Consider the following 107166-nt stretch of genomic DNA (forward strand, 5'->3'; position numbering starts at 1 on the left):
GTGTCTTCCCTGTCTTGTCTCTTTCCTTGGAATAATTTCTTTTGATTTCTGCTCGAATTTGATGAACTATTTATTCTTGAATGAATAGCTATGTCGAAAGCTCATCGAGGGGGGATTCCAATCCTTCTTTGATGGGGGTTGGGTGCCGCTGTAACACTCAATCCTATTTATCTTTTTCATATATTTTGTCAGAAAAAAAACATAATCCCATATAAATAAGGAGTATTCCCTTCACAATGATGCACTATATATAATAACAATATTCATCATGCATTTATTTTACAAATTCGAAAGTGATAGGACAAGAATGTTTTTTTACTATCCATTTGTTTCGTAATGTAAACTTGATTGATTTATCATATATTTATATTCGTTTTACCATTCCTATTCACATATGTTCAGGCTTGGAAATGACACCTATTCCAGCGGCACGTCATAACACATTATATATAGGAAGTAAAAGAAATGAGAAGTCCTTAATAAAAAGGAACACGTCGGACACCAAATTGACAAGATATAAGTAGAAATAATCGTACAACACAAAAGGACTAACACAGTACAAGAAAAAGTAAATTGTCACGAAGTCAACTAAAATCCGTAGTAAACTCAGTCGTTTTAAAAAGGTAGGCAGTCTTGGTTCTAGCAAGGTACCCGTCGTACTACTCCTTTTAGGTGGAGTCGAAAAAAGAGAAAAAAGTAATTATGTCGCACGTAAGTCGTTGGTTATATTGAAAAATTGGAAAATTGGAAAATAACCAATCGGAACAAAGTAACAAATATCGATATACAAATTCTGAAGAGTAAATAAAAGAACACTTCAGTTACATCAAAATCCAAATATATCGTCATATCGTGAAAACTGGAAAAAAGACCGTCAATATACACAATGTAGCATATAGAATAAAATTCAATTACATATAAAACTGAAAATTAGTAATGAGTAATCAAGCGGAAAAAATGTATTTTGAGTCAAAATTCTTTAAAAAATATCATAATCTTGCAAAATGTATGAGTGTGCACACTTTTAATTTGCTTGAGAGTCTAAAAATAATGACTGAAATGCTTAATTTATCAATATAATTATCATGTGGGTGGCAGTGACACATTTGTTTGAGTCAAAATTCTTTAAAAACAAAATCTTGTTCTTACAAAATGTATGAGTGCGAGCACTTTTGATATCCATGAGAGCCTAAAATCATTGACTAAATGCTATTTTTTGTAATATAACTACCATGTGGGTGATTGCGACTAATATATTTCGGTCAAAATTCTTCAAAATGTCCTATTCTTTCAAATTGTATGAGTGTGAACACTTTAAAGTTCCATAAAGATCTAAAATTTCTGTATAAACTGTTTAAAAATGTCAATATATATAGGTATTCTGTATCATACCGGTGTCTAGATCTGCAACCAAAACGAATTCAGTCCAAATTCTTTACAGTCAGGGGCGTAGAAAATTCGGCAGGCAATAATTTTTGTTGTTTCTGCATACCATACATAAAAGTCGGGGAAAAATTTTTAAAAATCAAGTTTAAACATAGCAAGGCTTCCTACCCGTCGTTCGAATCGGGATTTGGGTGCCACGCCTTTTTTCGTAAACACGTACATGTATTGTATGTAATTCAGTCAGAGAAGTGTTCTCGAGCTAATGACTGTCAGAATCTTATCAGGAACTCTTCTAATACACGTATCTGTTCTACTTAGAACAGATCCTGACAGGACAGTGTCAGGACTCATGACAAATCATGACAGAGCTTGTCCGAAGTCCCGATAGGCCATGACAAGGTGTGTCGCGGGTCAGAACAGTTTCTGACAGTTTAGAACTGTTCTATGACAGCGAATCCTGACAGGATCGAAGAGAGGTTAGAAGTGATCGGAACTGTAAATGTAAACGATAAAAAATCACCGTTAACCATGGGACAATGCACTAAAATGCTGGTACAGTTATCCTTATCAAACGTTGATTTTTTTTTAAAATTAAATATGACTTGGAATCAAAGTTGTTGTCATAGAATTTTGTTTGATTTTTCTGCATTATATTTTCTTTCGAAGGTAATGATACAAAAACAATAATAGAAGGATCATCGAAGGTACCAAAAGGAAATGTTTGCATGTGTGTGTGTGTGTGTGTGTGTGTGTGTGTGCGTGCGTGCGTGCGTGCGTGCGTGCGTGTGTGTGTGTGCGTGCGTGTGTTTCATTCGTTTTTTGTCTTTTAAAGTGTTTGAATGGGCATATTTCGTCACAATTTTTTATTTGGTCATTCCTAATGATTGTTACTGAGACAAATGCCCAAATATGATTAACTATTCCATATTCAAATATTCGATCTTTTAGAGCCGGGATACGTACTTGGATACTTTTCAATAACTTATTTCATACCATTTGATAACCGCTATAACCTTGGTTCCCTTGATTACTCTATTACAACTCAACTGCCTCTATCACAGACCACAAAGTCACATAACTCATAGGAGAACGCAATAGATCCGGGTCCAACCTGAAGACTCTATATAGATTCGACAAGATGCTGAGACGGACACTCACCTAAACCCTATGGAAGGGATGGCTTCTTCCTCTTCAGCAGCCCCATATGGTTAAAAAAACGCCACGTTTTCAGAGATTTCAACCCCTCTTTCTCAAACAAGCCAGATAACACCAAATGTGTCTGTTAGTGTTTCGCATTTTTGCAGAGTACTCCTGGTATGTACCAACAGAATCAGCCTACCATTTATTCTCACCCTATTCTGTTGGTCTCAAATCTTAAAGTAGTTAGCCGAACACAATTGTACATCCGGATTCAATCATTAGTTTTCATTATCTGGTTTCTTCACATAGTCCATTACAATTAAAGAAGAGGCTTGAAAGGGAGAATTTGTAGTCTTGTTACTCTTACTTAGAGATTCTGAAAGTTATGATATCGTTCAAGGCGGCATAACTCTAAGAAAAAATATTCTAACCGTGGTCGATAATATTCAAAGTTCGATCAGAGAAATACTTATATGATCATCAGGATTCATTATATGCTAGCCTAATGTAATCTAGTCTATTTTCGAAATATGCCCAACAAGGGCTCGGAGTTCTTTATTAAATGTATGCATATACTTAGTTTTGCTGCTGCAAAGGATTACACTTTAGGCTAGGTTAACTTTGATGAGCGATTTAGATTCTTGTATTAAGTGTAGTAGAAATTCCCTTTGGAAAACTGTAGATTAAACATGTAGCCTGTATGCAAGTATAATCTATTATTCATATAATTCATTTTTCACTATTATATACGTCGGTAAAATCTCCAGTTTTGGTCAATAGAGTCAAAACAGCCTTTTTAATAATACTCTAGGCTGCTTTTTTTATAAAATTGATTGGAATATGGTTTCAAATCAAATTATTCTGGACCACGTATTCCCTTCGTAATTCACACACGAAAGATCTTGAAAGAAATAAGTTTAGGTAGAATGACTGGCCCCTACAATTCTCCTCCTTTCCCTACTTAAAGCATATCTTCGATTTCCGTGGTTCCTGGAAAAAATAAAATTCCGAATTGTACAAAACTTATCATTTCCACATATCAATTTAGTAATTGATTTTATCAACAAGGGCTATTTTTTTCAATAAACTATTTTAGTAATCCAGTATTTCGACCACGTCGTAAAAATGATACATCATTTAGGCCGCGGCGTGCTTCTTGCAAAATCTGACATAATATCAACATTTCGACTCTTGATATTTTCTCCTAGTGAATTTGAATGTCTGCGATGGTGGTGTCAGTTAGATGCGCTTTGCTTGAACCTTTCTCAACAGCTCAACAGCTTTGCATTGGTTTTGTACGAACTAATCCAGCATGAACACATTTTACACTATCCAGACAAGGAAAAGACACACACCACACACAACAAGGAACATGAAATTACCAAAAGTAATTAATACGAAGTATCAAATTAAAGTAAATGAGCATCACGTACCCGGATCATCGCTTCAGTGCCGAGGGAAGCAACGTAGTATTTGGTATATATTTTGATAAAATTTAGTTGACCCACGGATCATGGCCGCCTTCCTGTCAGACAAATGATATTCTGCAAGATATCAGTTTTCTTGAATTTTTCAAGTATTGGTAGCAGTGGAAATACTGGGAAATCTCCAAAAAGTTGGAAACACATTTTCACATCGACAACTCGGCGGTCGTTTCGGTTATAAACAAAATATCGTTAACCTGACGATAACGGTACTTGAAACATGATATGTTAATTACTTAACAATCTTGAGTTGATAAAAAGCACAAACTAAACCTGTAAATTATGTAAACTTTCTTAAATATTTTATGATTGACTGTAAATTCTGTGTAGCTAGTGGACTTAAATATTCTTCGATATGTTACCCAATATCACACGAAACGGCCCCGGATTTTTTGCATCCTACAAAATAAAGCGCATGTTTAATTTCCATTCTCATGATATTAATTATTATTTTATAAAAATTGTATGGAATATATATGTATTCATGATAATATTTTTTGTCATAAATGTTTGTAGATTTGCAATTCAAATATTTTGATTTTACACTTCGAGGATTTGTTTTTGATTTGTATAAACATTATGTTATAAATACGTGCCTTCGTATTAAATACACGTCCATTGCTTCAATGAACACGATATTTTTAAAATAAATCAAATAAGTTTAAATGTATATATGGACTCCACCTTTTTTTATTTTGTGTAATGTTTCGCGATAGGTTGATGCTGAGAAATGATTCATTATAAAGAATAATCACCAGCAACAATGCATAGACAATACATTCTACCCATTATTCTAGATTGGTATCGCTGGTTTTTGAATTGCGTTTGTTGTCGTAACAGTAATGCACTGATTTATCTTTAGTGTTAGTAAAATACAGGCATTGGGTGACAACTAGCTTTAGACGATCTTCTTATTATCTATGTGTATCGTCTGCGAAAATAAATTCACAAAAAATTTGAATTGTAAAATTTAATACATATTAATGAAATGCATGGCAAATTAACAGTTAACGAAAATTCATAGCGGTCGCAAAGTATAATCTATCTTAAAAGAAAACTATTAGATTTGTTATCGTAGCCGTGAAATAGTGGTAATTTACTCAGGGATAGACACTTATATGAACAAATATTGTCCAATCGACTTCATATCCTATTCGAAACGATAGTTCGTTTTTCTTGAATGTTGTATACAAACACTTCAGTCTTTCACTTTTCAAAATATTCACACACCTGCTTAGTAAATAATGATCTTACGTTTGATTGAGTATGTTGAAAATAGGTTGCTACTTATGTTCTGTTCCTTGTTGCTTATTTCAACCTGACTGTCCCAAAATAGAATATGAGCAATAATTGACAGGCAGCCAACTTCCTTACATACATTTCATTTACTAGTACTTAATCTTAGTTTTAAATATTTTAATCTTCCCGATTATTTTAACCGCGCATTTCATTGGTTCTTCCATGAAATATAAGCGATTGACTCACAATTTTTTTATTCTTGTAGTATTAATTCCAAACGTCTCACCGCAGGCAACGACAATGAAGTTGAGTTGGTTATCTCTTGTACTTATTGTCTTGTTTTGTTATACAGCTGAAACTAGTCATTTTAGAGGTGGCACAATAAGCTGGCGATATGTTGGTCCTGGAAACCGGGTAATTATTTTTGCTTATCATTTCAACCCAATAATAGTAAATCTAATTCAATTACTATAACTTTATGTCCGGTTCAAAATCATCGTGGAAATAATTTAAATATTAGTTTATTATATGACAATCATAAGAATGAAAATAAAATAACCAGTTTAATGTATATAAATAAATGCGCCATTTACCAAAGTTGTTATTGTTCATGTTCTGTTAAATCTGGCACTACAGACACTGAACAATCTGCCTCAAATCTCAATCTATTATCAGAGGTCTACAAAGGAGGAAGTATCAAAACTAAATTTAATTTATACGACAAACACTATGACCTATCTTTTGAAATTTCTAATTTTTCATATGTCAAGGAGTCCTAGGAAAAAAGGACACTTATCATTCCATTCCACCTAGCCAAAATAATTTTTTTTTTTCAGAAAATCAGATTTTTTATTTATTTTTTAGTTTTGGTGTGCATTTGTTAATATATACTATGTATAATGTTTTTTTTTGTACTTGTCATTGGCCAAGATTCTGAGGCTGTTGTTTCTCGTTGCAATCATTATCTCCCCGATTTTGTTTACGTTTGTAATGTTTTGTATACGTTTTACTGAAAGAATTCCTAACTTTAAAGAGACAATGGTTTTTTTTTACGTTTGTAATGTTTTGTATACGTTTCACTGAAAGAATTCCTAACTTTCAATGGTATAAATTGAACAAAACAAACATTTTTGTTTTTGTTTTTTGTTTTTTTTTGAAATAATGGTTTTTCGTAATTGACTTTCCTACAGACTGCATTTTATTTAATCAGGTTGAATTTAAGTTCAAACTAGCTTGGCGACTTGGGATGGCTAGCACGTCAATATGGTCAGCAATGCATATCAGTGGAGGATCTAGCACTACAATGTTCAGTGGCTCGTATGTTCAGACGGCATCGAATTCCGTTGAAAATTGGGAAGAAGGAGAAAGAACTTTTCAATATAATCTGCCTTCAAAGGGACCGTTTAGAGTATTGTGAGTGGTTTTAAATACACTGGCGTCGTTTCGGTAACATCGAAATGATATATTTAGTAATTTGTGATACAGAAATAATGCATTGCATCCTGACTGTATTTATGAAGTGTACCATTTGCATATTCGTTTCAAAAAAATGATATTTGATATGAAAAGAAATACCTGCTTATACATATTTATGCTTATACATGTACTTTAAATTTTTTTTTTTCAAAACTAATGACTTAATAATGTATTTTTAACAGCTTTACAGGAGCTGCGTGGATATCACTAAGTTACGGAGGGGGCGGTGGAAGCTGGAAGATAGAAACAACGGTTGACCTTCACCACAGGAGTGACACTTATACTCCTAATCGCAGTCCACAAACTACCAGTCGTGCAATTTATAGGTAAACATTTTATGGTAATCTATCTATTATTACCCCGATAACTGATAAATATATTTTTTGTCGTTTCCCTTATTATGACGTCAAAATTTAAATATATAAATTTATATATATCATCGATGCATTTTAAAAGCGTTTATTTGATGATGATTTGTCAAACTATTTAATATTGAAGTTCTTCCAAGGTCAAAATCTGGAACACACATTACCATTTATTACCAAATATATGAGAAAGTGGTTATATTTTCGTACTTCATAATGCATTTCATCACTTTCTCCAAAAAATGAGAATAATTTAGATTTTTAATGAAAAATTTACAAACAAATGGAATAGATATTTCATCCTAAAATATTAGTTTATTGTCTCTTTGACATCTGACGGATATCCTCCTAATATGTGTTTGCTTTGCTTGTGCATGTTTTGATAATGTCAAAAGTACCTTGAATTATTTCGAATGTGCCCCTAAATTTTGTATTCATATTATTCGGTTATTCGGATGAAAAAAATGTAGTATACTGAAAAGTATATATTGTTTCCAAGCGTTTCAGATGGTTTTATTACATAATTCATTAAAATAATAAAAATATTGACAGTTTTATATGTATAAGTGCGCGTCCAATATTTTGACTTTTGCAGAACTTAATATATCTCTTTGTCTAATTAAACATGTTATACAGAACATTTTATATCACATTAAAGCATAGAGATAAAATTTGTTTCTACTCCCTTAATGTTTAGGGTCCAATATGGATGTCATGTGACACTACAGATACCTGTAGTTGATGCAGATGGCGATAATGTACGGTGTAGATGGGCAACTTCAGCTGAAGCATCATCTATAGCTTTGATTTTCCCTAATGCTAATTTGGACAGGGTAAATTGCACAGAAACTGTATTGGTGCTATAAACTTTAAACTTTTAGCTATACCTGTAACCGATCATATGTGTAACAATAAATTAAGTTAAAAACGCGAGTTTAACAACATATCAATTAATTGATTTGCAGTCAGAAACTTTTAATTGCGTTATAAATTTAAGAAGATCTTTATATTAAAGGGTTTTTTTTATCGTAAAGTATATAAGAAAATGAATAAAAAGGGTGTTTTGCAATATGATTCGTATAAACATTTGTTAAAAAAATCAGTGGCTGTCAAAGGTCTCGTTACCCCAGGTTTGAATTCCTTGATAACCGTATACTTAATTGTTTTACTTTTGTAGTAAATTGTATACAAATCAAGCGTTCCAAAAAAGTAATAATTGTGAACTTATATTTCAGGAACGATGTAGAATCAGCTTTACAGCTAATTCAGCCAACAGTTATGTAAACAACGGATGGTTTGCTGTAGCTGTTACTATAGAAGATTTCCCAAGGAAAACAACGACTATTAATGGAAAAACGTATAATCCTTCGACACCTATATCACAGGTTCCTCTTCAGGTAGATTGATTTAAGTCTTTTTCTTTTCGAAATATTATTTTAAAAAATCCATGTTTACTTATTTTCAAAACTGTATTCCAGAATTTTTTTTTTAAATTTCAAGTACAAAAGTACAACTTAACTGACATAAAACCATTTTGTCAGATAAAGTAGAACAGGAGAAATTTTCTCGCGCTTCATGTTTTTTTTTATTGACACATTAAGACATATAGCCTTTATGCTACTTCAAATGAACGATTGTAAATGATATAAATGAAAAGAAGTGCAAAAACGATACGCGAAAGACTTTTGAGCATGCACGTTTCATTATTTTGTTAGAGCATACGGTTAATTGGGATATATTGGTTCCTTTACGATTTATACTTATCAAACAACTTTTCGTCATTAGTTTTTAGTGCGTCCAGAAACAATGAGTGGTTCCTGTAGTGACAAACCAGTGTTTGATGCCCCTACATTAGCAGAAGGAACTGTTACCCTGCTGAAAGCTGGTCACACATTTACAACTGGCTTTTATGTTCGTTCCAACACAAGGTAGAATTATTGGAGCAAATAAAACATTTATTCCTAATCTTCAATTTCAACTGAATGAGTATTACACTACAAATCAATAGGTCTTTCATCGGTACACTATTACACGAATCTATAAATTTGTACCTTTTATTTTATCTATTGTTTATCTACATAATCAGAGAAACTAAACGTGATTCCTTAGTCTTCTTATTACCATCAATGTGTTTTACTCAGAAAAGCATGGATCCTTTTCTTCAGTCAAACTGTTTTCCATTATTTATTTCTTTTTTACTTCTTCCTTAGTCTAAGGGTAATTGATATAACCGGACATACAGGAATAAGTAAATCTCCGATATCACCTGATGACCAAGGTCGATCTAAAGTATGGAGAGTGGTCATTACGTGGACTCCGACACAGGCTGATAAAGGAACTCATATCATATGTGCTTCGGCAGAAGATACAAACAGGTTAATGTTTTACAAACTTTGATTTCTAAAAATATATTGAATTTAATTTTAATTTGGATGTTTTTATTTTTGTCAAAGTGTTAGTTTACTATATCGTTAACATCAACATATAGTGCACTTCTTAGAAGTTTAAATAAAGGTTGACAACAGTTGGACGTGGATTCTAACTAAAATGATATACCAAACACCAAACTTGTTCCTCTTAGCTTGATATGAACTTTTACAACACTTTACAACACTTCGAAGAGTGTTAAATTGATCTTTATGACAAGCATGAATCTTTAGTGATTCAATTTAAATTTGTATCATGAACATTAAACGCGAGTATCGTATCATTTTATAATGAATGATTTGTTCAGTTCGAAATTTTTATTACTCTTGGTGTTGAAAATAAAATGAAAATAATTATATCAATTGGTCTAAACAGGTTTCCTTATAATTAGAAGTATTTAATGTAACCAGACTTCTTTTTAACAAAATACAAACATGATTAAAATGATATTTTGGCGAATTATAGCAGGATTTGAGAAAGACGCTACATTACAAACCTGGATTTTGTAAATTAATTAAAAGTTGACGTCCGAGTTCTTGTTCGGTTGTGTAGGTGTAAGTCACTGCCTGAAAATGTTCGAGTTGCACTATAAATACCTAATTCTACAATATTTGCCAGCATCACTGTCGTATTATAAAAAAAAATCTTGTTTTTTTATTGTATTAAACAGAAAACTTAGTGACAGCAGATGTATAGCAGTGGTAGCATGGGGTATGTATGATAGTGTCATATGTTGAATATTAAAAATATTCGTAGTATTGAAATTAATCTGATGATCATAGAGGCTAAAAGGGCATGCTCGTGAAATAAAAGCACATCTACAAGGTCGTCTGTGCTAAAAATTGAGGAAATGCTATTATGCCACTCTTTGTATAGATGAAAAAACCTCACATCTGAAAGGTCAAATCGTATAATTGAGATAATGTGAACATAATGTGCAGTGTGTGCGTTTTTTATTTTGTTTTGATATTGATTTTTGTTTTTGTTTGGCTTTCTATTAATTTTTATTAAGTTAATTTTTATTTCAGACGTTGATCCCTGTGAGAGCAATCCATGTGTCAATCTTGGAACTTGTGATCGAGTAGGATTGTCAGAAGATTACGTTTGTGCATGTCTTCCTGGTTACACTGGAAAGAATTGTCAGACAGGTAATGTTTTGGCATTCTGTTTATTCGAAATGTGGATGAAATCTTGATGATACTAGCCCTGAATAAAATATTCTCGTATAGTTGCAAAGTAATGTTGAGTCATATTGCTTTAAAGCAACTTTGATATAAAATTTAATGTGCTGACTGATTTTGACGATGTTTTTGATAAGGACTAATTACATCATTTCAATTAGATAAACCACTTGAACTTTACAAGAAGACGGGATAGTGTATATTTGTTCTATGGTTTACTATCTAGTGGGTTTATGTATAAGACTAATAACAAAATTAACAAAACTGATAAAATATAGGCAGTACTCAAAAGGAAATGTCAAATGGGAAGTCCGTTTATCAAATTACAATATCAGGGTAAAAATCGGAAATTCGGAAACGACCACAATAGCCTTGACTTGGTCCAGGCATTTTTAAATGACACAGGGGTTAAACCAGGTTTTATAGCACGCTAAAACTCCCACTTTCATCACGGTTCATTACTTCCAGTATATTTCAACACAATAGGGCAGCATTTTTAAAAATATGTAAATCCAAGCCACGGATTAAAAAAAAAACAGTCTTGAATTTTGTGGTTAAGTTGCGTCAACTTCAAGATGAAATAATAATATACAAGTAAAAACCATCGAAAATATTTAACATTCAGATTATTTCTAGTGATATAACATTTCAACTCAAACATGTATTGACAATTTATTGTAAACGTATTTAGTGCATATCATATACATGTTATACATGTAACTTCAGACATAAATGAATGTACATCTAACCCATGTCAACACGGTGGGGACTGTCTGGACCTGATCAATGAATATAGATGTCACTGTAAAGATGGCTATACTGGTCTTAACTGCCAAACAGGTATTTTAAACTGTTCTTTCTTTGTTATGCACAGTTTAAAACAGAAATAAACAAAAAAGATACAAGTGATGATATCTATCATATTCATTGTCACGGAATTAGTGTAAAATTTACAATACCTAACCGATACGTTGTATGAAGTATCCAAACGGTAATAACGGGTGTGTCATATTTACAAATAACGTTCCTTTAAAATCATGTATTTTATTTTTACATTATATGTATTTAATTATATACATGTAATGTTTGTTTTCATATTATGTATTAATTATGGTTTTAGATATCAACGAGTGCGCTAGCAATCCATGTAGAAATGATGCCACATGTCAAGATCTTGTCAACGGATATGTATGTCACTGTGCAGCTGGATATACCAGCACCCATTGTGAAATAGGTATGTTTTCCCCTATAACAGGAATATGTTAAAAGAAATTTTATAAGTTTAAAAGGTAAAACACATGCTAACGGATACAGTCCTGAAAGATATCTAGATTATGAAATTAAATACTATAAGTGAAACATTTACCATGTCAAAGATATAAATAGACTTAGTTTTAAATGTTACAATGATTGTTTTGTGTTTTAGATATAGATGAATGTGCTAGTGATCCATGTATGAACAACGGCACATGTGTCGATAAAGTTGCATCCTGGTCATGTGCATGTCAGCCAGGATATACAGGACTACAATGTCAAATAGGTAAGACTGCAAAATACCCGTGATGAAAGAAGTTCAGTTCACGCATGTCCTTGATTCAATACAAATATATGTGTAAGGAAAGACCAGGAAATCGATGATTGTCTACTGAAGTAAATGTTGATACAGCCTGAATACATAAGTATAATCGATCAGCATAAAATAAAGTATACATTTGATTGATTTTATTGACTATAAAAGTGACTTGAGTAAATGATTTTATTTTAATTTTGAATTTTGAAAGTGCAGTTTATTTCTTTTTCTTTTGCGTTGATTAGATTGTAGTTGCTTTAAAAAAGATATTGTTTTGTAAATGAGCCGATCATTTTATTTCAGCAAATTATTATTGTCATTACAGATATCGACGAATGTGCTAGTAACCCTTGCAGGAATAATGGTACATGCATCGATCTTGTAGATGAATTTTCTTGTCAATGTACTAACGATTCTGCGGGTGTATACTGTGAAACATGTAAGTGATTTGTTCAATACCTTTAAATGTGAATTCAACATTGTGTGTAAGTCTTGCAGAATTTTGCGATTAATAATATTTCAAGACGGTTAAAATGTCAATATAGGATTGTAACATTGGTCAATGACATACATGGCTTTAATGTAAACGGTATCAACCTGTTGTAACCAGTCAAAAAAGCAGTTTTTTTCTCCGATGAAAAATTGTCTGCACCTTGTATGTATACTAGTTAATTAAAAATGGTGCTTTTAAACCATCAATGAAGATTTTTTTTAAATTAAGACAGTCAAAACCTACATCTATGTCAGTACATACTTTGTCAAAACGAAGTTTAAAGTTTCTGATTGATAAAAAAAAATAATTAATAAATCACATTTATAAAAATTTTGAAAAAACGTTTGTACATGTAGGGATGAATCATTGTGCGTCGTTCCCATGTTTACACGGCGGTCAATGTGAAAACCATTTAGGAGGTTTCACCTGTTCTTGTCCGGATACATGGAATGGTGATGTATGTGAATTTAGAGATATCAACAGGACTGAGGTAAATTCATGCTTCAAGATTTCATTAACATTCTCCTTCTAAATGTTACTAAATTAGATCTAAAAGGGGCTTTAACCAGAGGAATTATCGAATGAATAATTTGGGGTTTTTGTGTGCTTAATTCTCAAAGGAACTCATGAAAAAAAATAAAGATTGTAATTTTATTTGTTACATGTGTTTCTTGACAATATAACGAACCTCTTGTATAATATAACTACATTCATCGTTCGTGGTTGATTTCAACATGATTCAGAAGAAAAGCAGTTCTAAGGTTTTGTTTTATACGGTTGGTCTAACTACTGATGAATATTTAAAAAAAATATATCATATAGTTGCATTTAAACACAAAAATAATTTCTATTCAATTTGTTATTTCATTTATTTCCAGACTTGCAGAGATCTAGAGTACACTGAATGTTCCTGTCGTATAACATTACCAAAACACCCTGTGAAGAAATCCTACATGATTGAAAGTGGTGCGGTTGGAATGATGACTGGGCTTCTTGCTACAGTTGCATTCTATATCGTATGGTCACTCTGTGGTCAAAACAGTCCAAATATTCCAACTTCAAACAAAGTACAATGCAAGGAAGATCTATTTATCGAAGATTTTTCAGGAACACAAAATGAAGATGCGAAAAGTAAAACATCAGAACATAGTAACGATAGTAAATTTGATGACAGTTCAACAAGTGATCAAATGGAAAGTCAACAAGGTTGTGATTGTTTTATTGATCACACTGGTTATAATCACTTTCAAAGACGTGATGAAAACGATAAACATAATTACAGGTACCATAAATGTCGCGGTAGACAATCAAAATTAAATACATCACTTAATAGCTCAAAGTGCTGAAACATAAATGAATTTTACAAAATTAAATTCCATAAAGCGCTTTTTGTACTTATTGTTGTCGTCGGTCATTTATATAAAGATTATAAATAGCAATATTTTTCTGTCCTACAAAAATAGATAAAACATATCATTTCTCATCATATTTTTCATTAACCTTAGTCTGTACATATGCCCAAAATATGCTAGGTTTGATGGCAATTTATGACCGATGGTTGATAAAAGAGGCAATTTGAAACATTCAATGTAACATATGCCACAAACAAATGTTATTGAAGTTACACTGTTACTTGTTTTATTCTTGTGTGCCAAATGATATTTCCTGAACTTTTTGTACTAGTCATAGATAGATGTTGTAGCTCTTGGAATATAGACATTTAAAGTTAATTTGTTTATATTTTAGTGTTGACAGTTTCTTTAATTGTTTGACATATGCTATAACAATTATATCAAAAATTGGTAATTTGAGTAATTTGACGAGTTTTCTTAGCTGTCAATCTATTTTTAAGGGAAATAACTGTTTATACAAGTGTGTGGTTAAGTAATTTACTGAACATTTTAGCTAATTCAAGACACATTGGTATATTTAAGTTCAAAGATGGGTAATCCTAGAAAAAAAGATTGATCATCATCTGTTACAGTATTTGCGTATCAAAAGAACGTCACAAAGTATCGTTTCTATGCAACCTATCCTGGTTCCCGGGACTACGTTCCAGGTATTAGCTACTAGCCATACACTGTCAAGGGATATATTTTGATAATATATATATTATGTGTAACGTACTGAATATTGCGATCGGTAACCAGTCTATGAAAATTAGGAGGTCAATTGGTAGTTTAATTTATCCGGACATATTGTCCATATAATTCGACAAACTCAAATGAATAGTTTGAATATTAAATTTCTCGAAGCAGGTGGCCAATATTTCCTGTAACAAAAAAATGAAATGAAATAAGTGTTTCGCTGATTTTTACAGACATAACATATTTTGGCTTCATTTTTAACTAAGGTCTCACTAACCACTTCCGGGTCAAATGGCCACCCCCCTATGTAGTACCAAAAACACACTGAACCTAGACATATGCATTGTAAGTGCATTATTTGTGTGTATTATGATTAAAAGTAGTCAAAATAAAGCTGAGAATGTGTACTTTAAAATCATATATGTAATTAACGACAAAAGTGTATGAATATTGTTTACATGTGTGAGTAATTTGCCTCCATGCTGTCAGTTAGCAGAACAGGTAAAAATGTGGATTTTCAGTATTATTTATTCAAGTAAATTTTGTGAAGAATTTCTACTATGATCGTACCATTAGCATAATGATTTTGGAAGCCTTATTTTCCAAGCTTCGCAACGGTATGCAGCTTTAAGATGTCATTTGTCCTGGGAATTCACAGTGAGACTTTGAAAATTACTTTTTTAACATGTAAAGTAATGGAAATGTTAGAAGTGGTTAGTGAGACCTAAGTTTTCATTTCAAACGTGGATGTACCGCAAAAAACAAGCATCATATAGATGAATTCCTCTATTTCAAAATGTGGAATTAACAATTGCAAAACAAGCAACATTCTAATAATCGACTCAATCTTCACTAGTACCCTTACGAACAAAATCTTTCACACAAGAAGCCATGATGATTTAAGTTGCAAATCAACGAACTTAATCTACGGATTAGAATGCAACTTAAGCGGTCTTGTACATGTCGGTGAAACACAAGAACAATTAAACAAGCGAATGTATCATTGTTCGGGAATTAATACCAACAAATTCCCGACAGTTTATCAACATTTCAATCAACAGGATCTTTCAATCCTCTCTATAAAAGTTCGTATTTTTAAAAACAATATATACCATCCAACGAACAGTCCTGTCCTAAGTAAAAGCTTTCGTAGAGAAAGACAGGAGTACTGGATACGCAGACTAGGTACTTCAATACCTTACGGGTGCAATGACAACATCAAAGTATAGGAAACCTTTCAGGCCAGTATAACAATAACATAAATTTGATGAATTTATTCGACAAAAATCCAAGACGGATAAGGAGTCATGGTCATCGCCACTATACATCACCTAAGATGCATGATGTCTCCATAGTTGGTTTTCTTCCTTTCATACAAAAACTTCTTGGACTTCATCACATTCGAATTTAACTCGATTTTATACCTCTCACTCTATTACACTCCACACTACCTTTACAAAACAAGTCTTGACACTCCTGTTTCTGAACCTACCTCATTAGTATATACTTTTGGCCATCATTTTTGGATATTCGTTTCCACAAACTCTTTAAACCAGTTTGTGTTAAAGGTCAGGATGAAGAAAAACGATCATTACTTGCACAACCTTTTTGGCGACAAAGGTACAGATGCAATGAATTTGGATGACATCCTCCATCACAAAATTGTAACGAACAAAAGTCCCCGGTACTTCAAAGACAAATCAATACTTATCATTTCATGTACTTCACCTATTACATCCAAAATTTTCAATTTCAAAAGGCTATTGGAGACTATTTAGGACTTCCAGGCTAAACCACCTGACTTTTCTTGCAAAAAATCTTCATTAAAATATGGTCTTTTCGGTCACGGAGATTCATACATAATCGAAAACGAATCTCTCCATAAGGTCCTTTCTAAAGGTTCCAAGTACCGTGTAATTATAATTTCAAAGTTATGGATGCCGTGAAAGAAAATGGACAAAACGAGAACAAGATGACATTGATTTGCTGTCAGAGTTGATAAAGGCTGTGAGGTCTTTATTTTTACAACCTATGACAGTTTTGAGAAGTCGATGAGCGTCAATGCTACATCAGTTTTCATATACCCCGATGTAGCATAAACATTGTCTACTATACATGCCTAGTATGTTGTCGTACCAGCAGAAAAAGCCCAAAACAACATCGTTTTTGTCTGCAAAATGTATTACATCCAATGTTTATCATCAGAGGTTGACGTAAAAAAATAATAACAGTAATAAGACCTATACTGTTACCACTGTCCAAAGAAGAGATAGTGGAAAACCATAAATCTGTGCTATCCTCCTTTGGTCTCTCTACCAAAGACGATGATTGTGATCTACCGTCTATGTGCTAGATTCTTAAACTCCACAAGAATCCATACAACCAACGCTACATTGCTGGATCTGCAAATTGTACTAACAAACCTCTTTCAAAACCTTTAACTTCTATACTCACAGCTGTCAAAGAGGGTCTCAAGTCCTACAACACTTGTTACTCCCGTAGTGGTATGTATTAAATGTGGATCCTGAATAATTCGAAAGATCTTCTGGAAACCTTTAATTCAAAATTATTATCAGAAAACAATAGCGTTGATACATATACATACTCAGTTTAAATACCGACTCAAAAACATTATATATCGTTGTTACTAAAATAAGTCGGCACACCTATGTACAAATATGTAGTTCTTGGTAGAGATTCATCATACTTAAAAAAAAACGATTCCAAATCTTCCTCCAAATATACCGAAGGAGATATTTTCAAAATGCTTGAATTTTTTATCGACAACATGTTTGTCAGATGTGGTGGACGTGTTTATCAACAAACTGTCGGCGTTCCAATGGGGACAAATTGTGCTCCTCTACTAACTGACCTATTCGTTCACTCTAATGAGGCTGACTTATTCGCCGATCTGATCCAAAAGAAGGAACATCGTTCAGTAGATCTTTTCATCTCCGTTTCTGCTATATAGATGACATATTATCATTAAACATCCTAGTTTCGGGGATGCTGTTGCTACAAGATTGATGTCATCACTATATAATTTTTATGGTCGTCATCATGAACTCGTGGATCGTTACGGTGTATCCATCTGCACCATGAGAACCGATTTGTTCAATGTGTCACAGTTCCCCTTTCCTCTTTCCTCTACCCTGACTTTTTTTGAATTTTTATGAGCAACTCGGCAGGTGTTTCTAAAAAACAAGGATGCTTACCCTATCGGGACACTGGTCCATGCTTCTAGTTTTAGTGGAGTCCGAGTTCTCCATTTACTTTTGTTACTTTGTATGTATTATTTTTGTTATTTTATGTTACTTATTGTGTGTGTCTGTTTTCCATGTCTGACCTTTGTCCCTGGATTGTATTCGTTTGATTTCCGCAAGAATCTTGGCCCCTTTACTCTTTAATTAGTTTTTATCAGTTATTTCCATTATTACTAAATAATCGTAATAAAATTCTTTACAAAATATATTACTTTAGTTTTTCTGTCTTTCAAGAATAAAACAGCTGCCTGTCATCGTGGTTCGGACTGTTTCTTCCTCTGTGAACGATATTAAATTTACATGAAAAATTGTTGCCAAAAAGATTTGGCACGAAAAAATGAATACCACTGTGTTGCGAAATAGTTCAGTATATGGTCGTTTCTGGTGTCTTCTTTTTATGAAAGCAAATCTGACTAATGGCCTTAGCGGTAATCAAAAGAATGCAATCCAGGGACAAAGACCAGACCTGGAAAACAGACATACACAACAAAGAACACAAAGTAACTACAATCATACACACAATGCAACAAAAGAAAATGGACTCCACTAAAACCTGGAATAGTAATTGACTGATAACTGAGGGCCGTTTAGGTGGATAATATACTGTTTTTTTATTAAATCAGGTTAAAGATAAAGTTTAGAAGCCGTCATTCTTTGGCACAAACATGAGAGGAGCGAGTAGTTTCATTACCAATGATGTACTGTAGGACAAAGTGCAGTTGCATTTCATGACATTATGTTTTTGTACTTCCCCGTTCATTGTTTTACATTCGATAAAGTATTTCTACCTGATACTCGTTGACCTAATAAAATCTTTTGAAATATTGATTGACACTTAACACATACAAGACCACTAAAAGTCGCTTTACAACAGTAAAATCACTTGCTTGTGATATAACAGGTGTTTCGTATTTGAACACTCTGCGAAAATGTCAAATTTCCGCTAGAATCTTCGTTCCGTTGATAACCCTTTAAGAGGTACACTTGTATATTAATTTAATTACACTTAGATGGTTTGTTAGACAGAAATTAAAAATTTGAATTAAAAATACCTCATTGTCCTATCAATAGTACGTTCCTGTTCAGTAAAATGCTTTTAACAGTTAAAACAATTTAAACTGCAGAAGAAATTACCAAAGTGTAAATCTCAATAAAACGAATGACGATGATACTTTGAGTCAGCCATGTAAAACGAAAACTTTAGGAAATGAAATACCAATAAAAAAATATGGTTTTTATGTTTTGTTTTTAGTTTTTATGTTTTTTTTTTCCAAAGGCTTGATCACCGTAATTTTGTTGCTATTTATTGGTTTCTTTTGTTAAAACAATCATCTTGTTAACACGTACAGGCCTTTTTTCAATTTGAAAACATTAAGCACTGAGATAATATTTTTGTTTCTTATTTTATTTGTTTACAGAAATATGTTACTAAATTGACACGAACAAGAAATCGACATTATTGAAATCCACTATTAGAAGCATTGGTTCAGCATTGACCATTGAACAGCTACTTTAGTAATACCATATTCAAGGTATTTTTAACATGATTAAAATACTATTGTTGTAATACGTATTTCAAAATAATTTCTTCCGTATCTTCAATTCTTTGTCAAGTTTGTAAAGTGACGGTTTGCTTTAATACACCAAAAGCATACGAATAATCCTGAATGTCTAAACGCGATCGCGGTAACTAGAAAAGCGAACCAGTTTTGCATAATTGTACGTTAATATCTTTTGTATATGTTAGTTTGCACTTTACGGGTGCGATTGATTTTCACTGTTTCGTACCGGTCTAATTTAGTAAAACTTAGAAATAAACGGTAAAACTTGGTGGAAATATTAGTTGTGGGTTATACGTACTTTATTAGATGCAATACTTATGAAGATAAAGAGGTGTAAAATGTATGTTTTAAGCTATACAGAAATATTCAGGACCTTTCCGCAATGGGTTCTCTCCTCTGTACCTACCTACCAACTGCCTGTTTTCAAATATGCCATATTTCGCACGAACTTTAAAAATTAAAAACACTAAGAAATTACATACACTAAGAAAGTACATACATACGTTTTTTAAATCTTTAGATATTTGGTGATTCTTAGCTATTCTTGATGATGTACTGTTCAAAGTAATATGGTGTGTAAGTCTCCTCACCTGATTCTGTGGTTTCTCGAGAATGGGGTCCTCGTCTACAATTCATATGTATGGAAAGTCTTAATAAATATTGCATGAAGTTCAATATTTAAAGTAAAATATATTTTCGTTTAAAATATAACAATCAAAATGAAAAATTTCTAGTCTTACACGATAGATATGTTAAAAATCATAAAATAGAAGATCTTGCATTGTAATGCAGCGTTTTGAGAGCACTGAAGTGAACAAAAAATGCAGATTGGTATGAATTAGCTGCTATGTCGATATGGAATCGAATATGAGCAAGCACGAAAAGATGATTATATTGGGTTGAGTATATTTAAATATAAAACTGTGGTTAACTAATATGTCATTTGTTTGTAAAACCGTTGAAATGTATTTCCATTGAAAGCTTTCTCCTTGTAATGTACACATTAAGACCTTTCGTGTGATATATATATGGAACACTTACCTACTAGAACAATGCAATTGTGGAGGTTTTCATATGAATTTTGTTATGTACACTTGATAGCCTTTCATTTTATATGAAAACCCCTACTTTCTATTAACTGTAGCATTTTGCAGTTATATATCAAAAGCAGAGTATTTTTTGGTAAATCGAAATTGATATGTTTAATGTGCACATTACAACCTTCCGTTTAATATGCTACAATCTAACCATATAAAGCATTTTAAAATACACATCAATTGACCCCTACTAACCCATTTTGGGGCACAAAACATTGATATTTAGGATGTATGCGTTAAAGCCTTTCATTTGACATGCAACAATCCCAATTTCTACGAACTTTTAATATTCGCACCTAATGACCCGACCCTTCACACATGTATGATACATTGGGTTTGAAAAATGCTCATATAGACTTTTAAAATGATATATTGCATGACCTCCTTCGATGAAGTTTTAAACGTAATGCAATATCAATTATGTAAATAGGAACTTATGAATTATTTATAAGGCATTGGAAACTACGACATATTCAAGTTTTATAGTATCGTTGATATCTAACATTGGTCACTGGTTTAAAATCAAATGAGCGTACATGAGTAGATCGTTTGTTCTGTGTAAATTTTATTACTGTAACTGCTGTGGATTGCGGTCCTGAAATTAAAGTTTAAATAGATGGAAAACAAAACAAGATATCCCAAATCTATACCTTCTTGATAATCTGCAGAACATGTACAGAAGAATAGCCAAACAAGGGGCAATTTCAGAGCTCAATTTGGGCACAATGAATAATCAAAATATAGTGCAATACTAAAATCCAGAACCAGAAATCAAAGAGACATCGGACTACTATCATTCAACTCAGAATTACTTTTTGAAAATGTTACAAGGTCAAGGTGGCATACAATCATGACAAAATCACGAAGGTAACTATGGGATATAATTTTAAATTGCCATAACGATCGGAAACCTGAGCTCAAAATGTAGCACTATTTGAGGGTGTAAGCTTTTCTGTACTCTTTGACCTTTGACCTTGGGTGCAAATGAAAGGTCACATGGCCAAAAAATCATTAGTGAAGGTATTATATCTCTACGACTTTCAGTTCTCCAAATACAAAATGCCCAAAATAAAGCATGAATTTTCAAGGTTCCAAATAACATTTTTGCGTTTATTCATACGGTCATCTGTTTGTGTACATGTAACAGATTTCAAATTAATTCTACCTATAATGGTCTTGAAGATATGAGCAATTGAAAGAAATTGTTTCAATGATACACAACTATTAGAGGAGATGAAGAAATCCTTACCAGCCTCATCTGTTATAGTACTTAAAGGCTTTTACGTATTGACAACGTAAGATCAGAATATTTAGAAAAACGAAGAGGAGGACCATCAGGAAAAAGTCAATAAAAGGAATATTACTTCTATAAGGAATGATTAAATCCAACGTGCCCTCATCCTCTAAAATTCCTAAATAAGGTCAGTCGATTGTCCAAATTCGGTAGTAATATCTTAGAAAACGACTATCGTATAATTTGTTTCAGTTGACGATTTATGATTATTTTGCTTGAAAGTGTAAAACTGTTTTAACATATACATTTTTAACTGCAATCATGCAGGTAGCATTGCATTATTATATTACAGAATGCATATCCGTTACGAAAAGTGATAAATGGTGAATTTCAGACGACATGTTAATCTAGCCTATACAATACATATGCACTTGAAAATCTTATTGTTTACTTTTACGAAATTCACTTTTATGTTACAAAACAATCTTTGATTTGTTTAAGATTGGATCATTCTATACGTAATCAGTAAGAAATGGATACTTCAGAAAGATTTTCTTTTTCGTGTTGTTTTGAACTTTAAGTCACGAAACTGAGTTAAAAAAATATTTTTTCCGACATCCTGGCATGTTTCAGATTTATCTCCTTTAAATTAAGATATCCCACTCTTCCTGTTGTGAATCAAGTTTTAATTGGTTCCTTCTATAATATAAAAGCAAAGAGTCCATCGGTTATTTTCATTATAAGGTGTGTTTTACAGCAAAAGCCATGAAGTGTAACTTGTTGATACTACTTCTTATTATCCTGTTTTGTTCTTCAGCGGAAACTAGTCATTTCCGAGGTGGCACAATTAGTTGACGATATGTTGGACCTGGAAACATGGTAATTTTGCCATTACATATTTACATTAATTTAATCAGTCTAAATGACGAGATTTCACTTTTCTGTTATCAAAGGTCATATATTTCAGTATCATATCTAAAGCTGATTATTGTCGTATTGCTTTCAAATGAATTTTAAAAAAAAAACTTGTTTTACAACGGCTAAAACTTAAAAACTGCTTAAAAAACTTAATCTGTGTAATCAATAAAAGTTTTAGTGATTCTTTAAGTCCGGTTATATCTGTAATATTTTAAAGACCAGATTTGCAAAGAAATTGCAATTTGATTCTTTGTACCATGTTGTCCATCTCCATTATGTAATTAATTTTAATGTGTGGCTGTCTTTTGTCCCTCATTTTAATTTCTTTGTGTGTTTATTTCGACAAAAAACATTTTTGCATCGATAGTTAAAAACAATGTTATATAAGAGTAATCAAGGGAACCAAGGTTATAGCGGTAATCAAAAGAATGTAATACAGGGACAAAGACCAGACATGGAAAACAGACATACACAACAAAGAACATAAAGTAACTAAAATCATACATACAAAGTAACAAAAGCAAATGGGCAACTCGGACTCCACTAAAAACTGGGAGCATGGACCAGGTGCACCGGTAGGGTAAGCGTCCTCTACTTTTTTTTAAACATCCGCCGAGTTGCACGTAAAAAGTCAAGTCCGGGGTAGACAAATGAGGAAAGGAAAACTATTATTTTGGTTGAAAGTGTAAAGCTGTTTTAACATACACAATCATGCAGGTAGCATTGCATTATTTTATAACAGAATGCATATCCGTTACGAAATAAAATAATATACAATAGAAACACCATGATTATGGAGAACTTGTTCCCTTGGATTTCATAGTCCTATTAACCTCTATGATTTAAAATAGCAAGCTATGTGATGATGAAATCCATGAACATGGAAAACCTCGGAAATTATAACTAAAACATAAAAGCACCATCAAAATATCTGTAGTTTTGCCACTGCAATTTAAAGATACTGAATAATTTTATTGTAATTACAATAAGGGAAAACTAACTTTTGAAGTCAGTAATTTATTGGTTCTTAAATTTTCCATTATCCAGGTTGAATTCAAATTCAAACTTTCAAAAATTCAACTCAGTATGGACAGCAGTGCATATAAGCGGGGGATCTAGTGCTAATATTTATACTGGCTTATATACAAGAACTGCTTGGAATTCCGGGGAAGATTGGGAGGAGGGAGAAAGAACTTTTCCATACAATTTGCCTTCATCAGAACCATACGATGTTTTGTAAGTGAAGTCAAATATGATCAAACTTAATGCTTTCTACCAAAATCAAAGTGAAACTTTTGGATTTATAAAATGGTTCAAGTCTCAAATCATAGAAGTAATAAAGCATGTAATTAGTATACAATATTTGCTTTTAAATATATGTGTGAACATGTACCTGAATGAAGTAGAAAACAATAGCAAGTATTACTACAATATTCCTTTCCTTTGTATTCCAGTTTTAAGGGCGGTTTATGGATATCACTAAATTACGAAGTAGGAGGTGGTGACTAGAGAATAGAAACAACAGTTGACCTTCACCATAGGAATGACACTTACACACCTAATCGTAGTCTCCACAAACTACAAGTCGTGCAATTTATAGGTAATTGGTATCTAATTATAGGTATACGCATAATTTGTAACTATTTCATTTTGTGATATAAAAAAACCCAGTGCTAAGGCTTTAATGAGGCTCTGTCATATACATGAGTCTGAGTCAGAGAAGCATTTGATATCAAAGAGTAATAAGGGAACCTAGGTTCTAATGGTAATCAAAAGAATACAATTCAGGGACATAGACAAGACATGGAAAACAGACATACAAAACCACGAACATTAAGTAACTAAAATCATACATACAACGTACCAAAAGCAAATGTGCAACTCGGACGCCACTAAAACCTGGGAGCATGGACAAAGTGCACCAGTAGGGTTAGCGTCCTCTGTTTTTCAAGAAACACCCGTCGAGTTGTATGGCGCAGATGGATACACCGTAACGATTCATGCGTTCATGATGACGACAATAAAACTTCTGTAGTGATGATTTCAATCTTGTAGCAACATACCCTGTTCCAGAAGCCTAAATTATACTTTGATAGTTTTATTTTTAGTTTGTGATTTTGTGTTGTCTGATAATGAAAAGATCGCGCCTTTTTTTTATTATTGATGCATAATGGCGCTGAAAACTTTTTTTTTCCAAGAAACGTTGAGGTTTTAGTATTTTACGTTGTTTGTGCTCAACGCTTTTGTCTGTGTTGATCCTTTTAAATACTTAAACGATGTTTTCAGCTACAATATTATATGAGTATATTCCTCAGTACCATCTGTCACATTTTGAATAGGATAAAGCGGTCAAAGTTTCGTGGCAATGCAACCATTAGCTTTTCTTAATTTTTTTTTAAATTTCAGGGTCCAATATGGGTGTCATGTCACAATACAGATACCAATTATAGATGCAGATGAACTACTTCGGCAGAGGCAGACTCGATAGCTGGGATCCTTCCTAGAGCTCATTTGGACCGGGTACAAATTTGTTTTGGCACTACATAATGTATAGTCTGTTTCGGGAAAAGTGCCAAGTGGTATTTAAGAGATTATATCAATTGTAATGCCATTGTTGTCCGAAGATTAAGTATTCTTAAAGTATTATTAAAAATTCTTTAGATTCACCTTAAATATCTGATAACATTTTAATTGCATTTTAAAACTGACATTAAACCAAGACTTTACTTCTGAAAAGTTATGTTGAACTTACATTCCAGGAACGATGCAGGATCAGTTTTACAGCCAATTATACCAATTATTATGTTAATCGTGGTTGGTTTGCAGTAGCTGTTACAATAGAAGACTTCCCACAGAAAACGATCATACTAAATGGGAAAACTTACAATCCTTCGACGCCGATCTCAAAGGTTCCATTGCAGGTAACGTAACAAATATCCAATAATTTGATCAATATGTCAAACCCAATATATTTTTTTATTTTAATGATATACCCAAAATCTTGTCATTATCTTTTTAAATTTTGTAGTTTGTTCTACACAGATAGTGTTAAACTGTTTTATACATTTTGAATGATAGACTAGTTTCCAGACCCTATGTTTTATATTTTGCATGATTTGTTTGTTTTTGTATTTATTTCGATTTGTTTTATTTTTCTTCCTATTGTGACATTGCCGTTTCTCTTTTCTATTTTATGTCTTAATAAATACTTGAAATGTATTGCTGCTTTCCATAAAATAATGAAAAAAAAAACACAAACATAGGAAGTCACGATATACCAATAAAGCATTATCGTAAATATTTTATGGTGTATATTTGGTAGTTTTGCATAGGTGTTGTTTTCATTGTAAGAGTATTGTTTAGTTTTTAGTACGCCCTGAAATTATGAGTGGTGCCTGTAGTACCAAACCGATGTTTGTATTCCCTACATTGGCAGAAGGAAATGTTACGCTACTAAAAGCAGGTCTTACATTTACCACTGGATTGTATGTTCGATCAAACAATGGGTAATTTCATTTTTTTTAGAATTTAGAGATTTTTACAGTACAACTTTCGTCAACAAAACTATAGATCATTTCCTTTTTTGCAAACTTATGTCGAATTTTGTTTTTAAGTTTTATAGTACAAATTACAACCCTAACTATATTGTTTTTAACATTCCCTGATAAGTTATTGATTGACCTTTAGGTTTAGCATGTGTTGCCCGATATGCAGTCTCTCTGTCTGTTAACGTTTATTTAAATATACATATATACTTATAACAAAAAAGTTCAATGTTAAAGGAAGACCATTTTGAAACATACACTTGCATAAAATCACATATGGTACTTAACTGTCATAAACAGATTAAGGCTGGTTGATATCACTGGACACAATGGACTAAGAAAGTCTTCAATACGAAATGATGATCAGGGTCGATCCAGAATGGTCGCCAACCCACTCTGACAAAGGATCTCATATCATATGTGCCTCTGCTGAAGATACAAACAGGTAAACTTACTTTGACAGTAGTCCTTTGAAGTATAGACAATATTTAGTAGACTTTCTATATGCTTGCCTATTGTTTGCATGCTTATATTTTTTAATTTTTATTTGTTTTTAAAGAACTGCATTTTCAGTATAACTGAACAAAGTTGTTTTAAAATATCTGTAATGTCTTTAAAATTTGATGTGTAATACGTATTTCATGATAACTGTTTTATACTTTTAAACTCGCTTTACAAAAAAAATACCAATAGTAGTTTAGATAATGCCAATCTTATGAGAGAAATATTTACATTTCAATTGGTAAATATGTTTATTGTGTGGAAATACAAATGTCTTTAAGAAATGCATTACCTCACCTTGATTGATAAGTTATTGGACTGTAAATTGCATGCCGTTCTGAAAAATAGATTTTGTTGGTCATTACTTCAAAAATCCTTAACACGTTTTGGTGTGTTTATTTTAATAGAAAACTTAGTTATGGTAGATGTATAGCAGTGGTTGCATGGGGTAAGCAAAGGAAAATGTATCTTAAATATGTTCTATGAATTTATGCTCACCAAATATTATGCATTTAAAATGTATTGAAATTAAATTACCTGAGAACATTTCATACAAAAACTGACTGAAAGAAAAGGACCCTCTCCATAATAAAAAATTGTATAATAATAACGGTCTCTGGCGGCTTCTTCATGTAATCGAAAGAAAGTAAGCTCTTTGAAAAGTTTCATTTATAATTCAGTATAATTGAGACAAAAATCCCTTATTTATACTGTTTCGCTTCAGACGTTGATCCTTGTGAGAAGAGTCAATGTGTAAATATGGGTACTTGCAATAGAGTAGGACTTTCAGAGGATTACGTTTGTTCATGTATTCCTGGATACACTGGAAAAAACTGTCAAACAGGTATTGATACGACATAAATGTGTAATTACAATCGTTATATCATATTTTGATAATATTTCAATTGTAGTAAAAGTAGAAAGGTTTTCACCATTATCACTTACTATGAGCTTCTGCCTTCTTTTAAGACATAGCTGCACTTAAATCGTATGTTCCATCGAGTCGACTCAATTATTCATAAAATGTGAAAGTATATTTATAAATAAAATTATTATGCCAAAACATGTGATTTCAGATATTAACGAATGTGCTTCAAACCCATTCCAACATGGTGGAAAATGTCTGGACCTGGTTAATGAATATATATGTCATTGTAAAGACAGTTACGATGGTTTTAACTGTCAAACAGGTGCACTGGACTAGCATATGGATTGTCCAAAAATAAACAGACATGCTCTTATGTCAGACATGTTTTTTTATATATACAACGAGCAAAAAAACACACACAAACAAAATTCCGTAGATCGTTGGAATTATACAAAAGCTAACGGGTTGTAAATGGTGTGACGTTAAAATGTTAAAAAGATAAAATTATTCAATTAATTACATAGATACAAATAATATACGATTTGAATGTTTGCCTTTTTAAATGTGATGAATGTTGTATATGCTAAGTAATGAGTATTGTTTTAGATATTGACGAATGTTCCAGAAATCCATGTAAAATTAATGCAACTTGCAAGGATTTGGTAAATGAATTTGTTTGTCGTTGTAAAGCTGGATATACTAATACGCGTTTTGAAATAGGTATGTATTCCATTAAACCAAATGTTGTAAGATAACAATGTTACTAGTTTGAGACATGTTTTTATATAGACGTATACTTATTCGCAAAAACATTTTAAAAGCGATATGATCAGTATGAAAAAAGAAATAAATTCAATGGTAACCGTGTTATTTATTGTTCGAAAATGTCATAAAAACATTACATATTCTGTTTATTTGAAGATATCGACGAATGTGCCAGTAATCCATGTCTTAACAACGGCACATGTGTTGATAGAGTTGCTTCCTGGACATGCGCTTGCCAATCAGGATTTACAGGAATACAGTGTGAATTAGGTGATTTTTTTGATATCCTAAATACAGAAGTTCAAGTTTTATACGGATTAAAATCAATGTAAATAAATACAAAAGAACGTTAAAAAGGTTTAATGCGCGGACATTTTAAATTCTTACTATATAGCTGATCTGATCGGAAGAAAGAATGTCGTTTAGATAGTTCCTTTGATTTCAGTTTCCTCTATATAGATGACGTATTATCTTTAAACAATCCTAATTTCGGGGATTTGATACATCGCAACTACCCCAAAGAACTTGAGATAAAAGATACTACAGCCACTGTGAAGTCAGTCTCATATCTTGACCTACACTTAGAAATCGATGGTAAAGGAAAACTATTGACCAAACTTTACAACAAACATGATGACTTTTCATTCAGAATTGTCAACTTTCCTTTCATCTGGGGCAACATCCCTTCAGCACCTGCGTATGGAGTGTTCATGTCACAATATACATTATTCCAAAGCTTGCCGAAACTACAGACTTTTTGTATCGCGCCAGACTTCTAACAAGTCGGCTTCTTGAACTGGATTATGTTGCTATGAGATTGAAGTCATCACTACAGAAGTTTTATTTTCGTCATCATGAACCCGTGGATCGTTACGATGTATCCATCTGCGCCATGAAAACTGATTTGTTCAAAGTGTCATAGTTTTCTTTTCATCTTTCGGCTACCCCAGACTTGACTTTTCATTAGCAACTCGACGGGTGTTTTTAGAAAAGCAGAAGAGTTCACCCTACCGATGCACCTGGCCCATGCTCCCAGTTTTTAGTGAAGTCCGAGTTGCTCATTTGATTTTTTACGTTGTATGTATGATTTTAGTTACTTTATGTTCGTTGTTGTGTATGTCTGTTTTCCAAGTCTTGTCTTTGTCCCTGGATTACATTCTTTTGATTACCCCTAGTGCCTTTGTTTCCTTGATTACTCTTATCTAGCAATCATTGGTTTGTTAAATCGAAATGAGACTGCTACTATAAAAACACTCCAATAGCGAAACAAAATAATGACTGGAACCATACATTCATTCGACACATTTTTAAATACGGTATAGATAATTGATAGTCTTTGATAAAAGTTTGATAGATAAATTACTAAAAGTCATTTAAACCCCCAATGAGTGTCCGTGGTTGTTTCAGTAAGGATTTATACATAATATTTCAACTGCACGTTTTTAGCATATGCTTTTATCTAATTTATGTGAAATAAAAGGAAACTATAACATATCATTACAGAGATAGACGAATGCACAAGTAATCCCTGTAGAAATAATGCTACATGTATTGACCGAGTAGATGGATTTATTTGTCAGTGTACTAACGATTCTGCTGATGTGTACTGTGAAAAATGTAAGGATTTTTTAAATTTGTTAAAATAAACACGTGTCTATATTCTTCTCCAAGCAAATTTCAGTACCAATGCCTTTCGAAATGAGTTTCAGCTGTTTCGTTGAATAAGTGTCTGTTTTATTCCTACACTTAAACATTGAACGGCAAATTACATAAGATTATTTTGCTTCAGTATTAGTTGATTGTCTGCGCATATTTATTAATTTTCTTCCCTGCTAAAGCGGTATTGTACTAATGTTTTCCCTCTGTAATGTTCAATTTATTCAAAAAAGGTAACAGTTGTATCCGTTTCACAGACACGTATCTTTCTTACGAATCTCGAAATTTGCAAGATTCATAAAACTAACACGAATGCCTACGAATTAAGCCACTTTTACGAGTGACTTGTGAGGGATTAACGATATGTTACGAGTATGAACGATCACTTTACGATTTACAAAGTATGAATGCGATGCGTTTACGATACCAGTTCACACTCCATTGCAATTAAGTACGAGCAATTCTTTCGACTTTTTGGCACAATTCTCTTCGTCCAAGATAAAGTATTCGTATGTATCCGCAAAGTGCTCGCTCGAATTCTTGTTTATCCGCTACCAACCTGTTCACATACATGACTCTATCTTTCGACTCCTTAATAATAATTAATTGTTAATAATTTGCATCTTACTCAACGGTATTCGCAAATAACTCTTAACAACTTGTAGACATTTGCTGGCATTCTTATTGATTCGCAAAAGGATATTGAATTGTTTTGACTTGTCAATTTTTTTTACACGGATATTCACGAATCTTTGTTGATTATTTTATTCGTTATATCTCGAGAACCATTCTTAGTTATTTGTAAGGCATCAGAAGCACTGATAAATGAATTGTAAAGCATTCGTAAAAAATAGCAAACAAACATTTCGAATAGTTAACAAATTCTTGTGATTGGTCAACGATGCCTTACGAATGACTAAGAGTAGTTTGCGAACTCTTTTCGAGTAAAATAATAAAAAAAAAGTTCGTGGACATTCTCGTAAAAATTCGACGAGTTATTAAAAGTTATTTACGAATGCCGATGATTAAAATGCGAATGCTTGCGAATAACTAAAAAATATTATTTGTAAGGATTCGTAAGAAAGATTTGTGTATGTGAAGGGGGTATAAACTCTCTTTTAATATTAAATCTGTAGGAATTCATTTTAGTTGTACTTTTATCTGTTCACCCTGTGTTTCGGTCAAGACGACAAAGACCTCGTCAGGCGCTCTAGTCTTTCAAGCATATTTTATTTGGACAGATAGTATTTTGTAAGAATAACCCTGTCTATATTCTGTTGTTGAATTTAAGACTGTGTGTAGGCCATTTGTTTTGGGATCCGAAGTAGCTAAAACAAGTAGCTCTTTTGTAACTCGCGTAATTTTTTATGCTCAAATGATCTAAGAAAGTTAAAACAGTGTATATGATACAACATCAATTATGTAGTGAAACGTTTTACTTAATATTGTAGGGATGAATCATTGTGCGTCGTTCCCTTGTTTACACAGTGGTGTATGCAAAAACCATGTCGGAGGTTTTACCTGGTCCTGTCCGGAACCTTGGAGCGGTGATATGTTTGAATACAAGAATGTCGACAGGACAGCAGTAATATAATTAATACGAGCTTCCGATTGCAATCTATTCAATTTAGTTTTATGTTTTAAAAATTTTCAAAAAACGTCATTTCTATGAACTTGTGTGTCTTTTGGAAGGTAAAGACGAATAAACAGCACATAACTGTTTCGTCCTCTAACAGGGTTGCCTTTTCTCTGATCTATCGGTTTTAAAAGAACTACGTTAATATTTCCTAAACCGCATTTCTGTGAAAGTACTTTTATTAGTGGATACTAATTTGCGTGCATTAGGAAAGAAATACCAGTTCGTGAATTCCATGTTTTGAGGTTTCCAGTATACACAACAACGAAAATCTCCTTTTGTTGGAAACCAAATTTCGTGGTTTGATCTACCCAAGAAAATCAAACAAATTGGTACCCCACGAACAGTAGTACTTCCATAATATTTGAAATTGAAATTATCCTAAATTACAACAATTTTGTCTGAAGTTCACAATAACCATTTGTGGTGAGATGTAATAAACTTGTGTTACCATATATATAGAATAAAAGGTTTAGATGAAGTTTTATCGATCCTAATAAATGAATAATGATAATCGGAAACGTTGTCTTGTAACATGTAAATTAATGTAAAAATAAACATTGTTTATCATTATTTCTATTTACAAGGAGTGTACAGATTTAGAATATACTGAGTGTTCCTGTCGTATAGCATTACCAAAACAGCCTTTGAAGAAATCCTACATGATCGAAAGTGGTGCGTTTAGAATGATGACTGGGCTTCTTGCTATAGTTGCATTCTACATCGTATGGTCACTCTGTGGTCAAAACAGTCCAAATATTTCAATTTCAAACAAAATAAAAACCGAAGAAGATTTATTTATCGAAGACTATTCACGAACACAAAATGAAGATGCGAAAAGTAAAACATCAGAACATAGTAACGATAGTAAATTTGATGACAGTTCAACAAGTGATCAAATGGAATGTCAACAAGGTTGTGATTGTTTTATTGATCACACTGGTTATAATCACTTTCAAAGACGTGATGAAAACGATAAACATAATTACAGGTACCATAAATATCGCGGTAGACAATCAAAATTTGATCACTTGTTAGTTCGAACTGCTGAAATATAAATGCATTTTACAAAATTAAATTTTCTTAAAACACTTTGTGTTCTTATTGTTGTCTCCGATCAATCATTTGTCTTGATAGACTTATAAAACGTTGGAAAATTGATTTTGTCGAAGCAGGTGGCAAATGCCTCCTTAAACGATAAATGAAATGAAATACGTGTTTCCCTGAATTTTGCGGAACTAACTAATTTTTTGCTTTATTTTGAACACAATTTCCATTTTAAACGAGAATGCACTGCAAAAATTATAAAAAAAATGTTGGCAAAGCAAGCACACATTTCAAAACAAAACACATGATGTGACTAGACATGATAAGCATCTTATGTTAATTTGTTATTTATATCCATTATTCCTAAATAATCGTGATAAATTTCCATATCCTACTTAAGTTTTCCTGTCTTCCAAGATTTAGGATAGCTGCCTGTCATCCAAGTTCGGCGTGTTTCTTCCTCTTTGAACGATACTCAATATACATGAAGAACTATTGCCTTTGAGAGATTTGGCGTCAAATATAAATATTTCTGTGTTGCAAAATAGTGCAGTATATGTAGGTTTATGGTGTTTTGTTTTTATGACAGAAAATATGACGAATGGCCTGCCTAGACTTTACTCGACATTAATGCATGTTCTGGACATTAAACGTGCTAATTTTCAATATATTGGAAATGACATTTACTATAGGATTGAAATAATAATAGACTGATAACTGAGGGTCGTCTGGATGGATAATATACAATATTTGTATTCAGTCAGGTTAAAGATCAAGTATAGCAGCCGTCATCCGTTGGCGCAACCAAGAAAGGAGCGAGTGATTTCATCAAAAATCATTAGTTTACGGTCAAATTACAGTTGCATGACATGACATAATGTTTCTGTACTTCCCTGTTCATTGAATGATTAAAATTCGATAAAGTATTTCTACTTGATACTCGTTGACCTATGAAAATCTCTTGAAATTTGATTGACTCTGAATACAAACAAGACTACTCAAAGTCGCTATACAACAGTAAAGGTCACTTGACTGTGATATACAAGAAGTTATATTTTCCCTTTTGAACAATCTGTAAAAATGTCAAATTCCAAGAGGTAAACTGGTCTATTATTTTGATTACACTAAGATGGTATGTTACGAAAAGAGAAAGGAAATTAAAAAAACAATATATAATAATTTGAATTAAGTTACCCTCTTGTCCTGTCGTTAGTTAGTGTATCTGTAAATAAAAACTTTCTGTCCTGTAAAATGCCTTTTACCGTAAAACAAATCAAATTGTTTTAATTCTGACAATTATCAATAACGCGATTCTGAAGATATTCAGGGTCAGCCATGTAAAACGAAAACTTTTAAAATGCATCTTGTAAATGACCTAATGGAATATATCATTGATAAAACATAAAACGCTTATAATGTGATATTTAAAATTGGTAAACAGCCACTAAAGAAATTCCAATACAAGTTATGAATTTTTATTTGTTTTGGTTTTGTTTTGTTTTGTTTTGTTTTTTGTTTTTGTTTTTTTTTGGTGTGTGTGTGTGTGTGTGTGTGTGTGTGTGTGTGTGTGTGTGTGTTTCTTTTATTTCACAAGACTTGATCACCGTTAGTTTTTTTGTGTTATTTAATAGATTCTTTCGTTGAAATAATTATCTTTCCAACCCGTACTAGGCACAGGAAACACTAAGCAGTGCAGTTTAATTTTGTTCTTATTTTATTTATTTACAGAATAACGTTAATAAACTAATAATAATTTCTCAGGTTGGTTTGCCTTAATAAGTCAAAAGCGTAAAGCTAATCTTGAATGTCAGAACGCGATCGCGGTAACTAAATGAGCGAACGTGTTTTGTATAATTGTAGGCTTATATCTTTGTATATGATATATCATCCATTCTTGTGTAAAATGGTGATTCATGAATTTCTTAACATGCATACAGGTTATCAATGGAAAATATACTTTATCCGTTTAGCCTGCCCTTTTGTACTAATTGTATGTGTGGCATATCAATTCGCAATCACTGTTCTCTTCAATAGTATGTATGTATTTTATTAATCTATTCAATTTATATCCAGAGGAACAATAAGTGAACAATAAAGTATGTTTTAAGAAAAAGGGCTCTCGGTTCTCGTTTTAACGTCATTGCACGAGTTAAAACTATTGACATGATTTTCAAAAAGAACAAGCCAAATGAACCGGGAAGACTATAATGTATCAGACCATATTCAAAGTCCTTTTAGAACAACATACGAGTGTTTTTAAACAGAACGAATTTACAATGTTATAAATTAACCCATAAAAAACTGTAAAAGAATTATTACCGGTTCACAGTATCATTATTTGTTTTTGCTTGAAAACACAAAATAGTATACATTTTAGCAAACTCCGTTTGCTACCACGAACTTATTGCAACTGAAACTTGTTAAGATAACATTTGAAATTAAACTTTTAAGCCACGATACTTGTCAAAATTCAGCAAATGTTCGAAATTAAACGAATGTTGAGACCGTTTTTTTTTTCGAAGGAATCTAAAACCTGTGGAGAGCAAGAGTAAGATTACTCTTATTCTTGTTCTAAGTGAACGTATTTTCATTTAACTTCTACAAACTGACTATCGTTTTTATTGTATACGTTGAATCAATGTTTTGTTATTCATTTTCTTATGATTTGAAATTTGAAAAAAAAAGATATACCAGATAATCGTTGTGTGCGAGTATAAGATAATGTGTCGTTCGTCTTTTTTATATAAAGAACAGCTTTTAAGCTGTCAAGAATTGTTCATATAAAAGTCACACGGTAAGAAACAAAAATAATGTTATTTAAAAATGTAACAGCCAGAAGAAAGTTTTGTAAGAATATCTTTCCAAACTTTCGTCACTAGGAATACAAAATTGATAAAATCATTTTTCAAAGTGAACTCTGTTTCATAATCATGAAAACATTTTTAAAATCAAAACATTTAATTAACCCAAGCAGTGTATTTTTCGTTGTATACACCAGAATACAACGCTCGAAATTGATTTTTGTAAAATGCAAGGGCATTCGAATTACTTTGCTCTAAAGTTCAGCTGGCTCCAAAAAAAACCAAAACAAAACAAAACAAAAAAACACGATAATAAACTATACTTCTTTTTACTAAGTATTTGTTAGAAGTCTGTAAATAATTATTCTTTATTAAATGATATTTACATTCTATGACACATGAATTTATATAATATAAAAACGTCTCAGAATGTGACGACTCTATTCGCTACACTGCTCCATCGGATCAAATTGATACAGGCAAGATATGTAAATGTATAAAAAGGTCTGAAAAATTCCCAACGATGTTAGAACTGTCAAATTTGATTAATCCTACGAGGAGGAATGACCCGGCCAGCGAAAGCTATATTTTATATAGCCTAGCTGGTCGAGTGGTCTAGGCCGCTGTACTTTGTGCAGGCGGTGTTGCCATAGATGTCACAGCGGTACGAGTTCGAATCCCGCGGAGGGAACGACAAAAAATTTGCATCGCAAATTTGACAGTTCTAACATCGCTGGGAATTTTTCAAACCTATAAGAATATAACAAGTTAAAATGGTTCTTTTGTAGATATGGAAACAATAAGAACACTTAAAGGTGATTTTATTGGGTTTAAGTGTACTCCATTTAAAACTATTTGTAAGATATATCAACTCTTCATACATTGTCTGTTAACACTTGACAAATGATTTACTTTATATACTTATGAAATTGATATTTACTGGCATTCGTTGATTACGACATATGACAACGTGAAAAATATGAACATCATAGTGAGGTGTATGTACATCTAAAAGTCAGGCAGTATGCGTGCAAAATATATATATACAAAAAATTGATCTGTTTTTACGCCTTTTAAAGAGGAACTTTTCATCAGCAGCATTAGGAATTAGATATAAAGTAAGGTCTAAATCCTAAAACTTGTTGTAAACAAAAAGTACTGTTAAAGTACCATTGTTCGTTTGGTACCAATTTTCATGGGTTTCATGGGCAAGTGAAATCACGAAATTTGACTCCCAACGAAAAGTGTTATTTATTTTAAATTGCATGACAGGAGAATCGAAACCACAAATTAATGAAACCACGATCTGGTGTTTTTCCCCTTAACCACGAAAACTGAAAACCACGAATATAAGAACGTTCAAAGTACTTAAAACCAAAACTATCGAAATAGGAAGCCCAATTCATCACCGGGAGGTTCCACCATGTGCAATACAATGCTTGAACCTCAGTGTTTTAGGTATTTAGAAATATAAGGAAAAGAGTTTATTTTATAACACTGCGACCAAGACAATGAACGATACAATCGTTTGATAAAACATCAATTTAATATGTTCAATAAATATCAACAACTAAAAGTAATCTTATACATGGAAGATATTATTAATACAGTTTATCTAAATATGAAATACCGATTTGAATTTCAGCTACAAGATGGCCGCTATGAAAAAGTAAAAATTTGACGTAAAACACCGTAAAACACAAACTTCTACAATATAAGCATAATACTTTTTTATATCTAATTTTAAACACCGTTTAAACACAAATGCTTTGTTTGAATGCTAAATAATTTTAATTGACACCATTTTTTTTTAATTACATGTTGAAAGTATATAGTCTCATATCCGAATTGAGACATATACCCCAGTTCACGAAAACTTTTGCTGACTTTTTTTATTCTTGTTGTGTGATTCATTTTTTGGCTGCTTTTTGACTTTGATTAAATAAATTGTGTATTTCTTTTGTAATTTTGCTGAACGATACTACAAACCTAACAGCGTTTTCGAACATATATAGAAGTATAGAAAAATGACGCTCAATGGCATTTTCTGTGCAATAAATACGGAGAAATATGTATTGAGCGCTTAATTTTTTACATCAACTGGAAGTAGTAGAAATACTCAAGATAAAAATACAGAGTAATTTGTGGACAAACCAAGGTGAAGAATACGTACAATTTTAGTTGACAGAAAAAATATAAGTCAAAATTTATCACTTTGGGGAGTTTCTTTTTTTTTCTTTTTGTTTTTGTTTTTTGTTTCATTATTAGTTATCAGAACCGACATTTTAGTAGTGCCTTAAAACCAGCTGTATTTTACAAGGCCTTTCCGAATATATTATCTCTATGATAACATTGTTTGCAGTGTTGACTTTCACAAACACCCAGAACTTGAGTTGTTCGAAAGCGGACCAGTCAAATACAAAAATATTGTGTGTATATAGATAAAACGACAACGTTTATACAACAATATAAGATTTATGTTTCACATGCATGTATCTTAGTTGAACCCAAATGACCTATTAACGTGTCATTAATAAGGGGCTTTTATATTCAAACATCCTAGTTGGTTCTTACTGGTTATTGTCAAACGGAAGGTACCTATATAAACAAAAAAACATAAAAAAAACTACATATAGTATAATATCACGATGAAAACATCTTTCATAGATTCGACTTTCCTGTATTTTAGCGTAATGATAGGCAATGTCCTCTCCACACATTTCAGAGGAGGAACCATAAGTTGGAAATACCTTGGACAAGGAACTAAGGTACTCAGTAATGATGTGGGAGCCAAGCAATGAAAAAAACGTATTTGTTCTGTTTGGCTCTATTAAAATTTGGAAAGTTTAAAAGAAACACATCCGTAAATGACTAGTCAAGAATTAGTTTTTGTTTTTAAAAAAGTGTTTATGCTGTAAAAATAATTGTTTTTTTAGCTGAGTTATTCGTTAATTTTGCGTTTTGGGTTATTTTGGCGGAATTTTTGCCATTTAAACATCATTTCACTTTTTTTCAGTGTACGTACTATTTTGTTTTTGTTCGCGTTCAATTATTTGGACTGTCCGTTTGACATTGAATACTTTATTGATGAAATTTTATTTTTTTAGATTTAATGTATTGTTTCTTTATTTTTTGTTTTGTTTTGTTTTTTGTTTTGTTTTTTATTTTGGAGAGTCACCTTTTCGCTCCTTTTTTAACATTAACTTTGATTTACATAGCGGAGGTTGACAGATAAAAAAAACTCTGGATAAACGATTTACATATTTATATTTACTTTTCGTTTTCGAATAAAATTTGAATGACTTCATGTTCAATTCTAGGTTGAATTTAAATATCGTTTGAACTGGTATATAAATCAAGGAAACGCGGGTAGTTGGGCAGTACAAGATAATTCAACAAATATTTTTCCTAATTTGTGGCCTCTCAACTATAGTGTGACTGCTTCCAGTACATCTGAAAATTGGGAGGAAGGCAATGGTTTTATCAGTACGTCAATGCCATCAAATGGACCATTCAGAATATAGTAAGTACTGTAGTTATATAAATGGTTCAAAAGTACCATTTTCCGAACAGAAATGGCAGACAACGTACGTTTTAAAAATAATTAAAAATATATTTGAAATAGATGGATCAAAATAGATAAGGAGCATAAAGAGCTCGATCAGATTTTATATTGTCGAGGTAAGGCTGGACTCAAATTGTGTTAAGTATGATTGGCATAGATCACCTAATTGACACCAAATCGTTCTTTCATCAATACACTGTATTCCGTTTTTTTTTTTTTTTTTTTTTTTGGATGTGATTAAAATATAAAAATATGACTTTTCAATGAATTTCATTCATCAATTTTTTGTGTCAACGAATGGGGCTCGTACTTGCTAATATAACTGTCCGTACGGGCGAAAATATTTTTAAGATCGAATATTCACTAAGATTTGTAAAACAATCCTTTTAGTTATAGCAGTGGAGCCTGGATATCACTCGGTTATGGCATAGGTGGCAATTGGAATTTACAGACCATAGTTGACTTGCATCCAAGGAGTGATACTAAACAGCCGAATTATAGTCCTATAACATCCAGCAGAGCAATTTACAGGTAAAATGCAAGATTGTTTATATTTTTTTTTCAATATTCAATGTATTTTGTAATACATAATGCTTTGTTAGTGGTATATATTCGTCTATCTACAATTGTGTCGTAAGTTTTCCTTGCAACTACAAATAAAAACGTGATATTTACATAGAAATCAAAATAAGTATGCCATATCGTTGGATTTGATTTTGGTCTGAAGCGAAATATAACTCCAGTTGGATGCCTATGCACGACTTTGTTTATGTAAACTGGGGTTGGAACGGATGTATCATTTAGTGAGATTTACTCACAATTTTCGGAGTTTTTTTTATCATCATGAGAACATACTCAAATTATTATGCACCGAACATCAAATAAAGCCGTGTTTTTTATTATTTGCACAGAAAATATTTTACTTATGCAAATTTTCTTGATTTCAATACATTATGTCTGGTACGCATATCTTATTGCAAAATATTTCAGAGTACAGTATGGATGTCCTGTCACAATTTCGTTGCCAACAGCTGACGGCGATTGCGATATTGTAAGATGTCGTTGGGCAACAAAACCTGAAGCATCTTCAATCGCATATCTCTTGCCGAACGCAAACTTGGATAAGGTAGAGTAATAGTATGGTCCCATAACATGACATAGAGGTCTTATTGTCACCGTTGAATAATTTATCAAAATATTAACGAAATGGAATTGAAAGCACGTGGCCAGAACATATAAAACATAGCAGATCCCTACCTCATACCGAAAAAAGCGAAGACATTTAAGTCGTCCAGGTTGACCTTATTTTTATTATTATTATTTTTTTTTCTTGACAACTGTACGACCCATAATTTATATCTTATCAAGTGTTCTTTTACGCACAATGATCGCTCTATTTATTTTCAGTTTAGTTTTTTTCTTACTATTAAAGGTTAAATACCTTGAACAAGTTATTCATATAAAAAAAAACGTAATTGAATGAAACCCATGTTTTGTTGGATGAATTAACCGATACTTCACTTACAACTCACAGGAAAACTGTACGATATCATTCACTGCCAATTTATCGAATAACTATACAAACAATGCGTGGTTTGCAGTAGCTCTAACAATTGAAGATTTTCCAAAGTCAACAATTACAGTCAATGGGAAGATTTACACGCCATCTACACCACTAACACAAATACCACTTCAGGTATGTGTATTAAATTCATTAATTGTAAAACATAAACAAGCGCGGAAGTTTTTTAAGGTTTGTATTGTAGCTGAATGAATTTGCCAGCACCAAAATGACTATTTATCACATGACAGCATAGTATTATATAGATAACAGTGTTTTATCGAATGTTCCCAGTGTAATAAATTTCCATAATTCACACTGTGAAATAAATTTGGTAATTTCACTTTCTCCAGTCAAAACGCCACAACTTCGATATCAATCCGCCTATCACATAATTCAAAATTCACATTCAAAATATCGATAAATTTTGAAGAAAATTTATGTCATAAATAAGATAATCAATTGGTAATCGTGAATATCCGAAATATTATCACTCGTGCCAAGAACGCTTGAGGTTTAACTCGTGCGCAGAACAAGTTCCGCCAACTCGTTATATCTAGGCGTTCTTGGGCACTCGTGATAATGTTTTGGATATTCACTCTTTTCAATTAATTATTATATTATTATATGACTGTAATGTCAAATATCTGTCTAATATGGGATTTAGCTATATTTTGTTTTACCAATGCGGTAATACGAACCATGATCAATATTGCGAATGTGGTACCTTACCAATAAATTGATTCTCATATATTTCCAAAGCAAATGTTGGAATCTTATCTTTATTTAAGTTTTTGATAAAAACCGAAACAATGTCTGGCCCATGCAACGAAAAACCAGAAATTACCACTCCAAGTCCCAAAGAAAACTCACTGATAGAAGTGAAAGCCGGTCAAAGTTTGCAAACACAGATTTTTGTCCTGACAAATTCTGGGTAAATACTTTTAATTTTTTTGTTTATATATCCTATATATAATTGTTCATACCTAAATTACAATCTGAAATCAAATGTTTGTGCAGTTGATTCAATTAATTTTCAATATGTACTAAGTGGACTTGGAAACATATATACAGTAAATGTTTTTACAGATGTTTTTACTACTGTCCTCAAAATTCAAATATTATTTCAAAAGCACATTTTCTCTAATTTTGAGTTAAAGTAGAACTATTTCGTTATCTTTCTTGAAATCTACTTTTGCAGTAATGATTATATCAAAACGTCTTATAATGAAGTCGATGCCATCTATATCAACCCACTCCATGATTGAATAAAATATCTTTATTTCAGGTTAGGTTCTATAGATATTACTGCGCCGCCTGGTGTGATGAAATCAAACATACAAGCCGACTCACAAAATAGACCAAATGTACGAATGATTGACGTATCATGGACGCCTACGATATCTGACAAAGGAAACCATATTGTCTGTGCCTCAGCTGTTGATGTCAATAAGTATGTGTTCATAAAGTAACATACATCCCTTATGGATCTTGAAATATCTTATTTAATTACACTAGCACATTTATTTCACATCACCTAGAAATAAGGGTTGTTTATGTCCATACGCAATATTAACCCACCACCAAAACATTTGAATGGAACTTCTAGAAATTTTATCTAAGACATCAATGAAATGTAATTGATATAAAAGTGTGAAAAAAGCAATGAAATAATGTGAAAATCATTGTTTTATTAATTCAGTAAACTAAGTGAGACCAGATGTTTCAAAGTTATTGCTTGGGGTAAGTAAATTATATTTAGTTTATTTGTCATTGAAACTATTACTGACCTTACAATAATTGCATTTGTGTACTTTGTTACTTTCTTTTTCAATATTTGTGAAGATTTCTTGCTTCTTAATATTTGATTATCAATAACTGTGTTTTAGTGTTGTCATTTGTACTAGGTAATGAAAGTTTTATTTGCATTAAACTTGTTAAATGAATATTTTTGTATATAAAACTTTGATTTATTACAACGTATGCACTTCCAAAATATACAACAGAGGGTTTAAATTATGGTCTTACTTTTGCTGTTACATTGACACAGTAGGCACATTTGTTGATAGATACTTGTGAAAAGAGGATATATCTAAATACAACTACTAACAGTACATGTAACAGACTAGGAGTTTCTGATGACTTCATATGTGTTTGTATTAATGGATTTACTGGAAAATATTGTGAAACTGGTATATATCTAGATATTTTAATTTAAATGATAGAAATAACATCGGTTAAAAATGAATGAGAGTAAAAATGACGTTTTTTTTTTTCTATTTAAAATCAATGAATATACATGTTGAGACATGTTTTATTGCTTGTAGAACGGTTTCTAAAATCTGCTTTTAATCGTTGGTTCAGAATACCGCTGTGTGGTTAGTACATATTAGACACTGGTGACAAAAACATAATATTGCAAAAAAAATTATGTTTATTTATTTCACGAAGAAAAACACCATCGAAAGAAAATTATGTGTTTTCAACAAGCATTTTTAAAAGTTTCCGTCAAAGTAATAGTTAACTGCTAAGTAATGCTTTTAAAAAACAAGAATTAAAAGTGTTTTCGAGTAGGCAAGTTAAAAGTAGTTTTGCTCTAGGCTCTATAACAGATACGACATATTTGAATGTATTTATTGTCGACTATATGCCATTTATATCAAAAGTTGTTTGACAATAGATATCGATGAATGTATCAGTAGTCCATGTCAACATCTTGGAACATGTGCAGACCGAGTGAATGGCTATAACTGTTCGTGTGTCCAGGGTTTTACTGGAGATAACTGTGAAATAGGTGAGATAAATAAAAAAAATTCAACCCTGTTTTAAAGGAGTGATTCTCAGGTCATCAGTAAAATATCGTTTGATTAAATAATATTAATAATACACATGTACTAATAAATTGTTTACGAAAATGTGTTACTCAAACAATAAAGCAATAAGTTACAGTGTTGTTTTAATATGAATAGATGAAGACAGTTCTTTAACAGTCAATAATTTATTTTCTTTACTAAAGATGTAGAACAGTTGTATTTCATTTTCATTGAATGGTATTTTCAGAAATTGACGAATGTAGTTCCTCCCCGTGTATAAACGGAGGTAGTTGCCAAGATCTAACAGCAGCTTATAAATGTAACTGCAACCCTGGTTTTACTGGCACTCACTGTGAAATAGGTATATTATTACAACTACAGCAAGTTCACCCCCTAAACTGAAGCTGATTGCAAATAAAGGCATCACTTTTTAAAGATATTAAACATTTTACAAGCGATATCAATATATGTGTTTTACTTCAAACTTTAAATGTTTGAAATTAGTATTACATATTCAGAGTTATTGAAATGTTCCTTAATCATTTTACTTTTATCTACGTAGACATAAATGAATGTCAGAGTGATCCATGCTGGAACAATGGCACATGCCACGATGGGAAGAATGGGTACACATGCACTTGTCCTAATGGATATACTGGAACTTTATGTCAACTGGGTTAGTATAAATTATTATTAAGTCTTTGCAAATTTTCCAAATGCATCATCTTAAAGGTCAAAATTTAATTATTGTTAGTTTTAAACTAAATAAATTGTAGTAAGTAAGAAAAACCTCTACTGTAACTCCATTAACTTGACGAATACCCTTTTATCTAGAAGTACTATTTCGGTTTTCGTTTTCTGTCAAACTAATCGATCCGGTTTACATTAGCTATTCATAATGTGCTCTTTTTTCAAGACATTGATGAGTGTATCAGTCAGCCGTGCTTGAACAATGGAACATGTGTTGACCATGTTAATGCATGGAAATGTGTCTGTGATGCTGGGTATACTGGACTCCAGTGTCAAAGTGGTGGGTTGTTAATGTATATACTCCATTTTTAATTCATATTTTTACATTTTAATTAATGCAAAACATGAGACAGAGTGATTATTCGGCTGATTTGAGTTTACTTTGGGCTGCATAATACCGTTGTCGCCAGTCATTTTGCTAGCGGATATATTTTATCTTATTTATTGTATTATACACCAGTCTTTGTATACTAGTAATAACATATTCGTCAATCAAAACTTTTCTTTCGTTTCTCTTTATTCGCATCATTATTTTTTTTATTTACACTATTTATTTGTTTGTCATTTTGCAAGGATGAAAGCCAGGAAGTCATTTTCACACTTCCTACTTTATCAAATTGTTCTATACTTGTTTTTTCTTTTACATACAGAAACAGATGAGTGTATCAGTAACCCATGTTTAAATAATGGTACATGTATAGACCATATTAATGGATATTCGTGCAGATGCAACAATGAAAACACAGGAAGACACTGTGAAACAAGTATGTATTTTTCGTGCTACCGTACCTTTTTGTTATTTATATAGGCTAGCAAACCAATCTGTGATTATAAAAAAGGATGCTCTTGTCCTAAGTATTAATTTTAAAATCAATGCAATGATACGTATTATGTTTAATAGTAAACGTTATTTCCATTACAATATAGACCATTTCAGATTTAACTCAGAACCCCAATGCTTAGGAAAATTAGTTTGTGCTATTTCAAACCGTACCTCCAGTGCATATCATGCTTTTTTACCCTACATATGGTACTTGTTTTCTAAATGTTTATATCTACTTTATCGTAGTGATGGACCACTGCTCATCAGCACCATGCTTGAACAACGGTAAATGTACGAACCATCAAAATGGATTTGAATGCATATGCTCTAGTCCATGGTTTGGTGATATCTGCCACAACAGAGAAATTAACAGAACAGAGGTATGTATGTTAACTATGTTTACCCATAAAACATAAGTACACCAATATATGAGCATTTTTATCAATTGTCATACAATGCATATGTAGAAAATAGGAAATTTGTATTTTCACTATATAGATATATACTGCACTTATCTCCAAAATGGTCTTGGTTTCTCTTGTGGATTAAACGAACTGCATTGGGCATTATATTATTTTCATGAAAAATGTCATTTTCCTTACTTTATTTGCCACACTCGTTATATTAAGGTAATGTCGCTGATATTAGAAGTTACAAAATATAAGCAAAAAAAATCACTCCAATGCGAATATATCTAATATGTTTAGATGACTATAGACACACCCTAAATGTTTGAAATAACAAATTGCCTATACAACATCCCTCAACATTTCGACTTTTACAAGTGTTTGTACCTTTATTTCTTTTGATTAAAAAAAAACTATTTAGAAATGTTAAGTGTACTTTTTTTTATTTATTTCAGACATGTACTGATCTGGAATATACAGACTGTTCCTGCTTTATAACAACCTTAACACCAGTTAAACCAAAATCATACAAAATACTGACCGGTTTCATTGGCCTACTGCTAGGACTTCTGGGGGTCATTTTACCTTACATTATTTGGACCCTTTTGAACAGACACCAAGATATAAATAAAATTCATTCAGCATCCAAAGACATTGTAACAAATAGTGATGTCCTTACTATAACCGATTTGGAAGGTACACAAACAGAAAATGATGGGGATGGTTCTGAAAGGGAACAGAAGAAAAAGAGGAAAAAGAAGCAAGTGACAAAACCTTCAGGGTGTAAGTGTTTTGTAGATCATACAGGATATGATCATTTTCAAAGATTTGACGAAAAATTGAATTATAAATTCAGATTTCATAAACACAAAGGAAACTGCCCTCATCAAAATGCTTTATCAAGTTCAATAAATTCAACGGATAGTACAGACAGTCTTTTGGTGGATTGTTGATGTCGAATGCTTTATAGTAATAAGCGTTGAAATACTTATTTGTTAATGGTGTTTAAAATACGTTTCTACATTAGTTATTGTAAAACATACCCATTAATTTTAAAAATAGATTTTTTATCGAAATAATTAGACTATTCGAAATGTGTGGGCCTCCAAAAAATATTGAATATGAAGGAAGTTTTGTTTTGTTGTTATGTTTGATAAGACAAAACGGTTGGTTTTGGTGTGTTTTGTTTGTGTGTTTGTTTGTTTGTTTTGTTTTGTTTTGTTTTTATTTGTTTTCTGTTTGTTTTCTGTTTGTTTTTTGTTTTTTGTTTGTTGCGTAAAGACGATATATCATAATTCAAAGTAGAAAATTGTGCGTTTTATCGACAATAAATACATCAGCTTACTGGTATCGTTATTGAGAATTGAACAACCATGATATGTTATAGAGCTTGTTCTTCGTGTCATTCTGTCTAAACACGGAAGTTAAACGAATTGATCCTATTGATGGGTTTGTGTTCTGATGTTTCCTATGTTGCTTTACACTGTCAACAAGAACTTATAAAAGACGATTTTTTGCTACCAAGATAGAATCTTCATTCTACACGATTTCTTCGACTTACTTTACCCTTATCAGTAGCTTCTTGTCTTGTTTAGTTCTTGAATGAATGAAAATATAGTAAACTACCTCTACGAAAAATGCAATCGTGAAAAAAACAAAATTTATTATATATCTTTTTATTTACGTTTATTTATGTTTCTCTTCTTTGTAAAGGTATTATCGATAAATCAATAAAAGTACTGCTTTTTATTAAAAAAGATTTGTGTTTTTTAAATGCGAAATGTAATTGAGTCGTGCAGGTGTTAATAAAAAAATTAATATAAAAAAATATATTAAACTGTAATTTTGTTTAGTATATTTTCCATGACTGCTATCGAAAGAATTATAAATACACACTCACTGCCTATACAAACTGTACATACTATAATATATTTTATTCATAATCATTTATCTTCAGTCCAATAGAGATCCTTAAAGTAGCTATAGTATTTTATAATGGGTTTATATGCGCATATCTTACATATATTACAATTTGTCTATTCATATATTTGGATATTTAAGATAACATTTGACCAATACCTAACTTAATTTAAAACGACAACTTATCAAACAAGAAATTTAAAGATCCAATCATTTACATTCAAAGAAGAACAATAATATTTAGATATGTATCCGGGTTTATCTGAAGTGCAAGTTAAGTAGTGTTTCAAATATGTAAGAAAACAAATAACTGATATCGTATATGTTTAAATTGTCAAAACGTCACCACTACTATCAGGTTTTTTTATGTTCCTGACTACTCTTACGAGTCTTGCACGGATGGCTTCAAACGTCAAATTTAAGACCTTAGATTCGTTCCAACAAATGGATACAACGGTAGAACTTTCGTTTGAGAACAAAAAATAACATAAAACTGTTAAGCATTTTGAAACTAACATCAAAGAAAAAATGTTATTGTCGATGATGGTGTCAAAAATAACTTATAATACTGTAGACATTAAAAAAACATTGTCAACCAATAAAGAACTTTTCAATGATTGCAGCGACGGTTGAATGCGCCATTGCAATAACATTGTTGATTTATCTTAACTATCACGAAATGTCCTGATTCATTTTTGAAGCAATTTATGAAAAAGGTAAAATTTGCTTTAAGCCTCATCTAAAAAATTCAGCATAGAAAATCATTGCAAATTAGAAACTCAGCAAAAACGACACATTGAAAATATCAAAGTACTAATTAAAATTGAGATATCAAAGTAGAGAATCCATAAAAAAATCAAAGAATGATGTCTTCAAAGTCGTCAAATATTCTATTCCGATGTTGGCTTCCTTTCAAGATCTGAAATGGCATAAATACGGTATGCTCTAAAACGTGTGACATCCGCTGTAAGATTGATTTCCTAGACATGACTGCTGCTCTTTTGTAACCGTGATTACCCGAATGCTTCTCAATTAAAACAACTGGTTACCAGGAAATGCGGATAATGTTTTCGATTCACAAGTTTCTCTCAATTTTAGCAATTTTTGGGTCGCTTATGATATTGACCAAGAAACCATATTAGGAACCAGATTAAGCAACCTGAAAGGGCTATATAAATTATGCCATGATTATGTTTATGACCTCTATAGTCAATTGTTACGAGCGCCTGTGTCTGAATCGAAGACCGAGTAATATTGAATTAAGTTAACCGATCAATTAATCTTTTATTGTAACCTTTCTGTTCTCATACAAACGAATAACAGCACGTAGAACACATGTGTATGATATTTATGAGGTACATTGTGATCTCGTATAAAGCTAGAATTGACGGTATTACAGCACCGTCCAGTAGCATAAGGTTGTCTAGTAATACATGTATGTAATTATGCATATCATATGCAAAAGTAAAGTACACAAATTTCGAGTGCAAGAAGTCACTAACAATATTAGCGACTTTAAAACACACGTCATGGAATATTTAAACTGACAAGGACAGGTAAAACAACCAAACCACCTAAAGTAGAATAGCTTGTTTTAGCATATTTAATTTATTTTGGGGTACATAGAATGATAAGGAAAAGAAAAAAATCCATAAAAATATTCATCTTTTGTAGATTGTTATCACAAAGTAAATTAAATATTTTAGACTGTTTTTATTCCATATCCTTACTTGTACATTTTTCATTTAACATAGCTATTGTTATTTCATTATTATTTTATTTTAAAGAAATCATTCCGTTTCTTGTATTCAACTTGTTCGTACTTCATTTTGAAATTTTAACCGCCTTATTCTTGTGATATTTTGACTTTTGAAAGCAAGTGAATAAAAGTAACATCGTGAATTTCTAAAGCAATTTTAAAAAGTAACATTTCTGTTTAACTGACAATTATTAACATGTTAATTTCTGAACAAATAAACGCCAAGACACTCAAATTAAGAATTGTAACGTATATGTTGACATATTTTAAAACATACATATATTCTTATAGAACGGGAACAAATAGGTAAATTTTGAAAATTTAGTGGACTGAAATACCTCTTGGCTTATTTTGTTATCATTTGGTATTTGAAAGGCGTTTCGAATAAGGTCTGTCAATTTCCGAAAATTCGAGGCCAATGGTCAACATCAAAGTTACAAAATTTGTGCATTTTTTGTCATTTTCTTTTAAACGTTTGACTTATTTTGACGAAATCTGAACATACCTTTACCAAGGCAATTATGTAAAGTGTAAAATAGTCGAATATTATATATTTTTTTCTTTTTTTATTATCAATATATGCCTTTCTCCTCGAAAAACAAAGAAATTCAAAAATGTTAAAAACAAATAAAAAAACTATCGACATTTTGGTTTTAATTTTTTGGTTTTAAATTTGCAATGTTTACAATTGTGTATCAAGATATTACCTTAAATGCTTATTTTGTCTCTAAAATATACGCATCTTATTTTACTCATATACATTACAGTATTAAATTGATTTGATTCAAAACAGCACAACTCCATGCTGTTATCCTGACTTTAAAACTTTTTTTTTACTTGGAAGCGGCTAACCAATCAAAGTGTAATACAGTATTTGAAGAAAAAAAACATAGACAGTGGTTGGTTCTTAACACCTTTATCCTTGATGTCTCAAAAATTTGAAATGTCATGAATGGTCATATCCTTGTTGATATCGATTCTTACTTGCTTTTTTTAAAAGCAGTCAAGACCTATATAAATAAATCAAACGATCTTGTCTTCAGATAATAAATTAAAAAACACAATGGGAACACCAAGTTTAGTTCTGCATTTGGTACTATTGTATTTATTTCCAGTAAAAATTCTATCATCGCATTTCCGTGGCGGAACAATAAGCTGGAAATATCTTGGAACAGGAAATCAGGTATAAAAGCTGGCATCATACATTAATTAGTAAGTTTTATAGTACAAACATTATTCGTATGAAATAAAACATAAAACTAGCCTTCTGAAAGAGTAATCAAGGGAACCAAGGTTATAGCGATAATCAAAAGAATGTAATTCAGGGACAAAGACCAGACATGGAAAACAGACATACACAACAAAAAACATAAAGTAACTAAAATCATACATACAAAGTAACAAAAGGAAATGAGCAACTCGGACTCCACTAAAAACTGGGTGCATGGACCAGGTGCACCGGTAGGGTAAGCGTCCTCTGTTTTTTTTTCTAGAAAATAGAACAAGTTTGATATGTACACGTAAAACTAAAATAATAATACAATCGTATGCTGATTTTTGTTATATATTTTCACAACGAATGACTTAGTTTTTTGATATATTTGTAACAAAATAAATCCTTTAAGTGTCACATCTTTTTAGCTAAATGAGATTGGAAAAAAATATTTCAAAAAACGCAAAAAATACAGGGAGTAAGAAAAAAGGATGGCTATCTCATTTCACTGGTCTTTCTGATGTCCTATTCCGCCGATTTTGAGATTTAATAATGAGATAATTGTATTCTGTATATGAATCGAAAATAAACTATTTAGAAGTCTATAAGTTATTTACTTTAAAACTGGTATTTGGCATGCTGAGATGTTATCTTGTAGATTGAGTTTAAATACCGATTAAACTGGTATTTAGGACAGGGGAGCGCAGGAAGTTGGAGCGCACAATACATGGTAACTAATATGACTTCAACCCTATGGCCTGTCAACTATAATATCACTTTAAGTAATAATTTAGAAAGTTGGGAAGAAGGCAATGGGGTCATTTCTACATCGTTGGCAACAAAAGGCCCATACAGAGTTTAGTAAGTATTATTTTATCTAAACTTTATATAGTGAAAAGTTTGGTGTATAAATCGATTAAAAATAATATATACAAATATACTAAAATTTGAACTCAATTAAAAGAAAATTCTTATTTTTCATGGGCTGTTATTAGTTTTAGTGGTGGAGCCTGGATATCGCTTGGATATGGGAGCGGTAGCGATTGGAATCTACAGACCATAGTTGACCTACATCAAAGGAGTGACACAAAACAACCGAATTATAGTCCTATATCAACTAGCAGGGCAATATATAGGTACGATTACTAAGGTTTGACTCATTTAGATAAATTGCTCTTCTCACTGGCTGCAATAAGCTTTATTAGTTTTATTTTGAAATGACGAGATGTTGTTCAAAACATATGTTATTTTACATCTACTTTGCAATTATCTCAAATTTATTCGTTGGGGAGAAAATAAATCTTCTGTTTCCAACATCGTAGAGTACAGTACGGATGTCCTGTTACCATTGCTATTCCATCAGCGGACGATGATGGTGATGTTGTAAGATGTCGTTGGGCAACAAAACTCGAAGCGGATTCCATCGCACATCTCTTACCAAACGCTCACTTGAATAAGGTACACTAATAACTGTGTTTTCTTAAATATGTTATTAAATATGAGTGTTGTAGTATGTTATAGATGGAAATTTCATTAGAATGCCGTTAAACTTGTCTTACAAGCTACAGAATTAGAAGCTCGTTAAACACGAAATTGCCCGATAACAAAATTCATATGTTTGTCTTTCTTGAAGAAATTCAAGTCATCGATGTTTACTATATGTTACTCTAGACAATACGATGGCTCATTATTTCTAACTTAGCCTCTATGCTAACCCGTCATTATTACCTTAGTGGTGTCTATTTTTATTTACTTAAGATAATTTTTTTTCAGTGTGACTGAATAGGAATTATTTTAGAGTTTGTGTTGTAAATCAAACAAAAACGTCATTTGTAAATTACAGAAAAACTGTACGATATCATTCACTGCTACTAGAACGAATAACTACATCAACAATGCGTGGTTTGCTGTTGCTTTGACGGTTGAAGATTTTCCAAAGTCGACAATAACAATCAATGGACAGACTTATACGCCGTCTACACCTCTTTCACAAATACCACTTCAGGTATGTCTATTGATTAACATTTCACGAACATTTGGTTTCAATACACTTGGTTATTTAACGTAACAAGATATTTGTCTCGTATATATTGAATTTGAAGTTTCTTAAATGATATAGATTTGTTGAGTTTTTTTTATTGTTATCTATTCATCGAAACTATGACAGAAAATTAAATACAAAAAGCTTGTATTTTGTATAATTCGACGAAGAAAAAAAGATAACATGCTATATCTTTCAGTTTCTGATTAAAACTGAGTCCTTGACTGGACCATGTAGTGAGAAGCCAGAGATTACATCTCCAAGTCCTGTAGAAAACTCGGTCATAGAAGTCAAAGCTGGCCAAAGACTTCAAACTTGGATTTACGTCAAGACGAATTCTGGGTACAATTTCTGATATATCTTTGATATTATATTTCCGAATGACAAAAACTGAAAAAGTCGATTCTATAGCTTATCATATTTTTAATTTTTACGAAAATTGGTATTTTGACACCATCAAAAAAAAAATTATTATTTTTTTTAAACGCCGAAATTATCTTTTTTTTTCAAAATATATCTTTATCATTAACAGAGTTATTGACATTCCTTTGTTGGTAGAAAAGATATGTCAAAAATAGATAAAATTCAATGTGTCAAAACAAAATATCAATACTGCAAACTTGACGTATTACTTTATAATTCAGGTTAAAATCCATAGATATCACCGCCCCACCTGGTGTGACGAAATCAGGTATACGACCCGACCTCAAAGGTAGATCAAATGTACAAATGGTCGATGTAACATGGACGCCTACAATATCTGACAAGGGAAACCATATTGTCTGTGCCTCAGCGGTAGATGTCAATAAGTATGTTTCAAGAAACGATATATGTATTTTTAAATCAAAAGAACTATTTTATCTTTTAAAAATTTGCTTATAAGTATTATTTTTCGTTCGACTAAATCAAAAGAATGTCTAAACCAGCTTCTTACCTGTTTGTTGAGGTTTTACCTCATTAGTCATTTTAAAGACAATATAATCCTCTGTTGTGTAGATAAATGTATAATTCTGAGCACCTCTTTTTGATAACATGTTAATAATAACAATGCTATATACTTTGTTTTTTGTTTTTTTTTTTTGTTTATCCAGAAAACTAAGTGAGACCAGATGTTTTAAAGTTATTGTTCTGGGTATGTATATTACATTAAAACCTGTTATTAATCTTTTTCTCATTTTTCGGCAATTCACAAATTAATCGATTGTGTGTTTGTGGTCTTTTATTTACAAATTAATTATTTATAACTGATGTTTTATTTTGACGTGTGCTCTAGGGACCATTTCCCCAAGGATTTTGACCAGAAGTAAATCAATTTCAAAATACCCAAATGTCCGACTTTTTTGACAGAATCTGTATTTCCTATAAATACTTAGAAAGTCAGAAAGAAGAAACGTACAAAATTTATCAACATAAATCGTTGAAAATACATTTTCGACATTTTTCCTCTCAATTGAACACCTTGAAACGGAAATTTCCAAAAAGCACTGTTGCAACCATTACAGTGTATAGTTTACACGTTCTGTGAATGATTAAAAAAAACATCTTCCTTAAGCGCAAGTTGGTTTGTAACATGCTTTTGTTAAAAATGTTAATTTTTTGTTGAAAAAAGACTTGACATTCTCTGCTTCATTGATTAAAAAAAGGTTTTTAGTGCGAGTCAGTGGCTTTTCTTTGTTTCATTAATTGAATGACTATGATTATTGTTAGATATTTCATGTTGTTACACCTACAATTCCAATGGTTCTCTATCATAAATATCATAAATCATAATATAATCGATTTTATGCCGTATTTAATGACCTGGTATATTCATGGGAAAAAGAAGCTGTGCTCCTTTTAAGACGGAAAGCTTTTCTTTCAATATTTTAACATATTTATGCCTCATTCCCATTTCCTAGACATCTTTATTCAAGATTTCAGGGACTCGGGAGATATATTCTTAACCTAAAAAGATATGTGGGGTGAAAAATGAATTCACAAATCTGATCTTTATAAAAGCGTACATTTTTAAATATCGGATTGTGATTATGATTTCCGACAAAAATATTTGATGATCATTTTGTGGAGTGTTTGAACAATGAATTCAACAGTAAAATGGAATTCACAATTTTGTATTTTTTAACGAAAAATGATCTTCACTATTACCTTGGCATTGTGTAAAAGATTCAAACGAATATCTGCAAATAATAAAGTTTTTATGAACATTTGAAGTGTTGTGAATATTGAATTAAAACTGATATTCACATTTTCATTTTTCTAGTAGTAATTTTTCTGTGAACGAAATGCCGGACAAATTGGCACAAGTCGATGCATTCATACAAAAATGAGAAGTTTTTATACGCTGTCAGGAATTACCCATTTCACATATAAATTTGATATTGATTTAATGTGTATGATTTTTTTCAAACATAAACCTTTACAATTTTAAAATACTAGCTTTCATTTGGGTGTTGTAATGGCAGAATGGGGAGACATTCTAAATCAACACATTCTTCTCCTTTTGAGAGAAGGGTATATCGTAACACAACTACTAATTTTAGCTGCAATAGACAAGGTAACCTGTGTTTCTTATATTATCTGGTGTTTTATTTTAATGATATTGTAACACAGTACAAACCATGATAAATAATAATAACTTAGAACGTTATATATAAAAATTCTGGTTCCCTGTCGATTTTTTTTCCTTGTGAATTTCATTTTAATTTCTCTTCTTTCGTAGTGATAAACTACTGCTCATCAACTCCATGCTTGAACAATAGTAAATGTGTGAACCATCAAAATGGGTTTGAATGCATATGTCAAAGTCCATGGTTTGGTGATATGTGTCATAACAGAGAAATCAAAAAGATCAGAGGTACGTTAACTGAACATATATCTGCACCTGCACCAATATATAATCTATACAATAGAATTTTCTATAACTGCATTTTTCTTATTTTAATTTCTAAGTAAGTATCTATACATGCATTGTAAAACTGCACGGTTTGTTTTAAATACACAATAATTTTGAACCAATTTAGAAATTCGCTTTTGTACATATTAAAATACTTAAAAATATTCAGCACACGAATATAAAATTTAAACGAAAACTCTATTTATTTTAACAGCCAAAGTACAATAAAAACACATAATTTTCATATGATTTTGAATTATTTTCTTTTCAAGAATAAATCCGTTGGTCCTTAATATATATTTTCAATGTTGGTCTTAAACATGTGAAAAATATATGGCAAACATATGATTTTCAGGTGTTTTTTTGAAAACATATAAAAACAAAATGTTGTATTTTTTTCTTGTGTGTGATATTAAAAGTTAAGTAGCAGTCTTTATTAAAAAATAAATCTAACAGGAGGTGATTCATTCATGTCAAAAACCCACCGTATTAAAAATTCATATCTTATTAAGAATCCCTAACAGACTACATAACCAGTATTAGTTTTTCATTTGGGTGTTATGATTTTGAAAAAAAATGCATATAAATTGGGCATGAAAATAGCCATTGGAAAAGTTATTTTCTTTGATTTGCATTGATGTACATTTGCATAAACATATAGCATCTGAAGACTGAAAAACATTGTTTATCGGACGGGTTTTTGTAGACCATGAATCACCTGAACGATAGGCAGTGCCTGCATTTTATATGGACTTATACTGAATATCAACAATTTACAGTAGGTTTTTTACTATTTAGACATGTACCGATTTGGAATATACAGATTGTCTATGCTATATAACAGCCTTAACACCAGTCAATCTAAAATCATACAAAAGACTCAGTGGTTTCGTAGGTCTATTGGTAGGACTTTTCAGTGTTATTTTGCCATACATCTTATGGAACATTTTAAACAGACTTCAGGATACAAATCAAATCCATTCGGCATCCAATGGAGTCGTAACAAACAGCAAAATCCTAACTATAACTGATCTGGAAAGTACACAAACAGAAAATGCTGGGGATGGCTATGGAAAAGAACAAAAGAGGAAGAAGCAAGTGACAAAACCTTCAGGGTGCAAGTGTTTTGTCGATCATACGGGATATGATCATTTTCAGAGATTTGACGAAAATTTGAATTATAAATTCAGATTTCATAAACACAAAGGAAACTGTCTTCATCAAAATGCTTAACCGAGTTCTGTGAATTCCATGTACTGAAGTACTGAAAGTCAGATAGTGGATTGTAAGTGAACTTTATTTCAAAGTGATTGATTAATAAATAAGTTTATGCAAAAGTGTTGGTATAATTAAAGCTGTAATCGCTAACGCTATTACCAATCTTATTTAGAAATAGTATGTAAACTTTTCGTTAACTTATCAGCTTACTAATATTATTGTTGATAACAAAAAGTATGAAATATGATTGGATAAGCAATTTGTATGTTATACTGCCTAACCACAAGTGTAAGTACTTCTCCGTCTAAGAATCGAGCAAAACGTATATAAGGTGTGGCACATGAAGGAAAAAACGTAGAGATTTTATTGCATTAACCAATTGATTTTACCTTATAACTACTAGAAATAACCATCAAAGTGTTTGTAAAATTTGCCTCTTTAAGATTTTGATAGGTCAAATTTATTTGAAATGCACTGTTGAAAAATGGCGGGAAAATTTTACCGCACTTTTTCCTGATATAAGCAGTAAAAAAAATATCTTCATCACAGATGCTTCAGGATAAATTTAGATAGTTTTTAAGTTGTTTACTAGATGTATTGAATAAATTTGTCGCAAAAAAGACCAAAATGAGAAATATAATGTGCAACCCATTGCCTGATTCTCACACAGAATGGTACTTAAATGATTCTGTCATTGATTTGATCGTATGCACCTGCTATGGTATAAAACAATCACGTTTTAATATGATTTTTTTTTAAGGCAGGGATTCATTTTTAATTCTTCTTTCGTGTTTGTGGGTTTGACTTGGTTGTCTTTTACAAATGTATTTATTATTGGTTTGATATGTGTTTCTTTGTTTACATTACGTTCTAAAACATGATACTTCCATGCTAAAATATGTAATCGTCAAAACATATAACTTCAAAACGTTTCTCATTTAATTTATTTACTTTTCTTTCTTTCTATATTGGTAACATTAACAACAGTTCACATAATCAAATCGACAATGAAAACTTGAAAGTCTGATAAAAGATAAATCAGGAAAAATATATAAAAAACGACATTTGAAACCTAGACTACACTATGAAGTATTGGAATATTTGTACTGGGAGACAATCTTGATTTAATCTGCATATCTATGAAAATCCATCAAGTTGTTTATGCCTATTGCCGAATTATGTATAAAATTATGATGGATATTATATTTTATTTCTCACGGCAGACTAACAATATCGGTCAAATAATTAACGATGGCGATCACTGAAAAAAAGTTACTTATTTTGATTAAAAAAAAAAACGAATTCAAATATATTCTTTACTGTGCAAACTTTCATGTAAAACAAAATTATCAGAGAGAACATTTGTCTCCTTTCTTCGTACAATGATTTATATTATAATATAGAAAATTATTTTAAAAAAGTATGAAAATGACTCCAGTAATGAAACAAAATAAAATATTTCCCTACATCTTATAATTATGCTAACGTCTAGAGGAATGTTCTTCGCTCAGATTATATTCTTTATCTGAGATTGTAGTATTTAAAATATTTAATTTACGACAGTAACCGCTGTGCTTATGGAATCTGAATTGATATGTCAGCATCTCCTCGAATCTGTATTCGTGCGTTTAATTGATAGTTTCTTATTGATTTTTTTTTTTTTTTTTTTTTTTTTTTTTAGAGTCGTTGTTAAGCATGAACACTCTACGTCGGTACAGGTCTGAAATTAATTTATACAACTATCGTAAAAATAATTACATACAAATCGTTATGCTATTGAATGTTCCTCTTTTTATGAGAGACTTTTCTTTCGTTATTTGTTTTGTATGCTTGGTAACTGAAACAGGAAATAGACAAATTAAAACAATCAAAATCGTACCAGACCTGACATGAAAAATATTCCGAAATATATCGAACTTCATATAACTCGAACAAATTTGGCTGATCCCTTCGAGTTCGAGACATTGAAGTTAACTCGCTCGAATTTGGATGGTTCGAACCCCCCGGAATGTCTTGAACTTTTTTTTTAAAGTACGAAATGTTCTTCCTACTATTTCTCGAACATCAATTTCTCGAACACTGGAACTAAATGTTTGGTCCAAAACAATAAAGTATTTCAAATGAGTGACGGCCTGTCAAATCACGGTAACAAAGGTAATAATTATGTTATCTGTTGAAATGAACGGGTATTAAACTATTTGTTTTCTAATAAACCTCGTATGTGTCATGAAGTGATAAAAGAATTCGCCAAATTAAATAGGTGACAAAAATAAAATCAAATGAGTACATACCAAAATATATGTACAGGTTGGGTCTTTGATGCCGAAAAGGAAATAGGGCCTGCCTTATAAATACTAATAAAGTTGTGTAAGTTAGATTGTGCCTTTAATATGATATTTGGTGTGATGTTCGTATGTTTAAAATGACATACTACGTGTGCAGTATAAATTTTTCAATGGCTTCCGAACGATCTAGAAACGGATCCGGTAGCTTGGGGATACCTAGATTGAATAATATTGGCCAGCAAAGCTGAGCAATCCGGAGTAGGATCCAGCAACGGGACCAGCAAAACGGGATGTGGAAAGAGATTTAGATTCTTAAAGCTTTAGTAGAAAAAATATATGAGTATTTTGGAAGTTAAAAAGGATCAAAATAAAAAAAAAGAAATTGCCAAAACATTTGAAATACCAAAGAAAGCTTTCACTTTGAGTTAAAAATTTGAGTCTATTAAGATAGGTTTCGGAAAGTTTGGTTCAAAAAGAATGAACATGAAAAGTGGTGTTTTAAATGAGCTGGAGAAGTTCTTTTGAAATGGATTACTAAAATAAGGAATATTCCTTTGTTGACAAACGATAGTGGAAGAAATGATCTTTCTTCTTCATCTCGATAGCCAAAGGTAATAAGAACATTTACTACAGTTACTTTAAATTTTTAGGACAAAATACAATTGTTAAATAAAGCGGGAAAGATAAACTACATTGAGTGGATAAATGGATATTCTGCAAACATAGACCTGCCATTTGGTTTGTGAAAAGAAAGATTACTCTAGATTCCTGTTATATTGCAATGAAATATATATAAAATATCAACCGAAAGCTGATATCAATTGTTGAGTTTTGTCTTGATACGTATTAAAATAATGGCTCAGAAAAAAAATACAGACCTGGGTAGTTGTCGAGGGTTGACTGGAATTTTTTCAAATAAGGGCCAAAAAAGAACTACTTTGAGTTTTGTCCAACTCTTTTCATCTGTAATAAATTTCATGGCAAAAAAATTCAGAACATTATCAAGCTTGAATGGTGTATCATATTTATCTAAACTGTTGAAGGTTCTAACTCTGCAGTATAAAACTGTACCCTGCGAATTATTTTATTGAAGTTATTGTAAGGACGTTTAGTTTTGTTTTTGTTTGTGTGGATTTTCCCTTTTTTTTTGGGGGGGGGGCCAGGGAGTCAACAAAAATATACAATATTACCGATCATATTTTGCATCGGTATACTTATAGTTTCCTCGGCAACCAACGCTTCAATTTATTGACATTGTTGCTTAGAACTCGTTCACAATATGAAAGCATGCTTTTGTATGTTTTACCGCCTAACGACAGATATTAAATGAGTGGATCTTGTCCTGGATTTTTTAATATGTATCCTACGCGTTAGTACACACCAATAGATGTTTTAAGTTAATTGTTTTACAACGGGGATACATTCATTATTCGGATTTTCTTCTATTTCGGCAATTGTTTGAAGATTTAACTTGCTTGACTTTCTCAAATGTACATATTACTTTTTTTTTGTTTTTGTGTACATTGTGTTCTGTAAAATATGATAGTATCATCCTTAAAGTATGTAATTTTCAAAACACATTCCTTGAAATAAACCTTTCTTAAAATAAGTTTTAATTTTTTTTCTTTTTCTCTTTCGCGATATCGGTACAAGTAATACAAGCAAGAGTTTAACAAGATCAAATAAATAGACAATCAAAACTCGAAAGTCTATAATATACAATAAATTAGGAAGAAAAAGTCCCTGATAGTTCCAACCTAGATTACAATATGAAATTATAAAACTTTTACACTGGAAGACAATTTGATTTTAATCTTCATTTTAATAAATAGCCATTTTGTTGTCCATGCCCTTTTCAGACGTAGACACAAAAAAATAAACCTGCTCTCACGCTGACAAATATCAGTAAAAAATTCACGATGGCGAGATCGTTGAAAAAAGTATCAGGATCTTTACTTGTTTTGGTCAGAAAAAAAATAATATATTAAAATATATTCTTTCCTGTGCAAACGATTTTCTCCAATGGGAAAACTTAATAACAACAAAAGTATCAAACAAAACAAAATTTGTCTTCTATTTTTCTTTTGTTTAAGTTTAAATTGCTTCGGAGTTGATACATGTAAAACTTAACAATGACCGGTAAAATCAAACTACGATATTTTGCAATATCTATCATTATGCTAACCCCTCAGAAAAATATATTCAACATTCTGCGCTTAGACTATTTTCTGAGAGTGTCGAATTTGACATATTTAATTGACGGCAGTCGCCTCTGTGCTTATGAAATCTAAATTTATACGTCAGCTTCTCATCGAACCGTTGAAAATGGTCATAACCTGAATGATCCACGAAACACCGACATCCTGAATGCGTTTGTTTTATTGACTCTTTCTTGTCTTTCTGTTTTTCTTTTTCGTGTTCTATTTCTTGTTCTTCAAAGCTATTTTCAGGGATAGGAGTGCTGTCTACTAGCAACGATTTGATCTTGTTCATTCCCGAGCAACTATTCAAAATATTCCAGGCAATGTATGAAAGAACAACACTTAACAGTCCAGTAGAAAGACCAAATACACCAGTTAATATCTTATATGATTTTGGCTTCACTGGTTTTAGAGTTGTTGTATAGCATGAACAGTCAGTATACTCTAGGTCGGTACAAGTCTGAAATTAATATATATACTACTCGTAATGAACACAAATATAATTCGGCTGTTGAATGATTCCCTTTTAATGAAATAAACTTTCTTTCGTATATTTTTACCTAAATTTGAAAGCAATCATTGATGAAAAGACTATGAATTCATGAATCATTTTTAATAATGATTAATGCCCGCTCTTTAATATTTTTTTTATTTTTAAGGAAGTCACAAACGAGGGGAAATCCGTTGGTAAACCATGCCGGTAACATGAAAGGTACTAGTCTTTCTTATTTACTTCACATGACCAACAATAAGCAGCACTGTGGGTGTTTTGAAATAATCAAAAAATTAGTTCATCATCGGCATCTGAGTTTCAGTGGGGTTAGTGCTTTTCATTTTTCTGTGGGTATTTCAGTTCCTGTGTGCTGTGTGACTTGTTCGTCTTCTATTTTCCTTGTCATGCACCCGGCATTGTTTCGTCCCTGAATTTTCACTTGTTTGCTCAGTCGTTATTGTTATTTCTTCTTAAAAGTTATCCTTTCTGAGAATCGGCTTTATTATTAAATAGTACTTCTACTTTTCTTGAACATTTTAACAAAGCTTTTAAAGCTACTTTCGAGTCTGTCAGCAATGTACTTACCTCTGTTCTATTAATTTTTCTGTTTTCACAAACATCACCAAACCATGGATTTGGACAGACACATTCAAATCCATCTACACGATTCTTACATGTCCCATTATTTAAACAAGGAGCTGATGTACAGAAATCAAGTTCTGAAAGAAGTTTTGCAGATATAATGTAGGACTTTGAATATATGGAACCTCAATTTGTTCTATTGTATTTAGAATATCCATGAATATTTATACGAATAAATTGTGTCGTATTTTCAAACGGGTTCTTGCACACAAAAATCTATCCCGTTATTTTCAATTGAACATTAAAAGTTTGTGAATACTTTTTATTATTATAGACGTACTTAAACTCGAGGAGACATCGGTACAGTGGCGATAACTGTTACGTTTACATGTCTAGTAGACTTGAAGACCTGGATTTCAAAACTAATAATTCAGCTAAGCGGAATTAAAAACTCATTAGTCAGCAGAAAAATGAAACAAACATAAAGGAATGAAATATTTCAAGGATAAGTATGTATTGCCAACAATGTTTATTTATAATACAGATGAAGATGGAGGAACACTGACAATGATTCTTGAGTGCATATACTTACTTGATTCACAATGTGTCCCTGTTGTTTCATTATTACAACTGCAGGAATAACCATTGATGTGGTCTGTACATGTTCCGTGGTTTAGACAAGGATTTCTTAAGCATTCATCTATATCTGTAATAAGTAGGAAAAATATGATTAAGAAACCTTTAAAACCTTATGTATAAGGAAAGATTCTAGTTTTTTTTTAAATATTCTTATGTCAAATATGCACTAAAAAACTAGATGTCAGCAGGTATTACCCACGGTTCGAAGATTAATATATTTTTTTTAATTATAAATGAACATATGATGATAAAGCAGAAATTTACTTACTGCTCTGGCACTGATTTCCAGTAAATCCATCATCACAAACACAGTGCCAGAAATTAACATCGTCCACACAAGTTCCATTGTTCAAACACGGTTGGCTCAAACATTCGTCAATATCTGCAATATGAACATTAATTCAAATCATCGAAAAGGATTAACGAATTTGAAAATAATTTCAAACTTATATCACGTTGCTGTTTAGTGTGTCTTCACGACGGATATTAGTGCATGTAAAAACGTTCTCCCTAACTCGTTTATTAGTACCAAATTACATACAGTCCTATTATAAAAGCGATCATGATATGATGAATCAAAGAAATGTTGATGTGACCAAAGGATTGTAGGCATAGCCCCCTTAAAAAGTGTCGATTCGCTGTTTGAATTGTGTTTTTAAATTAACTTGTTGTCGCCGGGTATTTTGTGGCATTAAGAAAAATGTCGTTCTGTATATTTTTTTTTATTCTGAAAATACAATTAATCAACTTTGTAATATAAAATTACAATAGCGAGCTTAACATTTCTCGTATTGAAGTTTTAAATAATTCCGAACATTTATTATATTTATAATTGACTAATCTGAAAATACAGGAAACTGTTGCAAAACAGTCCACTCTGTTTCACGTATGCCCATACAATGTATTGACTACAGGTGTGACAGGCAGGGTTCACCACAGGCAGTTAGTAAACAGGTGATATTTTTCATGCAAGCGTGCATTCAAATTAAGGTCCGTTTGACTTTTAAATTTGGTCCGTCAGTTAATATGAACTGATGATGTAATGAATGATTAATGAATGAAATGACTTGGATAAAATGTATATCATATTTTATCAAAATCAATAGTTTTAATTAAATAAAACCAAAAATACTGAAATCTAAATGGACCTTCCCTTGACAAAAATACGGAAAGCTAAATGGACCTTCCCATGACATTGTGAACCAAATCTGATATTGCTGCAAAGAAAGACTTCTTATATACAACATTATTTTTGAACTTCAGGTTTAAATATATTTCCACATACCAATTTGACATTTATTTCCGAAATAACCATTTGTACATGCACACGTAAACCCATTGGCTCCATCATTACAAGTTCCATTGTTCCAGCATGGGTTACTCTGACATTCGTTAATATCTAAAAAAAAAAAACAATGAATAACATACAGCAACGTGCCGAAAGTATAACCAATTCTAAATCCCTCACAGAATGGAGAAAAAAAATACATTTGAAAAAAAATTGTGTGAAACTGTCGTAGCCTGAATCTTGATGAAAGTTTTATCAACAGAGGGATAAAAAACCTAGAGTGTGTTTGTCTATTTAGGTTGAACATTAAATGAGATGATTTTGAAATAACAATAAGTTTAACTGAAAAAATTTACTTGTTTTTATAGGTAAACTGTGATTCTATGATTAATCTTTTATATTTAATCACTAGTATTTTGGAACTTGGTAATGGAAACTTGGAACCCTCATAATATCTTATTCTTTAGAAATGTATCCTTTAAAAGATGAAAATAATTTTAAATCGTTTGTGAAAGGGTTTTGAAAAAAAAGTACGTTTGTATAGATTCTTTAAGGCAATTAAAAATGGGACTCACTTTTGGCATTACGCTGTAGCGATAACAAATATTTTAAATAAAGATACGTATACTTCTTTTGTCCATCAGGAAAGTGTCTGTGTAAAATTACGCATTAAAAAAATAAAAAAAAAATTAAAAATAGGTTGTCGTGACTTCGGATTCAGAATATAAAATAAGGTTTACTTATTTCAAGATACAGCTTTCATTGAATACAACAGAACCCCATACAGGTATAATATTCGACACAATTTTTGGTTAAATGTGTTGAGCATAATCGCCAAATTAACTATTACGATTCTTTGAATCAGATATAAATAAAAGATGAAAATACATTTGAATAACAATAAATACGTTGTGTTAATGTTCAACAGTTCGGCGTCCAGTTTATACCTATTTCACAGTGAGTGCCAGTAAAGCCAGGATTACAGTTACATTTATAAGCTGCTGTAAGATCTTGACAACTACATCCATTCAAGCATGGGGAGGAGCTACATTCGTCTACATCTGGAAAATATAAGTTTTATTTCTGATTTATATAAGGATTCCTTTCCTCGAATTGTATGTGAAATTTTCCTTTTTAAGAGATAGGTAACTTAGAATTGATACTTTGATTAAAACATCAGTTTTTTCTAACTGTTGACACTTGTAGCTGTTTTCTACACCTTTTCCACATCTTTCTGAATTATTATTTATCATTGATAACATGGAACATAGATATAATGTGCAAAACTGTTACTCTTTTTTATTTTTGTGTTTTATTTTTCACCTTCCGTCAATTAATAAATGACATTTGTTTGGAAACAATCATTGTCTTCTTCATTCCTTAAATCTCATAAACAAGCGGACTGGTTGCTATGGTTACAATAAATATTTTTGAGGAGGCTCAATAGCCTTAGTGAGCTTACAAGGAGTACAACATAAAACTTATTTTATTTTGTCGACTGAAATGCTGACAGGGGGTACTTGTAATCAAATTTGGCATTGATTAATTCTAGGGTCATGTAAAACATGCTACATGGTGTTTGTGTTTGGTAATACTATTTCAAAAATGACGATGATAGAAGTTACATTAATTTTCTTTCGGATAGTTTACTTATTGTTCTTTTTAGGGTTTTAGGTTTTTTTTAACTTGGAATATGTTTGTTCACACCAGGGTATCAATTGACTTCACCAGTACATTATCTTCCATAATAATCAATGTATTACTTTTAATGTATTGCTTGTTGTAGTTAGCTGATGTTAATATAAGTGAATGCTTACCAATTTCGCAATTATTTCCTGTAAAACCCTAGACACATGAACAGTTATAGCCATTCACACGGTCTGTGCATGTTCCAAGATGTTGACATGGACTACTGATACATTCATCTACATCTATAATCAGACATTTACAAAACAATTATAAGTACTGCTTGCTTTTAAGTGATGTGACGAAAGATTGAACTTATTGTCAGTCAGAAGGCTTCACTAATAATAATAATTAAATGATTTATATTTTAATTTTAATTGCATTAAATAATATATAGTCTACAGGAAAGCCTCAATTAGTTCTTTATCTGAGCTTTAAAAAAGTCATGGTATGAAAAAGCTTTAGATAAGTTTTAAAAGTACTAATGTTTAGGCACTGATAAATATTTCATCTCAAGAGATTAAAGAAAAAATATTGGCAAAAACAATCAGAAATATACCCGTTTCACAATATCTTCCTGTGAATCCAGGGATACAGATACAGATGTAGTCATCAGAAATACCTTGTGTGTTACATGTAACATTAGTAGTTGTATTCAGGTAAATTCTTTTATCACATGTATCTAAGCAAATAAAAAATATGCAACTAATATACTTGATGAAATAAAGGGAACAGATTCACAATAGCTTTACGATCGATAGAAATATTAAATATCAACAAATATTTGATGAATTAATAGAAAAAAGAACGGATATGGTAAAACGTAACGAATGCACCAGCATATCACCTTAATACAAAATAGTTAATAGTTTCAGAGATCACCACAGGTCTTTAACCCGTGTACGCACAGATTTTAGTAAGTTCTGAAAGGCCTCGATAACAGAAGTAATAAAATCCATGGTAACAGAACAATGACAATTCTTCAAAAATGATACCACACGATCCTGACTGTGAACAGGCGCATGAAATATGTTGTGAGGTCAAACTAGTTTAATAAGGCCTTAACCATTCCCCTTTAAATAATGTAAGGTCAAAACATGAACTGAAAAAAACAAATTAAATACCATGAAGTTCACTCAATAATTTATGCAATTATTTCCATGGAACACCTCAACATAAACCATATACGCAAACTGCGATATCCACTTTAAGCTCGCAGTTACCGAAAGTAAGCTAAGAACATATTAAAGAATAGCGGAATGGATTTGGAGTAGTAATGTCACGTACTAAGTAGGCAAGATGTACCGCAGCACTTAAAAATGACTTAGGTCTTACGAAGCGGTGCAATAAATATGTTTGTGTATATCATTTGATATAATACAATATAATATAAAAACTAAAAAGGTAAAAAATCTCACAAGGAAATAACAATTTATTCAACAATGTAAACTCACCCCAGGCAATCACGTTAAAACATCTTGTTTCGCTAAGCTTTCTGTTCAGATAGAATAGAAATGTATGATAGGTGGACCATATAAGAAAAAAAATAAACATACATGTTAATGTATCAGATCAATTAATTTCACTATGATACTGTTACGGGTGAATGTATCAAATGTGGGTTCGATTATTTTGATTACAAACCTATTCACACGACTTAAAAATATTTATCGTATAATGGGTGATATTTTTTTTCTGGTGTAAACAGATCGATCACTTTTATCACAGGGCACTGGCTATACTACAAAAAATAACAGACCAGTTTCAAACCAGGCATGCTTGAAAATTGTAACGTCACAGTGGAGTTGAATGACTTTGGCTAATCCCGACAAAAAGGTCATTTAAAAGCTTTCTTTTTCGAGGTCAAAGTTTTTTTTTTAATACAAAAAACAAAACGAAAATAAAATAAAATGATACCTATAAATTACGGGGCGCCGAATGGGACTTGATCTTTTTGTAATCAAATTCAATTTTGTCTCACAAAAATCAATTTTTGAGACAAAAGTCTACTTTGTGTCACAAAATTCAATTTTGTGAGATAAAATTCAATTTTCTGAGACAAAATTCAATTTTGTGTCACAAAATTCAATTCTGAGTCACGAAAGTCAATTCTGTTTCACAAAATTCAATTTTGTGTCACAAAAGTCAATTGGGTATGCAAATAAGTTTACAGAATCCTTTGGATAATTATGCAAATGAATTCAAAATGTGCAGCATCATGTATTACAAACAAACTTGAAGCATTCACTGCAACACAGTGGATAAGGTACGAATGTGCACGGTTATAATTAAGCACATATTAAGTTGAAGAAATATCGGATATCGTAATCCTTTAACCCACTGTGTCACTTAATCGTGGATCTAAAGATAGATCATTTGAGCATTTGTAAACAAAAGGGAAACGAAAGTTAGACACGTACTATGTCGGTTTTTTATCTCGCCCGACCTGTTCCACTCAACCGAATTTCTTGTGTCGTACATCAATAGAATTGAAATGAAATAAGGAATCTATCTGTATCTGGCAAAAAAACCGTGAGGGATAGTGGAACAAAATAATCTTTCGCCGACTTTGACAGATTTACAAATTTTACCGCACAACATATTTCTCATATGATTTTCTTTGCTAATCTGATTCATTTCATTTTCCAACAACATTTGGGACAAATACATTAATACAAATTATCTTGTCAAATTTTAACAAATTTGGGTGTGAGTAACAGGTCGGGCAAAAGCATTTTATAGTTTAATAGTTTTAAAGATGTCAGGAAATGATCACGTGATTCACCAGGGAAAATCCCAATAAATCGAAAGTAGAAAAATCGCGTATTTTAAAACCTGTTTTATCAAACAAATCTCATAGAAAACGTATAATAGCAATTTTAGTAATTTCAAAACAGTTTTCAGTTTTACTGTAGAATGCAACTTAAAAGATTTTTTTCTTAATTTCACTTGCAACGGCCTTAATCTCCCTGCGTTGCTCGAAGTAATCGAAAACCTGTGTCTGCGAGAGCCGCGGTTACTATATCCAATGAGAAACTATCTTACAAAATCGTGATGAGAGAATCATTTGCATATTCAAATGATATTGTAAACTAATTTGCATACAAAATAGACTTTTGTGACAAAGTTGAATTTTGTCTCACAAAATTGAATTTTTTGAAACAAAATTGTCTTTTGTGAAATATTCAATTTTGTCACACAAAATTGACTTATGTGACACAAAATAGACTTTTGTGACACAAAATAGACTTTTGTGACACAGAATTGACTTTTGTGACTCAAAATTTAAAATTTATAGTATGTTATAAATTTTGTAAATCCGAATTCATTTTTGTTGAACAAAATTCACTTTTGCCTGTACAAAATTGAATTCTGAGTATAAAACCACAAGATGTTTTGTTGTTGAAAGACGATTATTGCATTTCACGAATGAATGTTTGCGCATAAAACTTTATGTCTACTACGCTGAAACTAACACTTACTTGTTCACATCAACTGCTGAAGCACAAATGATATGGTTGCCCTTGTCAGCGATAGTTGGAGTCCATGATATATCTATCCTCCGGACATTCGGTCTACCTCCAAGATCTGGTTTTATTCCAGATTTAGTCACTCCATGTGGTGCTGTGAGGTCAATTGAAGACAATCTAAATGTTCAAAATGTATCATTCTCACAAGGTGGTTACAAATATCGGTTTTGTGCTTCCATAACGATAAACATTTTTGTTATATGTCTCATTTCACTTTTTATTATTGTCTATTAATGAATTTTGTTACAGAAAAAAATTGTTTTTCATATATTGTTTTAGGGGCAGAATAGTAAAATTTTCTGGAATTATATTGAATCCACAAATATATTAAAGACCAATACACATTTTTCATACATTAATTATCTGTAAAAATAAAAATAGCTCTCTTTAAGATGAACTTTACCCAGAATTTGACTTTACATAAATCCTTGTGTGTAATTGTTGGCCAGCTTTAACTTCTATAACTGAGTTTTCAGCTGGACTTGGAGATGTTATCCCTGGCTTCTCATTACATGGCCCAGACATTGATTCGGTTTTTATTAAAAACTGAATAAAAAACATCATACAGTCAAGGCATAGCACCAACTGGGACAATATATTTGTATTCCACACTAACAACATCCTAAACCATATTATGTTTCAGTTGAAGTTTCATTTCATAAACATTTGATACCATCTGGAAAGCTAATTATTAGCAGGGAAATGTTAAATTTAATGTTTTAAGACAAATTCAATAGTATAATGCTAAGAGCTCAAAACCACACGTTCCCTATACCTGTAGTGGAATCTGTGTTAAGGGTATATGAGGTGTATATATTTGACCATTGACTGTTATAGTTGACTTAGGAAAATCTTCTATTGTCAGAGCTACAGCAAACCACTCGTTGTTGGTGTAGTTATTCGCCGAGTTGGCAGTAAAAGATATGACACAGTTTTCCTAAAAAGAATATACATGTTAACTGTCTGTATCATACACATAGATTCCTCAAAAGAAATCTTTAATATTAATAAATATTTTACCATAAATATGTATTACGTTTGTTTTGTGTCTTCTTTGTCTCTTATTTTTCACGCTTACTTTAATTACATGTGCAACTTAAAAAAAAACGACTAATATCCATCGAATATTGTGATAAATAAATTCCGCGATGCATGTTCATAAAAGATATTGGGAAGTAAAACTCGTTGATATCCGCAAACACCAATATATGTAAAAGTGTCTTTTGAGGTAGGGGGCGTTCACGAGACATAAAAAAACTCAATATTTGTGAGGAGAAGGATTTACCTGATCTAACTTGGCATGTGGAAGAAGATATGCTATCGATAAAGCTTCAGTCTTAGTCGACCAACGGCACTTCACTTTGTCACAATCACCATCAGCTGTTGGTATCTTAATTGTCGCAGGACATCCGTATTGAACCCTTTAAGTAACAGTTATTTAAATGATACACGCACATTGATCATTTGTCTGTCTCAGCTCATAAATAAAGAATAATTCTTTGCCAAATCCGTATGACAAGCTGTATCATCCCATCTATTTCAGCACAAGGGTCTCTGGCCAGAGGGCAAGTATTGATCAAAGGTGATACATGTGATAAAGGTTTTGCATTGTGATATACAGTTTATCTAACATTTGAATAGGAGAGACGTGCCGCAAAAAGTGATATGTGATAAAGGTTTGCCATGCGAAAAGGGTGCGACACAAAAATGCTTGATTATAGGTCGAATAACTTACACTTTATTAGATATTCAACACTGCAGTATAAACTACTAAATAAATGATTAATTCAAAAAAGCAGATCCCATACGCGAGGTAAGAAAATTCTGTAGTTTCAATTACTCGCCAAAAATACCTGTAAATTGCACGACTAGTTGTAATTGGACTGTAGTTTGGTTGTTTTGTATCACTCCTTGAATGGAGGTCAACTATTGTCTGCAGATTCCAACTTCCACCTGACCCATAACCCAATGAAATCCAGGCTCCACTTTGATAACTTAAAATATAGTTAGCGACGTGTTACCGAAATTGGTATAATGTACTTTTAATGCATTTAACCACAGCTCATCTACCTTTTAAAATATATGTATTGATATTACACTCTGTGGAAAAGATTATAAACTTCTGAATCCATCTGTGATATTAGATATTTGGTAAAAATCTAACCTAAACATTAATTTGCTTTTTTACTATTTGTAAATATTACCAATTGTATAGAATGGTCTCGCTAGTGAATAATGTACTTACTACACTCTAAATGGTCCCTTACTAGGAATTGATGTCGTAATAAATCCATGTCCTTCGTCCCAACCTTCTAAACTATTATTAGCTGTAATTGAATAGTTTATTGGTCCTAGCGATGTCGTAACATTAGTTGCCATATTTTGTGCCGTCCAGCTGCCGCTACTTCCTTGGTTTATATACCAGTTCAAACGGTATTTAAATTCTACCTGTGTAAGAGATCATTTTCTAAACAACACGTTACATTTATCTTACTAATATACTTGCATTTCTTGTATTATAATTAATTGTATCCTATATTTATGCTTTATTGCTTATAAATTCATTGTCAAATTTTTTTTTTTTAGATAAAGTTTTAGAACTTTTCAAACTGTATTTAATTCAATGTTTTCACTTTGGCTTTTTTGTCGGATTATTGCAGACATTTTCCGAAAGGTTTTCAAATTAAAAAATAAACAGACGTATATATACTATCGTTTTATGGTTACTTCATTATAGAAGCACGACAGTTGAAACATATTTTTTTCAGCCAGATTCTATATATTGACAGATAAAACCGAACCACCAAACTCTAATGAATATTGGGTTTTTTTTAGCGGTAGCCTTAGCCTCTGTTTGGTCTTTAAATGGAATTTAATTACAAAAAAGCCAAAAAACTTGAATTTGTAATAATTACGCAGAACTTTCACGTGCAAATATTTGTAAGATTCCTATATGGAATTGAGTTTAATATGTTTATACCTGGTTGCCATGTCCACGATACCTCCAGTTGATTGTACCGCCTCGAAAATGTGATGATAGAATATTGCCTATCAGGGCATTCAAACTGAACACATACAATACAAAAGATAATTTTGCCATGCTTCAGCCAGTGAAAATAAGACAAACGTCGTTGCTTATATATGTTTGAACTAGGATGTTGTTGTTATCTTAACAAGGATGTTTATATGTTCCTAAGAACGTTCGACATCATTAAACATTTGTTTGTGAAATGTTATGCAGTTCAATTACAAAAATGTATATGTCGCGTGGCGTAACTTGTTTAAATTCAATAAAAATGCTATTTATATGATCTAACCATACTTAAAATTAAATACTCTATCAAACTTTACCCTATATATCACTGTATCTATTTTAGTTCGTCTATTTAAGTACGGATCTATATAACAATCAAAGAGGTGTAAAGATAGGTGATACATGATGGTTTTCAAATTTTTTATTTAATTTGCTTGCTTTTAATGTTCAAGAAAGGGATTAAAATGATAGCTTACAGATATGCCATTAATTAACCTTGAAACCTTCTTCAATATGTGTTTTTTTAAAAGCTTTCCCTCTACAACGAAAACTTATTGCAAAGAATATGCTCAAATAACTGATCTCACACGAGTTTTCTCCGCTACTCTTATTGCATTCTAAGTAAAAAGAATGCCTAGAAAGAAAGGTGCTGAATTCAGAAAACTTCAAATTTCTAAAAGGAAATATTGAAAATAAACGCCCAAAAAACAAAATAAAAGGGATTCAATTCTTAGCTTGTTTCACCCAATTTTGAATTTTATATGGAAGGGTACCTAACGATTTACTACAAAGATAAATTCAGTGCCTTACTCACTTAAGTTTTATGTGAACCAAAACATACAATTTTTATCGAACTAGATCATTTTCATGTTCATATTGCAGGATAAAAATAATGTTTTTTCTAGTGTAGAAGAATATGTAAAATATTGACACTCGGCTCGAAAACTCGAAAATAGGCTCGGCTACGCTTAACGAGTTTCAAATATTTCTTTATTATTCTCCGCGAGACTTATAATGCATATTTAAGCACACAAAAAATTATTAAAACATACAATAATTTTAACTTAAAATTACAAATAATTAGATTTAAGACGACTTTAGTTGTGTACGTATATGTTTAATATTACTACAATTTTAAGAGAGGTATTTAGCGCAGTAACATAATTTACTTTCGAAATCAAACAATTTGATGAAGATTCTTCGAGTTCGAGGGCATCACATATTTAGATGACTTATAGATCCAGGTACACTCAGTCCTGCATGGATATCTGGGTTTTTTTTTTTTTTTTTTTTTTTTTGGGGGGGGGGAGCGTGTTGTTGTTTTTTTTTTTTTTTTTTTTGGGGGGGGGTGTTTTTGTTTTTATTTTTATTTTTTATTTTTTATTTTTTTTTTTCGTTTGTTTGTTTGTTTTTTGGGGTTTTTTTTGTATTTTGTTTGTTTGTTTGTTTTGTTTTGTTTTGTTTTGTATTTGTCTGTTTTGTCTATTTGTGTTTTCTATTTATTTGTTATGTTACGTTTAAGCAAAGACTATACATTTCTATTTCATGGTTTTCGTGATTGCTCAAACCAAGAATTTTCATTCCAAAAGGAAATATTTATACTGTACAGAAAATTCCACGAGCTAAAGAAATTTAGACAAACCACAAAAATCCCTGTCCATGATTATAAATACTTCTCAGTACTATTTTTGACAAACAAACAACGCTGCGACCAGTAGTTTGACAAATGTTTAAATGAAGTCATACTTTATCATGCATTTCAAATGAAAGATTATATATCATACATTATTCCATATTTATCAAAAATAATATCCACCTTGGAAATCAATTTTCCGCTTTGTAAGCTAGTGAAATTATTCTTCGATAAATAATAATTAATCATTTGAATACACCGCGATCAGCAGTTAACATGTATTCAAAGTGGCTTTTTTAAGGGAAATCAAAAACGAATATCAAAGATAAATGGAATCGTAGGTTTCCATTCAGTGGGTATAGTGTATTGAACTAAATACGTATTTTGTAAAAAAAGAAAGCCACTAATCATTCCCTCTTATTTTACACGAAAGCGCAAATTTTCATTAACGGCAGAAGATCCAAACCGAAAGTGAAGGGTAATGTACCAATTTGTGTGACTAGGTCTGTGACTAATCAATGAGTACACTAAACAATAGATGCAAACAAAGAGTATGAAATAACCGAAATAACATGAACATAGAATCAAAAGTCAATGAGCAACCCGGATTCACTTCTAAGTACGGATCTTGATTTGTGATACAATTTTGAATTTCTTTCTATTAATCGGAAATGCTACATAATTCTTGATATTCTAAGGTAATCAAGCAAAACTTGTTAACTATTTTTTGAGAATTCTACAACATTAAACTCCATACAGATCAGATGAAAAAGTACAACCGGACATGTTTACCAGAAAAATTAATTAGACAGAATCGACCGGAAAAACCCAAAATGACAAGCATGAAGAACATGACATACTATACTAAAGAACCAATATATACTCAAAGAAAACGAACAGCACGATTCCTGCTAAAAGTCACGTGCACACTAAGAATAATTTCTTCCTATATTGATTCTAAGATGCTGGTGAGAGGTTACTCCTTGAAATACGTGTACAGCATATCGAAATTTGAAATATATATACGATTGTTTTGTTTTTTTTTTTGGGAGGGGATTGTTTTTGTTTTTGTTTTGTTTTGTTTTGTTTTGTTTTTTGTTTTTTGTTTTTTTTTTTTTGTTTTTTTTTATAAATGCCTGGAGTTCCCAGTGCAACAGTATATTATATTTATAAAATTTTTGAAGTTCCCACCGTTAACGTTGCTGTCAGGGTGGTGTTGAGTAATCCCAATGTACGTGTATTGTTATATGACACAAAACATCCAGTAGTATTCTTACATTGGATTATAAGAAGTAATTTCCATGTAAATAGTACATGTAATTTCAATAGCTTGAAATATTTTCTCGTTGAGATTAAGGTGGTAAAATATTATTGTGCTACTTTAGAAATGTAAATTGCAAGTTTAAGTAACTGGTTTTACAAGAGAATGATTTCTCTCTAACCAATGGTTATAGAAGACAGATAATAAAGGTAAGCCATAGTTAGCCTGGTCATAAATGGCTCTGCATCGCAGTAAAAATGTTGGTTCGTCTGTAGCATGATGTTCGTTTTTACCGATTCTATTTGGCAGATGGACATATCATCTGGGAATGACTGTTTCAGTTTCAAATATCGGCTTAGATATACTCACGAAATTCATTAATATTTTTATTTAGTATTTTAAGAGTAATCCCGGGTACAAAGGTTCTATCGGTAATTAAAAGAATGTAATCCAGGGACGAAGACCAGACATGGAAAACAGACATACACAACAAAGAACATAAAGTAACTAAAATATTACATACAATGTAACAAAAGCAAATGAGCAACTCGGACTCCACTAAAAACTGGGAGCACCGGTAGGGTAAGCGTCCTCTGCTTTTATAGAAACACTCGCCGAGTTACTCATTAAAAGTCAAGTCCGGGGTAGACGAATGAGGAAAGGAAAACTATGACACGTTAACCAAATCAGTTTTCATGGCGCAGATGGATAGGCCGTAACGATCAACGAGTCCATGATGGCGACCATAAAACTTCTGTAGTGGTAAGTTCGTTCTCAGGATGAATTTGGCTAAAATGGTGCCTGTAGTATTTTCACACATGCGTGCATACATTATCAAATGATATAACTTAATGTAATTCTACTCCATTCAAATTGATTAAAACAATAAAACAAGTGGAGTATCTATAGTATAATAAGGCTACTTTCTTTACTAGTAAAATGTGTAGAATACTAGTATTTTGAGGTGATCATTGTATTCGTCAATATATGACAATGGTGAATTTTCTTGGTGTCAAACGGATGTGTATAATTGTTATAATCTACAAGTAGGATACCTTCAAAATGAAGTTGAATTCTATAATACAGCATTTCTAGAATATGCTGCGATCGCATCTTTATTAAGGTTCTAGTTGAATCAAGTAATAGACATAAACTCCAACATATATAATAGAACTATCTTAGAAGTACTTCCTGGTCACTGTCTGCAGTTGTTCATGACTCACAGAAGTATTATAGCGAAAGAAAAGCACCGTCAAGCAATTGGAAGATGATATCGAAAGGTTATCAAAAAAACAAATAAGGTAACAACTATATTGCCCACAACAAAACAATGTAACTCTTCAAGCTTAATTCAAACTTTAAGTCGACAATAAAGGCAATGCAGCAGGCAACAATATCCAAAGCAACAATGTAAATACTCTCTGGACAGAGTCTAACAAGAGATTTTGTAATGTTGTATTCTAAAGATAAATATTTTGAATTAACATTATGGTCTCTAAAGATTAACAAAGTCAACATTCTGGTGAGAGGTTACTCCTTGAAATACGTGTACAGCATATCGAAATTTGAAATATATATACGATTGGTTTTTTTTTTTTTTTTTTGGGGGGGGGGGTTTGTTTTTGTTTTGTTTTGTTTTGTTTTGTTTTGTTTTTTGTTTTGTTTTTTGTTTTGTTTTTTTTTTTTTATAAATGCCTGGAGTTCCCAGTGCAACAGTATATTATATTTATAAAATTTTTGAAGTTCCCACCGTTAACGTTGCTGTCAGGGTGGTGTTGAGTAATCCCAATGTACGTGTATTTTTAAATGACACAAAACATCCAGTAGTATTCTTACATTGGATTATAAGAAGTAATTTCCATGTAAATAGTACATGTAATTTCAATAGCTTGAAATATTTTCTCGTTGAGATTAAGGTGGTAAAATATTATTGTGCTACTTTAGAAATGTAAATTGCAAGTTTAAGTAACTGGTTTTACAAGAGAATGATTTCTCTCTAACCAATGGTTATAGAAGACAGATAATAAAGGTAAGCCATAGTTAGCCTGGTCATAAATGGCTCTGCATCGCAGTAAAAATGTTGGTTCGTCTGTAGCATGATGTTCGTTTTTACCGATTCTATTTGGCAGATGGACATATCATCTGGGAATGACTGTTTCAGTTTCAAATATCGGCTTAGATATACTCACGAAATTCATTAATATTTTTATTTAGTATTTTAAGAGTAATCCCGGTTACAAAGGTTCTATCGGTAATTAAAAGAATGTAATCCAGGGACGAAGACCAGACATGGAAAACAGACATACACAACAAAGAACATAAAGTAACTAAAATATTACATACAATGTAACAAAAGCAAATGAGCAACTCGGACTCCACTAAAAACTGGGAGCACCGGTAGGGTAAGCGTCCTCTGCTTTTATAGAAACACTCGCCGAGTTACTCATTAAAAGTCAAGTCCGGGGTAGACGAATGAGGAAAGGAAAACTATGACACGTTAACCAAATCAGTTTTCATGGCGCAGATGGATAGGCCGTAACGATCAACGAGTCCATGATGGCGACCATAAAACTTCTGTAGTGGTAAGTTCGTTCTCAGGATGAATTTGGCTAAAATGGTGCCTGTAGTATTTTCACACATGCGTGCATACATTATCAAATGATATAACTTAATGTAATTCTACTCCATTCAAATTGATTAAAACAATAAAACAAGTGGAGTATCTATAGTATAATAAGGCTACTTTCTTTACTAGTAAAATGTGTAGAATACTAGTATTTTGAGGTGATCATTGTATTCGTCAATATATGACAATGGTGAATTTTCTTGGTGTCAAACGGATGTGTATAATTGTTATAATCTACAAGTAGGATACCTTCAAAATGAAGTTGAATTCTATAATACAGCATTTCTAGAATATGCTGCGATCGCATCTTTATTAAGGTTCTAGTTGAATCAAGTAATAGACATAAACTCCAACATATATAATAGAACTATCTTAGAAGTACTTCCTGGTCACTGTCTGCAGTTGTTCATGACTCACAGAAGTATTATAGCGAAAGAAAAGCACCGTCAAGCAATTGGAAGATGATATCGAAAGGTTATCAAAAAAACAAATAAGGTAACAACTATATTGCCCACAACAAAACAATGTAACTCTTCAAGCTTAATTCAAACTTTAAGTCGACAATAAAGGCAATGCAGCAGGCAACAATATCCAAAGCAACAATGTAAATACTCTCTGGACAGAGTCTAACAAGAGATTTTGTAATGTTGTATTCTAAAGATAAATATTTTGAATTAACATTATGGTCTCTAAAGATTAACAAAGTCAACATTCTGGTGAGAGGTTACTCCTTGAAATACGTGTACAGCATATCGAAATTTGAAATATATATACGATTGTTTTTTTTTTTTTTTTTTTGGGGGGGGGGTTTGTTTTTGTTTTGTTTTGTTTTGTTTTGTTTTGTTTTTTGTTTTGTTTTTTGTTTTGTTTTTTTTTTTTTTATAAATGCCTGGAGTTCCCAGTGCAACAGTATATTATATTTATAAAATTTTTGAAGTTCCCACCGTTAACGTTGCTGTCAGGGTGGTGTTGAGTAATCCCAATGTACGTGTATTTTTAAATGACACAAAACATCCAGTAGTATTCTTACATTGGATTATAAGAAGTAATTTCCATGTAAATAGTACATGTAATTTCAATAGCTTGAAATATTTTCTCGTTGAGATTAAGGTGGTAAAATATTATTGTGCTACTTTAGAAATGTAAATTGCAAGTTTAAGTAACTGGTTTTACAAGAGAATGATTTCTCTCTAACCAATGGTTATAGAAGACAGATAATAAAGGTAAGCCATAGTTAGCCTGGTCATAAATGGCTCTGCATCGCAGTAAAAATGTTGGTTCGTCTGTAGCATGATGTTCGTTTTTACCGATTCTATTTGGCAGATGGACATATCATCTGGGAATGACTGTTTCAGTTTCAAATATCGGCTTAGATATACTCACGAAATTCATTAATATTTTTATTTAGTATTTTAAGAGTAATCCCGGGTACAAAGGTTCTATCGGTAATTAAAAGAATGTAATCCAGGGACGAAGACCAGACATGGAAAACAGACATACACAACAAAGAACATAAAGTAACTAAAATATTACATACAATGTAACAAAAGCAAATGAGCAACTCGGACTCCACTAAAAACTGGGAGCACCGGTAGGGTAAGCGTCCTCTGCTTTTATAGAAACACTCGCCGAGTTACTCATTAAAAGTCAAGTCCGGGGTAGACGAATGAGGAAAGGAAAACTATGACACGTTAACCAAATCAGTTTTCATGGCGCAGATGGATAGGCCGTAACGATCAACGAGTCCATGATGGCGACCATAAAACTTCTGTAGTGGTAAGTTCGTTCTCAGGATGAATTTGGCTAAAATGGTGCCTGTAGTATTTTCACACATGCGTGCATACATTATCAAATGATATAACTTAATGTAATTCTACTCCATTCAAATTGATTAAAACAATAAAACAAGTGGAGTATCTATAGTATAATAAGGCTACTTTCTTTACTAGTAAAATGTGTAGAATACTAGTATTTTGAGGTGATCATTGTATTCGTCAATATATGACAATGGTGAATTTTCTTGGTGTCAAACGGATGTGTATAATTGTTATAATCTACAAGTAGGATACCTTCAAAATGAAGTTGAATTCTATAATACAGCATTTCTAGAATATGCTGCGATCGCATCTTTATTAAGGTTCTAGTTGAATCAAGTAATAGAAATAAACTCCAACATATATAATAGAACTATCTTAGAAGTACTTCCTGGTCACTGTCTGCAGTTGTTCATGACTCACAGAAGTATTATAGCGAAAGAAAAGCACCGTCAAGCAATTGGAAGATGATATCGAAAGGTTATCAAAAAACAAATAAGGTAACAACTATATTGCCCACAACAAAACAATGTAACTCTTCAAGCTTAATTCAAACTTTAAGTCGACAATAAAGGCAACAATATCCAAAGCAACAATGTAAATACTCTCTGGACAGAGTCTAACAGGAGATTTTGTAATGTTGTATTCTACACATAAATATTTTGAATTAACATTATGGTCTCTAAAGATTAACAAAGTCAACATTCTATTAAAGAATTTAAAAATGAGGTTTATATGAAAATTATTAATTACTACCCCATTATGAATTTTATAAATATTTTTTGTCAGTTCCGAAATCCAATATACGGACGCCGTATTGCAATAAAAACATTTAAACTGGAACATTTTATTTGCTATTGTATGGAAACCGTAAGGTTGTGGTTTTATTATACTTAATTTTGTTAACTGAATTGTGGACTACAAGAAGGTGACATTTTGTAGATCCCACATTATTGTGTAACAGGAACTTTTAACTTGTGCATCGTCATTCGCTATTTGATATACGACTCCACCGCTAGTTTCCAGCAGTTTGAAAAACACCATCGTGAAAAATGAAACTTCATTAGTGAATGTATTTCTAGACTACATGCATAGCTGTTTTGTTTTATTACTTTGGTTATGCTTGTTTTCATTTACCCATTTGTTCTTTTTTGTGTGTGTGTGTGTTTGTGTTTTTCTAAAAGAAAACGTCAATACTCTAATGAAAGCCAAGGACACATACAAAATTTCTTTTAAATGCCTATTTATGTTTAAATGACTTCATAGTGCTAGGGAGTGGTCGAATACCCAATACTATTGCGGTTAAGTTTGACAAATGATTGAACGACCATTTGACTATGAGGTCAAACCTTATTAAGTGTAATCATCGCTATATATATAAAAGATAATGACGACCTATGAAATCAACTTTCCGCGTTCTTTTCATGTTAAATTAAACGTTGGAATAAAGATCTACGAGCCTTTATTTAAATTTACTTATTTTTAAATTATAGTGGGCAAATAAACTGGAACGATAAAACTTAATTTAGAGGATACTGCGCGTATATGAAATCAACTTTCACTTTTTAAAATAGAACAGCTCCTATATATCGTTGTCTTGTATATATTTATTTATTTTCTAATTTTGATATAATTGTGTTTCGTTTTTCTTTATCATTTTTGTTTGTTAATGATTTTTTTTTCATCAGTTTTGAAACAATAACGTATATTTTCTCGAATAGTGTTTTGTAATGGGTAAAAAACACAGCTTGAAGGCTATACCTTGTCTAAATGTTGGACTAGCGATATGATTAGTGAGATTTTAATTGTGATACCATTTCATATTTCTTTCTGGAATTTTTCGGCAATGATCTTAATCATTCTTGATATTAAAATAGAACTTATTATTTAGCATATTATTTTTATTAAAAATGTTTTCTTCTTACATATAAGAAGAAAAAGTAATACCGAATATGCAAACGAGGACACAAATCATTAGGAATACCAAAGCTACAACACATGAAGAACAAAACTAATTATAACACAAAATAAATTAGTGATACAGATATACATACAGCATGAATCCAACGAAAATCCGCGGGTTAACTCAGGGGATCAGAGAGCATAAACTTATAAACCTCTGCAGGATTAAAACCAAAGGATTTACAAATCGAATTAAACGATTATCGTACGATTCAGCCATGGAAAATTGAAATAGATATATAAATTTATATTCATTACAATACATACCATTCTGTGATAAAATGTATTTATATTTGAAAGTTCGCTCCTTTTACTGTCTATGTACTGGATTCCTAAACAAGAATCTGGAATGCTGGAATTTTTAATCGACAACATATTTTTCCAGTGTGGTGGACGCGTTTGTCAACAAACGGTCGCCCCGTGCAGGTCCGGGTGTCAAAAGAATAGGCCTGCAGCAGCGCTGTGCTTGTCGTAAAAGGCGACTAAATAGTGCTCAGAAACCTAGCCGGGGAATAGGCGCTCTGCCCACAGAGCAACTGGGATGTGTGCCCCAGGTGGTGGAATGGGGTACCCCTGGCATATTAAATGCTGGGGTTGTCAGGCTATAATGCGGAAAACCTGACCGCAAACCATAGTGGTGCACCGTGTTGGAAAGATGCCACGTTTCTCGCACGTTAAAGAACCCTGCTGTGGTATTCGATAGGAGTAGGAACCTTTGCGCTCCGCCATAGGAGGCTAAATTTTCCGACCTTACCCATCCCTCCCTTTTTCTGGTGGCAATCAAAATTTGTCGACCCTGCTGTCCTTGTGTCCCATCCTGTTTTTCATTTCATCATCATTTCATGTTCATTTTATCATCCGTTTTATGTTCATCGTCTGAATATAGCTGAAATATTGCTGCTCGGACGTTAAACCCAAACAATCAATCAATCAACAAACGGTCGGTATTCCAATGGGAACAAATTGTGCTACTCTACTTGCTGACATATTCCTTCACTCTTATGAGGCTGACTTTATGGCTGGTCTGATACGAAAGAAAGAATATCGTTTAGCTATATCCTTTAATCTCAGTTTCCGCTATATAGATGACGTATTATCTTAAAACAATCCTAATTTTGGGGATTTGATACATCCATCTGCCCCAAAGAACTTGAGATAAAGGATACTACAGACACTGTGTAGTCAGCCTTATATCTTGACCTACATCTTAGAAATCGATGGTAAAGGAAAAGTATTGACCAAACTTTACGACAAACATGATATGACTTTTTGTTCAGAATTGTCAACTTTCCTTTCATCTGTGGTAACATCCCTTCAGCACCTGCGTATAGAGTGTTAATATCACAACTCATATGTTATGCCAGGGCTTGCCGAAACTACGCAGACTTTTTGTATCGCACTAGAATTCTAACAAACAGGGTTATGTTGCTACAAGATTGAAGTCATCACTACAGAAGTTTTATGGTCGTTATCATGAACTCGTGGATCGTTACGGTGTATCTATCTGCGCCATGAAGACGGATTTATACAACATGTCATAGTTTGCCTTTTCTCTTTCGTCTACCCCAGGCTTGACTTTTTATGAGCAACTCGGCAGGTGTTTCTAGAAAAGCAGAGGACGCTTACCCTACCGGTACACCTGGTTCATGCTCCCAGTTTTTAGTGGAGTCTGAGTTTATCATTTGCTTTGGTTACTTTGTATGTATGATTTCAGTTACTTTATGTTCTTTGGTGTGTATGTCTGTTTTCAATGTCTGGTCTTTGTCCCTGGATTACATTCTTTTGATTACCACTATAACCTTGGTTCCCTTGATTATTCCTAAAAGAAGTCAAATAAAAGGATAGACGGATACCATGCTTTATGTTAAATCAGAAGTTAGGGGTTAAGGTAAATCCAAACAGAGAAAACCTGAGACAAAAAGGACAAACATCGAACATAGAATAAAAAGCTTTGCAGAGTGCAGCATGATACAAGTGCATTTGCTGAACCCTGAACAGTTTGAGTAAGTATGGACACAATATTAGTTTTTGAAACACCTAAGCAGAAGGATTTGCAATTTACTGTTGACACAACAAATGCACTATATTGCACAAAATTCTAAATTCAATACCAGACCATAAATTGAACCATTTTTGGGTGTGGCCCCTTTGACCCCTTATAACTTGAAAACCAAAAAAGTTGAATTTTACGGGCATTGACGAGCAACTTGAAAATGGTCTAAAACATAAAGTCTGTTGATGCATCTTTAACCAGAATTAAAAAAAAGAACACAATGACAAAAGAATAATTAAAATCGAAAAAAAAGAAACATTTTACATGTTCACCCTTTTTGGTCTTTTTTCTAAAACGGTATGGGCAACAAAGTCCAAATTAAATAAGACCCTTCCTTTATTGTTAGTAAAATCATGTCAAAATTTCAGAACAGCTGGTCAACCACAACTAAAGTTATTGTACAGATACGTGTCCCAGAAGACAACTGCGCCACATTATACCACCATTTCCGTTCATAATTTTTAACAAAACTGCAGTCATAAAATTACTTCAACTGCAAATACGATATCCAAACTTTTTATCATCTAAATAAATGACACGTGGCAAGAAGAAAACAAGGGAAAGTCGGCCATGATGTATCAGCTCTATGCACTGATATGCATAAAGATATTTAATTTATTGATCGATATACCCACAAATTTTCTTTAAGTAATTTAAGGTATAATAAAACAGTTGAATGATTGTAAGGCCAGAGTAAGTTTGGACTAACTTTCCAAATGAACAATTTTTAGAGAAGGTAACAAAATCCACATATAAATTGATAATATTGTTTATTCAGCATATTCATTGCACATTCCCATAACAGGGTTTTGACTTTCTTTAATATGACAGCTACAAATTCATCAACTTCATTAACATATTTTGCAATACTTATATTTACATGATTGGTATTTTTTGTATTCATTAAAACATATTGGCTTTTTTTAAAAATACCAACACATTATTACTGATTCATATTTGAAAACTAATTGGTACTTTTAAATAAAATGTGTAAGTTATTCATCTGGAATGTATATAATGTATACTGGGCAATTAAATATTCTAATTTCCTTTCATATATGTTGATATTAAGTAAGTCCATACAAAGTTCAGACACAAGTGATTAATGGTGTAAAAAAACCACAAAACAAAAGATATTTTTTGTTCTACAAATGCTATACTTTTTTATAAGATAGTCCTTTATATATTTTAATCTGCACTTTTGAGAAAACCACACATTTATCTCCAATTAAACCCATCCAAATCAGCACAATAACTCCTTCAAAGTGCTTATTTCAAAAACAATCTATATAATATTAATCTCAAAAGTGCAAGAACCCAATGAAAAACTAAGATTAGTTATGTGGTCTGTAACAAGTCTGAACAAGAAATAAAAGTGAATTGGGTGGTTTTTTGACATGCATGAATTGCCTACTGACTGATTTTTATACAGACTACTACTTGAGTACACTACAAATTATGATCAAGCTGATATTCAAATGAGAAGGCATGGCCTGAAGAACTATTCCTATCAATATTTCACACATCTCCACACCAAATGCGCTTTGCCTGTCTAACTTCAACAATTATCTTAGCATTATGCTTAGAAATGACAAAAGTCATGTGACACAGATATCTTTAGTACAAAGCACTGAGTATTTGTAGTATTTTCTTTTATGGTTATGCAACAAAACATTTCAAAACTGGAATTTCAATTAACTTTTATAACTTACAACCTACATATAAACATGCATTGGTCATTTTGTTGTTACCCTCAAGAAATTCTATGAAAATGCACAATGTACTATACAAAACATTAACTACACAGAATCTAGAGAAGATATATAGACATAAGTGTTTAACAAGCACTTTGTGTATTTTTTTTTCTAGTTTTTATACCATACATAAACTATTCTAGAGATGATAACATTAACAGCTGTTTGAGAACTTTAGTTTGACTTGTCTCTCTAATTTCTCCTGCCAGGAACATCTCATCAACAACACTATATACCTGTAATAGATAAATATGACCTTGGTATTTTTTACTCGTTTTTTTGTCTGTAAAATGTTTTATCTATGAAATTATCATAAAGCCGCATTTTCATGAAGCCCAATAATTCACTACATCGTGTATATCAGTAATGTAAGATTTTGCTAGTAATAAATATGACCTTCACATTTGAATAAAAGTTGTATACATAATTTTGTACTGGTAGTCTATTTTTCATCTGTTAAAGCATTCTTACCCATGAAATTTCTCTTGAAAGTTTATTTTAAAGGATGCCTTAAAAATTGAAAACATTCTGTACTTCATTTATATGAGAATTTTGTTTTTTTAGTAAGTTCCATACTTTTGTACTGTTCCTTCTTACTAGCTCAATAAACTGATTGCTTTGTACTGCCATAACAATGAAAACTTAGGTTTCTGTCAATAGTGGCATCATTTCTTTTTTTCACCCTGATGAAAGGGGAAAATTGTGAACATTTTAAGGTGTTGTGAAATGTGTATATCTGGTCATATTTTTGTATCTTAAAAAAAGTTACTAAATTTGAATACAGCTTTCAATGCTTTGCTTATACTTGGCTCTTTTTCTGTAGTTTTAACTCTTTATCTTAATGCTTAGTGCTACAATTTTAGGTTCCTTTAACTTTAGGGCTTTATCAATGTAATTATGTATGTGATGTTTCTATTTCCTTGCCTGTAAGTGTTTTGCATGTATGTGTTTTTATGCAATATTTTAAGAATGTATGTTAGGTCTAAACCTACTTAGAGCTTGTGTTTTCTGATAAATCAAAATTAAGTTTTCTTAACTTGTCTTACTACTCTTCTTTTATATTTTCAGAGTTGGAGGTTTAAATGTAAATGAGTTAGCTTAATTCACAAATTTTATTCACTGCAATTCCTTACTCTGAGACTCCGAGTAATTTGAATGGCATGTTCGTATAACTGATGCCTTTACATCAGAGTTTTAATAAAAACATAAAGCCATGTTCTTGCTTCTCAGGCCCTCCCTCATCTCTCCTGATGGTACCTCATTGCCCCTTTTTATCATCATATTGAAAGAATAAGAACAGAAAATCACCCCCTCATCAATTTTGTGGAGTTTCTGCAATGTAAAAAGCTGTTTCATCAGATTTTTGGGTAATAAAACAAAAAAAATTGTCTTCCTGTCTCATCAACTTCTATGAAAAGTGACCTGAGAACCATGGAATTAACTTTGTATGACCTAAGCAGTTTAAACAGCAATTTCAAAACCGATGCTGCAGTAAGTAAACTTACCTTATAGAAATTAAAAACAAGATCTAATTCACAGACATTATGGAAATATTCATTAAGAACTTCTACAAAGTTATGTATAGCCTCTAAATATGCCAAGTTGTTATCGTTGACATCTACACAGATGCAGAAATATAGACCAGCATATCGTCTGTAGACAATCTTGAAATTTCTGAACTGTTAATAAAAGATAGATTATATATATAAATATATGTACAATTTGAATGAACTGCTAATAAGATTTACATAAAAATAATATTGAAATGAAAATGCTACAAAATTATTACATGTACAGGGTATAGGAAAGATTTTAAATTGAATCAAGAATCAATTCTGATTTGTTTATTTGGCCATTTGAAATAACACTGGGAAACTGACAAACTCTATAAAAAGGTTGTTCCATTTATACATTAAACAAACAAACCTCAACAAAGTTTGTATGTTTGGCATCTCTGACTGTCACAACTGCATGGACTTCTTCTATCAATTTTTGCTTCTCGTCATCATCAAAATGCATATACCACTTGGCTAAGCGAGTTTTCCCGGCACGATTTTGAATTAAAATAAATCGAATCTGGAAAATATATAATACATAGTAAGTGCTCTATATCATAAACATACACGTATATGGAAGATACTGCTTCCTACTAAAAATATATTTTAAAAAAATTAATGAAAGTCATTTACACAAAATAAATTGTACATGTACCTCAGTGGCAACTACACTGTACATATTTAGCCCATTATTCATCCCTGCATAATTCTTATTTTAGCAAGTATTTACATGTAAGTGCTGGAATCTGTAAGGCAAAAACAAATTATCTGTTTCCTGCTACCCTACCTATCCTAGTTTTTTGTCAATGTATGGCCATATTGGCTCAAACACTGTTTAAGTCTAGATTGTTTCCCCATTAACTCAGTTCAAAATGTTTTTTAAAAATAAAATAATTTCCCTACCTACCTGCCCTAATTTTTTCTTACTGGTAGCAGGAAACAAGACATTATTTTTTAATGCCTAAGAATCAGACAATATTGATGAATACAATTCAGTCAGAGTGAAATGGTTCTTTAACACTTAAGTCCGACATGAGTGAAACTCGGTGTTACACCGACATTTTGAGTGTTTAACACCCAGGTTCCACCTAGTCAACACCGACTGTTAGTATATTGCGATAGTCGTAAAATTCAATGCGGCATAATGGGGAATTCATTGTAAGATACGATGTATATTCTGTTTTTGTTTCTCAGGTAACATGCAGCACTCCAGTTAAGATAAAAAAATTGGTCATTAAAGTCAATAAAAACTGGGCAGCATTTCTCCTTTTTTTTATTTTGTACATGTTTATCATTTGTTGACGTGTTATTTTTTTTTATTTACAGCTACACCCAATGAGTGGGAGATATGTAGTAATATTACTTCATATTTTTATCTAGTAATAATGCAATCTTTTGATATTTTAATTTTGCACTTTTAAAATTGACAATTACTATTTATGAATATAAATAAAACACTTTGAAAGTCTTGGTTTTTGTAATATGATTTTATTGACAGACTTGTAAAAACAGTCTGGTGATGCTTTTAGCTTCTGATACATGTAGTATTAATAATTGAAATTATTAGAAGACCACACAGCCAGCTAGGCTATATAAAAATATAGCTTTTGCTGGCCTTGCCATTACTCCTCGTAGGATAAATCTATAGCTTTAACTTAGTACACGATGTATGGAAGTAAGGGACAGCTCATCTAGGACTAGGTGTTATTATGTAGGATAGAGCCTCTATTAGAGGCTCAAATTAACAATACATGTCACAACTAATATTGATTTGTTGATTTATTCTAAGACCAAGTACTTAGAATAGTCGAGATTGGTGAACAATCTGTATATCGGAGGTCTTAATTTTACTGAAAAACATTAAAATTCAGGCAGTGCACACTGCGGACATAAGAATGTTTAAGCAGCAGTCGGTAGTGAACTAGTAGTATGCATTACTTGCGTGCTATGATTGCTTATCCTGGAATATTTACAAGGTTTATCATGCGCTTAACTATAAAAATCACACATAATTAGAAGGATTAGTCGGAAATCAATATTGGTAAACGGGAAATATTAGATTTATATGACTTTTTTACCATCTTTGCATCCCAATGTTAATTTTTCTCAATCCGGAAGTTGACAACCTCCCACATCGGAATCAATCAAACGCTTGTATTCATATTTCGTACCTTTATATTCTCGGTCCAAATTTGTAACACTCGTGGTCACTATAATGTGCTCTGAACCCCCTCAAATTGTTTTTGATTTGATTTTCTGGGGGTTGGCTATGGATTTTTCTTAGATAAACTTTGTTACCTTGAGCAAAAATAACTTAATTTTTTTCTAGGGTCAATCAAAGAGAGGTATTTTCAGAGGCCGATCCAGGATTTCAGATTGGGGTTTGGGGGGGGGGGGAGTGAGGTAACAAATTTTTTTAGGTAAATTTTTTAAAATATCCTTCTAGAGTGGGTGCAATGTAGATATCTTTTCGACAATGTAGATATCTTTTGTGGTAAAATTGGCAAGAAATTGAAGTTTCAACCTATTACCGCCTAAATCTACCCCTGACAACCCATGCTTTGCAAATTTTATGTGGGCGCACACTTCCTAAACTGAAATCTGATGAGCTGGTCAGGAAGATCACCAGAACATTGAGTAGAATAGAGTGTTGTTAGATCCTACATACAGCGTCGAAAAAAAAAAAACAATTTAGAAGGTCTTTTTTTAATTTAGATTTGCTGATCGACGGAGGCTTTTACGATTGTAATTAACACTTTGCACAAAATGTTACATGTAAACGAAAAATCCGAAAGCTGACTTCATTTAAAGACAGGGGAGGAGAGACCCAGAGAGGGTACCCTATTTTTTATCCATGGATACGCTAGATCAAAGAATAATAATATACCCACTGAAAATTATACCATTATTGTGCAGTATATCCAACAAAATATCACACTTTGAAATCACACGCAAGAAAACATATCCCACATTTAAAATATACTCCCAAAAACATACCCCATAAAAATGGAAAATCATGTTCATGCTTATATTAATATCGTGTCACTAACAAAGGAAGTTAGTAACTTCTGCGTTATTTTAAAAAGCCTTGTGGTAACTGAAGATGTATTATATGTGAAGATTCTCCATTTTGCACTTTTCCATAGAGCATATATACATAATGTCTCAGAGAACATGTTATTACGACTGACATCAATAGAAATCAGGAACTTCTCTGAAATTTCAAACATGAATATATATTGTTTTCTCCATTGGTCGGTAATGCACTTTGGTTGCATTGTCGCTTTTACACCATCAATGCACAGAGGCTTGCTTCCACCATCAAATATGCAGCCCACTACTTCGCTATCGGAAGGAGATCGACGATAAACTGGGCATAGTATAAACAGCATTAAATAGACTGGGCATAGTATAAACAGCATTAAATAGCAAGCGGGCATGTCTGAGAACACACATAATAACTCAAATATGGAAACAAAATTATTTAATGATATTTTTTGTGATAGAAAAAATCCTGGTCCTAAGTGCCTGCGCATAAAATCATGATTCTCAACAACTTCAACTCATCAAATGGACAATCATTACCCTAAGCAGATACCTATATAATTGGCAGTACAGTTAGAGTAGATGGTGATGCAGCTTCTGAAATTACACAACGTTTGTCAAAAGCAAAAGCTGCATTCAACCACTTGCAGAATGTATGGAAATCTGGAAAATACACTACACGCATCAAATTGAAGCTATACAACAGTTGTGTTATATCTACCCTGTCGTATGGTTCAGAGTGCTGGAGAATAACTGAAGCTGACCAAACGAAACTCTCTACCTTTCATACGAAGTGCCCAAGGAGGATCCTTCGAATATTTTGGCCAAATAAGATCACTAATAAAGACATCCTCCGTAGATGCAATGAAGAAGACATGAGCAAAATCATTAGAAGAAGAATGTGATAAATTGACACGTCTTCAGAAAAGATCGATGGGAAAAGGCGCAAAGGTAGACCCAAGATTACGTACCACTGAATCGGAAATGTTCGAACTAAACCAATCATGGGGAAGTTTACAAAAGATGGCCAAAGACAGCAGATGTGGCGTACCTTTATTGCTGCTCCACATACCATTGAGCGTAAAAGGCAGTAAGTAAGCAACCCCAAAATATACTTTATATTTTTCCCATCCTCCTAAAAACAACTCCATAAATACCAAATATAAAAAATGGTCCTAAAAAATAGTCATACCCATTGTATGGCAAAAATTTCTTAGTAGCTCACCCCCCCCCACACACACACACACACACTTTGGAGAACCCTTGCGGTTTTCAGTTATATGGATATTATACATATGTAATATTGACTCAACGAGAAGGGGACGAGATGATCATCTTCAAAGCCCCATATTGACCCCGATTACAGGAAAATACGAGCACGAGGAATTCGTGTATTTTGTAAACAAACACAGCTCAAACGAAATGACAGATCGTGTGGACGATATAAGACGAAAAGTCACTTTACGGGAACATGGTGTAGAAAATGTATGCCTATAGAAATTTCCATCTGTAACAAAATTGAAATGAAACGCATACCTGCCAACTGAATGTTTATAGTATCATTAAATTTTTAGTACGAGATTATTTGACGTCCAACGGCTGATTTGCTAGACAAGCCGGTGTCTTAGAACGTCAGAGCTTGTCCTATATTAAAAACATGGGGTTTGGCTGAAAATTCAATATTCTGTAGTGTAACTGTAAAGAAAAGCAGTTATTTGTTTTGCATGTACATGTATAAGGACAGACAACGCTATTGACAAGTTTTTGTACTCTACACTTGAATGGTTCACCAACACTAAAGTCTGACTTGAGTGAAACTCTGTGTTACATTGACATAATGAGTGTTTAAAGTTCTAGATCATACTACTTTGTTAATTATAGCAAGAGCTAGAGTTATATGTAATAGCAACATGTACATTCAAGTAAGCAGGGTGCATAATAGTGAGAAATTGTCCAGAAGTGAAATGTTGCAGAGAGAATGCAAAATAACCATAAGAAACTAAGAAAATTATCTATAAAATAAAAAAAATGTCTAAAAATCTAACTTAAATAGCAAAAGAGGATTAGAAGTATTACAGTGGTTATACAATGTATATGTACATACCTTTATAGGAATGTCACTTTGCAATCAATATTGTCTCTTTTCACTTTCCTCTTTAACTCTGTTCTAAAACAAAACTACTGAAATGCCAGAATATTAGGCAAATGAACAAATACAGTTGCTACATGTATTTGAATTACAATTTTAAATCACACTTACAATCATTGCCTTCTTCATATTAATAGTTTATATTTTAATAATACTTCACATTTTAATGATGATTTTTATTTGGAAGTTAAGAAGTATGAATCTACAATAATCCCTATTGACAACTATTCATTCATGTGCCTACTAATTTTTGCCATTTACAGTGAACCCTAATACTGTAAAAACAATGTAGACTTTATCAGTGCTTGATACAAAATGGCCATAAAATGTTTGGGGTAGGACCAAAAGAATAGGGTAGGTAGGGTAGCAGGAAACAGATTTATTATTATTTTTTTGGGGCCTTAAAAAAGTTGTACATGTATGTCATGCCTGCTCCAAATTATGTAAATTTTTAGATAGAGCATGATATGCTTGACAAAATTATACCTCTGCCACTGAGGAGCATGATGTGCCTGACAAAATTATACCTCTGCCACTGAAGAGCATACCCTAGAGTAAGACCACTTGGTGACAATCCATTGACAAACCAATTTGTCTAAAGAATTAATCCTTTAGCAAAGTCAATTAAATGGCTATTTAAATATTACTGTCAACTTAAATACAGATAGACTGTGCTGACACACTTCCCCTATCTCAAGAGTTTTCGTACCACAAACAACTCAAAACAACTAGCTTATTGTAGCTATCCAAACCCTTTGGTTTCTTAGATTTGCTCCAAATGTGACGGAAGGGCATGATTTGACACTCAAAATTACGCTTCTGCCACTGAGGACCAAACCCTGGACCACTCTGTGACAAGCCAGTGACAAACTGATTCAGCTTAAGAATTTTAAATCCCTTAGCCAAGTAAATTAACTATTTAAATCTCACTACTTACATATACTACAGTTGATTCTTGTCAATTGCATAGCCTATTTGTCAGAAAAAGTTATGCAATTAGCAGGAATATACAATTTACAGAAATTATCATTTCAAGGGAAAATTTCTAATGTTTGCATTGTTTAAGTGGAATATATTTTTTTTCATGTTTAATTAGATTTCATGCCTTGGTGTCTAATTAAAAGAAAGAGAAGAAATTTCTTATTTGTGGTCTTATGTTATGTAAATAAGAGGAATTTTTTATTTGTGGACAAGATGGGAATTTTTTTTTTCTTTTAGTTTCTATGAAATTAACTGGTATGTGATTTAAGTGGAGTCCACTGTACAATGCAGGTAGGCCGTCCTGCCACACATGTATATTATTGCCAAGATTCATATCTATTTTATGGAAAAGAAAATAAAAATTTCTTTCAATTTGATCAACCAAACATTTTATTCTAATTCCATATTGCAGATACACAGTTCAGACTTTCCTGGGAATTATGAAGATTATGATGATGCTTGGAACCAAAAGAAGTTTGAAAAGGTATGTGTTGCCAGTCATGGCAAAATTTGTCAGACCGTAGGACATGACCGGTACTTTTAGCTGCCAGTCTGCTGAAATTTGTGTGATTTCCGGACCAGATGTCCGGTAGGTTTTTTTAATTTTTTTTTTTATTTCGCCAGGTCTTTGTTGCTACTACTTATAATCTTATTATAATCTTTCAATATACATGTAAGTTTGAGAAACATACTGCATAAGCTGTTTGAGATTGCAAAAAGAACAAAATGTAACTGCTGAAAATTATTTGTGAAATTTGAGTTCTTACACTTATTTTGTTCTGCAGAATTTCAGAATAGACATGATTAAAATGAGCCATGATGAACTTGAATTTGATATGGTTGGCATTGATGCATCTGTAGCGAATGCATTTAGAAGAATTCTTCTATCAGAGGTTAGTAATCGGAGTAAAACACATCAAATCTTTCAGCCATAGATGTTAGAGTAGTTCACTCATGTGCAATTTTTTTTTTAAAACCAAACTGTTTATCAACTCTATATTGAAAAAAGGTGTTATTACATTTAAATGTATTTTAGATAAGTTTTTGTTATGGCACATATGACATCAACTAATCCCCCACAAAACTATAGCTATATGTGAGATATTCTTCTTTTCAGGTGTACCGTTACCTTATCATACATGTATCTTGCTTGTAAGTGCAACTCCTCTTAAATTGCTCAAGGGATTTTGATGGCATTTTTGTTTATTAATACACTATGTAGATGTGCATGAAGTATTATGGTTATTGCTAGAGGACTCCAAAGTAAGATAATGAACTTAAGGGTTTTATATTTAACATTTTACTTTATTTTAAGGGGTATATTCTCTTCGTGAGCATATTCAAAGTATTTCTAGTTTTGTTTGGTCATGTGATCAGAATGACTAGTTTAACATGTTTTCGGGCAGGTTTTCTAAATTTTCAACATTTCATGTACAAATGTATTTATTGTAGTAAAGATAATTTTGATAATTATGGTTTATAATGATGTTATTCTAAATTTGTTTGATTTAAGGTACCCACTATGGCAATAGAAAAAGTTTTCATTTACAATAATACCTCGATTATACAAGATGAAGTGCTGGCACACAGACTTGGACTAATTCCCATAAAAGCTGACCCTAGATTATTTGAATATAGGCAAGCAGGTAATTATATAAATACCTGTAAGTAAAACACTAATAATTAACAAAATAATCAAGTTATCTGTCATAAACAAGTTATCATTTCTATCATCAATTTTCAGTTTTGAACATTGATTTTCTCTTATACGATGAAAGTATTTTTATTCATGGTTACCAATTTTCGTGGGTTTAAGAAAAAATTTCAGTTCATAGATTCTTGAAATCATGGATTTGACAAATCTACCATACAAATGTATGGGAAATTTCCTTTTTGTTGGGAACCCAGTTTCGTGGTTTACCCATCCCACAAAAGCCACAAAAATTGGTTCATGAACAACAATACTTTCACAAGTTTGGTTAAAAACTCAAATTTTACATTCTTTTCCATTTTGAATATGTTATTTCTGATCTCTGGAAGGTGGAATGAACCTTGCTAACAAACATCTGCAGAAATGGATTCAGCAAAGGTTTCTTTATATCAGATAAAAAAACTGTTTTCTCAAATCATTGATCATAATTGTTGTCCTTCAAGAGCAAGGATAGAATTCTGACTAAGTCCCATCATTAATATTTCACTTCCATAATCTGTAGCAAAATGAATTGATAAGAAATTAACAAGTATTCTCATGTGAGAGACTTAAATGATTTTTTTAACACATGCAGCAAAATCAAGTTAACATTAAAACTGGAAATTGTGTGAAGAATTTTAAGTGGAGTTAAGAAACTTCCTGGCATATGAAAATATGCTTTAAATAGTGTAAAGCTAATGTCTAATGATATGCATCATCTGTTATAGGAGACACTGAAGGATCAGCAGGAGATACACTAGAATTCCAGTTAAAAGTTAAATGCACGAAATGTTCAAAGGCAGGAGACTCCACAGACCCAGATGATCTGTACAAAGACCACAAAGGTAAGACAAAGAGGCAGTGCTGATAGAATTTTTACTTTTTTTCAAAATTGATAGAATTTTAACTTATGTTTTTTAACAGACAGTATGAGAACAAAATCATAAGCTTTTGGTATCCAACTATAGTCACAAGTTCTGGAATCATTGGAAATATAATAGCAAGAGCTGTACCTCTTATTATATATTCTAAGACTAGAACGAACATTGAAATCACATTTATATAGCACTGTAATTCAAATTCAAATTTCATTTTGATCCAATCATGGTCCTTCATGGGACATTTACATTCAAGTATAATAATATCCATCTGATGACATAATAAGACATTACACAATAATATAATCTTAAACAATTTCTTACCTTTTTAAGAAATCATGGAAAATTATAGACTTGGAATACTATAGCCTACTTGTACAGTTTGTGATGCAATACAAATTGCAGAATGTTTATTAGTGGTTTCCAGGGCATAATCTAGGATTCAGTGAATAGAAGAAGTGACTTCTCCCTTCCAGGAGTGATAGGGAGAAGTGAATCTGGAATGGGGAGAAATCATACTGCTGTTATCGCATGGAAACCATTTCCTTACTGTATTCAATCAATGACTCTTTTTACTACTATGTTTATCCATATGTTGGTCAAGGTCCACATAACCTCTAATTTCAAAGATTTGATCAACTGTCATCCATAATTTTTTTAGAACTTTGTAATGATCATTGCATTAGAATTGAAAAAAGAAAATGAATGTTTAACAGGAAAATTCACATTTATTTATAATAAAACAAATCTAGGGAACAGTAAGATAAACATTTCTTAAGGTGAAAATTGCTTATGAGAGATGGGAGGAGGGAACCCTAGGATCTTTCCACATTAGGGGGATATTCTCACAAAATTAATGAACAATTCTGAATCTCCCACATCAACATGGAAATTTATGGGAGGATTTTGGTTAAAATTATTATATTTTCTGTGGAAAATACAAATAAAACTAATTTTTACTTCAAAACTTTGCTTTTATGTCAAAACCTCCCACATGAGACAGGGTCATTGGGGAAGAATCTCCCACATGAACTGTTCCAAAGGTTCACAGGTATGCTAGAGCCTAACTGATCCTAAATAAAGTGTTGCAAATTGCTGAACTTTGGGTAATTTTACACTTGTATGAAAACTATGCAAAAAATAGAAGATCATTTATGTAAACATTTAACATGAATTTGATCAATACTTGCTTCTTTGTTCACTGTTCATTCAAATCAATGTATAGGGCAATATCAACTTGAATTTTAATTTACACATTTAATTTATTGCTTTGATTTGTATATTTTATTACTATTTTTTTCTAGTGACTACAAAACATTTGAAGTGGGTACCAATTGACAATCAGGCAGAAATTGTAAGTAATCAACAAGAAGACATGCATTACTCATTTGTAAAGTTAAGTCAATATGCTCCAGTTTTAAAAAAGCATTGATGTACAAATAATGAGAAATAAGCATTAACATTGTATTGAGTTGTTTCCCTTTGGACAGATATTTAAATGTATATCAGTTATTATATTAATTCACAGTTAATTTGAGCTGTAAAACAGCCCTATATTGTTCCTTATGCTTTTTAGCTCACCTGGCTACGGCCATGTGAGCTATTGCCATTATTTGGTGTCCGTTGTCATCGTCGTCGCTTACAATTTCTTCAAATATCTTCTTCTCTGAAACTACTGAATAGATTTGCATGAAACTTATGATGTATTTTCCTTAATGTATCCTGCACAAAATGACTTTGGATGCCGTTACTTAAAAAAGAACATAGGTGTCAGACAGCAGATTTTTGCATATATATCCAAAACAGTTAGGTTTAACCGAATCTGACTTCAGATAAAAGTATTCAGTATGATATCTATCTGTGGTAAACTTTTGGTGAAAATCTGTTGACCCATGTTGGAGTTATTGCCCTTTTTGGACGTTTTTTTTTGTTGCTGTTTTTGATGTTTTTACATTCAAAAATCTTCTCCTCAGAAACTACTCCATAGAATTCGATGAAAGTTGGTATTCTTCTGTTTCAAGGTATTCCAAACAAAATGTCAGTTTGGATTTTTGATCGGTTAAAAAACATGGCCGTTGTTACTAAAATAGAACATAGGGGTCTGAGTAGTTTTTTGCATATATCTCCAAAACTGTTAGGTTTAGCTAATATCTTTCTCTTGCTAATATGATCCTTATTATAAGGCCTAAAAAAGTCTCCAGGGATCAAAGTTGTTAGGTAACTCCATGTAAGAGTTATTGCCCTTGAGAAGAGAAAAATGGCAGGTTTTTTTTTTTACAGTTTTCAACTAATATCTTGAAAACTATGATAGATAGAACGAGACTTTCAATTGCTGAAATGGTTCTTATTATAAGGCCTACAAAAGTCTCCAAGGATCCATGTAAGAGTTATTGTCCTTGAAAGGCAAAAAATTATGTTTTTAGCTGTTTTCAGCCAATATTTTGAAAACTATAAAAGATAGAATGAAACTTTCAGTTGATGAAATGATCCTTATAATAACTTCTACCAAAGTCTTCATGGAGTCAGAATTGTCGGACAACTCCTTGTTACTCCTTGTTAGAGCTATTGCCCTTGACAGCCACAATTTAACCAGGTGAGAGATTCAGGCTTCTGGGAGCCTCTTGATTTATTTATCAACTGTTTTACAACTAAAGTTGATGTTGACACTAGCAAATTTTGCTAACTAGCCACAACTACTTGGTTACAGAATTCTTGAGTTCTATGTTAACTGATTGGGCTTTTTTAGAATTATCTAAACAACTTGGTGTAACATCTACTGATCTGGTAACTTTAAAGCCTTAACACAGATATTAATATTAAAGTAACTACTTGAAATGTTGATAAATATGTTTCAGTTTAAAGAAGGAGAAATCAGACCTGTTGATGATGATATACTGATAGCTAAATTAAGACCTGGACAGGTATGCCATATAAGTGCACATAAAATCCCTGATTATCATGATTAATCCTTTGAATAACATCATTGCTACGGTTTCCACTCTTTCTTTTATGTTTTATTTTAAATATTTCACAGTTTTTTTTGCAAAAGATTTTATATTTCAAAATTCCCCATATAAAAATAATTGAAATATGGGAGATCTCCCACATACCTATTCTCCAAGGTTAACAGGTATGTATTAAAGCCAATCAGCAATGCAATATATATATATACCCTGCAAACAAAGTATGAGGGGGTATTTAGAAATCACTCCATCTGTCGTTTGTCTGTCCATATTTGTAAGCGCAACTCCTATACCACTCCAGGGATTTTATAGGAAGGTTAGATATTATATGTAGATGTGCATAAAGGAATATAATTACTGTCAGAGGACTCCAAAGGGAGGTAATCCAAATAAAGTGTTTAACATGTAATAACCTCGTAAGCACAACTCTTCCTAAACTGCTCAAGGGATTTTGATGTAGTTTTATAGGAAGGTTAGGTATCATATGTAGATGTGTGTGAAGGAATATAATTACTAATGGATGATGAAAAAAGGAGAAAATTGAACAAGTGTTTTACATATAAGTGCATTTGAAGTGGATGGTCACCATATTCTCTTTGTGAGCTTGCTCACAGTATTTCTAGTTCAGACTTCATCCCATATTTTGAAGGTGGTCCTTTTTGTGGGTTGCTGACATTTTGGTGCATGGTTGTGTTTTGAATTATTGGATTTTTGTTAAACTTCCAATTTGATAATGGAAAATTTTCATTTTGTTAGGAACTTGAATTTGTGGTTTGACCAAGTTGCTGGAATCATGAGTTCTTCCATTATAGTGTGGAAAATATTGCTCTTTGCTGTACATCTTTTTTTTTTTTTAAATGATTGATTGTTGATTGTTTGGGTTTATTGCCCGAGCAGCTATATTCAGGTGATGAGCATGAAATGGATGATAAAATTAATATGAAATGATGAAAAATGGGATGGGACACAAGAATAATGGGGTCGACAAATTTGCTTACCACTGGAAATCGGGAGAGGTGGATAGGATTAGGCAGCTTAGCCTCCTGTGGCGGAGCCCAATGGTTCCTTCTCTGATAGAATACCACTGATGGGTTCTTAAAATGTGGCATCTTTCCCTACACATTGCACCACTATGGTTTGCAGTCAGGTTTTCTGTATTATGGCCCAATGACCCCACCATGTAACATTCCAGAGTAACTCCATTTCAGTACCTGGAGCACACAACCCAGTTGCTCTGTGGACAGAGCGCCCTTGCCCCCCGACAGGGTTCTGAGCATTATATAGTTGCCTTTTACCACAAGCTTAGCAGTGCTGAGGGCCTATTCTTTTGACACCCGTACCCACACAGGGCGTTTTCTTTTAAACTTGGTTGGACAAGTTAAGGGTGAATTCCATCCATCGGTTTGTCTTTCCCCTCCAACACTTTTGGCTTTGGATGGTAATTAATAACTCACAAAAAAAATGCTTTTTTCTTACATTGTATCTCTGAAAAAATATAACTCAAAATAAATTTTGGCTGCCCTGTCATTGTTTTTTTTTTTTTTTTTTTTTGTTAATATTGAAAATGTAGGGGCATTACTTTGTTTATTTGGTTTCAAGGCCATAACTTAAGGAATTGACTATGTATGTCTTGTAACTAATCACATCATCTTCTTTGAAAAATAAATATAAAAATGCTTGATAGGACTGTTTTTTATCCCACTCAAACATACCTTACCTTTTTGTGAGCCATTTTACTGAAACAAAGTTTAATTTGGAGGGGAAATATTTTTAAAAGAAACATAGTTCAGAATGATATCTAGGTTTATATTTTTATCTAACTTTACTTGTATTCCTTCTGAACAAACAAAAAGACTTATATTTTGTGTCTTCAGTCTAAATATATGACCTTTGAAATTAGACAAAGTTTGATGCTTTTAAAATATCTAGGTCAAAACAGAATTTTCAAAGGAAACTCGATATACCTCTGTCCTTAGATAGTAATGAATCTTTACAACGTTGATAAATAGGTCATTACCTCTAATGAAAAGATGAAAGATTTCCCTTTATTTCATGTACATGTAATAGATTTCAGCTATTTTCTTGCACTTGTATTTGATACAGACAGACAGGGGTGTTTCTTGTTGCATAACCATCTGAATTGATACTGTAGATTCACTTTCACAAGATAATATTACTAATTGTCTCATTTTTTACTTTCATATAGTATGAATGATATATCAATAGAATTTAAGAAACATTTAGAAATATATTTATTTCTTTGATGAATAGCAGAAACCAGATGATAATGTCTCATCTTTCGTTTAGTTTCACAGAAATAGTAGCTTTGCAGTGATCACAGAGGTGGTGGATTTATTCCCCATTTCTTTATCTTCAATTGAATCATCAGTTTTCAACTTAAGGTATCAATTTTGTCCTCTGGTGTTAAAAACTAAAACTATACATGTATGTTTAATAACATTATCCATTCTGATTGTTAGGGTTTTTATAAGTGTCTTTTAATGGACATATTATATTACCAGTATCTGTCAGTTCATCTGTCAGTCACCATATGGCATAAAAACTTGATAACCTTTGAGGGATTCCAATTTTTTTTTTAACATATGCAGTTGGAAGAAAAATGGACATTGTATCATGTGCATCAGTGCTTCAGTTTATTGACTTAGTGTTGCTTTGGAAACAACCTCAGTTCTTCATAATTACACATATTGCAACATCCAGCATTTTGTGATATAAATAGTACCGGGCACTTTTTTGCATTAATATACAGTTGTCTTAATTTAAGTAATCAGCTTGTTGATCAGAAATTTATGTTAAGTCACCAATTATCAGTTTCGAAACTCTGATTAATTCCATCAAGACTCTGCTTGAATCTAATGTAGTTGTACCATTGCACTTAATTGTGGTGGTATAAAGGTATCATGTTTTTGTTGTCAACATTGTTGTCCATAGACAATTTGTATCCAGAAATTTATAAAATTGTACCACAAGGTGCATTACCTTCATAGGAAAGGTGAGATTGATTTTAGGGGTTGTGAGGAATTAGGGGCCAAAAGTGGCAAGCATTTTCATGATGTCCGGAAAATAACTTGACTATAGGTTACAGACCACCAGTTGCATCATCAATTTGGAATGTACACAAAAAAAGGCCTACGCCAAGGTACAAAGTAGTCCCTTTAGAATTCCATTATAAAAAAAGTTGACAATATTTTTAAATGAATGAACTTTTTTTAAAAAGGGAATTTTATGCTGATAATTTTGAGCCCAAAGTATGCTGCCTCAAACTTAAATAGACTAATTTGGTGGAACTATAAATAAAGATGGTCTAAATAAAGAATTTTTACGATTCTCCAGGCTATTTTTAGGGTAGATGAGTTCCGAGTGTCAGTGCTGCACTGCAAGGTAGTAAACCCCTTGTGAAATTTTGAGTGACATAGAAGTACATGTGTATGTTTCATGTGATATATGGTTTTGGTCAGGTTAAACTTAAGATAAACTACTGAGGATCCCCTGAAAATGAGCAAATTAACATGGAGAGTAATGGGAATCTGAATTAGTGGTTTGTAGCCTATATGTGAACAGATTTCTAGGAAATTGAATCACATGGTGTCATGCAACAAAAGGAAGGTTGTGATTGATTTATGTGTTATGTCTTGATTTGTTTAGGAATTAGAGGCCAGAAATAAGTTTTCATTACTAATATATAGACAATGACTTAAATATGAGTGAAAAGATTTCTTTGAAATTGTAACACAGGACGCCATACCACAAAAGGATGTTTAGGGTGGACTTATAGGATTTGGTTTGAACTGTGTAGGAATTAGGGACCAAAGAGGAGCCACTTTGAGTCTGGTCAAAGTACTATTATATGTCAAATTTTAAATCACAATCAAGATTCAAAGCTGTTTCGAGCTTGAATGGTGTGTCCACACTTGCCACAACTGTTCAAGTTCGACCTTTGTGGTCATATAGAGCTGCACCCTTTAAAGCATTCTATTCTTTAATAAAAAAATCCTAGTATTTTGAAAGATTTTATTGTCTAATAATTTTAGCATTTTTCTCATTTTGATTTGGTGTTTTTCTTACCCTTTTAACTTTTTATGTGTATTTTATTTAACAACAATTAAATGCAAATATATTATAAGTAACTAAAATATTCATGCAAGTTACATCATGCTTATTAAATGCACCCATGATGCACTGGTAATTGTTAACTTTGGTGTCCCTTGGTGCATTGCAATAAATGTTAATTTTTCTCATATTCATGATGTTGCAAAAAACTTGTCATTTATTGCCTCAAGTTCAATTGATTGATTTAAATTCTCTATCAAGCCAATAAAAACCACTTTGACACAACATCATGTTTCATGCTACCATTAGATATCTCTAGCTAGCTAGAATTGTAATACTGTTCAGTTTTATACACTTGTGTCTCAGAGCACATTGTAAAGTAATACATGTACATGTATGTATAATTATGGGTAGTTCTTTTTCATTCAGAAGAAACATTTATGTGTCTTTTAATATCAAAATGTCAATTCTTGGCAGGTTTATCTATTTGTTTAATTGCTGTTATTCAACTTTCAAGATCATAAGATAATTTTTATTGAAAAAAATTGCAGAGTAATTAAAAGAGTTGCAAAATTGTGATTACTCATGTTTTGTCAATACTGTTTCGGCCCTACAATTTAATGATGTATATGTGATACATGTAGATCTATCAGTTGGGATATTAAATTCTTAGTACTAAAAATGAAGGAACTGAGCAATTAAAAAAGAAATTTTAATATTCATAATAGCTAGTATCTGTTGATGTAATTTTTATTCCAGATAATTTATGTTTTGTAGTGGATACCGTGAGATCTACTTGTCTGAATATTTATTAAGATGTCTATGCATTTGTTTGAAAGTTATACCTTAATCCTTTAAATCTGTCTGTAAATTTGAGCCATGGCCTTTAATTTAGATAAATTAATGTGTTTTAAATTTCATTAGTATGCAACTTATTTTGCAGTTGCAGTTTAAATGCATATTGAGTTTCGTTTAATGCATTTGGTGATCAAACATGAAAGTACATGAGAAATTAACATGTATTTCGTGAAATAGAATATGCTGACCTAGATTGACACTAAACTAAAGTTTTAAAACTTCTGTATGATTTTGAAGTTGTTATAACATGTGTAATTTTTTTTCAGAGACCTAATAGTTTAACATTTGGGAAAAAAATTAAAGAATAAAACATCAAAAGTTGACAAACCATTTATTTGTAGAATGTTAATGACTCTAAATGTGTAGATAGAGTGTCTTTTCTTGAATGAACTTTGCTGGTATCTGTTAGCATTTGTATAGAATTTCCACTACCGCAATTATTTATTCATACATTTAATTCAAGTTTACCCAACTAAAAGTTAAACAAGACACTAAATTTCATAAATTTTATATTTTCATTGCATAAACAATACCCTTGTAATAATTTTGAAAATCATTTGATGACATAAGAATTTTCCTTGTCTTTTAGTTTTATGAGTCAGAAGCTACTATCATTTGGTGTGCTTGTATGTTGTGTTTCTTCAGAATATTAATATGTTTCATTGACTGCTTTTATAGAATGTAGTTTTTAAAATCTGTTTCTCTCTATAAACTGTTGCGTTTAAGATCTTAAACTGTGAAATTTGTTAAAATAAAGACTTTGCATTGAATATAAACTTTTATTGGTGTGGGGTGATAGCCTGTTAAAATGTCAATCATATACCGGTAACCTTTTTGCTTGATTGTAGGAATTACATGTGAAAATGCATTGTGTGAAGGGTATAGGAAAAGACCATGCTAAATTCTCTCCAGTTGGTGAGTAATAAATATGTGTTGTGGTAGTTCGTAGTTTTGGTGGTTTGTGAATACATTTTCTGCTAGTATAACTTTCAATAAATGGGTTTTTTTTATTATTAAATAAATCAAAATATTATACTTCATACAAAAATCACAAATTTCTATTGGATAAGCATGATATGTTATTTTGGTCTATTCCTTTCTAGCCCCGCCCCCTAAAAATGATTGGTAGTTACGATATATCACCACAATATATCTCCCTCTTGACCGGAAATGCCTTTCCTTGTCCGTATGCGCATCTTTTTCATTTTCATTTAAGATGACTTAAAATTAGAAAAATAAATAGTGGAAGTGTTCATTTTTGTTATATTTAAATGTTAAAATACTTTCTTAAAGGTTAAGCACTTGTGCATAAAAGTGTGAGGTATTAAAAGGGGTATTCTGTATAATATAACACATATTTCCTTTAACAGAGCATGATATACCAAGTAACACAAAATATATCACCCTCGACTATGGGGTGGCATATCTACCTCGTGTGCAACTTCAGTGTAACACTACTGCAGGCAATATGTGTATAATGTCATACAACTTACATGTTTGAAGAACAAAAACCATCCTTTAAAGAAGTAATGCTATGTTTGGAATATCATTATGAAACACTTAATTGTCACCCCAAGTGACCTTTGTTTTAATTACTGTGAAAGCACTTTTATTTGTGGATACCAATTTCCATGGTTTAAGGAGAAAACACCAGTTTGTAGATTCTTGAATTCATTGACTACTCTATCATACAATTAAATAGGAAATTGCCGTTTTGTTGGGAACCAAATTTCATGGTTTGCCAAACCTACGAAAACCATGAAATTGATATCTCAAGAACAATAATACTTCCACAGTATATTGAGTTTTTAAATGACTGACAAACATTCATCAGATACTGAGTAAAAGATATAGGCTTTTCAGCACATAGGATGAATGCCATGCATCCGTAACAGCCTGGTGGGGAGAAAATTCATAAAACACCCCAAATTTATTTCACATGATGGATAAATGAAATATTTAGAGATGTCAAAACATATGATAAACAGAATATGATATTAATTGTTCCATGTCACATGCTTTTGTTAACATTGAGGTTTCTGGGTTGTTGGGATTTTATGTATAATATTCTATATGCATTGTTCTTTTTCTTTTTGCTTCAGGAAATGTAAGTCTTAATTTGACATCCTTTATATTCCAGCTACAGCTTCATACAGATTATTGCCAGAAATCACACTACTAAAAACAGTAGAGGGTGCTTTAGCAGAAAAATTACAGAAATGTTTTTCTCATGGAGTAATAGAGATAGAGAAAATGAAAGGGGGTAGGTACACCTTCAAAAATCTTCAGAATGCTTTATTGGTTTTTTTATATACAGTTTAAATATGAACTATCTTTAGAACCTAGATTTAAGTCATGAAGACATTTAAGTATTATATCTTGTCTTTTTATAGGGTTTGGTGTTCTGTTTAACACACGTTTTTTTTTACAAGTTTTATTCTGTGAAATTTGTTAGGACACCTGTTTGTAATGACGAGAAATCTTCTGTTTTAGATTTGCTAAACTTCCTTTTTCATGAATGTCTACTTTAATTAAATTTAAACTAATATTTTGGCACTTTTTGTTCACCCATTTTTATTATTCATAGGTAAAAAGAGAGCCAAAGTTGCAAATGCTCGGAAGGATACTTGTAGCAGGGAGGTGTTTAGACATGAAGAGCTGAAAGATTTAGTCAAACTAGAAAGGGTCAGAGATCATTTCATATGTAAGTTTCTAAATTGTTCCTGTTTTTTTTATAGTTTTATTCCTTTAAGTAAAAACTCATTTTTTTCCAAGAGAGTTGGGCTATATAATTATCTATATGTCTGTTTGTCTGTCCAAATGTTCAATGTCTGTCAAACTGATTGTTTCAGGATGATATTTAAAGAACCGCTCAACCAAATCGTTCATCTTTTTGCCATTGAGTATAGATCAAATACAATTACCATGAGACTTTAAACTATAGATGAATAATTTTCAGAATTCAGATTGGAAACAAAACCTTTTTCACTGCTGGTGGCAATATCAACATCACGATTTCCAATTCTATTTCAGTCTCAGTAGAATCTACAGGAATCCTTACACCAGAAGTGCTAGTATGTGAAGCTGTCCAGGTTCTCATGAAAAAATGTCGAAGTTTTCTCTCTGAACTCAAAGATAGTGAAGAAAATACATGATAAAATCTTTCATTGTCTTTGTTTCTTGCTCAAACTGTTAGTGTAATGGCAGTGTTTTGCCTGGAGTGTAGGACCTTGCGGGTTTATTGCCCTGTCAAGTTGTATCAAAGACTTAAAATATGGAAGTCTTGGTCTGCACATGGCATATTAGAGATAGAGAGATGACTGGTTCAGATGGAGTTTAAATAATGTCTCCAGGTGGGTGACATGCCTACCTGCAGGCTGTTGTTTCTGTGAGCTAGCACACTATAAACCTGACTCAGGCTGTTGTTTCT

At 31.9% G+C, this 107166-nt stretch overlaps 7 protein-coding genes and 1 pseudogene across 11 annotated transcripts; 5 read left to right on the top strand and 3 right to left on the bottom strand.

The window, feature by feature from the left end:
* Positions 1 to 5129: 5129 nt before the first annotated feature.
* LOC148624912 (uncharacterized) lies at positions 5130 to 15569 on the top strand. The gene is made up of 15 exons (XM_088568037.1): positions 5130 to 5663; positions 6460 to 6662; positions 6908 to 7051; positions 7788 to 7923; positions 8326 to 8487; positions 8876 to 9018; positions 9301 to 9465; positions 10188 to 10228; positions 10546 to 10665; positions 11425 to 11538; positions 11819 to 11932; positions 12125 to 12238; positions 12594 to 12707; positions 13118 to 13251; positions 13640 to 15569. Exons 1-15 carry the CDS (start codon positions 5472 to 5474, stop codon positions 14105 to 14107), a joined length of 2364 nt encoding a protein of 787 aa, XP_088424163.1. The 5' UTR covers positions 5130 to 5471; the 3' UTR covers positions 14108 to 15569.
* Positions 15570 to 21754: 6185 nt separating this feature from the next.
* On the top strand, positions 21755 to 32951 carry LOC148624913 (uncharacterized; annotated as a pseudogene). Its single transcript, XR_015920147.1, has 14 exons — positions 21755 to 21790; positions 22822 to 22883; positions 23970 to 24158; positions 24377 to 24522; positions 25329 to 25442; positions 25682 to 25843; positions 26286 to 26428; positions 26768 to 26912; positions 27376 to 27416; positions 27693 to 27812; positions 28045 to 28171; positions 28744 to 28871; positions 30105 to 30237; positions 32468 to 32951. The product of XR_015920147.1 is annotated as an uncharacterized LOC148624913 (transcript).
* A 5447-nt stretch (positions 32952 to 38398) lies between these two features.
* LOC148624914 (uncharacterized) lies at positions 38399 to 47391 on the top strand. The gene is made up of 16 exons (XM_088568036.1): positions 38399 to 38509; positions 39062 to 39264; positions 39697 to 39837; positions 40297 to 40432; positions 40841 to 41002; positions 41659 to 41801; positions 42156 to 42320; positions 42570 to 42610; positions 42937 to 43059; positions 43548 to 43661; positions 43928 to 44041; positions 44243 to 44356; positions 44597 to 44710; positions 45081 to 45194; positions 45500 to 45633; positions 46116 to 47391. The coding sequence occupies exons 1-16, from the start codon at positions 38435 to 38437 to the stop codon at positions 46611 to 46613; spliced, it is 2391 nt and encodes a 796-aa protein (XP_088424162.1). The 5' UTR covers positions 38399 to 38434; the 3' UTR covers positions 46614 to 47391.
* Positions 47392 to 51223: 3832 nt separating this feature from the next.
* Positions 51224 to 64320, top strand: LOC148624915 (uncharacterized). Of its 3 annotated transcripts, XR_015919802.1 has the most exons (11): positions 51224 to 51413; positions 51548 to 51688; positions 51875 to 52010; positions 52396 to 52557; positions 52793 to 52935; positions 53238 to 53402; positions 53685 to 53725; positions 55313 to 55447; positions 56285 to 56771; positions 61850 to 61902; positions 62600 to 64320. XR_015919802.1 is itself a non-coding variant. In XM_088568041.1 (9 exons), exons 1-9 carry the CDS (start codon positions 51280 to 51282, stop codon positions 56515 to 56517), a joined length of 1290 nt encoding a protein of 429 aa, XP_088424167.1. In that variant the 5' UTR covers positions 51224 to 51279; the 3' UTR covers positions 56518 to 56823. The 3 variants fall into 3 exon arrangements, 1 of the variants encoding a protein (XP_088424167.1); XR_015919803.1 differs by lacking the exon at positions 61850 to 61902; XM_088568041.1 differs by lacking the exons at positions 61850 to 61902; positions 62600 to 64320 and having other exon boundaries at positions 56285 to 56823.
* On the bottom strand, positions 58344 to 65260 carry LOC148624916 (uncharacterized; the record flags this gene model as incomplete). Its single annotated transcript, XM_088571036.1, has 6 exons — positions 58344 to 61650; positions 62269 to 62402; positions 62858 to 62971; positions 63173 to 63286; positions 64190 to 64303; positions 65140 to 65260. Coding segments are annotated over 6 exons (1056 nt in total), but the record flags the coding sequence as incomplete, so codon positions are not given.
* On the bottom strand, positions 65140 to 72572 carry LOC148624917 (uncharacterized). The gene is made up of 11 exons (XM_088568040.1): positions 72389 to 72572; positions 71654 to 71856; positions 71262 to 71402; positions 70694 to 70829; positions 70184 to 70345; positions 69812 to 69954; positions 69361 to 69525; positions 67333 to 67373; positions 66438 to 66560; positions 66010 to 66123; positions 65140 to 65253 (listed from the first exon to the last, which is right to left on the bottom strand). Exons 1-10 carry the CDS (start codon positions 72506 to 72508, stop codon positions 66038 to 66040), a joined length of 1320 nt encoding a protein of 439 aa, XP_088424166.1. The 5' UTR covers positions 72509 to 72572; the 3' UTR covers positions 65140 to 65253; positions 66010 to 66037.
* Positions 72573 to 84544: 11972 nt separating this feature from the next.
* LOC148624918 (AP-2 complex subunit sigma) lies at positions 84545 to 89260 on the bottom strand. The gene is made up of 4 exons (XM_088568042.1): positions 89180 to 89260; positions 87472 to 87621; positions 87051 to 87224; positions 84545 to 85781 (listed from the first exon to the last, which is right to left on the bottom strand). The coding sequence occupies exons 1-4, from the start codon at positions 89180 to 89182 to the stop codon at positions 85680 to 85682; spliced, it is 429 nt and encodes a 142-aa protein (XP_088424168.1). The 5' UTR covers positions 89183 to 89260; the 3' UTR covers positions 84545 to 85679.
* A 2234-nt stretch (positions 89261 to 91494) lies between these two features.
* Positions 91495 to 106901, top strand: LOC148624919 (DNA-directed RNA polymerases I and III subunit RPAC1-like). 2 transcript variants are annotated; one of them, XM_088568044.1, is made up of 11 exons: positions 91495 to 91631; positions 93689 to 93760; positions 94062 to 94169; positions 94790 to 94922; positions 95695 to 95811; positions 97149 to 97198; positions 98700 to 98765; positions 104585 to 104651; positions 105877 to 105999; positions 106324 to 106440; positions 106770 to 106901. In XM_088568044.1, the coding sequence occupies exons 1-11, from the start codon at positions 91569 to 91571 to the stop codon at positions 106889 to 106891; spliced, it is 1038 nt and encodes a 345-aa protein (XP_088424170.1). In that variant the 5' UTR covers positions 91495 to 91568; the 3' UTR covers positions 106892 to 106901. The 2 variants fall into 2 exon arrangements, with proteins under 2 accessions (XP_088424170.1, XP_088424171.1); XM_088568045.1 differs by having other exon boundaries at positions 95698 to 95811.
* The last annotated feature ends 265 nt before the right edge of the window (positions 106902 to 107166 follow it).

This window comes from Perna viridis, chromosome 2, assembly GCF_037379345.1.
Source record: "Perna viridis isolate PV_CMFRI_1.1 ecotype Kerala chromosome 2, ASM3737934v1, whole genome shotgun sequence".
Lineage (NCBI taxonomy): Eukaryota > Metazoa > Mollusca > Bivalvia > Mytilida > Mytilidae > Perna > Perna viridis.

Bases quoted from the DNA above. Each gene is read 5' to 3' on its own strand.
- LOC148624914 (XM_088568036.1), top strand. From the start codon at position 38,435: ATGATAGGCAATGTCCTCTCCACACATTTCAGAGGAGGAACCATAAGT. The intron at 39,265-39,696 runs GTAAGTACTGTA...CAATCCTTTTAG, and splicing joins AATGGACCATTCAGAATATA to TTATAGCAGTGGAGCCTGGA. The intron at 42,611-42,936 runs GTAAGTAAATTA...ATTTGTTGATAG, and splicing joins TTTCAAAGTTATTGCTTGGG to ATACTTGTGAAAAGAGGATA.
- LOC148624918 (XM_088568042.1), bottom strand. The intron at 87,225-87,471 runs GTTTGTTTGTTT...TTTTATTAACAG, and splicing joins AACATACAAACTTTGTTGAG to TTCAGAAATTTCAAGATTGT. The intron at 85,782-87,050 runs GTAAGTTTACTT...TATCTATTACAG, and splicing joins TTGTTTTTAATTTCTATAAG to GTATATAGTGTTGTTGATGA.
- LOC148624919 (XM_088568044.1), top strand. From the start codon at position 91,569: ATGACAGATCGTGTGGACGATATAAGACGAAAAGTCACTTTACGGGAA. The intron at 95,812-97,148 runs GTAAGACAAAGA...ATTTTTTTCTAG, and splicing joins TCTGTACAAAGACCACAAAG to TGACTACAAAACATTTGAAG. The intron at 104,652-105,876 runs GTGAGTAATAAA...TTTATATTCCAG, and splicing joins TGCTAAATTCTCTCCAGTTG to CTACAGCTTCATACAGATTA.
- LOC148624912 (XM_088568037.1), top strand. From the start codon at position 5,472: ATGAAATATAAGCGATTGACTCACAATTTTTTTATTCTTGTAGTATTA. The intron at 7,924-8,325 runs GTAAATTGCACA...CTTATATTTCAG, and splicing joins CTAATGCTAATTTGGACAGG to GAACGATGTAGAATCAGCTT. The intron at 8,488-8,875 runs GTAGATTGATTT...TTTCGTCATTAG, and splicing joins TATCACAGGTTCCTCTTCAG to TTTTTAGTGCGTCCAGAAAC.
- LOC148624915 (XM_088568041.1), top strand. From the start codon at position 51,280: ATGGTAACTAATATGACTTCAACCCTATGGCCTGTCAACTATAATATC. The intron at 52,936-53,237 runs GTACAATTTCTG...TTTATAATTCAG, and splicing joins TACGTCAAGACGAATTCTGG to GTTAAAATCCATAGATATCA. The intron at 53,726-55,312 runs GTATGTATATTA...CTTCTTTCGTAG, and splicing joins TTTTAAAGTTATTGTTCTGG to TGATAAACTACTGCTCATCA.
- LOC148624917 (XM_088568040.1), bottom strand. From the start codon at position 72,508: ATGGCAAAATTATCTTTTGTATTGTATGTGTTCAGTTTGAATGCCCTG. The intron at 71,857-72,388 runs GTATAAACATAT...TCTCTTACACAG, and splicing joins ATCGTGGACATGGCAACCAG to GTAGAATTTAAATACCGTTT. The intron at 67,374-69,360 runs GTAAGTGTTAGT...CTATCTGAACAG, and splicing joins TCAGCAGTTGATGTGAACAA to AAAGCTTAGCGAAACAAGAT.